The 144,179-nt window shown below is 36.7% G+C and overlaps 2 protein-coding genes across 4 annotated transcripts; one reads left to right on the forward strand and one right to left on the reverse strand.

Annotated features, from left to right (window-relative positions):
* Positions 1 to 902: 902 nt before the first annotated feature.
* IDE (insulin degrading enzyme) lies at positions 903 to 91,364 on the reverse strand. Of its 3 annotated transcripts, XR_010381955.1 has the most exons (26): positions 91,194 to 91,363; positions 63,807 to 63,991; positions 62,599 to 62,806; positions 59,318 to 59,487; positions 46,652 to 46,774; positions 42,326 to 42,438; positions 41,649 to 41,811; positions 40,854 to 40,946; positions 40,317 to 40,408; positions 39,249 to 39,329; positions 37,608 to 37,711; positions 29,755 to 29,857; positions 28,614 to 28,736; positions 26,513 to 26,595; positions 23,280 to 23,424; positions 20,669 to 20,779; positions 19,534 to 19,654; positions 16,690 to 16,781; positions 15,638 to 15,749; positions 12,785 to 12,952; positions 11,149 to 11,421; positions 10,085 to 10,146; positions 5,957 to 6,029; positions 5,159 to 5,226; positions 4,033 to 4,548; positions 903 to 1,263 (listed from the first exon to the last, which is right to left on the reverse strand). XR_010381955.1 is itself a non-coding variant. In XM_031461386.2 (25 exons), exons 1-25 carry the CDS (start codon positions 91,289 to 91,291, stop codon positions 4,453 to 4,455), a joined length of 3,060 nt encoding a protein of 1,019 aa, XP_031317246.2. In that variant the 5' UTR covers positions 91,292 to 91,364; the 3' UTR covers positions 2,254 to 4,452. The 3 variants fall into 3 exon arrangements, 2 of the variants coding, with proteins under 2 accessions (XP_031317246.2, XP_010972589.3); XM_031461386.2 differs by lacking the exons at positions 903 to 1,263; positions 23,280 to 23,424 and adding an exon at positions 22,644 to 22,788 and having other exon boundaries at positions 2,254 to 4,548; positions 91,194 to 91,364; XM_010974287.3 differs by lacking the exon at positions 903 to 1,263 and having other exon boundaries at positions 2,254 to 4,548.
* A 12,961-nt stretch (positions 91,365 to 104,325) lies between these two features.
* KIF11 (kinesin family member 11) lies at positions 104,326 to 141,807 on the forward strand. The gene is made up of 22 exons (XM_010974288.3): positions 104,326 to 104,632; positions 108,228 to 108,360; positions 108,587 to 108,684; positions 108,772 to 108,850; positions 109,961 to 110,146; positions 110,311 to 110,435; positions 112,598 to 112,688; positions 113,653 to 113,895; positions 115,036 to 115,131; positions 115,568 to 115,656; positions 121,411 to 121,498; positions 122,099 to 122,287; positions 123,005 to 123,212; positions 124,180 to 124,352; positions 125,989 to 126,114; positions 126,612 to 126,770; positions 128,899 to 129,005; positions 133,691 to 133,970; positions 135,989 to 136,211; positions 137,524 to 137,675; positions 138,362 to 138,478; positions 140,391 to 141,807. The coding sequence occupies exons 1-22, from the start codon at positions 104,556 to 104,558 to the stop codon at positions 140,520 to 140,522; spliced, it is 3,171 nt and encodes a 1,056-aa protein (XP_010972590.1). The 5' UTR covers positions 104,326 to 104,555; the 3' UTR covers positions 140,523 to 141,807.
* The last annotated feature ends 2,372 nt before the right edge of the window (positions 141,808 to 144,179 follow it).

Raw genomic sequence — 144,179 nt, forward strand, 5'->3', positions numbered from 1 at the left:
GTGCAGGGTCCAAGTGTTCAATATTTTATCCTTAAATATGATGTTACCGTTAAGTATTTTGTGAATTCCCTTTATTAGGTTGAGCAAGTTCCCTTCCATTCCTTGTTTGTAAAACACTGTATCCAGTGAAATGATCACATGGTTTTTCCTCAATTCTGTCACTATGGTAAATAAAACTAATTGATTTTCAAATATTATAATAATCAACTGTATAAAAAATTCCTTTTCAAACATTGCTGGATTCAAATTGCGAATATTTTGTTGAAGACTTTCGGGACTTTTTAAAAGGGTAATTAGCTTGGAGCTTTCTTTACTTGAAATATCTTTGTCTCATTTTGGTATAAGGATAATGCTGGCTTCATAAATAGGGTTCCCTCCTCTGTTTTCTAAAATCCTATGTAATATTGGTATAATTTCACCCTTAAATGTTTGCTAAAATTCCCCAGCAAAGCTGTCTGGGTTTGGAATTTTCTTTGTGGAGAGGGCATTCATTCAATTTCTTCAAACAGATAAGGGAATATTCAAATTTTCTATTTCTTTTCATGTCTGTTTTGGTAATTTGTGTCTATCATCTAAGCTGACAAATTTACTGGTATATAATGTCTAAACAAAGATAAAGGGGACGAAGGCCAGACTTTCCTTCGGGTGAGGCTCAACTCCCGACTACACACTGACCTTGTTATTAGGAGAGTCATACCATCTGCAACCTACTGAGAGACAGGGAGTAGGTGCAGCAAACACCATAAAACTGGTGAATCCAGGGTGAAGGGTATATGGGCATTCACTGTACTATTTTTACAGCTTTTCTGTAGATTTAACATTTGTCCAAAGAGAAGTTAAATGATATATTCATATTCCATTAGCCAGTAATTTAAAGAAATAATCAGAAAAACACACACGTATTCTGCATAAGGAGTTTTATCATGGATCAAAGTTTGAAAAACACCCTAAACATCCCACAAAGAGGATTTGATAAACAACTACAGTATGACACAAAAAAACCCCAACAACAACAAAACAACAATTTTGTCAAAAGTATCCATGTGGAAAATTCTCAATACAGATAGACTATTGAAGGAAAAAGCTGTAACACTGGCTATATGACCCATTCTATATGCATGGGAAAAAGACTGCCAAAAAAAAAAAAAAAAAAAAAAGCAAAAAAAAGTAGTTGTCTCAGAGTGGTGGGATTACAGGTGAACTTGACTCTTCTCCATTCTCCTCTTCTGAATTTCTTGAAGGATGCCAGATAATCTCACCACTCTAGGGGCAACAGAAAGGAGCGCCTGTAATTGATTTAAGGGCTTATCAAGACAGGAGGCATGTGTCTGGATTAACCCCAACAAGGAGATCCTGCAGGCAGTGGTGATAACTGGCCACAAAGGAGCCCAGCAGAGTGGAAACATCAGCGGACTGGAGGAGAGGCACACAGACTCTGAGTTCTGGTCTCACCCCCTCTAAAACAGGCAAAGGTTGGGAGATTAAGTAAGATGGCACCCGTGAAAAGGTAAAGGTTCAGACAAATGTAACAGCAACTGCCTTTCTACTTTGTCCCACAAGTACATTAATGGCCTTGGTACCTATTATTACAGGAAATCCACATGGACCAATGAGATCTAGAGAGAGGGGAAAACCGCCCCAAGCCATAAAAGTTGGGGTGACTCCAGGCCTCTGGATAGGGCAGCTGCGTCATGTCACCCTGAGCACAACGCTGTGTGCACTGCATGAGTGTCCTAGGCTGGAAACTGAGGAACCAGCAGAATTTCTTCTTGAAAGGCCTTTTTGAGTCAGCTAGTAACCACGAGTAGAAAGATTATGAGCAGACAGGGAGCCAGAAGCCAGAGATGAGACAAGATATCTGCCGAACCTGCTGCTGGAGATACGGCAGGAAGATGCAAAGACTAGCTGTAGAGGAAAGAAATATTTCTTTCTACCTTAAAAATTTTCCTCCCTGTAATGCCTGGGATGAGTCTTTCTGGGTTTTGGGTCAATGACGACACTCACAGCAAGGAGTTCAGCCTCTCACACCGAGATTCCTGTTTTACGAAAGTGATCTATTCTTAAGAGTGAGACTGACCCATTTATTTGATTACATCACTACTAAATCATACTCAGATTCACTTAAAAAAAACCTCACTGCTTTCTGCATTAGGAACAATGAAAGCAAGAAACTGTCAAATCGAGATACTGAGAGGTAGGATTGAGGACTGGACACTGAAACTGTAAAAATAATACAAATGCAAACTCCAGCAGTGAAATTCAGGAGATTTATTGTAAACAGGATCACCCTGGCACTCCACCACACACTGGCTGTGTCACATGCTCTCTCTTCCACATCAACTAGTGGAAAAGAAGACTTTAAAAAAAAAGTCGCAGGCAACTAACACCTTAGTGTGTTTCACAAATCTCATGTACTGGGCACTGAGTAAAGAGCCGTATCCGGGGTAGTCTGTTATTGCTCATGGACTGCAGCTTGCACCCATTTAGATGAATCCGTTAGTATGCCCGAGTGATCCAGTGGTAGTTCTAGATCAAATCTGGAAACCAGACAATGCTGGAGCACGTTGAACAGCAATCACAGGTTTCTGGAAGACTACATGACATGCCTTTCAGATTTCTTCATGTGACTTTCTCATAAAAATGACACTGTTGATTTCAACCCCCACCCCCTTTTTAAAAAAAAGAGTTAAAAGTTATCCAATAGCACATAATTTTCCACAGAAAAGGTGTAGGTGGATCCTCCAGCGGTAGATTTAAACACTCAGGACTAGGTTTCAATCCCTCTCATATTTATTTGCAGTTTGATGAAAAGCTGCATAGTCTACAAATGCATAAAACCAGAAGTTAGTGATGACTCACACACCTTCTGATGGACAAAGACAGGCTTCGTACTAGGAAGCTCTTGAAGGTAAGGATAAAAAGACGGTTACAGCACCACATTTATCTGACGGTAGACATGGAGCCCTGCTTTCAGAAGCAGCCTCCACAGTTGTGATTATCATTCTTGCCCCAAATTCAGATTATTTGGAAAAATGGCAAATGTGAAAACTTAAGATGTGAAAAGACATGACTCTACAGAAAGAAGTCCTGGCAAACCAACTCATATGGAGGTAAAATGTCCTTTGAAAATGCCATTCTTTACTTTGCCTGAGTTAGCAGACAGCAGGGCCACTTACTGTTTCTATTATCTGTATGTTTCCAATTGCTCTTGAAGTTTATTAACAGTTAATATTTCAAAACAGCTGTTAAATCTACAGTAACAATTTCATCTAAAATATTATCTGATAAAAAAATATTCTTTAAAAGTTCACTCCAGTCACCATCTGTGTGTTCATATGTTTATATTTATATTGTCAAAAAATAACTTAATACTTAAGGCAATATTAGACTGGCAGCAAGAAGGGATTTTAGTCTCTATGGAGATCACACTATTTAAGAACCCTAAGCTTTCATTTTATACCTTCAAAAAGGTGTCTTTACACTTGTTGCCTTTTAAATTCATAATGGGGCAAACGTTTTGGTTTGTATACTGACTGCAATTTTACAGGTGTTTAGAATAGCTGATGTTGGAAAAGCATGTCACACACTCAGTGGGATCTGAAGTCGACCCTATTTGTATTTGTTAAATAAATACAGTAACATGTTGATGGGAAAAAGTGAAAATGATGGAACACTGCAAACCAACTATGAACAACAAGAATATCAATATAAGTCAATCAGAAAGAAACAAATCACAGAAATCCTGAGAAATTCAGTTTGGGACAAAATTGATGTACGGTAAGTCTGTATTTCTAGCACTGTAAATAAGTAGGATGTTCTAGAGTTTTCCAGCATTTTACTAGTTTGAATAAAAAACATGTTCAAATTTTACAAAAAGATTAAAACCATGCCTTATATAATCAGCAAGTTCACTAATAAAAGAAAATTACATTGCTTTGTTCATTATCTGCCAAATGTAATGTTCTCCATTATTTACATGAAACCATTAAGTAGAAAGCAAAATTGAGAATCAACTTTTAAAAAGATATTTACCTTGCTGTATGTTTCGAAGTCTTTTCTGTCAACCTAGGAGGCTTTTAGAAAAAAGCTAACGTATTTTTCTTCTGAGAAGTCACTATTTTACAGAATAGGGAAGAAAGATTCTATAGGAATATCATTGATCATTTTAATTATTGTTATATAAGGGACATTTCTCTTAGTAATGAAAAGAAAACTTTTAAAATATTTAAGAGGCATGTATTTTAAAAATACTCTACATCTATAAGATTTCATGATTTAATTACTTTGGATTTTTAAAAAATATTTCTACATAATGACATTTAATGACTTTTTTTTTCCTGTTTGTCTCTCTAATAGTGAACTAGAAACTATTAAAGTGGCCAAGATTGTTTTCCTAGCCCTCGGAAGACTCAGGAATGCATCCACTTGCACTTTTCCGCCTGTGGGGAATCTTCAGAGTTTTGCAGCCATGAAGTTAATATGTGGTTTCACAAGGGGAAACAGTGGCAAACCACGCTTGAACTCGGTCATGTTCTGAATCACTTCAGGCTGTAAAGGAAAAAAAAGTTTTCTCTTAGTGTATTTAGCCTAGAAAGAAGAGTGAACAGGACATCAGCCTTTTTTTTTTTTTTTTTTTGCACACACACACACTAGTTTCTACACCATATATTATATATTATGTCTGCTGATCCCTCTTCTAGGGCCAGATGGAAGATGCTTGGCTCTCCTCTGGGCACTCAATGGTGGGCAAACCGAGGTTCCAGCACTGAGGCTTTGGTGGAATGGTGTGCCCATCTGGCAAGGGCCTGCTTATACTGCCAGCTCCTCTTCCTGCAAGTAAATGCCAGCCTTTCCAGATGATTAAAATGCACAAGCACCATGGAGAAGACTGGGGACAAATGTGACTGGAGACGACACTGCAGAGTAATACAACTGTTCAAACCAGAGGCAAAGGCAGAAAAGGGCAGAGGTTGAGTCTCTGCAGCTGAAAAGGAAAAGAATGGTGGTCTGGTCTTTAAGGAAGCCCTAAAGTAGAGGCCCGAACATTTGGTGACCTGAAACCTCTAGGTCTTACGTGCCCTGGTGAACAAGCTCCTTCTAAGTAGGGAGTCCTCTAACCTCTAACAGTGCAACCTAACATGACATGTACATTTCTTACTTGTGGCAAGGCTGGTGCTTCTGACAAATTTATATCATTTTGACATGGGAATTCTCCAACCACAGGACCTACAAAAAAACAAAAGGGTTTAATGTTTTGCACTTACTGATACTAGCATACAAAAGCAACTTTCACCAAGAACAAACAAACAAAAACAAACCAGACTCAGCTCACTAAAAAACTGCACCAGGCCCACTCCATGTACTTCTTAAAGCCTCTCAGGCTGCATGCTCCCAAGGCTTTGACTGCTCGTCCTGCCTCCTATCCAGAGTCCCCAGCGATGGCTGATGGTGTTACTGTGCTTATGCAGCCTCAGCAGCAGCTGCTTTAATGCCCAAGTCTGAGCTCACTGGACCCTGAGCCTCTGGTCACATGGAAGGGCCCAGTAAAACAACTGAGAATGCCAGCGGAGTTCACGGTCATGGGGCAAACCCTGGCTAGTCAGAGACAGAAGATGGGAAGGGCTGAACGGACAAATTGCTCACCCATCCTCCCCACGTGCAGTGGTTCCACACAGCTTCTCTGGAGATGTCCTACCAGCAACTGGCCGTGTCTTCTTATAGAGCTGTCAGCCAGCTCAGCACTGTGCCATCGGGTGCTGGTACTCTCCCTCACTGCCTCATTTCCCTTTTCCTCTTATTTTTGCTTTGATAGATTAGACCCTGTTTCCAATGAGTTCACCTTCTGTGCCCCTTTACCTCCTGGTGCTCTGTAAGGGATGTGGCTATGGCATGGGACAGCTATCACGTACTTAAAAATATACTTAAAAAAAAAAAGAAGTCAATACTCAGTACTTACAAGAATCCATTTCTCTGGCAAGAACATGGACGGACACCTTATGTCTCCTCGGGGCATCTACCGCCAACATTTCCTAGGCGGGAAGAATAGCAAGGTCACCCTTTTGCCTCACTAAGGAACCTAAAATGAGGTGCTCTCTTACACCCATAAAGTATCACCTCTCACAAAGTCAGAAACAGAAAAGAGGCCTCCCTTTCTTTGCCCTCACAGTATTTCATTTAAACAAAGATTAGGAGGGTAGGCAAGAATTATTCTTAACCCCAACTTACAGATGAAAACAGTGAGCCCAAGAAGATGAAGTGCTCAAACTCCCAGGCTAGTAAGTACCTGGGCTGGGGTTAAAAACCTAGCCTAGGACTTATGGGGGTGTGACACAGGGCTGCACCTAGTGATTGTCAGCGTCTGCAGAGACAGTGGCCTGAGCTTAGTCAAGGGACAACCATAACGCCTGTTCCCCTAAGAACCTTCTCAGCTTCTGCACCAGGGCACTGCTGTGGTTCTTCACCTACCAAAAGAGAAGAAAACTAACATTCCTCAAGTCTTGCCTTGTATCAGCCTCTCTCTTATGTTAGCTCACTTGATTCTTTTTAAGCTAAGTGTTACGATGGTTCCTATTTTAGAGACTTGGATGCTAAAACACAGAGGATATGATAGACTGTAAGGATGGTCTCAGACATGAGGTCTGCTTGTCCTCTCCATCCCACCACGATGCTTGCAGGGACTCCCCTTAGTTACTGCCAAGAATGCCAGGCGTGGCAGGCTGGCAGAAGGATCCCGTGGGGAAGTGTCTCCTCCTTTTCCTTCTCCTTAGCGCTGGACCTGTATCTGCCTTTTCCAAAGGGAAAACACACCTTGTAATGAAGCTTCCCCTGATGCCTCAGCCAGAAGTATTGTTTTGTATCCTCAGAGGAAGACATTGTCAGCAAAGCTAAGCTGACTCCCGGTTATTTACAGAGCAGTTATCATATAAGTCTGGCCCTGTGCAGCTACAGTGGAAGCCCTGCTTGCAGAACAAACCTGACCACAGCTCCCGCCAGCTGGCGGAGCAGCCTCTTTCAGCAGCTTAGTCCAGGTTTGCCTCCAGTAACGTGCAGTGCCTCATCTGAGAGCATTGTACTTACTGGAGTAAAAAAGTAAAGGTTGGCTTCCAAAGATCCGTTCTAGATCCCTTTTCACCCAAACTTTCACTGCTCTCTTAAGCTGTATTGGTAACAGTCGAACACCCTCTTCAGTTTGAGACTGTTCAATTTCCTGACCATCTTAGGACAATCCCCATTTTTCTAAAAACCAATGAACCAACCAACAGACTCACTGCTTTTTCTTCCAAACTGTATTCTGAGGAACACTAGAGTCTTAGGAGATATTTACAGATATTCTGTGCAAAAAAGAGGACCCATAGTGAAATCATCTTATGAAATATTTTGTTAATCGAAACTATACAAATGCTGGGCTAAAGAAATCTTGACTATGCAGCTTCTTAGAACTTTTAAACAGCTAACAAGCTCTGTGATTCTCCAAGCTTGGGAATAAAGAGTGAGGTCATTCCCAAACTACATGGTCACGAAACCCTTTTTCCTAGGTACCCCTTATCTTGTAGAACACAAGTGTACCACAGAACATAGCTACGGAAATGCTGTCCTAGATTTAGCTTAAGCTTGGTAATAAATACTCTTATTTTTTATGACAAGAAAGAGTCAGTCTTATAACTACTATTTTCACAAATTTAGTAATCTGGTACCACTTGTAACTTCAAATAAATGTTAGAATTTGTGGAAGGAAAGACAAATCTTCATTTCTTCTGGAAACATTACAGTAAGTTATGTTAAAACATCATTCTTTTCGAACATATATAACTAATAATGCTTTAAAATGGATGTCTTAAGAACCCAAAAGAGCTGAACATGAATACCCTCTTTTGTAGGCAACTGAGAACAGATAACTAACCTCACAAAGTTTAACAGTCTTAAGTAGTAAATCAACACAACTAAAACTTACTTTATAACATCAAGGAGGAAAATATACTCTGATTTAAAGCATGCTGATTAAAACATTTAAAATCACTGGGATTGAGTATTACTAATAAAGAGATAACAACAATAAAGGCTATTTATTAAATGCTACTAAGTGCCAACCACTTTACATACTTCATGTCAACAAATTCTCCAATTAATCTCTATTTTGTAAATAAGGAAGCTTAAGTAACTTGGCCAGGGTCACAGAGCTAGCTAGTTGGTGATGGGGCTGAGCCCTAAGTCTGTGTTCAGAAACCATATATGCTCCGGCTGCTGCCCCACAGGTAAGAGAACCTTGGAAGTAGCTGAGGTCACTGAGTGAGGCTGGCTGGCGGAGAGCCAGGCGGCGGGCGTGCGTCCTGGAGCACAGCTCCTGCACCTCTCTGCCCCTCACAGACCTACCGCAGAGCTCTCTTCATAGACACACAGAGTACCTGGCCTTATACTTCATATCAGAATCTTGTCTCGTATATTTTTTTATTAAAAAATGTGTGTTTATTACATACATAGATATTTTAAAATAGATTATTTTTTAAAGCAGTTTGGGTTCACAGCAAAACTGAGTGGAAGGCTCACAGATTTCCCACATACCCACTGCCCCTTTACAGGTCTAGCCTCCCCCTTATCAAAATATATGTATTTTTAAAAGACTATCACTGCCAGAGCAAGACTAGTTTAGATGAGACTGTCTTCCCCTACACAATGCAAGGGAGCCATGAGGTAAAGAAAATGGTAACGTGCCCAGCCAACCACTTCCATAGCCAACATGACTCACATCCCATTGCTGAGAAAGGTACATTCAAAATGCTGCATTTTACTGTCAGATTTTAAGCCTAAAATTGCTGTTGTCTCTCTTTTCTTATTGCTAAGGCATTACTGGCTATATTAATATTTGTTTCCACATACAGAATCCAGCAGCCTTGTTCTGCAGAGGATCTGGGGGAAGAAGTCTAAGTAACTGGTAGACGGTGCAAGGTATCCTTTTCCTCTAGGAAACTATCAGCACCCGCAGGTCAGGGACTATTTCCTTTCCCTCACTCTCCCACATAGCGGCAACAGCGGTGGATTAGATGTGATTAGCCTTTACTGTACAACTAACTTGACAAAATCATCCTAATGAGAACTGCAAGTATTGACCCTCATATGAGCACTTACATTCCTGAAAAATGACAATGTAAGGCAGATGATATCCCTCCAAAGTGATGTTAGCACAAGGCAGGGCTGAGTTCCTGATCAAACAACTGGTGCCTAATAAATCAGGTATGAACCAGGAGAAGTGGCTAAGGATGCTAGATAGGGTATAATTCTAAGGCACAGTGGTAATTACAGACTATAATTATGCTCCTTGTCCTACAAAATAATAGACATAGAAGTATTTTACACAAGTTAGAGGCCCTAATACATTACAAACAATACATGTTAATACTTTAGGTACAACTCTACTGCAGTGTAAGTTTTTAATTTCTGCACTTAGCATGCTTATTACATATTATATGCCCACTTAAAATTTTTGCTACTCTTAGAATTTTGTTATAGGTGGGGAAATTTTAGATGGTGTAAACCACTTAAAGCTGTACTGGGAAAACTTTAATGGTGGTGTCTCTCTTTCTTCTTGATAATGTTCTCAGTGAGCATAGGCATTTAAAATTCACAAGATCTTGGAACACAGTTCAAAGGTGAGTAATCAGTTATTTAAAAAAAGAGCCACAGTGGCACCTAAATGGGTGAAGATGATTAACAGCTGTCAGAGACTGGAAAATAATCTGATTCTCAAGTTTTATTTGTTTTCTATGCTCTTTCTTCCCCCCAGAAGCTCAGCAGTGTTCTTTGTGGGCTGGGGTGGGTAACAGAGAGAAGAAACAAAAGGGTAACCTAGGTGAGATCTGGGAAGCCAGGAAGGACTGTTATAGTCCTCAGTCCAGTGAGAGAGGAAAACAGTACTGGGTTCAATAGAAACTGTCTATTTTTTTCTAACACTAATATGTGTCAACAATCCTTACATCCATAAAAGTGCCTTCACAAATCCTGCCTGAATAGGTTCAAACCAGGAACACACAGCACAGTGCATACAGGAGTTTCTTACCAATTAAAATCTAAATATGCAAATTGAACTTACCTTATAGAATTTGATAATATCTTCCTTGGTAAGTGTCTTTAAATATGCAACTTCTGTATTATCTGAAAAAGTAATTGAACAGGAATTTACCAATATTTCCATTTTAAGTAGCTCAGAATACCACACTAAATGACAATATACTTTACTCCAACACTCTTAAGTATCCATCTTTTTAAGTGATCATATGCTTCTGCAAGTAGTAAGGGAATAAATTTCAAGTAAAAAGCAAGAGGTTATCCTGGCTCTCTACCTAACAAGCTGCTGGATTTGGGGATAGTCACTTCAACTTTTCTGAACTTCAGTTTCCTCATCGGGAAATTGGAGGTAACAACTACTTAACTGATAGTACCATGATGCTAGGGCAGATGGGAAGTGCTCAATAAGTGGCAGGTACTATTATTAATAGTGAGTGGGCCCAACTGCAGAAAATTACAGGTAAGAAAATGGAGGCTCAAAAAAGGTGACTTGGCTGAGATCTCTGTCTCGTTGGTGTCAGAATGAGAACACGACCCAACTCTCCTGACTTCTAGGGTAGCCGAACATACTCCATCATTAATCTCGGCTCTAAGAAAGGCGAAAGGAAGCTGACAAGCAGGAGACTTTGGGGAGCACAGCTCTCCCAAATCTATAAGCACTGACAGATTTTTGGAGATCCCGAAAGGCAAATGTTTGAACCCTGTGCCTCTAGGACAGCACTCGCCCCATGACAGTTCAGTCTGCACATTCTCCATTTAGTGTTATGAGAAATAGATACCTACACATCTGTGCTCAGAACCTTCATACTGATTGAACACAAAAAGTGAAATCGGACTTATTATTAGTGCATTATTATGAGGCACAGATAGATCCAGCTCCATTTTTAGAGAAAAAAGAAAGATAAAGTTTCTAATGGAAAAGTGCTGTTATGTTAAATAACGGTTTTAGAAGTGCTATGCCCCTACCCCCCTCCCAAATCATACCGGAACATCACCTACAAAATGAATACCATTATGTAGAATGGCATCAATGCCCTCAAATGTTTCACTTACCCACCATGAATGCTGGGGGCCTTAATTTTGCCTTACCTCTGTCAAAATTGTACTGCTGGGAGATGATTTCCCCCCAGTATTTAGCACACTCTGCAGACAGTTTCTTTGGTTTATCTAGTCGACGAATCGCCAATGCCTGAATGTGTTTTTGGAAGGCCTCTTCTGTCATGTCCTCTATGGACTTTTCCATGGCAATTAAGAAAGCTTCCACTCTGCTTTCTAGGTAGTGAGGTGGCTTTTCTGACTGGATGATGAATCTTAAGCCCTGTATACCATTGGCTCGGCGTGGCCCACTGAAGACGATGTAGCCTGAAACACAAACACCCACAGTCAGGACTTGGGCATTTCAGACATGGGTCATTTATAATCTTTCAAAAATTATTCTGTCAGAGCAAATAAAATCCACTTTAGAGGTTTATATTATTCACCTCTGAAGAAATGAACAATTAAAAATATCTTCAGTTCCTAAGAATAGAGCAGAAGAGCTCTCTCAATAATTAGAAAGTTGGAGATAACACTTTCTTCTTAAAAAAACAAAAAACAAAACCCCTATTCTTCATTCAAACTCAACAACCCCAAGCTCCTCACTGTCTGTGAGTTAATCCCCTTCTATCCATGTTAAAGTTATTCTCATCCCTATGAAATGCTGGACCCATTTTCATCCCCTAACCATTGTCCTAGCTCAGTTTCCTTTCACATCCACGTTCCTTAAGTGAACTCGCCTCTGCTGCTGCGTTTCTTGTTAGATAACCCACTCCCAGACCAGCTCCATTCAGACTGCAGATCTTTAGAGACCACGTAACTGAAGGTTGTACTTCCACTGTCATCTTGTGACCTCACACACTACCTCCCATCAACATCTTTCCTAAACTGAGCTTGAGGCTTGCCTCCTCCAGCTAATCTGCCCAGAACCACTCCTCACTACATTCAGCAAAGCCTTCAGAGTTGGAACACTCTTAGTATAGCATTTACCACACTATACTATAATTACTCCTTTACAGGTCTGCCTTCCTGATTAGACTGTGAGCAATTTGAAGGGAAGGACCATCCACAATTTATTCATTTTCACTGTCCAGCATCGAGCATGGTGATTGTTTAAAAAGAAGATTGTTACTTGGGGAGACTCACCCAAATTCTTTTTCACTGACTCTTCAAAGTATATTACTGGGGCTTCTTTCTTTCCTTAACTGATCAAACCTGCCAGGATCTCCACAGATTTTAAAAGTGCCTACAATTCTGCCTGAAACATTTCCTCAACAGGCACTTACTGAGTACCTTCTATGTGTCCCATGCTTGGGATACAAAGATGAATAAAAGAAAATACCTGCCCCTACAGGGAACCCAAAATTCAGTAAATCTAAGCTTCTCTGGATGGCGTGCCTCCCACCTTGCCACCTGTAACAGTCTTCCCTTAACATCCTCTCTCCCCTACCCAAAATGACCTCTTTATTGACATGTATGTAATGTGAACACACTGTCAGCTCCTTAAGAATTGCTCTAATGCCCATAAGATATTAACTGCTTATCTTCTAGAGGTTCCCCACAAACAAGGCTTTCACAAGTCTTTCTGAGCAGAGCATGCCTGAACCACCATGCTAGGGGAGGGTACATGCAGAGAATGTTCTCGAGGACAAGGTCTGTGCTATCTTGCTGCCCACTGCTTCCCCCTCACCCAGCTGCTCCTTGGTGCGCAGGGTGTTGAAGCAGGGCTCAGAGATGATCTGACAGAAGAGCTCCAGAAACATATTCTCCGAGGTGCTCTGCATGTCTGTCTGGTAGTATATCTCGATGCCACAGTTATTGTGAACTTCATTCCTCTGCTGATAAACAAACCATCCTCCTAGGAAATTTCAAGAAGAGAGGAAAACGTTCAAAAACGTACAGTTTAATAAAGTTCATGCTTTGTTTGGCTGTTTGAACTTGTTCAATTTGGTTGGTGTCTTTTGGCAGTTCCAAACAGCAATTAATCTATTAAGAATGTGAAACTTAACCCAAGAGAATCCTAACATACTGATCTATACTTGCGGCCCTCAATAAACACTCACTGACTTTAAAGGGCAAAAAAACTTACAAAAAAAATTTTATGACTATGTGTGAATGCTAAATGAGAGCCATAGTTAATGAAATGTACAACATAGTTTACATACTAGATTAGAACTAGCTAATATGTGTAAGAATCTCAACAGAAATACCATCTATGTTTTAAGAACCATACAAAACAATTTTTTAGATTAGTAGTTGTGCCTTTATTACCTATTTAGCATTTTATTCCCCATATTGATTACCAACACCCACACTAAAGGTCACTTCACAAATTCACACGAATGTGTACAATGCTTAGAGCTGACTTAGCCTAACATCTCACTTTAGAGACGAGGAAACTAAGACCCTGAGAAGCGGGGTGACTTGTCCAAGGACACAAAGTCAGATGGTGGAGCGAGCTAAGACTAAAACTCAGATATGCTGAGTTTTAGTATTCCACGCTTTATAATCTGTTAACTATTTCATGAGCAGTAAATGTGCCTAAGCAAACGCACAGTGCTTACTTAGTATTTAGTATTATGTAAGACACACAAATAAGACTTCTCAGACACAGCAGTAAATGCTACACTTGCTCACTTTCATGAATGATGATTTAGACAGACATCAACAGTAAAGGGAGGCAGAGAAGCCTGGAGTTGTATTTTGTCTATTTACTTTTCTGACCAGGTCCAAGTCTGATCAATAGTCGAGCTTCCTGATTGCATACTGGCAGCACTAAGTTCCTTCATCAGAACAGGATGGGGAACACAGGATCTCAGTCTGTCTCCCCCACACACTTCCAGCCTTTTCATACATATCCCAAAATGTCTCCTTCTTCACAATGCCTGAAGTTTTCCTTTTTAAACTGTAAATACTGTCCCATGGAGAGGAACAACTAATAGCGAAGAACTATTTAAGACATTCACATCTGATCAGTTGGCTAAATTAGAATGATTTCCTAAAACCTAGCATTTGGAAGTAAACTGAGTCATTTTTGAGCATAGGGCAGTTTGTGAGGGCCCTTGGGGGACAAAAAGAGACAGCCATAGAAGAGAGAGAAAGCAGGAAGTGTAGTAAAAAGAGTCACTGTGAAAGATAGACCTCACTTTGAAATTTTGTTTCCAGACTGTCTCCACTTTTCCTGATAATCAAATTCTATGGTTTCTGAATGGCAGCAGTTCCTGATTCTTCCTCTCTGCCACGTGGCAGTGACTGGGAACAAACAGAAGTTTGAAATGAACCATTACCAGGTCTGTGACGAGTAGCCACACAGAACAGCAACGCTGTGCTCACGGTGACTTTGAGCATTCAACAAGGACATCCTGAGGTAGTGCTATGTCCGAGCTGCTTTAGTAGCTACTCCAAGGAGCCAGACACAGATCCCTGCCTTAAGAAATGAATAGCCTAACAAGAGAGATGTAGATGTACTTCAGTTCCAATGCAGAGAAGAAATGCTGCGTAGCTTAAATAAGGAAAAGTTCAGAAAACCTATGCTGGGAGGTCAGAAGAAGAAGTGATTACTTTTAGGAAAAGTTCAGTGGAGTAGGTAGCTTATAAAACAGGCCTGGAAGGATGAACAGGGTGTAGGATGAACAGGGTCCATGAGGAAGGGCGTGTGGCATGGAGGGAGCACTATTTCAGTAAAACAGCTGGGGAAAAAACAGCTGGGTAAACCAGCTGGGGAAAAAAGCACAGAACACGCATGCATGGGGAACAGCTGACAATCAAGTGTGGCTTGAAAAAAAAAAAATCAATGTTTCTCATTCCTGTACTTTCCACTATACAATTTTGAACAATACTGAAAATGCTTAATGAGTTTTATACTAAAAGAAATCACTGTTACTGCAGAAGTAATCCAGCATTGCAAACTCTAGTATGCTACTGACAATTCTTTTTTATTTTTACTTTTGGTGGGGGGAGGTTATTAGGTTTATTTATTTACTTACTTACTTATTTTGGTGGAGGCACTGGGGATTGAACCCAGGACCTCATGCATGCTAGGCACACATACTACCACTAAGCTATACCCTCCTCTCTGTTATTAACAATTCTTTATGTTAATTCTTTACAAATATGGATATAATGAATACATGTTGCTATCTGTACCTGTGAGTCTTCTGCCAAAGATTCCTATGGGCTTCTAATTAAATATTATGATTCTCATTTCCATTTTTTATAAACAAATTTTATTTCGAGCTCCACAGCAACATTTCTTTAGCTTTATGATTTTTTACTTTCTAACTCCTCTACGTTCAATTACCAGCCAATTCTAGTAACCAGTCTCTTCAAAATAACTACTTCCAGTTTCACCTCTTTAGCCCTCCTATAAATAATTTTCTGACGGAATTCTCTACCTTCAACATACTTCTTAAAATAGTAGAGGATCCCAGTAGATCTTTACCACAAAACTATACATTATCATCCAAGTGAATTCAACCCACCTGTAATCACACAATATTATGTCAAAGTAGTTCATTATCAGAGTTATAACATTTCCACTTACTGTCAGGGAGCTGAACTTCTCTGTACCGAACCAGCTGACTTGGAAGAAGAGGTTTTGTATGAGCATGCTCAATAAGGGTGTCTTCAACCATCTGCATAATTCCTAATGCAGCCTGTGGAAAGAAAGAGGTCAAAGCAGCCCATGCAAAGAAAGAGGTCACAGCAGCCCATGCAATATGAAAACAACACGCTTGTGAAATAAAAGTGGATTTTTAAATTTTAAATACATTTGATCCTATTCAAATGGATAAAAATTGAACTTGTCAATTTGCAATATAGTCAGTATGGTAGGGGTGAAGAGAAACAGAGACCCAGACAGTCATCAGCACTGATCTTGATGCTGGAGCGGTACTGGTGATAAGAAGTTGGTCCCAAGTGACTGACCATCATCTCAGACAGCTGGGGTTACAGCAAAGCAAAGGAGGTCAGCGTAAAGCTTTATTTTTAATAAAACGGACCTTGGTAAGAACCTTGTCTGGGCCACTTATTAGCACCTGACCTTGCATACTGTTTTGGAGGCAATACAGCAAAGTGGTACAGAGTGTGGGCTCTTGAGACAGATGACAACAGGAATTCTGGAATCTTTCCATGTTCTAAACTTCTGGTATGTACTATTTAATTTAATCCTTATAGGTCTAATTTTATAGATAAAGAAACTAAGCAAGAGAGATGAACGCATTCAGAGGATTACATAACTAGTAGGTGGCAGAGTCAGGATCTGAATCTAGGCTATCTAATTCCTTACCATGTACTCCTATCCACTACACAGTTCAGCTTCCTACAGAGTAGGGATGCTTATTCCCATTTCCTCCAGTGATTGCACAAGGCAGGCAACAACACAGGAGATAGCCGTAAAAGTAGGTCCATAGTTACCCATGACCATTCTGCTTTCCCATGCCCTCTCCTACCTTCCTCCATAGAGCAGAGAAGGCTGAGTCAACGCTAATGTGCTTACACAACCACACAGTGGTGGTTAGTGGTCTTAGACCGACTAGGGTAAAAATTTTCTCTTGGACTGAGCCATAAAAGATTGCTAAAACCTCAGCCACCTACCTGCTTTGTTATGTTCCCATGGAGAAGGGCTTCAATGTGCAGCCGTGACAGGAGCTGAGGTATGAAGGCCTTAAGGCGAGGAAGGGTGACATCTGTAAACAGATGTAAGAAATAGTAAGCTCTACCTATGAAGTTTTTTTTTTTAAAAAACAAAAAATAAAAAAAACTTTGAGATAATTTGAAACTTACAAGAGTTGCAAAAATAGTGCAGAGTTCCTGTATTCTTTTCACTTACATTTCTCTAACGTTAACATCTTTCACAGCCTAGTACAATGATCCAAACTAAGAAATTAACACTGGTACAATACTATTAACTAAAATATAGACTTTATTTGGATTTCAGTTTTTCCACTAATATCCCTTTACTGTTCCAAGATCTAATCCATGAACCTGCCTTGCATTTAGTGGTCATGTGTCCTTAGTTTCCTCCAATCTGTAACAGTTTCTTGTTCCTTCCTGATCTTTCATGACCTTACGATTTTCGAACAGTACTTCTCAGTTATTTTACAGAATGTCCTCTATTTGGGTTAGTCTAGTGTTTTCTCATGATTAAACTGAGCTTATGTATTCCTAGGAAGACTACCACAGAGGTAATGTGTCTTTCTCAGGGTATCACATTGGGGGCACATGATGCTGACATGCCGTACGTAGTACTAGTGATGTTAATACAGATCACGTGGCTAAGGTGCTATCTGCCAGATGTCTGTACTGAAATGACAGTGTACTGTTTTCATCTTTTGGTTATAAGTAAGTCACTCATGCGTACTCTACTAGCACTTAGGAAAAGCCACCTACCCCTCAATGGCTACTTTTCCCACTGTAATTTTTAAATATTTATTTTGGGGGAAATACTTTGAGTCCATACAAATATCCTGTCCCTTCTTAACTTTTACCCACTAATTCTAGCATCCAGTGGTGGATATTGCCTGTATCAATTATTATCATGGAATTCCAATAGTGAGTTTTCTATTCCCCTAGTTACTTTTACAGGCATTGATTTAATTCTTCAGTTAAGAAGAGTTGTCTCTTCTCTACTAGAACACCATACTAATAAACGCTATAATGGATGTTAAAATTAGTAACTGAAATTTAAAGACAGGCATGGGAAGGAAATTAACAAGTGCTTACTATGCATCAGGCATTTTATAAATGTTATAAACTATCAAGTATGTGCTATTAAACCTGTTTTAAAGATGAGAAAACTAAAGTTAAAAAAATTTAAGCTTCCTGTCCAAAGTCAGCAAGCCAGTAAGTCACAGAGCTGCATCTGATCCTTAGTCTAATTTGAAAGTGCACACTGTTTCCACTCACTGCACTGTGCAAGGAGCCCCCTTTACTAGAGACTCTCAGTACTCTCTGCAGACCTCTATCACAACACCTAGTCTCTCTGCCTCTACAAAAAGAATCTGTTTACACTTATGCACCTGAAATCTAATGCCTGGTGCATAGCACGCAGTCAGAAAATGCTGTTAGACCACACTGAACTCCAAGGTTCTTGCTACGCTGGCACTTGGATAGCTGACTGACTGAGAATCACATGGGAGCCAGCCTCTCACACTGAGCTATCTCCAGATTAAGCCATGTTGGCTCTACTGGATTATTGTGTGTGTGTATGTGTATCTCAAAACAGAATGATCATTTATTAGAGTAGAAAATGTCAACAAAAAAGTGCTGACTTTCTGTTTATAAAACACATTTTAGGAAGGCTTCACATACCTATGAGATACTTTAGAGCTTTTTCTGCTTAAAATTCATATACCATCTGACCCAGAATCTAATAAAAGGGGGAGAAACCCCCAAACTTCTGATTTTTGATCATGCTGCATGCAGGTTTAATTGCTCAAAAATATATTTTAGATCAATTCTTTGGTATTTTTTAAAAAGGTAAAATTTTTGCTATTAACCAGATATGACTCATAACCATTTTGCAAAGAAAGGTATATTAACTGTCCAGATTAAAAATGCATTTGATCTAGTTAATGAATTTTATATTATATGTGCCTACCCAATGCCTGAAGCAACCAATAAAATAATAGTTTTCAATACTGTGTTCTTGATTTGTTACTGAAGACATCAAAGGTGTAGTGATACATAATAAATAAGGACTTGTCATAAAAGATCACCAAAAATTCAATAGTATTCTTTTTTCTTATTGCTGAGCATGTAGGAAGAAAGATTAACTGGTAAAGCAACGCTGAGAAATGGAAAAGATAAAACACTAATAAAGGGTGATATCAGTCTACATTCTTTCCCCAAAAACAACCCTGAATTTAATTTCATTCCATTGAATAGGCATTCACTATACTAAATACTAAATAAAGAAGATAAAAGGAAAGTATAATCACTGCCCTCGAATTTAGGGCTTTCAAGCAAAACCTCTGAAAACTATATCAAGGATTTTAGGAAAAAAGCAACAAAAGATGACTCTTTAGGCTTTACATATTTTCCATTTTTTAACCAAACTGAACAGATCTAAAAATGCCTAAGCATTCTTCCTGTGTGACTTTCCAGCTCAGCCTTTTTCCTTTTCTGAAAACTTTAATATTAACAAGGTTAAGTGCTTGGTTCAAAACATTCAGTCATCTGCAAGGAACTATGAATAGTAGTAACTGATTGTTATGGGTCTAGGTTGAAAATAGCAAATGTGGTAAAACTGCCTGAACACAAAAGTCACTTCAAAGGCCACACTGTTTTTGTCAGAAAAAGTATGCACAGCTGGCTTTAACAGATTACAGGTTATCAGAAAACATAAACCCTAGATAACAGGATAAACCAAAATGATTTTGGGAAAAAAAAAAAAAAAAAGAAGAAGAAGAAACCATCGGGTTCTATGTAGAATCTCACCATCCAGGGCTTCCTTTAATTCATCTTTAGTCCAGGCCACTTCAGTCATCAGCAAGCGGAGGTAGTACATGGCGTGCTGGTGAGGCTGTTCAGCTCGGAAATTGTTAAGAGATCGCATATACTAGTGAAGGGAGACATGGGTTCATTAATGTTATCAATCCTTTTCAAATCATTTCAAAAGAGCAGCTATAATCAAACTTCATTTTGCATAAATCCTATGTTGCTGGAATGCAGAGATACCTGCTTCTTGCTCCTCTTTGTAAATTTTCGTATTATGTAATTTAGAATGGGACTTACTCTTGTCCCCTCTCTGATCCTTAAACTAAAGAGTCTGCTTTTACTTTGTCCAGGCTGTTGCTTTATCCCCAGCATCTGACATGTACTCTAAGTATCTTCACTATGGGACCCCTTTTATTCCTCAGAAAGTTATCCTGAGTTTTCAGGACCTCCATCTCTTGGCATTCTTTAATTCTTCACCATAAAGTCATCCCAAAAGTCTCTCTAAACAAGCAACATGGATATGTATGTGTATGTATATGTGTGTATGTGTGTGTGTGTGTGTGTGTGTGTGTGTGTGTGTGTGTGTGTGTGTGTGTGTAAAATACTGAATGTTTACCTGAAAATTGATCATTTCTTTTGTTGTACAATGAAGGTCATAGTTTGGCTTTTGAAGTAGCTATCCATCCCATATTTCCATTACTGGACCAACAGTGAGTTCAATTTAAGTGGAAGGTACATCAAGCCTAAATAGTCTGCCTTAATGTAACAAGGCTGTCATGATAGACTGAGGTCCCAACCGCAGAATTGAGCATTCTTCTTAATGAAGGTTGGATGAAACTATCAATGAGTCCCTGAAAGCCACTGGTTTACCTCAGGCTTCGCTCTGAAAAGTAAGTAAGTGCTGCAACTGTCCTAGCTCTGAGGGCCTACAAAGAAGGCGCCAGATGTTCACCAGAGTCTGCTGGGATTTCTTCCTGGGTAGAGTATAGGATTTAGCAAAGATAGGGTGAGATGACTGCCACAGGGTTGTAACACTTCTTTCCTCGTGACTTCTCTAAAAATGTTCATAACATGGCAATATTACCTTATAAATAAAAAAAACAGCACATTATAAAAATAAGTTCAGAAAACTTACTGCCTCTTTGATGATTTCAAATCTTTTTTCATCAATCTCAAAGGTAGCCATTTTCTCAATAATCTTCTTTAGCAAAATTGGCTGCTTGTCATTGTAACCTTTCACTGAGAGCTACAGAAAGAGTTCAGGGTATTAAAAGTCTAAAAACATCATGAAACAACTTAAACTTGACTTTAAAACATTTAGAAAATCCCCAAACCAAGTGTATCAAAATAAAAATAAAACAAGAAATTCAATTAATTTAACTTCTTTTAAATATAGTTTAATACTTAGTAAGATAACGTAATCATCTTTGTTTACTAATACACAAAAGCATAATTTTGCTTCTCTTAAGCAAAATCGACAGTAGGAAAACTCACCTGATGGCAAACTATGGCAGCATACTCTACACAATGAAAATTTAAGTTCTTATTAAATCAAAATTAATTACAAAATATGATTTAAGTTTAATCTTCAAAAAGAATCACTAAGGAATGGCAGGCTTAAGGTTTTTACAAGCATGTTAAGAAGGTAAAAATCATAGGGGAGTGTTATCTAGAAAACTATTGGCTATGTCCCCAAATTGTCTATATTTAAATATTTAAAAAATCATCTTTCAAGAAATCAGGTGGCCCCAGTTTTGTATTATGTGGCATTTTGCCACTTTTCTCATTCAATGTTGCCCAATAAGGATCCATATGCCTCACTACTTGCTTGTTTGATGAGTTCTGCAAATGTACCAAAAGCCAATGGCAAAACAGATGTGAAGTGAGGAAACACTGTCTGGATTTTGCCTTAGGATAATTTACTTTAATAGTTTCTGAAAGCATAACAGTTTGAGAACCAGGGGAAGCCTATTATCATATTTCCTACTATTACATTGTCACATGGTGGCACCCACAGCAGTAGAGGATACATTGCAACTAAAATACCTATGGAAGCCTCTACCTTAAGAAAAATGATAGGCAAGAATCTCAGAAGGAGTGAAGGTCACTGGCCATGAAAAACACATCACATACTGTGGGAACTATACTGACAACTAGCAGAAAACCCATCTTGTCACATATAACAAATTATTTATTTTAATGGTAATATGCTACTAAAACTCAATAGCGAAATATAAACCATAGATTATTACTTTTCTATTTGGATTTTATTTTGATCTCTCAGCTTCAAATTTCCCTGGACTCTGAAAATGATTAGGTTATACACATTGTAATACATTACAAAACAAAAACTACTAGAAAATTCACTTGTGTGAAGAAAAAAAGTCACTGCAAAATAAATAAAATTTAAAACCCTAAAACTGTTTGTATAAGAATTAGAAAGAGGAGTACACAACACATGCTCTCATTTCAGCTGCTACGAAAATATACAATACATTTTCAAGAAAAGTGAAGATGAATGTGTGCCAGAAGACGGGTATTAATTTGGAAATGAGGTATAAATTTGGATATGTAGCAGAAATGGTCAAGACAAAGGATCTAGTTATTTCTTGTGTATTTAATGTAATTAATAATGCTTCTTAAAACATACTTAAAAGAAGTTAATGACACATGCTTCAAAACAAATTGAATGAAAATGTCAGGTGTGTTTGAACACAGGAACTTTCTACTACCGTTAGCAGAAATACAGAAAGCTTATAAGTAAAATTCAGCACCACAATAGTAACTATGGGCATCTTTCATTTACAGATATTAATATAATCAAATATATGGAAAGAACAACATGCTTTCAGGATTAATATGTTAAACATTTCAAGCAGAGGAACATGCAAATAAATGTAGCACACATACATGTTCACAAGATGCACTGAACTCTACTAAATCATATGTTAGTGGAACTAATACTAACTTGAGTTCTTCAACCATTAAAAAGGTGCAAGGAAAAAACCATCAATCTTCTTGTTTTAAAATGCAGAAGTTAATAGTTTTCCCAAGCTCAACATAATGCTTAAACGGTGTGACGCCTTTTCTTTGGTTTTCATTTTACTTACAAGTATTGCATTCATTCCTGATGCAATGCCATAGCTCAAACCTGAGAGGCGTGCTGCATATGTATACTCTTTTAAATCATCCTTCAATAACCTGATAAACAGGTATGTCATGTTGCAATGGAGAGGATCAGCATAAATGTAGCGACTAACAAAAAGAAAAACAAAAGAAATGCTTTGATACCTCAAGCAGTGGCATGGTAATGAAGAAACATGACCGAAGAGTATGGATATGCAGCCTCATGATCTGAATTTCTAGGGAAACAATATAGGCCAGCCTAATGTTTTACAATGGCAGGAAGACTTCATTCTCTGTTGTCAAAGACCAAGACTTCAGATACAGAATGGGTGAGAGCTAAACCTAAATCAGGGTCCAATTTTGTTTGAGGAGAAAAATATGACAATCTGATGAAAGATGTTTAAAAAAAAAGAAATCAAGGAAAATTTGCATAATATGAATGGATATTGCTGAATACTCAGAGTAAGAGCTAACTTAAAAATTAAATGATGAGAAAATATGATTAGCTACAAAGATTAAAAAAAAAAGAAATTAAACTCATACCCTCAATCAAAAATGCTTCCATCAAATCAATATAAAAAATGTTGATGAGTGGAAGGCTCTAAGACGTGGGTACTTACATACATCCCATAGATGGTATTTTGGAGGTCATAGCTCAAGCCTGCTAGCTCTGCTGCATATGCATACTCGTTGAGTGAGTCTTTGAGGAGCTCAAGGTACAAATAGGCCATGTTACAGTGCAAGGGGTCCACATAAGCAAATGGGCTGGAAGAAAATGTTGACAGTAAAATAGCTGATTTATTACTTCCCAATGTGATGTGGCCTTTCAAGATGAATCAAGGAACTGAACACCAGTTAATATAATTTCCTGAAGATACTCTTTGAATTCTTGAATCTGTCTCTTCTCATGAGGGAAAAACAAGATATCTAAAGAAGAGGCCTGAAATATACCACGTGGTGTGCTGGTGTTGGTAAAGAGAAAGAAGGAATTGCTTACCCCAGATGGTGTAGCAGAACTGACAAGTCAGAAACGCAGGAGGAGGTATGGAGGGGGAATGGGACAAAATGCATGCCTACATTTAGGCTGATATGAGAAGGCATGGCTGACAGAGCTAATACAGCATCTGCATGTCCTCTTTCTCCCTCTAAGCAAGCCACACTCTTGGTGGACAGGAGCATGAGTTTGAGAAGTTTGTGTGCTAGGATTGTATGAATTTGAAAGAGAAAAACTGAGACCCATGAAAATGTTAGCTTATCTCTGAGTCCCCCACCAAACCAACAGACTAGAACACTGTCAGTAATTAATAATTTCTACCATATAACTGCAGCCAGAACTAGGAAAAAATATAAAAATAGGAAAATGTTTAAGTGAAAAAGAACAAAAGAGAGGAAACAATTATACTGAGAGAGCTAAACAAGGCGGCAGAGATCACCTAACTTAAATCTTCATTTCCCAAATAAGAAACACCATTTTCCTCATGTCACCTGGGTGGTGGCAGTTTAGTTAGGATTCAAATTTAAGTCAAATGACCTATGGATTTGGCTATGTGACACTGCTTACCTTTATGAGAAGCAAGCAAAAGATTCATTCATTCAGCAAATAAATACATTACTACAGTGCTAGGCAATTCTCTAGGTATCAGGAATAAAGAAGAAACAAATCAGGCAGAGTCCCTAACTTCAGAGTTTACAGTCTAGTTGGAGAAGACAAATAATAAATTTAAATATGATACATCAGGGGGTGATACTGTTATGGGCTAAAATAAAACAGAGTAAGAGGAATAGGAGTGATGGGTAGTGGTGGTGAGACAGGAAGATTTCTAATTTATAAAATTGTTATTCAAGGCCCCTCTGATAAGGTGACATCTGGGCCCAGACCTGAAGGAAGCCAAGGAGCAGGCGCTGGGGATATCTGGGTGGAGAAATTTCCAGGCTAAGGAAACAGCTAGCACAAAGGTCCTAAGGCAGGCGCCTGGCTTGGTTTGTCTGACAGCAAATTCAAAGTTTCATTCTATCTAAAGCATAGTAAATAGGACTCAGAGCAAATAGTAAATGTACTCAGAGCAAAGCCAACAATTCCATCAAAAACTGATAGTGAAGTAAAAATAGGGGCAAAATGCTTAGCCCCAGAGAATTAAAATCAAAGAGAAAATTCTACAGCTATACAAACATTCTCCACCTAGAAAATCTAAATGAATGTACTCTGTCATTTAATTTTTTAAGTATTATACATGATGACAGACTTCCTTCTTTAGGCAAATAGCTCAGAAACTTACTGGCACAACTTGCAAAAGCAAAATCATCAAAACAAAAGAGTCCTTGAAAGGGTTCATCCCCACAGGCACCTTTAGGTGGAAGTGAAAAGCCAGATCAGGAAGCTCAAAGCCACAAGGCTCAAGCTCAGAGTGCAATCCCAAGAGGTGTCCTAAAAAGCTGCATCCATAGCAGCTGTGCTGGTGAGTTGGCGAGGGTCCTAAACTAACTCTTAAAAGAACAATTCACGTGGAATGCTTGGTTCACTTGTTCATTTAAAACATATTATTTTGTAATCAGATGTTATATGCTTAATATGGATCACAGAGTTTTAAAACTTTAAGTATGCATAATATAATCCTATTTCTGAAAAGATTAAAAGGATATATACAAACAGAACATTTCTATAGGACTGTACAAGAAACCTAACAGTGTTTACCTCTAGGGAGACCAGAACACAGATAGGGGGATTGGTGGGAAGCAGACATTTTTAATTCTAAGAACTATGCTAGGCAGATTAGAGAATGCAAAAATGTCAAATGGTCTCTCAAAGGGTCTTCTGAAGCCAAGCATAGGACCCAAAAGGGAAAGTGTGATAAGTTGCTTAGAGTGTTAAAAATATCACTCTGAACTATGAAAAAATAAAACCAGCTTTGTAATGCTCTCTACCAACAATAAGCCATAATCAGAAAGCTCATGTTTGATGTTTTTTTGAAAAAAAGAAATCTCAGCATAGTTCTAGATAATTTATGAATCTCATGCTATAAAACACAATGTTTACATCCCTACAATCTCAACATACTTTCTACTTAGAGGTTCTTTTTCCCTTTTCCAAAACATGTAAAACACATCTAGCTTTAATTTCATGTCAAGCAAATCAAACAAAAATCAATGAAAAAGCTGATCATACTGAACATTATTAAATGATAGGTTTATTTTATAAGCATTCTAGTGAATTTTAGAAACATAAAATTATAGAGCACAAATTCAAACTAAAATTTGAATTGGGTGACATGCTTTATCACACAAATACATAAAAGTAGACAGAGATGAACTGAAGATTTATATTGAGAAATCATTGCAACAGTAGTATTATTCATAAATTTTACTGAACATCTTCTTTTTTATTAAATCTCTTTAAGCAACCAAGCCAGGAATAGGGAAAGCAGTATCTAAAGGCCCCAGACAATTAAATGGCTAGAAGGGACTCAAGATCATTTAGTAACTACTACCTCTTCTTCTGGGCAAGTTCCAGGAATACAAAATGAAAATCGTAACAACAAAAAAAAAACACCTTGAATTATTTAATCTTTCTTCAGTGAAAATTCTGGTGAGTCTATAGTCTCCCCAGATTCCAAAAGCCTGAAGTTTAGAAAGGTCCCCCTAATAGCTAACATAAATTATTTCAGTTAAAGGGTGTATGTATCAATGGAAAGGGAAAATTAACCTTGGTTCTTACAACAGGAGCAGCCTTCCCTTGTCTAGGCTAAATAATTCCTTTTATTTCCAGACATAGATCCTTAAGGAGGCAAAGAAAACTTTTAGAAATGTAATTATTACTTCTCATAGGAAGTCTTGTAGCTAGATCCATTTTACGTACCTGAAAAATTCAAAGTTGAGACAGGCCTTGGGCAAGAAAAACTTATCATCTTGTTTGAACCAGAGTTTGCTCATAGCTGTATCCTGTAATGGAGAAAACAATTTGGTTAGGGAAATACAGACACATTCGGCAAAAATGTTCAATCAAATCTTAAAGAGGAGGAGGAGGACAGAGGCAATAGTTGAGTTTTGTTCTGAGAGGCGGCTGTCTCATGGCCTTGAAGCATACTCAGAGGGTCAGCTGGTGGGAAACTAGAGAGAAGACTGGTGATTCCAGAAGTAGAGAGAAATCACCCTTTTATCCCCACTCTGGGTTAAAGAGATGAGGACACAGTGGAGAAAGAGACAGGAGAAGCCAATACCAACTGTCCTATCCTTCTCTTTTTGGACACCGGGAGGCAGATGCAGGAGTCCTTGATGGGTGGGTGAGTGGCAGCCAGCCTCCAAGGTGGGCCGCATGGATCCCTGTCTGCTGGAATTCACACACTTGTGTGGTCCTCTTTCCTGCACTGGGCCAAGGTTGGTCTGTCTGACCAACAGAACATGGCAGAAGTGATGGCATAATACTTCTGAGATTAGATTACAAAAGACAATCATGGCTTCCATCTTGATCACTCACTTTCCCTCTTGGGATCACGCACTTTGGGGGAAGCAGTTCCATGTCAAACAAATCTATGAAGAGGCCCATGTAGTGAACTAAGGTCTGCCCAAAACCACACAATTAAACTTGGAAGAGAACCCTCCAGGCCTAGTTGAGCCTTCAGAGGACCAAAGCCCCAGCCAACAGCTTGACTATAACACCATGAGAAACCCTGAGCCAGAACTACCCAAAGTGAGCCACTTCCAGATTCCTGACCCTTGGAAACTGTATGAGATAAAATAAATGTTTGTGGTTTTAAGCTGCTGACTTTTAGAGTAATTTGTTATACAGCAATGGATAACTAACACAGCCAAGGAGGAACAAATAAGCCACTCCCTTGAATCTCCACATCACTCATTCACACTACATTTTTAAAAGTCCACTTGAAACTACCTTGAAACTCTGACAAGAGGTATAACTGGTTTAACGTTCTCCCTAGTTTACTCTGAGGCAGCCTATTTAAAACAAACAACAAAGTGGGGAGGGTGTAGCTTGGTGGGGAGGGTGTAGCTCGGTGGTAGAGTGTGTGCCTAGCGTGCACGAGGTCCTGGGTTCAATCCTCAGTATTGCTATTAAAAATAAACAAACAAACCTGATTACCTACCCCCACCAAAAAAAAAAGAGAAGTAAAAAAGCTTTCTCTTTGAATAACCTAAACTGTAACTCTTTAAAATGCCATTTTTAAAGAAAAATGGTTGTCTCATTAATAATCTAGTTGCTTGAGATAAACTAAATTTCATATTCCTAACATTGATTCTTGTCTCACTGAGTTAATCTGAATGTTACGTCATCTGAAGAAAAGAGAAAGAAATACGTTTGTCTATGGTGGTGAGTTTAGAAAGAGCTGGTTTTAAAGTTTAGAAAAGAAGATGTATTGTACTAATTTGATCCATTTTTCTACACAATTTACCCAAGGTGTGAAATAATGACATGAAAAGAGCATTCTGGAAAAGAAAAATGTAACTCCTCTCTCAATCATCCTTCCCACTAGCTTATAACTCTATTAACTTTATACAATCACTGTCAAAATGGAATTGTTTTTAAGGGAAGGAAATCCAACAGTTTTCCTTGGATATGCTCTCTTCCAAGCTTTAGAGATTCTCTTTTATCTCTACTTACATGATGCAGTATAAATCTACTTCCTTACTGGGTCTTCAGTGCACTGGAAAATAGGCCACTATCTTTCAAATTTTGTGGTTATAGTCCAGACTTGCTATCTTTTTCTTTGAAAAGAAAACAATTCTCTAGAGTTTATGTTGTTTAGTAGTTTTGTTTACTTGTTTGCTTTAACATCTTTAGCTTTTTAAATATTTCTTATATTCTCTCTACAACTTTTCTATTATCTCTAGGGTGTGAGTCCCCCAAATCAACATAGTATCAAATGCGAGAGACCATCTCTCTAGTCCCTCCCATGTAATAGGTCTGTCCTGTAAATTCAGTATCACTGATTCTAACATGTTACCTTAATGAGAGAAGGGTATGGTGTCGCATCTTTTTCTAATGATAAAATCTCAAAGTCTGTAGGAATAAATTCATTCTTCGTTGGAAGCTTAAATTTCCCATTCAGGTCAGCATTTTGCCATTTCTGGATGAATAATAAAACACACACACACAAAAGCAGTTAGAATCTGATTCAAGCATTTAAAAGGGTCATTTTGCTTAATAATTCAGGCCAATATTAAAGGGATAAATGTCACACAGCATTCTTTTCCATCATATATAAAGAGGCTACTCCCAAGATGTATTGATGACTTTACAAGAAACTTGAGTTGGAGTCCCTGGTACGAATCAAGGTTTTTTGCTTATCTATCTTTCCTCTTTACTCGTCTCTAAAATGACCAGCTGAGGTGAAGGAACAATCTGAGACTGTGGACCACTAAGTGGTCCGTGTGAAGATCATGTTTGCTCTAGCTCTTTAAATGCAGAGTAATCTGCACAGAGATATACTCGCACAACAGCTAGACAAGAGGTCATTTATACAAGGGTTAAACTTTCGGTTGCACTAAGTTTCTTGCATGTATGGCTTGAAAACTAGGTTAAAGGGCGCTTCTTTCACTTCAGCACTTCTAAAGGCCTGGCCCACTCTTCTCCAAGATGACCATGTGAACTTTCAAGCGAAGCCTTATGTTGACAAAAAGAGCAATGATACAATAATGAATAAAACATAGCCCCTCCTAAAGTGGAGACAGTATCCATCCCAGAAACTGCCCCCTGCCTGTGTTCAAAGCCTGCCTGTGGGCTCACAGAAGCCCTTGCATCTGTCTTCCATGCTCTCCACTTTCACCTCCTCCTGCCAGCCTTAGTGCCTTTGTGTCCCTGAGTACTTTGGACTTCAACGATTTTTGACCACTTCAGGCTGGGAGTCTGCTTTATAGCCCTGCTGGGCTGACAGACACATGAGAAGCTGGCTGCCATGCCATTTTTTCATGCAAAACCTAAGCCCCAGCTCTCCACCTCCCTGTCCACCCTCTCGGGATGTGATGGTACAGACAGTGCTGAGCCATCAGTCTCCACAGTCTGGGCGGGAGTTGGCTGATCTAGGGAGCTCATGTTCTTGTGTGCCCCTCATACGTCGGGCTTACTTGGAGATAAGGTAACCTTACCTTAATGACTTCATCTGATATAGCCTCTTGTTTGTACTGGGTTCCATACCACTCTTCTGTACGATCAGTTTTTCCTTCAAAAGATTTGGAAACTATTGCAACCCTAGAGATAGAAGGAAAAAAACAAACAGAAAAAAACCTATAAACTCATATTATATACATAAATTTGTAGAACCTGACTCATGAAAATCTGAAGAATATTAAAGAATGAGCTGAGTCTCTAAGACCCAGTAAGCCCTATGAGGCTTAGGCTGAAATGGCAATGTAAGTATAGAAGTCTCTGATCATGGTCTCTGTTGTCCTTTGGTAGCCCAACATTTTTGGGGTTAAAAAGTCCTTGCAGGAAAGATTCTTATATGAATGCTATTGACTAAAATGTTAAGAGTAGCTAGGAAAAAAAAGGAACAAAGTCAGCTGAAAAAAAGTCTTAAAAAAAAAGCAAAACAAAGTACTCCTTTCCAGGAACAGCTCAGGCTCAGAGTTACAAGAATGGCTAAGACAACTTGTTGGCTCATTCAGAGATCAAAAAAATCCAAAACACACTTTTATTATTACTTGCTAAGTCTGTACTTTTTTTTTTCCTGCCTGAGACAACCATCAGCTGTATGTACACATGTACAGTGGCCTTCCTGCTGCTGAGAAAGGAGACAAGACCAAGAAGAATATCTCTAACTTTCTCTGATGGGGTAACAAACAGCCCAGAGGAGAAATCAGAAGGGAAAAAAAGCTCAGGGAGGGAAGGCAGAGGTAAAATAATGTCCAAAGATCAAGTAGAGGAGTAAAAGAAGCTCTGCACCAGTGGAACGCCCGCTCCTGTGGCGGATCATCAGGGACAAGTCTGCCTCTGTTACCTTTTAATGACCAAAGTTGGAATCATTTCACTCTGACCAGCAAATTCAACCCCAGGCTGGGACTGACCCTATTTTCAATCTTGTGGATAGAGTTCTAGGCCAATAGTTTGGATGGCTGGATGTAAAGTCATTGGTTTCACTTATTCCTCATGTCCCAATTCAGATAACTAGGTTCATGTCTATTCTTGCTTCTTCTCACCTGTCTTCCCAGAGGTTAGGTTCTAGCCTCTGAATATCGTCCTCACAGATGAAAGCTCAATACTTATGATCAAAACTCCCCCTCTACTGAACACTGATTCATTTTCAGAATCCTAATCCCTGTGTCCAAACACCTGCCCATGATTGGAACCCCCAATTTCAGTGCCAGACTATCTTAACTGCCATCTATTTCTTATTTATTCTAGACAAAATACTCTACCTGGCTAACTGGACTTGGCCTTCTCACTTGCTTTAGGGTAGATTATGATAAGCAATCTGATTCCCCTGTCTGTTTGTATGACTGACTATTCTTCTAGTTTACAATGTTCCTGATCTGGCCTAGCTGCTACTGACCACTACCAGTTCAAGAAAACATGCTATATAAGAATATGTTCCACAGAAACATACAGAGGAATCACAGGGTTTAACAGATGGAAGAGTTCTGTTATCATGTCTAGAAGAAGTGATACATGTTGGCAGTCGGAGAATCCCTTATGAGGGATATGTGTACAGTGTACATAGAACTCACATGGCCAAATAAAGGGCATGTGATGTTTCTTAAGGGAATTCATTTAATACATGACAGAGTCTGCTAAGACTCATTTATAGAAATTGCTTCCATTCCTGTTGATTTCTCAAACAATGAATGGACTGACTCTCAAGGAGACCTCTGAAAACCGTTAGGAAGTGGAATTTCAGGGTAGAGAGGTGGTATTTCCATCTTCTCTTCCACAAGATGCTTGATTTTGGAAATGCCTGTCACAAGACAGCTTTGGTTTCCCTGAATGACAGCCCATGAATCAGAATAATGAGCAAGGGATTGATTACAATTTGTGAGGACTGAAGCATTCATTTTGAGGTGGCCTTGTCCTCTGGAACCAGAAAACTTTTTTAAACTCAGTTCTGAGAGAGAAAGTGAAAAAACTCAGGGAAAGCTGCCGAATGCTCTGGAGGATGACAATGTAACACAGAAAGAAGCAGACAGTGGAGGCTGTCTAGCAATGCTCAGGTTAAAGAAGGGGGGCGAGGGGAAGAAGGGAAATATGTCAGGTACAGTCCTAAGGGTTTTAGACAGATACCAAAGTAAAGTGTAGGGGTAATGTTTGAAATGTGATCTAAAGGAAGTATATATAAAGTAGATAAACATAGTTCCTTACCTGGCAAATACCAAATACTGGCCTAACAAAAAGAGATACCTTTGCAGACCAAGAGTTTGTGTACCACTGAGGAATTCAAAACTGAAATACAATGGAAGAGTATGTATTTTGAAATAAATTATGAAGGGGGAATAACAGAAGAGACAGAGTAGACACATGTCAAACCTGTATAGAAATCTACAAACCAGAGTATGGAAGAGCAAGAGCACTTGAATTAGGAGAAAAGAACAGAGAAGTCACAATGATCGAAGTATACCACAGAGAACTGTAGTATATTTAACTGCAGACAGTTGGGAAATACTGACACAGGCACTGCAGCATCTTAGATTATCTGCTACAAACCTAATTATGCTAAAAAATAGTCCTGATAAGTTTTTTCTTAAGTGTGTGTGTGTGTGTGTGTGTGTGCGCGTGTGTGGGCAACGTTAATCTTCAATTCTACCCACAAAAAACCGGCTACTGATATGGTACTGATATGATCCTTAGAAATACGAGACAAAATGATCTTTTATTTTCATAATGAAACTTGTAACAGTAAGAAAAGAAAACAGTGGGCTAGAATGAATGCTGACTGTTGACCTCAAGTCAGCCATTTAGAAGTATTTAGAGGGAATGAATAGCTGTTGTTACTGATGGGACCCATCCAGAAATAACCCCAATTACAGACATTAAAAGGCAATATGGTCCCCAAGGAATAAATTCTCATGAGACCTTTGCAAATAATCCCTGAGAGAGAAAAGAAGGAAGACAGCCAAGAATGAGGAGAGGCTTCATGGGTAACTGTGATGGATTCAAACAGAATTAGTAGAAAGGGCACAGACCTGGCCACCAGAAACTTGGATTCTGGTCAATACCATGACTCACTTTTTTTGAGATCCTGCCAAAAATCAAGGTTAAGGTCTAAATTAGGCAAGTCTCTGGGCTTCAGTTTCCCTACATTTTAAGTATGGATTCAAATTAGATGAAGTCTATCCTTCTACTAATAGAGTTCTACAATATTATATCAAATCATATTTTTAAAAGATACACACAAAAGAAAGAAGGTGCAAAAAATTTTACTGATGAAACTCAAAATCAAACTTAAAGAACGGTGAAAGGAAGGCCAAAGTGATAAAGAAACTGAGGTTCATGAAGATGTGTTTAAAAAAACATTTTTAAAAAAGTGTTTCATAAAGTGAGAAGGAAATAAGAAAAGTTACGCTGACAGTTTATAGAATTCAGTCAACTTTAACTGAGCCCTTATTAGCTTGAATTCTGGGAAAGATAAAACACAGTTCCTACCTGGAAGGAACTCATAATTCAATGGGACATATGACCTAAAGCAAAATGTGATATGCTGATCCTATGTTAGCAGATGACAGGACTACTGATCATTTCTCTACATTGTCTTTGAAAGAAGCACAAGTTTTTAAACTGCAAAAATGGACCAAACAACAGTAAAAAGGAGTTGAAGCCCAGGACTGGTGAGTGATCCAGCCAGGTAACTCAAATGAACTCACAATTCCAACACAGGTAAGTCACATTCTCTAATGCTTAGGGAACTAACAAATCCCAGTAGGATTATTGCCCATCACCTTTCAGAAGTAATGGATGATGGGGGGAAGAGGCAGAAGACTGAAGATGGGCAAATGCTCTAATTTTCAGAAAGGAAAAGGAGTGTAGCCTAAAAATCATAAACCAGTGGATTAGCCATTGATCCCTGACAAAAGTCTACAGTCAACTGTCAGACTGTCAAACATCTGGATAAGACAGTTATCTCTAGGACCTACATGGATTCACCAAGAATAATTCATCCCAAATGAATGGATTTATGACTTAATCAAGGAATGTGACAAAGGACTTTATAGCTGTACTTGTAGGTTTAAAATGGTAAAATGGGTACCAGACGATAGGACTGAAGGAGGTGGGTGATGATGATGATAGAGTGGTAACAGCAACATCTTTGAAAAGGTAAAGCAAGTCTCAGTATTCAAAAGAACTCTCTAACAATTAGGACTGGCAAAAATGGACCTGGCTACCTTGGTATTTAACGAGTTCCCCATCCTTGAAGGAATTTAGGCTGAGCTGGTAACTATTTGTTAGAGATAACATAGGAGACACATACTTGATAGAGGTTGGATTAATGAACTTTAAGATTCTTTTCATTCTGAAGGATTTTCCCGTTAACTTTCTTACTTGGCTGCAATGTTAAACTTGTCTCAGTGGGTATTAAAGAAAGTAGTCTTCCCCTCAAGCAACCCCAATCTGGCCTGGCAGCTGGCACTATTATCCCAGGCTGTTCTGCACTACATCACTGATTACAGTTACAATTATACCAGCCAGAGAGGAACCCTATAAAGAAAAAGTGCTTTCTCTTTAAAGGTGAGGGTACAGAGAAAAAGAGGGTCTCAACTCTAACTGTGTAAGATATTGAATTTAGAAACAGGCAATTTAAACAAAAGTAAAATGTGTGCTCCTGCAAATTCATTCCTACAAAATGTTGCTAGGTCAAATTACTGGATCTAGGGCAGCAAAAATTATACAAACATAATTTTAATCATGATTTTCCTTGCAAAAAAAGTACATCCTTATTGTATGATATAATCTTAAATAGCATTACCTCATATTTGTACAACACTGTTCAACTTTGCTAAATCATTTTGCATCACATAGAAAGAAAAAGTACTGTCACATTTTGCAGATGGACAAGTTTCAAGTGAATTAAATGAGAGCCAGTGACATTATATAAAGTTAACTTTTTATGTGTCCCCTTTGCAGGATAATGAACTCTGAGGTTTCATATTAGTTATTCAATAACCATTGGTCAAAGGAAAAAGTGATCTATCCAAGACAGCATGACTAGTAGGTGACAAAACCACACATAACTAGACACTGAAAGAAAACTTACAAAAATGTTTACTGATTTTATGAGTAAGTTTTAAGTTCTTCCCCTCATTTTTAAGAGGAGGTTTTGCTTTTAGAAGGCATATAATAAAATTCAACAGAATTTAGGTTGATTTTTTTCCCAGAATATATAAACTATATTGAGGAAAATAGAAATATTTAAAAAGTTTTACTTACCTAAAATGATTTAGTGTGTGTATTTTAATCATGTAAGCAAATGCGTAAATTGTCTTATGAACAGAAGTTTTTAATCTTGATAAAGTCTAACGTATCAATGTGTTTTCTTTAATGGCTACTGCTTTTTATGTTCAAGAAATCCTTTGCTTATCTCAAGGTTTTAAAGATATTTTCAAACTACATTTTCTTCAAGAAGTTTCCTAGTTTTAGCTTTTATACTTGGGTCTATGATCTATCTTAAATTTTTGTGACTGTTGTGAGGTAAAGGTCAAGTTTAGTCTTTTTCCATATGGATATGCAACAGGAAGAAGAGCACAATTTGTTGAAAAGACTTTCCTTTCCCAACTTAATTATGTTGATGCCTTTGTCAAAAAAAAAAATCAATTGACCAATGATGAATGGATAAAGAAAAAGTGGTTATACATACTATGGAGTGTTATTTAGCATTAAAAAGGAAGGAAATCCTGTCAATGCTACAACATAGCATGACTCTATGGATGTTATGGTAAGGGAAATAAAGACATGTTGTAAGAGTCCATCTTATTAGGTATCTAAGTAGCCAAATTCATAGAAAGAGAAAGAATGGTGGTTATCAGGAGATGGTGGGGTGTGAGGTAAGAAGTGTTGTTTAATGGGTATAGTTTCAGTTTTGCAAGATGAAAAAGCTCTAAAGATCTATTTCAAAACAATACAAATATACTTAACACTTGTACATTTAAAAATGGTTAAAATGATAAATTTTGTTACGTGTTTTTTTTACCACAATAAAAAAATCAATTGATCATATATATATGGGCCTATTTCTAGACTGTTCTTTTCTAATGATTTCTTTGTCTATCTTTATGCCAATGCTACAATGTCTTAAGTACTATATCTTTGTAGTAAGTTCTCAAATTTGGCAGTTAAAGTCCTCCAACTTTTTCTTTTTTGTACAAGAGTGTTCTGGGTAATCTAGGTCCTTTGTAGATCCATATGAATTTTGGAATCAGCATACCAATTTCTAAAAGAAAAAAAAGGCTACTAGGATTTTGACTGTGATTACACAGAGCCTATGAATCAGATTGGAGAGAATGGACATTTTAATAATATCAAGTCTCCAAATCTATGAACAAGGTCTTTAATATGTCTTGGCATTCATTGTTTTGTAGTTTTTTGTGTAGAGGTCTTGTTTATCTTTGGTTTAATTCATTCCTAAATATTTAATGTTTTTGTTGCTATTGTAAATAATTTTTTTAAATTTTAAAATCTTTTATTTTGAAATAATTATACATTCATAGGAAGTTACAAAAATAGTACAAGGCGGTCCTGTGAACTCTTCACCCAGTTTCCATCAATGGTTACATCTTGCAAAATTATAATAAAATATCAAAACTAGGAAACTAGTGTTGGTACAACGTGTGTGTATAGTTTTATATCATTTTATCACATTATAGATTTGTGTAACCATCAATAATATTTCCTTTAATTTAATCTTCCTACTAATATATGTCTAGTTTGTTGCTATTATAGGTCTAAAAGTTGCTAGTATGTGTCTAAAAAAGTTCAAACAATGACAACTAGGAAAATGACTTTGCTAGAATAGTTCTGTCAGGAGGACTTTTTCTTTAAAAGGTTTTACCAGATTGTTGGATTTTATTCATAAAATGACTGTTCCAAAAAAAATTTACTCAATCACCAAGTTCCAAGGAAAATTTGGGAAATTCATGCTCAAGAGAGGAGACAAATAAAAAATGCAAACTATGTGCCAGTCAAGTGTATCCCTTCTATATTCTTGACTATAGAAAATACAGATGAAATTCAATTTTAAGGCAGAAATATCATGTGATAGCTCATAAGTTCTTTAGGGCTGACCCTCCTCTAATAGAAATACTTCTGTTATTATAAGAGCTCCTCTAACTTTTGATCTCCTGGTTAACCACTGGTCAGTCAGAAGCATTCTGAGATTATAATGCTTACTTCCACTTAAAAAAAAAAAAAAATAGAGGTTGTCCTCACTTACTTATACATCAGACAGGTGAACTGACACTTTGTTTTGTTTGTTTGTTTTGTTTTTTAAATATATATTTTATTGAAGTATAGTCAGTTACAATGTTGTGTCAATTTCTGGTATACAGCAGAATACTTCAGTCATATAGGAAAATACATATATTCATTTTCATATTCTTTTTCACCATAATTACTACAAGATACTGAATATAGTTCCCTGTGCTATACAGTATAAACTTGTTGTTTATCTATTTTATAGAGCTGACACTTTGGATATTTGAGTTAGGAAGAAGCCAGGTTAAGATGATCGCTTACTGTTTTTTTGTTTTTTTTTTAAAGAATCTTCATATTTTCATGATACTGACTTAAAATAATCTAGAGTGGAGGGAGGATAAGAGAAGAGGGGTGGGTAAAGAGTAAAAAGACCAGCCACATTCTGACTGTTGAAGTTTGGTATTGGTTCATTATACATATTCTCTCTACTTTTGTAATGATGCTTGATAAAAAGTTTAAAAGCATTTTATTCACAATTTCAAATTTTCAGATTCTAATCATTAGTGAAAATTTAGTATGTAACAGTAAAATCTATAGAGTGACTCACCGGACATTTTCTGGTCTTAGTTTATCGAGAACCATCTCTATTAAATCGGGTCTAAATTCTTCCAGTAAATATTCAGCTGTGAGCACTTCTTCTAGGGGATAATACTTTTTAAAAGGAAAATAAATAAATAAATAAAATGTGCAAGGCTACTACAGATTCTAACTTATTAAAGCAAACAGATCTCTAACACATTAAATCCTCTATTTTATATCCCACTCTTCCCTTCAATTAAATTTACTCCACTGGAAAAATTTCTGAATCTTTTCTCTTTCCTACCACACTTAAAGCAAATTCATACTGTGGGATGATTTTGTTGTTAATCCCCAAATACACTTAACATTATAGACAACAAAATCACATTTTTTTCAAAGAAAAATGTGATTAATACCTCCGACTAAAAACTGAGTGCTTGTTAATAAAGAAAATCTGATGATTAAATGCAGACACCTATAGTTTCTTAATATAAAGCACATACATTTTAATTTTAATAAACAGAATTTGTACTCAAATTTCTTCGAATGAAATCAGACATTTAGAAAGTTGTTGTGGGGGAAAAATGGTTTATATTTTCAGTTAGTGAAGAAAAGTAATGTAGAAGATGCTTTTTAGTAATAGCAACTTACTGAGATAGATTGATTCATTCATTCAACAAGTATGAAATGAATACCTATTCTGTGCCAGGCACTGTTTTAGGTGCTGCTGTGGATACAATGGTAGGTAAGACAGATGATGTTCCTGCTTTCTAAGGAGCTTATATTCTAAATGGGAGGGAGGCGGACCATAAACAACCAAATACTGTGAGTATAGTGATAGGTGCTAGAAGAAAATTTTAAAAGGGGCAGGGCCATGATTGGGAGGTCAGGGAAAGCCTCCCTGAGGGAGAGACCTCAGGGTAAGGCTAAGAAGAACCTAGCCATGCAAAGACCAGAAGTGTTCCAGGCAGAGAAAACAGCAAATGTAAGGGCCCTAGAGGGAGGAATAAACTTAACGCTTGAAGGCAGACAGCCAGTGTAGCTGGAGTGGAATGGGGATGAGAGAGGTGGGATGCGGAGTGGGATAGGGAGTGTATTCAGTGAGATAGGCTGGGGCCAGATGGCCTTGTAGGTCAAGGTAAAAATCTAGATCTCATTCCAACTCTGATGGGAAACCACTGAAGGACCTGACACAGAGGAGTGAAACAATCTGATTTTGGTTTTCAAAAGATCCCTGAGGCTGGAAAAATAAACTATAGTGGGGGATAAGAAGGAAAACAGGAAATCCAGGTAAGAGACTATGATGGCAGTCCAGGCAAGAAATGATGGTAGCTCATACTAAGGTGTAGCAATGGAAGTGGAGAAAAGTGGATGATGTATAGCTTTCACGTAAGTAGCACCTGACACATTGTAGAAATGAAAAATATTTAAACCCAATAAGCAAAATGCCTAAATAATGAAAATATTACAGACGACAATTTTTAGGATGATGAAAATTAAAAGATTTTAAGCATATTGTCATATGAAAGTTTGGCTGGTTGCTACAAAAACTAAAGTATTAGACTGTAGCTTCAATTTTTATCATTTGTGTAGCATTGAAAGTAATGTATACCAGATCACTGAAATACCATACACGCCAGTGTATACAGGAAAACAACAATAAACTTACGTGCAATATTCCTGCAATCTTAGAGGTATAACCCCGTGGCCTCTCTTTATCTTTAAATCTAAAAGCAACAGCATTCAAGTCCTAAAATGGAAAGTTAATCCAATTAGACATAAGTCACCTATCATTTAGAAAAACTTTTTTAGTGTTGGTTTGCACTACAGACTTTCTACTCCATATTTAACTATCACACTTTCTGAAAAAATGACTATGCTTGATTTAGAAATGTACAGAACACAAATGAAAATAACAAATATAGACTATGATTCTATAGCATAAATTGTTGAAACTATTAGTCAAAGAATTAGGAAAACTGTGGAGGAATCTTGTGAGATCCAACAGTTGCATAGATGACGATTTCGTTGAGCCATTCAGAGAACTGCACCCTGATTAGAAGTTACCGTCTTAAATTTCATAAGCAGAGAGTATACCTTTAAACTTTTATCTAGGTAAAGAGGATGCTTCTTATCCTAAAATACATCTGAGTTTTGATAGGCTCTAAATATAAAGTACATATTTTAAAAAAACTCTTAAAAGAAGCCTTTAAAAATGAAAAAGGCAAATACCTTCTGTTTTACACACCAAAAAAAAAAAAAAAAAAAGAACCAGGCTAGTCCATACGTAGAACAATAAAATCACTTTTAAGAACACAACCATATATGAAACAATTCACTCTTTTCTGAGTGTTTGCTATAAATTTTTTATCACCAGATCAGAAAATGACACATCTCATGCAGCCTCAGGCAGAGAATAGAGTCAGCCCTGATAGATTGAAGCTCAAGAAACTGCTGGCTTTCTCCTGAGGGATAGAAAAGCAATCTGATTTCTTTCCTTTTCCTCCTAACAAAGGCTCTATGATGCCTTAACCCTTAACTGTGCCCCAGGTAGCCAATCAAACTAGCACAACTAAGCCTTAATTACAGCTGCTATGCATTGCAAAATTTTAAGAGTTTAGATTAGAGGGGAAAAAAAAACTTTAGAAGTTTCATTGGGCCTTAAATTAAAATTAATTCACATATATTTGTTTCTTGAAAAACTTCCTTAAGAAAAATTTTGGTGAAACAAAAGTACCTTGCACTCTTGGAAAACCCATTCTTGAGGTCCTTCTGCACGTAACTTCTGAATGTATTGAAACATGTGCAAAATTATATCTTCAACATGTACTGGAAAAAAGGGGCACACTTAAAAACCATTCAGTCCTCGAATCCTTCAAAGCAATGAGCTCACTCTTAAGGTAAAGTCAGGTAAGTAGAAGATGGTCCCTCTTAGAAATGGAGTTCTCACCTCCCTGAGGCTGGTTTTAGGGTCCCACACACATGGCCCTCCAGACTCTGGGATATGTGACAGAAGGAGCTTTGGGGCAGTAAGTGAGCAAATAAAAAGCCAAATACACATTTCACAAACGCAACATAACAATCAATTTTAAGGAGGGAAAATCATCCATGGAATGAAGGCTAAGTTGCACATGGAAAATACAACAGATAAAATGGTATGACTTAAAGTGTTTATAGTTTTACAACAAAAAACAGATCCACACCATAAATAAGTTAATAAAAATAAATTACAAGAAATCAATTTTCATTCAAAAACAAAACGGTTAATACTTACATAATCCTTCCTCAGTCAAGTCCACATTAATGATAAAAAACATAAAGCCTCGGGCTCCTTCCTTTTGCCCACCAACAAGAGTATTTACCCAGCCTGTAACATTCAAAGGAAATCAACATGATTGCATGCGTGTCTTCTTTTAAGACAAGGAATTTTTAAAAAATGCATTCTATATATTCCCAAGAGATTAGAATGGACCTTGTGCAGAAAAGACTCAAAAATATCAGTTCAGAAAAACAGTTTCAGACACTGCAGAAGATTCAAGGGATTTTGTGGGTTGGGAGCCTTCCTTGGGACTCCTCAAACCACTTCCTAAATCAAGAGTAGACTACTGGGCTTAAGTGCTATACAAAAACAGAGTCTGAGTTGAGAAGGGTTTTGGAAATCATCTACTGACTGATCCTAGTACACCCTTTGATTTTATTTATGGATAAGAGGAAACAAATAAATAATGTCTGCTGACATTTCACAGAGATGGTAAAGTATATCTATCCAATGTGAGCTTTTACTTATTTTAACCTCTATCTTATTTAAAACATGCACCACAACATCTTTTGAAATATCTATACTTCACTGCTCAATACTGAAGGGTAAAACAAATTACAGAGAAAAACAAAAACAAACACCCCAAAGCAAAAAACAAAAGCACACTAACTACCACCTCACTCTCCCATAAACCCTGATTAGTCTCATCTGAAAAACGTTCATTCACAGGAAAATATTTAGGAGAAATGAGAGCCAGAGTGAAAGATTATGGTGGAGGTATCCTTCGAAGCTGGTGCCCAAGAGACTCACCCTTTGATTTAAGTTCTGATAACAGACTCCCAGGACCTTCATGCCCAATGAGATGACCAAGATAATGACCAGGATTTGATTTGTAGTATTTCTGAAGGTCAGGTATGGGAAATGTCACATAAAGATTCCTAATATCCTTAATGGGTACTATTTTGTAAAGTTGCTGGGGAAAACAAACAAACAAATCACAAAAGGTTAGCTACATACAATTTCTACTGAATAAAATATTTATAACTATGAAGAATACTGATTTTCATGGAAGAATCCCAAATTCAAAAGAGAATCAACTGCCAGAGAAGATCACACTGACCACAAAGAAATAATGACCTGGGCTCTTTGTTAGTGGGATCTCATTACGGTTGGTATGCAGTCCATGTTGGTCCCCGGGATGATGCAACTAAACACTTTTGGATGCTTGCCTTCTAGCACTGGATAACAGAACAGCTTCTACAGTCGGCCAATTTATAGCTACCAAAACTACTTTTAGCATGGAAAGATCAGAACATACTGATATCTTTTTGGTGATACATGTCCCTAATAAATGTGAAGCTGATTTGACTATGTGGACAAATTATAAATAATGAAACCTCAAAAAATTTTCATGTACTCTGGTGAACTAGGCATATATTATGTACATAAATTTAAAAGAGGAAAATACTAGAAATAGATGCACTTACTTTAAGATGTTCTTCTTGGAAAGGATGTTCAGGAAATTCTGGCAATGGGACATTTTTGTTCTCTACTTCAGAAAATAACTTTACCACCAGATTAGTCAAGTCGTCTAAAGATTCTACAAGAAAACAGACAATGGAAGCAGAACTTAAACTAATCATAACACATGACAGGTAGTATTTTAAAATCTTAGGATTATACATATATATATAAAATCACTGTGTGGTACACCTTAAATTTACACAACGTTATACATTAATTATATTTCAATAAAGCTGGGCAAGGGGGAAGGGGGATCTTAGGATCTCCTGAAAAATCTCAGGATTATTAAAGGGAAAATCTAGAATTTTTTAAAAACTCCACCTGAGAAGGTTGAAGCATTCAGTTAAATCTTACCAGTGCCTATACAACTTCTGAAGCTATGGAATGTTGATAATGATTATATTTCACATGTCTGCCTCTTTTATAGTTTAAAAAACTGTTTTATATATATTATCATATAATAAATTTAAAACAAATATTAGAAACAATAATAGGATAATTAATGGCATTTGGAAACTATTTTATCTGATTCCCAACAGGCACATACTAAACCACTAGCTGACAGATTATAACACTCACTTTATAAGTACACAGTCTAAATCCATTCTTAAAAGTCAAACATTAGAGTTTGTAAGTAATTGAGTTTGTGGGGGAATAATATAAAACAGTGAGAAGAATTGTGGGTCAGGGGATCAGACAACTTTGATTCTAACCCCAACTTCATCAACCAACTATGTCAAAAGACTACTGGACAAACCACCCTAGGTTCTATAAAACATGAAAATTGGGTAGGATATCACAAGTCTCTCCCAAGGTCTAACACTATATGATTTTCTATTATATTATGCCAAATTCATGCAAAGATTTGTAATTGTTCATAAAATTATACAGACACTTAAGTTCTTCTATCTTATCACCTATTGATATTTTTTATAGAGAGTTATACTTGCAAAAGTTTACAAAGCTCTATGTATAAGATGTTCACAGCAGCACTGTTTGTAACAACAATAAAAACTGGAAATGACCTAAACATCTATCAATGTGCACATGTTATAAAACATCGGTACATTGGAATTTTATGTAGTTATTAATGAGGGAGAGATCTCTATGTGCTTATATGAAATTATCTCAAAGCTCTATTAAGTGAAAACTGCAGGCTTCAATGTCATATAGTATAATCTCATTTAATTTGTTAACAGACATACATAGATATAAGTATATTAACAAAATTCTACTTTTGGAAGTATAACAAAAAATGATTTTAAGGTGACTATCTTTGAGGAGAGGGCATAGTGATCATAAGATGGGATGAGGAAGAAGAATCTGATTTCCAATTTATACCTTTCCATGTGGGATAAATTTTTTTCTGTGTACACATACTACTGTTATTCTAAAAAGGAAAAAGTAAAACAGGTTATCTTTTTATAAACAAGATAACCACTCACCTTGATTCTGTCTTCTCAAAAATAGGTTACTTATAAATGGTATAAACATTCATCACTTGTTACTATCAGGAAGCATTTGAATCAAAAAAGAAATTTCCCTTGATATTCTATGGCCCATTTCAAACTTTTCCATGAACTCTCTAGAAAACACTTAATCACTGTTGGAGAATTGCCTTTATAGAGTATGAAGTTGTCTTTTAGGCCTATGAATGTGGGTATGGGCACTTTCTTTATAAAACACATGTATTTTTACTTCAATTTTTTGTACATGTCTGAAGGACCCCAGAATATCCAGAGCCAAATAAAAAGCCAACCAGCGGTTGCTTGTTATATGACAAGTGAACTCAGTAATGGAGTGGGTGTATTTGGAGCGAGAGATGTCAGAGACATCTGACAAACAGACATAAAGAGACAGATGGGACCTGCGACTGGAAACAAGGTGAGCAGTCAACAATGATTTGTCGACCTGAAGTGCTGATGACCGTGAAGCCTTTTAAAGCAAGGTTCTACTAGGTTTGCCTTTCCTATTGAGGATTTCTACCCTAAAGCACAAACTCACAATGTAGTTTTTTAAAGGTAAGGCAGCTGTACAATAATGCACCGTCTGTCTTCACCACTAAGCTGCGTGCTATCAGAGATCAGGGAACTAAGTCCCATTCACCTCTACATTAGCAGGGTTTGGCAATCTCAGGGTCTCTACTTGACAGTTACCTATTAGTCAAGTGTCCAGGTAACTGGCGCTGCCACAACTAGAGATGGCCCATGGGAGAACACAGAAAAACTTTTTTGTCCCTTTGTGACAGAGATCCTTTCACGTGGTTACTCTTCCTCTCCCCTCCTCCTAGAAGAAGGAGCAGATTATCTATTAATCCTCTAAGAGATCCTGTTTCCTCCTCACACCACTGTGCTATAAGGACACCTTTCCCAGACCGGTCATCAAATCCACTGAGCTGAGCACAGAAGGTCAGTCACACTGAGCGAGGGAACTGAAACAAAGAAGCTCTCTGTTTTCTTTTAGATGCTTATTCTGTCACTTCTACTAAACCAAGAACACTGAGGGCAGGGCTCATGTCTAAATCATCTGTTGTCATTATTACTTGCTCAACAAGTGCTTATTGAAAGTATGTATTTTATTTCAATACGACATGGACAAAAATACAGCTTAGGCAACTACTCCCAGGACTAGGCTCTAAATATCAAGGGATATTTTTAACACTCTACAGACCTACTATAACATATACCTTTTTTTTTAAACTCCATGGGCCCATGTTCTATCCTCATTCCTATTACCAACTTAAAATATATATAGTTGTTTATTTTCTACCTACAAAACATCTGTCAATAGCAGAAAACTTAGAAAAGCAAAACCAAGAAAACAAAAAACCATAAACAAAAGAAAAAAGGAAGGATACAAAAGTCACCCAAAATCTCATGACTATGGGATGCTAAGAGTAGCTACCATTAGTGGAGCATTTGCTGTGTGCCAGGCATGATGCTAAACACTTCTCCTGCATTATCTCCATTAAACTTCCCAACAGGTATGAAGCACCACATTTACTTTACAAATGCAAAAACTGAGATTCAGAGAACTGAAGTTAACTTTGTTAGCTCACAGCCACACACTAAGTAGGAGGCATATTAGGAGTTCAAACCCAAGCTCTCAGACTCAAGAGCAGGAGTTCTTAACCACTTACTATGCCACATTATTAAATTTCCAGTATGTTTCTCTACTTTGTCTTATATCTCTCTATTAGAATTTTTTAGAAAACCCCTAATGGGATCACATAGCACACAGTGTTTTTATAGGGTGCTTTTGTTTTCTATTTAATACATTAAGAATATTCTCCCATGTTATTAAAAGGTCGTCATAAAACTGTTTATTCATTCAATGTTTATTTACCAAGTGCCTATGATGTACCAAGCACTAACCCAGAAACCTGGGTATAAAGCAGTGGACAAAACAGTTTCTATCCTCAAGTAACTTACATTCTGGCACAACAGACAACAATAAGTAAAATTTTAATATTTTAGGTGGTAATAAATTTTTTAAAGAAAAATAAAGCAGGTGGGAGGATAAAAAGTGGGAGAAGGGATGCTATTTTCTACAAGATGCTTTATTATACAGTTAAAACATCACCATTAAACCAGCCTCCTGTTAATGAACATTTAAATTGCATCTAACTTTTTCTAAGAAACAATCCTGTACATCATCTGTTTGAACAACTTTGTGTCCTTAGTTGCACTTCTAGAAGAAAAAATGTACTTTTTAAGGGTCATGCCTCTTGTTAAACTGTCCTCCAGAAAGTGTGGAGCAACTGTATAAAGTGTATACACTACCACTCATACAAAAGAGCACCTCTCCTCCATAATGGGTGTTAGTTAAAACAAAACCCAAACCAAAATTATGGTAATTTAATAGGGAAAAACAATACATTATTAGTTAATTTGCATTTTTTAAATCAAAACTTTGTTGGTTTACATTCCAAATAGATTTTTCCAGTTTATAATCATCTGCCTTTCAATGTTTTTCTAATTTTTTTGAATTTTATAAGGTCAAATCTGTCAATCTTATCCTTTATATGTCCTTTCCTTGCTTTTTAAAAATATGCTTAGAGTACCTACTATTAATTTATATTTTCTTCAGGTCTCCATTTAAAATCACCTAGGCTTCTTTTTTAGTAAGTTAAAAACAAAATTCCCCTCCACATATTCTCCAACAAGATCATTTTCAAAAGCCTCCGAGTCGATGAAAGGAAATATATATTGCTTCCAATATTTTGAAAAAACCGAAATGGAAAACTTAGATTACCCAATTCTGTAAAAAAAAAATTTAAGGATTCTTACCTCGACCTAAAACACAGATAGCCATTAAGTTGGATGAATAATAGGTAGAATGGAATTTCAGCAGCTCTTGTCTTACATCAATGCCTTCTTGGTTTGGTCTAGTCTCTAGAGTATATTTGTTACCTGAAAGGAAGGAAAAATATTTCTTGGAAAAACCAAAATATGTGAATTTTAAAGTTTTGCGATTATTCCTGATATCGTTATAAGGTAAACTTAAAAACAGAGTCCAAGTATACACATATAATGATTAGTTAAATACTTTTGAACATAAGATGGATAAACAGGATGGTATAGTACAAACTAGTAACATTTTAACCTATAGAGAGTTTTCCCTCAGGAACTTAAAGTGCTTTATAAAGATTATACTTCTTAAAATTCCTATGAGATAGTAGGTATTATGAGCACTTACAAGACAAAATGAGATCCACATGGCCTCCAGTCACACTTACTTTAACTTCCAATTCCCTATGTGCCCCATAATTAATTGAACATAGTCACTAAGGGATCTTTTTTGGAATTTGCCAAGTTGCTTGCAGAAAGAAATTACTATTCTTGGCTGAAGCATTAAATTTGTGATGTGAATTCTCAAGGATTTGATCTACACTGGTAAAAAATAGAAGGCAATGCTATTTTTCTAAGTCTCAAGTGATGTATATAGCATACCACTATGAGAGCTCTTATGAAATTTAATAACTAATTCAATTAGGATAAAATGTGCATGTTAAAAGCAAATAGTCAAACTCTCTGAGTACTACCTTTCAAATAAAGATCTTGCCATTTAAAGACTGGGAGGTGGAATTTCAATGATTGACAGTTCTCTAAAAATGGCATCTTGAACCAGAAATATCCTAAGATATTATGTAACATATAATAATAGTATAACTTTTATTACTATTATTGCTTACACTAGATGGGCTCCTATCTTTCATCTGCAGAGATCAAACTATGGCAGAACATTTTCTTGATGTATTTTTTCCCCTCCTTGGGTTATCAGGTTATTGTAATGGCTGATGAACTGTCATTGGGAGACTCCTTTTCACTAAATTGGGTATCTAAAGAGATCCACTAGGTGGTGTTCTCAGACTCGGTGTTTAGTCTTGCAGAGCTACATAGTACTCTGAGCCAAGACTCATGCCTCAGAATGCTTGAATCAACGGATCTAGTGGAGTATGCAAGAAACTCATACATTTGTATGCAGCAGCAGCCTGCTAGTCAAGTTTCCAAGTCATAACTAGTCCTCTCAGTTTCACTAAAGATGGAGTTCAATTCCAGATCTATTCTACTTGGGGTCCTGGGACATTCCCTCATTCTACCTGAGGGATCCAGGTGATCTAAAAAAGTATCTGGAGTTCTAACTCCTCGCGGTGGGGGCGGGGGGTGGTTTGCTAGGTTTGAAGTTCTCTCATACTAAGATGAACATTCAAGTATTTATGGTACTTTCTTTCCCTACTAAATGAAGGTTCTAAAAGCCTCAATTCCAGAGGGACTAGTCCTTAGAGCTTCCTTACTCACTTATACTGCCACACTCAGATTCCTACAACATGTAAACCAGACTGACCACTGGGACACCCATGTTTGCAGAAATTAAGCTTTATTTCAACAAACTATAAATGTGATAGTGTTAGATAGAAATCAGATTTTCGGTCTCAGTGTGACCTGATGTGCCTATTCACAATCTGGGCAGTATTCTGGTTAGGGAAAAAAAAAACCCCAAATCAAAGTTTACGAAGACCAAGATCATAGCCTCCATCTAGAACATCAAATTCTTTCCAGTTGCCTAGCTCTAGCTCATTCTGCTTTGATTTTAATGTGCCTGAATAACTTACCATTCTAATTCCTATTCTTTATCTTTAGGTACATTTTAAAATACAGATATAAAGCAGGAACGTACCCCAAACACACTAGATATGTATCACTGGCAAAATACTGACAGTGCTATACAGCACAATGTGCCAGAGGACCACAAAAGAATACTATACAGCAAAAAGAATGAATAATCCACTGTTTATATGCAACAGTAGGGATGAACTTGACAAATTTAAGGCTGAATGAGAGCAGCCAGACACAAAAGAGTACACTTTATCATCTCATTTATATAAAGCAGGAAAAAAGGCTAAGCTAATCTGAGTCATGAGAAGTGAGAACAGAGGTTATTCTTGGGTTGGTAGATAGTGACTACAAAGGGGCACAAAGAGGTGCTGGTTCTGCTTCTTGACTGGGTGCTGGGTCCATGATGCGCTGAGTTTTTAAAAGTTCAATGAGTCATACATAAATAAAAGCAGTATATTCATTCAATTGATCCTTCAAATAGCAAAAGTAGAAACAATTTATCAGAGCCACATACACCTTTCAGTATATTTATTACATTTCAACACAAGGTTAAAAGAAAAACAAGCCAAAGGAGCCACTTTATCAACAGCAATCTGGCTCACCAAAGGTACAAAAATCTAATGATGCTGATCTCTGGCCAAACTGCGAAACAGAGGCACAATCGCATTTGTTCTGAAAAGTGGCTTTAAGCCACAAGTAGATACCATTCTGTGAATCTACACATTCATTTCTTTGCTGCCTAGATCTTTTCAGTCTAATATGTAATGACAGAAGGAAACTGTGGTCAATTTGGGAACACAGCCCAGACGGGCAGCCCTATATCCTTAGAAGCTCCTGAATTAGAAAGAGGAAAAGGTTCTCCACTGGGGGGTCAGGATACCCAGCTCGCACTACACTGACAGAGAAACATGAATATCAGGTACAAACAGGCCAAAGAGCCAGGCTCGTCTTTAAGTTTATTAACCCTTTTATAAAAAAATCTTTTTTAAAAGTTTTCTAAACACAGGAAGGCTCGTTGGTGGAAGTTCTCAAGAAACAGATGAGGAGGGGAGAGGGTGTAGCTCAAGTGGTAGAATGTATGCTTAGCATGCATGAGGTCCTGGGTTCAATCACCAGTACCTCCATTAAAACAAACAAATAAATAAATAAACCTAATTACCTTCGTCCACCAAAAAAAAAAAAAAAAGGAAATGAAAGGAAAAGCAGGACATAATGCACAGAATTCCACAACTTAGTCCTTAAAGTACCGAGGAGACTCTGTTACTGTCAGTGCCGGGATCCCAGGTGGGGAGGTGCAGAGGAACAGGCACTAGCTTTGGTATTGGCAGAGCTATCACCTGATCCAGGGTCAGCCATCTTCTGGCTGCATGACCTTGAACAAGTCACTCTGCTTCTCTTAGGCTCAGTCTGCTGTTCTGATACTGGTAGGCTTATACCAAATTAGAAAAAAAATACATATAAAAAGCATAAGATTAATATTTAACATCTAATAAAATGGCATAGAAAGTCTGATGACACCAAATGCTGTTTAGGTATGTGGAGAAATGAGAACTCGGACGCTGCATGAGGAGGGCAAACTGGATCAACCACTACAGGAAACCTGGTGGTATCTGCTGAATCTGCAGATGTGCATATCTCATCATATAGTAACTGCACTCTGAGATTTCCACTCCTAGAGCCCTAGAGAACTCTGTGTCCACGGAAACATGTACGAGAATGCTCAAAGCAGCACTGTTCCACTGACGGAAAATGGATAAATAGCAGCACATGCATTCAATAGTTTTTCAAAAAGCAGCAAAAAAATTAAAATAAAAAACTTGTCAGAGGCACACTCACCAACACGGATAACTACTACAAATAAAACACTGAATGAAGAAATACAAGGGGCAGAGATTACTCACAATAAAATATCATTTTTATAAAACTTTAAAAAGTATACAACATATTGCTTAGAAGTAAATGCATGGCTAGCAATTTTTTTTTAAGCAATGTTTTTATTTTAAAAAAGCATGGGAGTGATAATCACCAACCTTTAAGACAGTGGTTATCTCTCGGGAGCAGGGAGGAAAATGCAACTGGGGAAGTATATATCAGGTGCTCAAACTATATTTGCAATGTTCTGTTTCTTTAAGTATTATGTAGAGAATGATCTGGCAAATGCTTTTGTACGTATCTCTTTTATGACAAATAATAAATCTGTTAAAAATGTTACAGTGTTTAACATAATACTTGATGTGCAGCAGAAAAATAAATACATAATAATAAGGAGCAGCTACTACTTCTGAGGATAGCAAAGAAACAGTGGCACTAAGGTAGGGAAGAAAGCTCAGTAAATGGTCCAGATGACTTTCCTCTACGTTAGAATCCACATGTGGAGGAAAACGTGAATATGGCTGGAATAACAAATACCAGTTCAGCCTCTAGACATTCACTGTCTTAATTTAGCACTAATTCAGCTGGACCATTTATATCAAATTAAAATACTGCTAACACAATCTTGAATCCTACTGTTCTGGCTCTGTCACTACTAGAGTGAATAGGAATAACAAGAGAACCAATCTCACAGGATTGCTATGAGGATTAAATGAATAATCTGTGTTAAGGCTCAGCATAGCATCTGTCAGACAACAGTTACTTACTAGAACTTGGAATGTTGTAAAGTTTACAAAAAGTAATAACCGATATAAAGAGGGCTTTGTAAATTGTAAAGCTCAGTAAATTTTATTTTATCTTTTCATCATAACAACTATAAATTCTACTTTTTAAAAAAGCTTACAAACTCAGTACTGATGTATATGAATATTGATTTTCAAATAAATGGAATATTTTCCCAGAAAATTCTAAAGTCAGCCAAATATTTGTTATGCTCTGTGGGAAGGACTGAGTTTGAAGTTTTAGAAATGTGTTTTAGAAATCAGAGCTAGCTCCAACTGTATGTCTGATAAGGTTCCCAGGGAAAGGTCAATTTGATGGTTATAAATGGTCTTAAATGTTCTCTGAAAACTCAAGATTCTGAAGATTAGGTTAATTTATCTAGAGTTAGTTACACAGAATTATTTAAACTTTAAAAAATTTGTTATTTGTTTTTAAAATTTGGGGGGGGGTCATTAGGTCTATTTATTATTAGTTTTTCTTTTTTTAAATGGAGGTACTGGAGACTGAACCAAAACCCTCGTGCATGCTAAGCAAGTGTTCTACCACTTGAGCTATAACCTCCCTCTCTATAAACTACTTTTTTTTATAGCTCTCTCTTCTTGTTATAGCAATCTTCTAAAAATCCTAGGAGAGAACAAAGCCTTTTGAGATATATGAATTTTCCTAAAAATTTTAAAAGGCAATTCTCCTGCAGCTGGGTAAGTACAAGCAAGTACAAGATGTTTGAAACGAAAACCTCTTAAATGCCATAATAAAACACCTGTACACTTAGAGTTTTCAGTAAATTTCTAGTTTTCCATAGACACACTTCCTAGGAAGGAAAAAAAAAAAAGACACTAACAAAGTCCATGGAAAAACCTAGAGAATAATAAATGGGCTGAAATATAAAATACTTTTATATCTATGAGTTTATCACGACACTTAAAAAACAAATTAGTCATCATTCAAGGGTGCTAGGGAACCAACTCAATATTTTGAAAACTGGTAAATGAAGGGAATGAATCAAACATTTGTCTTGCGTTTTCCTACAGTAACCGTACCACTGGGTAGCCAAATAGCAGAAAGGGAGATTTTCTTTTTAGAGTAGTATTCAAATTAATCTAGATGAGAAAAAATAATAGAATTAGATTTAGAGAGGTGATGCATTTAGGATGGTTGCAACATCATAAATAGAGATAAAACTAGACATTATATGCCCCTGATGGAAGAACACATCACCACCTATGAAGCTTTACACAAAAAGAGTCAAACATGAATCTAATCAAGCCTCTATATCCAACTGCCAATTTGGGGAAATATAGAAGACAAAGGAATATGTTAAACCTCACTGTTGGGAATGCAATCAGCAAGAGCTAGGCTATAAAAAATTCTACACAACAAACAACCTGATTCTTCAATAAATAAATTCCAGGAGGGTAAGGTCAGGGAGTGGGTGAGAGATAAAAAAAATGAATCTATAGACTAAAAGCTTAAAAGACATATCAATCATTAACATGAAGCTTACGTGGATCATAATTCAAATAAACTTAAAAAAATTTTGACTTTTATGAGACAACTAGAAATCTGAACACCACCTGGATATTTGATGATATTAATGACAATGGTAATTTTATTATGTTTTCTAAAAGAGTCATTATCTTTAAAGACATATACTAAAATATTTATGAGTGAAGTGATACAATGTCTGGGATCTCTTCAAAATAATACAAGAGAGTGACTGGGAATGTGGATCAGACAGGACTGGCTGGGGCAAAGTGATGCATACGTGAGGCTCATTAAAGTATTTTTATTTACTTTTGTGTGTCTCAAATTCTTCATTTAAAAAGAGGGATGGAGGTTAGGGAGTTAAAAGTAAATGATTAACTTTTATCAGGATCTAATTTTATGTGTCATTATCACCATCCCAAGGTCAGGAGTCACTCAATTTCTGGTTCATATTCCACAATATTTTTTGGTTCTAATCCATTTTCCTTCCCTTCCTATTTTCCTATGCTAAAACATCCCTTGTTATGGCCAAACTATTCTAACTCATGTTCTCCAGAAGACACTGAGCTCACTCCTTGGTCTGCTTCTTGTCATGGTTTTGAGGATCAAACTAAAATGCAAAGAACACAGGTTTTGAATTCAGACTGACTTGATATTGAATTCTATAACCCCCACAGACACTTCCACTACCACCCTATCTCCCACATCCCTGGATGCCCCCCAAGGCTTTGGAACTTTGGTCTAATTATTCTGTCAGTATTAATTTTGGCATCTGTCAAAGGAGATGATGAAAATTTCAGTATTGTGGTAAAGGTTAAGTGAAATCATATTAGATAAAACATCTACCCAGTGTGTGGCATTTAACACTCATACAATAAATATTTGTTCCTTTTCCTTTTCCTCTTGAGTGTCTCTTCCTCTTCTTAAGAAAATCCTACCCACCCTTCAAGAAAATTCAATTTACATCTCCTCTGAGATCCTGGAGAGATTAATCATAGGCAACCCTAAAGCAGGCAGAACAGATCAATGGTTAAAAGTACCAGATCTGGCTCTAGCATTCAAAAGCTGAGTGACCCTAAGTAATTTAATTACCTCCTCTGAAATCTTAGTTTACTCATCTATAAGATGGAAATAATAAGAGCATGTATCTACTGGGGAGACTGTGAGAATTAAGTTAAATAATCCAGGCAAAGTGCTTAGTACAACACTCAGTAAAAATTAGCAAGGAGGAGGAGGAAGAGAAGGAAGAGATAATGATCCTGGAAAATCAAATCTGAGATTATGCTCCACTGAAATCCTGGGTTTGCCTTTCCTCTCCTACTAAACTAGAAGCACCTTGAGGGCAAAGACATTGATTATACCTCTTTGCATTTGTAAATGCATTTTACATGAAGGGGATTTTTTTTTTAATTACCTGTCAATTTAGAGAGAGAATCTGAGCACATTTATAATACCCTGCTCAGATTCTTGCAATCCTGTGGTATGTGCTACAATACACAATTGTCACACAGCAATTAAGAAAGAAAAATGTCACCCATATCTAGATCCAGCTCCACCCTCTATTTCCACATGCCCTCCCACCCTGCCTTTCATTCCACCAATTTGTGAAGGAGTGCCTGTTTTGTTTCCCTCGCCCACATCCTGACTTCTTTTATTTCCTTCTCAGCTGACTAAACCTAGCTCCCACAGTGTCTGTGGGGTTATGTTTAGAGAAACAGATCACTAAAAAATAACTTAAACTAACTTTTCCCTTTTCTGTTCCAAACTGCTTTTAAAAATTCTACTGCTTCTGCTTTTTTTCCCTGAAGAGGCAAAGGACGGAAAAAAAGGCAATAGGGCAGAGAAAAGGCATACAATTTATCAGGAACTATGGAAAATATAAAGGCATACGTGAGTGATAAATGTGGGGCAAAGGGAATGTGGATGGCAACCATCGGTTCAGTTTAAAAAGAGAAGAGAACACCATTCCTCCAATAACACTGCCCTACAGTCAGTTCACCAAACCTACTGGTTCTTGAAGCAGCCCTGACTGCCTCACGACTTCGATGGCAAGGACCTTTTCAAAAGTTTTGCTGTCTTTCACAGCTGCCAATCCTCTGTTATACTGTTATTATAAAGGCTACTATCATTTATTGAGCACCATATAATGGCCAGACTTTTGGCTAACCACTTCACATGCACAACCTCCTTTCATCCTCACACCAACCCAACATGGGAGGAAACAGGCTTACAGAAGTTCAGAAACTGGCCCAAGTCTCTTGGCTGGTCAGTCACAGAGCAAAGAACTCAGTATAGCCCAACTTTAGAGGCCAAACTTTAAATCACCCAGGAATACGCTAGTGGGAGGTGGGATTCCTGGTTGAAGTCTGAGGCTAGGAGAACCACACAGGGGAGTCAATGAAGACATGTGTGTGAATACAGATTTAAGCAGAGTATCTATAAAAACGACTTCCAAACAAAGTAAATGACTCAAAACAGACTGTGTATTTCTTGTGTGAGCTGTTTTCTCTTTTACTTATTTACTTATACAAGTTATTATCCATTATATGCTCTGCAAATATCTTCACTGGGTATGTGCTTGTCTTGTTTTTGTGTCTCTATTGAACAGGAATTTTATATTTTAATGAAGTCACATTTATCTTTAAATCTCTGGTTTATCTTTATCTCTAAAAGATATGCTTTGTGCTATGTGTACTTGAGGACCATTTCCCTATCTTGAGATTTTAAAAATTCTGAGATTTTTTTTTCTTCCAGAAGTTGTGTAAAATTTTGTCTATAATTAGGTCTAATTGACCTGGAATTTATTTTTGTACATGGTGTGAGATGAGATCTAATTTTATTTCTCTCTACATGGATAACTAATTGCCCCTGCACCAGTTACTGAAAGGCCCCTCCTTTCCTTACTCATTTGTAATATACCCCTGTCTTATGTCAAGTTTCCACATATTTGTGGATGTGTTTCTAGGGTCTATAGTCTGTTCTACTGTTATCTTCATGTATCCCTGCACCAATTCCACTATTGTTAACAACTAGAACTTTATAGTAAGTCTTGACATCTGGTAGAAGTAGTCCCTTCTTTGGTGCTCTTCAAAATTACCTTAGCTATTTTTGCCCTTTATTCTTTCTTATTAATTTTATAATCAGATTATTAGATTGTCAAAAAAATAAACTTCTAGGACTTTCAAATGGCACTGCACTGAATTTAGATAAAGTCAGAGTGAATTATATCTGTGTGATGAGTTTACCCATTCACGAAAATGGTTTATTTCCCCATTTACTGAAGTGTTCTTTTATAGCCATTATATATTTCTTGCTCTTTTGTTAGATTTCTAAGTATCTATAGCTATTTATATAAGGTGAGTGAAATAATTTTTCCTGTAGCATTTTTCTGATTACGATTGACACAAGAATGTAATTTTAGTGTTTCTCTTCTTTTGGCAACCTTGGTGAATTATCTTATTTTTAATGATTGATCTGAAGATTTCTTCAGATAATCATGTCATATGGAAATAAGAAAAGTTTTGTTTTGCTTCCTTCCTATCTCTTACTTATCACATTTTTCTCCCCTTGACTTCCTGCAATGACTAGCACCTATAACACAGCTGAAGGAAAAAGTGATTAGAGAGTATTCTTGTTCTGATTTTGCCTTTCAACAGAAATCCTTTTGAAACTTCAGAATTAATCATGATGTTTGACATAGGTTTTTATCAGTCCAAGAGCTTTTTGCTGCTTTTTGTTCATGAACGAGTTTTATCAAATGCTTTTCCTAAGTCTACTGAAATGATTGCCTATCATTCTGGATTACTTAAACTATGGGCTGCGACCCATTCGATTTGTAATGAAATAAATTCATTGTACTCGCAGAGCAAGATTTTTTTTTTTAAGAAACAGAATATAACAGAGGATATCAGACTACATCCCAAGGTGTAAGATAGATATTTTTTGGTAAAATTTTTGTTTCAGTTGCTTACATGCACTCTGAATTACTAAGTAAAATATGCTTCTTACTGCAGGATGTATACAGAAAAGTTTGAAATTCACTGATCTATACTATTTTTGAAGCATGAAAAGCCACTGTTAGGGACAAATATCTTAAGGTTTTCTTAAAAATAAATAACATAATGCTGGGTTTTTGTTCATTTTGAAATACCCAGCCTTTGTGGGGGAAAAATAAAATACCCAGCTTTCCTGATATTAAGTAATACTTAACATATTAATATTAAAATAATAAATCAATACTTGATGAACAAAATGGCGCACATTCACAAAAACATCTGAAGTTACTATAAAATAATACAAGTAAACTAAGTATGAATTTCTGACAAACATTCAAATAACTTTTGCAGAATTCTCTATGTGTGTAATTTCTAGGGCAAGGGTATATAGCTTTCATCATCTTTTCAAACATATCTGTGATCTTAATGAACAGAACCTCTACTCCAAGAAGTTCAAAGTTAGTTTATATTTCCAGAATCAGAAGGTAACTTGGCATTTGCATTACTTATATCAGATTTTCCATACTTTCGTACTGAGTCTGGCTAATTCACCTCTTAGCTGTTTCTATGACCTCATCCTTTGCTGACTAACTGCCTAGCCTTGTCAGTGGTTATAAAAACAAATATGCTCTTAAACTGCACCCATACATATAGGACCATTTGATGTTTCTCTTTGCCCATCACTCCTGAAACCTTCCTCTAGGACATTTTAAGTTTGTTCCTTGTTTGTGACCAGAAGTAATATTGCTCATCTTATTCACTGGATTTATTTCAGGAAGATTTGTGGCTGCTTCCTGATTATGCTGATTGTGATTTATCAACAGTGAGACTACTTAACAGAAGGCAACTCCCAAAGAGGAGCTCTAACACTTTCTGCACAACAGCAGCAGTGTTGGTGGAAGTTTCTAACCTACCAAAGGGACTGCTTAAAGGACAACAATCATTGGATGTAGTGATTTTGAAATTTGTTTTTAAACCCATATTCCCTTCTTGACATATCACATATGCTGTTATTCCCTATGAAAGCCACTTTTTAGACAATTAATCACTACATAGACATTTTAGGAACCACAGTATTCACCTTAGCGATGACGCTGATATTGCATGCCAAGTATTGTAAGTCTAAAGAATACAGTATCACTACTTCTAACTGCAATTTTTAAAAACTCCTATTTCTATAAAGCTATGCTAATTCCCTGGCTGCTGCTGGATATATTAACTTACATGATAAGCATACATGTTTTTAAAAGTTTAGAATATATTTATTTATTCCTTTCTTGAAGTACAGTTGATTTACAATGTTGTGTAAGTTTCAGGTGTACAGCAAACTGATTCAATTATACATGTATATGTATTCTTTTTGAGATTCTTTTCCATTACAGGTTATTATAAGATACTGAATATAGTTCCCTATGCTATATAGTAGGCCGTTGTTTATCCATTTTATATATAATAGTGTGTATAAAGCATAAATTTTCAAGCACACTAAACAATCTATTATTTTTATGCTATTTTATAATCCTTCAAGCAGTATTTTAAAATCATAGCAACTTTTAACAATATCTGGTGAGTGGGAATGGCAGGAGTAGATGAGGAAATGGACAATTTTTTGTTTTTGCTTTTAAAAAAACATTTTTGTATTGTTTAAATATTTAAATTAAATGTTCTTTTTAATGAAAAATTAATAAAGAAAAAATGTACCACTATAAAATCAAGTATCTCTAATATTTATTTTATTCTACTCCCTGTCATCTCCACTTCTAATCTACCAGGAGCAGAGATCTCATGTGTCTTCAGTACTGTCTGTCTTCCATGGAGTCGTACCTGGAGCAGACGCTATGCATCTACCTATAGATAGTAGACGTGGAGGTGATGGGAGCAGGAAGATTCAACAAGCCTTGAAGTATAGCATTCTACTCGGAAGACAGACTTCAGAATAAAGGGATCTATTATCAAATCCTTTTGAAATGCTGGTTAATATCTATGCACAATTCTAAGCACTTAGCTCCTTAAACAGTCAAGCCCTATTTGTATGGGATGGCCAGGGTAACCCTCTACAGGGTTAAATAACTGCATAGGTAATTGTTACTACAATTTTGAGAATATCATCCTGAGTATTGTGTATAAAGTCCAATGCCAGAAGCACTATGTTGTACACCTGAAAATTACATAATACTGTACATCAATTATACCTTGATAAAAAATGTTCAAAAGGTCCAATGTCAAGGGCCCGACTCTTGTTTAACATTCTTCTTTTTGAACTACTAGTCAAAATATTAATCACATGTTTTAAAGGATCATTGCCACTTCATTCTTACTATTTCTAAAATCTGAATTCAATTCCATACCTTGTTATCCAATAAGCTTGCTTCACATTTGGTCATTCTTCTTAATAATCTATTACCTTGAAGTTCATATACCTAAGCTTTAACTTCTTTTTAGGTAATGAGTCACAAATATAGTCACAAATACACAGGGACTTGGCAGATAACTTAAGTTTAGGGGCATGGTTTAAAAAATAACAGGGAGTAATAGAGATGTAACAACCACTTATCAGCTCCAGACTGTGAGTTTATAAAGAACAGGAATTAGGAGCTCTGCAATCTTCTACCCTGAACTGGGAAATACCATACTGGACAAAGAGGCCATGGTTCAAATGAGGTCAAGGAAAACTAATGCATTAAACCCACTGCTGACAAACCTGTCCCAAATTTGCTGAAGGGGTGTTTGGGATTTCCTGTAGCTTTTTCCAACTGAAAGAGTCTCCAGGCATCGTTCATCACATTCTTCTCATGTTCTGAATCAACTGCATTCACTTCTCTGTCTTTGCAACTCTCATCAAACAAGGGGCACAAGAAAAACTGTGCAAACCTAAGGGTGTGAAACATAATTAACAATTTGAAAGCTGTTATTTGAGGAGTGGCCTTTTAAAAATATGCTTGAAACTTTGATAGGAAATATGAATTCTACAGAATCAGAAAAAACTATCACTGCTACTAATAAAGAAGGAATATAATTCGTAAGCAATAGGAAAAATATAACATTGGACACATGTAAATTCAGAGCAGTCTACCCCTCCCCGGGATGTTAAATAATTAGTGAAAATATATAACGATTAACATCTCTGATTCTGACAATTCCATGTGTTCTTACCACACCACCAAGCAATTCCCCAACACCAGCTGAGCATCCTAAAATTTAACGCAATTCTGATACCATCCACCTGGAGATAACATCGGCTCTCAAGTCCTATAAGACTCCTCCTTCCCCTCACCTCCTCCCCCTGCCCCCCAACTGTAAACACCAACTGCAAGTCCAGGTTGTCACCTGGGCTTCTGACCAACTGGCTATAGATCAGAAGTTCCCAAAACCTCCTCCTCGGAGGTTCAATTAATTTGCTAGATCAGCTCACGGGACTCAGAGAAACATTTTCCTTACTAGATTACCAGTTTTATTATAAAAGGATATGACTGAGCAACAGCCATATGAAAGATGCATAAGGCAAGGTATGTGGGAAGGGGCATGGAGCTTCCAACGCCCTCTATGCAGGCTACTCTCCCAGATCTCTATGTGCTCACAACCTGTAAGTTCTCCGAACCTCATCCTTTCGGGTTTTTAGAGTAGCTTCATTACACAGGCATGGCTGATTAAGTCACTGGGCCATTGGTGACTGAAATCAATCTCTAGCCCCTGGACTGAAAGTTCCAACCCTCTAATCACAGAGCTGGTTAACCCTGGCAAGCAGCCCTCACCCTCAGGTTATCAAGGGACTTCCCCAAAGTCACCTGCTTAAAATAAAAAAAGACAACTCTATGGCTCTCATTACTTAGGAAATTCCAAAGCTTTTAGAAGCTACGGGCCAGGACTACGGACTAAGACCAAAGATATATTTCTTATCATAAATCACAATATCACAGCACCAAAAAGTCAAGGCAGACTTAATGAGACAGCAACAATCTATTTAAGATTGGCAATTTGGCATGTCTCTGAAAACCCCTGTTGTATATGGCTAATTCTCCAGGAAAGGAAAAGGCAAGTGACAATGCTTAGGCAATAAATCTTGCATCTACAGTTTAAAGTACAGTATCACTAAGACTCAGGCATTTTAGGACAAACTAAGTGATTCATTTTTAAAAGGCTCTATTTGAACATGCTTCCTTCTTATGAAGAAAAGGAAACAAACTTTAATTAGTGGAAAAAGTAATGGAGTGAAAAACCTACAACATAGTAGTCTGACAAAGACATAATTATGGGCTTTTATGAAATACTAACAGAATTTTAAAAACTGAATAAGCAGTGGTTCAACAAATAACATGGCATGTAACTCTAACATAAACAATATGCTTGAGGCTATTCTTTAATAGCAATACTTTAAGGTATACTGAAGCTGAGCTAAGATCCCTTTAGTTAGTAAATTAATTCTAATATCAGGTTGCAATTTAAACCATGATTTCATACAGTAATTCTTAAGAAACTTTAGACCCCATTGTATAAAAAACAAAGTCCAGAATTCAGATGAAGCCAAGAGCAGAAGCACGATCTGAATGGGACTACTATTCAGTGGGCCTAAGAGACTTCTGGGTTTACGAACATCTCAGCAACTACACCTCACAGTCCAGCCATCAAAGAGGCTGTTATCATTATCTGATATTACTTTAAGCACACACTGAATACAATACTGTGTTAAGTACTACACACGTACCAATCCACAGGGACACTCCATCTATCTGGAGTCTATAATTAAAAAGATATGGAAACAGGTATTTCTGGACATGTAACCTCTTTTACCTACCTCAATACATTCAGGCTAGGAAAAGTACCTAATAGCTACATACCATGGCTGGACAAGCCCACATAAAAGGTCATGATTATGACATAGTATAATGAATTTTTTTTAAAAGATGCTCTTCTACAAGTGGTTTTTTTTTTTTAAACTCTGAGCCAAGTAACAGATATCCTCCATCATACAGAGATCTATTATGTGAACATCTGCTGAGGCATTTGTAACACAGGAAATTAAATTCAGTGTATGATCCCAGGGAACTCATTAATGAAAGCCTTCTGGGAACACATACAAAAGATGATTACACCTCAAAGCTGCTGCCTAAAGATTGAAACATAAGCTAGAGTAAGAAACAGGCCACTCTGACCCAGTCATGTATCCTGAATCCATGCCTTTGTTTTGTTAATGTTCTTTGCACTACAGAATAAATTCAAACTATTAGGTTTGGGGAAAAAAAGACTATTATTAATATAAGTAATTACAGCAATTAAAGCTGAAAATTACTAAAACTGTGAAATCAAGCTTCATTATAAACCCATCAAAAGGCTGCAGAATTACACTTTCTTGGTAACACAGAAAGCTATAAAAATTCATCAAGGAAAAATTATGCTTTGAATAATGAATCAAATCACTGATATCATAAAAAATTAGAAATTATTAGCTGTATAGAAAATTGACCAAGAAATTAAACTGGCCTAGTGGAGCTTGCTCCAGAAAATACTTTCACAAAATGTCTCCAGGGTTGAAACAGCATGTCAAAACATTCTGTATCCACTAAGTATCCTTGAGGATCAAGGACCTAAAGGAGAATAGAATATTTAAGTTCTAGCATTCTGGAACAGGGTATGTTTGAAAGGAGATCCATGACACTATTACAATTTATTCTTCAACACGTTTCATATGTAATACCAGTTAGAATGGGAAAGGCTGGTGAGAACTTTATAAGTCAATAAAGTATTTCATAGGCCTGAAGGCTGGTTTAAAGTCATATCATTATTTTTCCTCTACCACAAAGTAAATACATGATATCACTCATTATTATTTTCTTTTTCATAAAACCCAGGGGGAGGGAATAAAATGGTTAAAATACCTTTTGTTAAGCTATAAAGCTGTGAAGACGTCTTTGTAAAAATAATAATTACTATTATAAACATGATAAGTAGACAAAGTTGGATAATTTATAGGGTATTCAGTATTACCTGTCTAGGGCACCTTCTAGGTGCTCATGGGAAACATCAAAATAGTAATTGGTATGTTCTCCACTAGTAAAGGCATTTGAACTTCCTGCATGCTCACTGAGAAACTGGCTGTATTCATTTTCTTTAGGGTATTTCTTTGTTCCCAAAAATAGCATATGTTCACAAAAATGACTTAAGCCAGCAATATTTGCAGGATCTGACAAGGAACCTGAAAGAGAAGAGACAAATCTATATAAAAAACATTTTTTTTAAATGTTGTAAGCTATCAAGTACTGATGAATCACAGATGATTTGGAAATTTTGTTAGTATGACAAATCTAACCATACAGTCAGAGCAAGTTAAGCATAGGCTACTCTAAAATGGTGCTGTTTAGATTCTAGTCCCAGCTTCAGACATCAGTTTGTTTGTGACCTTGGGCAAACACTTAATTTCTATGGATATTAGTTTTGTCATACATCACACTGAGAGAAAGAGCTGAATTCACTGTTCTACACTTTCTAGCTCTTATATTTCATTGCAGGAAACAATATAGCGTAGTGTTAAGAGCATAGGTTTGAGGGTTAGTAACTCTACTAGCTGTGAAACTTTGAACAAAATACTTTATCTTGCTTCAGTCACTTTTAGTATATGTGCCTTACTTAGAGAGTTGTGCAAATACAAATTAGATAACCTGCAAAGAACACTGTGCTATGCTTGGCAATAATTATTCATTCAACTTATGACGGTTATTATCTTACTTCCCTTATTCTAAAACGCCATTGAGTGAAATAAAAAGCTTTTCATAGAGGAAAGAAGAAATACACCTCACTAAATGTATACATGGATTAAGAAGTAACTTGTTTAAAGCAGTATTAAATGTGGAAGAAATGTGCACACAAGAATTTAGGAAATACGGTATTTCCTAGTGTACAAAAAGTATATGAAAGTGAAGGCATCAGAACCGTTACTGAAAAGGATGGGAATGAACTTCCTTGCTGCTAGGTCACCTTAGCTGGGAACCTAACAAGGTAAAGGTAAATGTAAGATGATTTAACTCAGACGACTGTAGATTACCAACAGCTGTGCAGGGCTACTATACAAAGTAAGGCACATCAAACTGGTAACCACCAGGTCTTTATTCACACAAATATGGAGAGTTCTAATAAATTAATGTCAAAATTAGGTCAATGAAACTGAACAAAGCTTAATTCACAATTTTAAATTGTACCTATGTGTACATCAAGTGCTGCTGATGATTTATCCGTGGTGGGATCACTGATGAGAAGTACTTTGATACCATTGGCCAGTTCTAGCCCACGGTATTCTCGCTTGTCTTCAGGAGACTTAATGATATGATTTTCTAGCCTCTTGATAGCTGGATTATTCATTTTGCTGTAAGTCTTTCTTTGGAAACTGAAAAGAAAAAAAAACTATTAATTGTTGGATTGTGCCTTCTCTTTTTTAATAAACAAAGAGTAGCATGTGGAGGAAACTTATTTTGTTCCTTTTTCTTATAATGAAGTACAGTTGACCCACAACATTAGTTTCAGGTGTATGACAGTGATTCATTATAAATTGATCACCACAATAAGTCTAGTAACCATATGCCACCATAAAAAATTATTAAACTATTATTAACTATATTCCCTACATCCACATTGGCACCTGTTTTATAACTGGAAATCTGCACCTCTTAATCACCTCCATCTATTCTGCCCAACCTCCCTCCTCTCTCCCCTCTGGCAACCAAGAACTTTCCCTCTGTGTCTGTTTTGTTTCTGTTTGCTTGTTTTGTTTTTTTTTTTAGATTCCACACTTAAGGGAAATTATATGGTATTTGTCTTTCTCTGACTTATTTCACTTAACGTAATACTCTCTGGGTCCATTAGAGCTATTGCAAATAGCAAGATGATCCATGTTTTTCATGGCTGAGTAATATTCCATTGTGTGTGTAGAAGATGTACACACATACAGGAATATTAGTCATGAAAAATAATGAATTCCTGCCATTTGCCATTCATCAGTGAACACTTAGGTTGCTTCCATATCTTAGCTACTGTAAATAGTGCTGGAACAAACAGGACTGCCTATTATTTTTCAAATGAGTGTTTCCATACTCTTTGGATAAATATCTAGAATTGGAATTGCTGGGTTGTATGATAGTTCTAATTCTAAATTTTTGAGGAATCTCCATACTGTTTTCCATTATGGCTGCACAGATTTACATTCCACCAACAGTGTACAAGGGTTCCCTTTCAGTCTGTGTATGTCTTTATATCTAAACTGAGTCTCTTACAAGGCAGCATATAAACGGGTCTTATTTTTTAATCCATTCAGGCACCCTATGTCCTTATCAAAATCATGAAGCACTTAGCTCATTTACATTTAAAGTATTTATTGATAGGCATATAATTATTATCATTTTGTTCATTGTTTTCATAAATTTTCTCTTTCCTTTTTTTGATGCATTTGTAAAATGGGATTATTTTCTGCATTTCTCTTTCTTAAAGTTTGTTATTATTGTATAGAAATACACCAGATTTCTGTATACTGAATTTCTGTATCCTGCAACTTTTCATTATTAGTTCTCTTTCCTTTCTTATTCTCTTGTTCCCTTTGCTTGTGATTTGATGACTTTCTTTAGTGTTATGTTTGAATTCCTTTCTCTTTATTTTTTGTATATCTGTTACAGGTTTTTGGTTAGCGGTTACCATGAGGTTCATATACAACAATGTGAAAATCTGTCTTCTAGTCCTCAGGTCATTCTCAGAGATGTTTGTTCTACATGTAGTTATAGTTTTGGTGTGTCCATGGGAGGAGGTAAGGTCAGGATCTTTCTACTCCACCATCTTGACCTAGACTCTAGAGGAAACTTTTTATAGCTTATCTACAGGGTATAATCATTTCTCTCCTCCCTCTTACCCTTCATTCTTTCAGAGAAATGCTAACAATATTGTTTTCATGGAGCCAGTTTGTATCTAGGAGAGCATATGGATGGGAATTTGAGACAGAATTGGTTGGGCCATGAGTTGGTCAGTGTGCTGACCTAGAACAGTGTTCAATTACCAATAACTGCTTTCCCACATATTTCAGAGGTATTTACTAGAGTAAGTGAGGTGAGAAGTTGTACAAGTATCATTATTGGGTCAACCAAAACACTACTCAAACTTATGATATTCAAAGATAGGGCTGATCTGGAACTCATGGGTCTGATATGCACATGCTCAAAACCTAAGGAACAACACCACTGAGGAAAAATCTTGCGAAGTCCCAGTAAAAATAAGACACTTGGGCTGTCCTATGAAGGCAGCAAAAGTAAAGACATAAAAACAAACAAAACGTTGGAAGGACTCCAGGCAATTTTTTTAATCTAGTGAAGAGTTGAATGCCAGACTAGGAACAGTCCAATGACCTTAACAGAGATGTTAGATAATTTCTCAAACAAAGGACTTCCCCTTCCCCCAATAGTCCTCTCCTTTCTTCTCTAGTAAGGCTGGAGTTACAGAGATGGGAAGGGACTATTAACACACAGAATCCAGTAGGAGTATAAGTTGATATTATTGCATTGAAGGGATTTTCCAGATCTGGGGTATGTATGTTTTTAAGACTAAAAATGAACACTATTTTTGTCTATGTTGGGGACTGCTTAAGAGACAAAAATTGAGCCTGCTATTAACAGTAGGCCAATGAACTAATCAGATAAAGCCAAAAACTTTTCTGAAACTACAGAGGAAAAAATGATCCTAGGCTAACACATTTGCTTCTGATCTGGAAGACAGAAGAAGCGGATCTAACTGCTCCTTAAAGATTGACAGACATTCAGATTTAAAGGTAAATCATAAATAGGCATGAAATTAATTTTGGATAAAATATTTATTTTTTGTGTTAAAATCTCTCAAGATAAAGGGAGAGAAAAATCCAGTTTGCTTTTATTAGACTATCTTTCTCTATGAAATCATCTGTAACTAGTCTTCCAGGTAACAACTGATAAACCAAAGAGATGCACTCATTTTAAGAATGTCCACTGGAATTATACTATAGGTCATACTTAATGTGTAATACTGATTTTTTAAAAAACAAATAATACTTTACACAGACAGTACTAATAATCTTGCCCTGTTTATAGTAGAAGTATTTTCTTTAAAAACAGAGCATATTCATACTAACATTTTAGGGATATAAGGCCACCATGGAAAATTCAAAAGCAATTTGGAAGTGAAAAGGCATTATTTATGACTCCTTTCTATTTTCTTAGCCATAAGCCACTTAAGTTCAATGTCAAAGACAAAAATATCTAAGTGAAAAGTCTTTAAAAATGGTGTTTTGTGGTTAAAACAAAAAATTCTTAAAGTAACAGAAAATGGTCTATCTAAGCCTCCAAAGAGGGTCATAACAATAAGAATCCTGGTTCAGGTATTTCCCAAAGGACAATCTGTTTGGACTGCAGCAAATGCCTTCAATACACAGACGGCTTCAAAAACTTTAATTTGGGTTCAATATGCATTACTATTTAAAAAAATAAGTTCCAACCTAGCAGCAACATTAAGATTAAATAAGTCATGAGGCAGTCTCCATTAAGACCCCCAGCAAGAAAGACAGCATTAAAAAGCAACAGTAAAAAAAAGCTCCACGTGCACCACAAAGGATGCCTAAGCTCCTTCCTGTAAGGCTCTGCTAGAGGAAGGGAGAGGCTTGGAATTCTAGTGATGGATTCCATTAAGTGGGAGCAAAAACCAAAGGCTATTTATTTTGGTTCCATTGCCATTGTTTACACCCAACTCCCTCTACAGTGCTTGCCCCAGGCTAGTTAGATTTATAGGGAAACCACGGGTTACAAATTATTAAAATGTAATAATGATGATAATGATGATGACCATGAAACAAGCTCTAAAACTTCTGTCCAATCCATAAGTATATTGGGGAGATGAAATACAGCTCACTTTGGAAGGACTGTCTTATTCTGTGGGAGGTGAAAATTCATTATAATTAAGATAACCACCCTCAAGTATATGCTACATTCTGTATTTTTTTCAGGGTTCAATTTCCCTTGTCCAGCTTTTCATTTTCTTAGAGGAATAAAAATTATCAGAGTCCATCATAGGCATGTATATAACTCATTCGGACACTGAAGCTATGCCTGGTTAATATCCCTGGTATGGTTGAGAGTAAAGAGATGGATTTATTCTGTAAGTCAAGCATAAAAATTAATCTGACTACTTGAAAGTATATGAGATCAAAGACAGATATATATTTCTAAGCTGGCAATGCTCCCAAATCAAATACGACTTCTTGAGGAAGTAAAAGCCAAATGAAACAGTAGCAACATCTTCAAACAAGACCCGTCCCCAGCAATCCATATTCATTAGGCACAGTCTGCCTTTACCTATAGCATATCTATCAATATGTTCTACAACAGAATGATTCTCACCTTCTGGAGAACTGAAGGAAATGACTGGGAACTCCTCCTCTGATGATGAATTCCTCAACAGCTTGCCTGTCTCTGTATTTATACTCATGAGATCACATGTCCATCCAACTCAGCTCCCTCATTAGCATTTTATTTATTGCAAATGTTCTCCAATATGCACCAAAGAGCAAGCAACAACGTATTCTGACTTTTAGATGATAAATTAGTGCTAACTCAAATGCTTTTCCAGATATCTTTTTGATATTTTTAACCTGTCAAAGTCAAAATCTTGGGAGTAACAAAATTACTTTCAATTTTAGGGACATTATCATACAACTTCATAATAAGGCACAGAACTGTCAATGTTTAGCATTCTGATAAACTGGAGATGTTTAGTAATGATAGCGTATCTTGTAACTTTGTTCAAAATTTAAAACAGTGACTAAAATCACAGAAGTTAAAAGCTGGAGTAGCCTTTAGATGTTATCTACTTCTTTGCAGTTTTTGAACTGGGAGCATTAATTCTTAGAATGCAAAACATCAGAAACCACCAGAGACCTACTGAGCCAGAATCCGCATTTTTACAAGATCCCCACATAGGTTAGTCCCTTCATCTTACTTGTAAGGAAACTTAAGGCTACTTGTCCAAGACCATACACTAAAAATTTACAATTAGGACTCAGCTCTTAACTACCAGTCCTGTGTCCACCTCAGCACCACATATCCAAACAATTAAGGAGGCCTGTTAAGGTCCAGACGCCACACCATGCATACTGGTTACAAAGTTAAGTGCACCAGAACCTGTGCTCTAAAGGAATCCAGACTTGTGAGAGATGAAAACGAGTCATTATCTTTTAAGTGTGGTGACAAAGTTATCCCCTGGGTACTATGGCAGTAATGAAAGGGGCACCTAACTCTCTCTAAGAGGGGAGACAGGGAAAAGAGAAGATGAGTAGAAGCATGTCAAATAAGAGGAAGGGAATACCTGAGCAAAAAAATGGTGGTGAGGAAAAAATGTGAGGCATTCAGAGGAAAAACAAGAGCTTGATGTTAACAGAACTACAAGCAAAACTTCCAATGAAAGATCATGGACTTTTATCTAGGCCTCAATTGCAGGTTTGCAAAACAAACTCCCAAACAGATCAATAAAAATTCCTGTATCAAGAGAAAAACTTTTATGCAAATAATTTTTTATTCAGATGACACTTTATAGTCTTTTTTCTCATATCTCTTTAAGTGTCTCAGCCAACTGAATAGAAGATTGAGCAATTTTACTTTGCCTTTTGGTCCTTACTAACCCCCATGGCCCCAGACATATTTAAAGTTAGACTCAATCCATTTCTAATTTCTAAATGGATGACTTATAAACCTCAACAGGTAAGTGATGGAGCTAATAGTCAAATTATAAGTCAAAACCTCCCTTCTGTGGAATCCATCCACTCACTCCCAAAACCATAGGTGGAAGTCAAGTTTACCTATGGCACTCCTGAATGTGGAGGAGGTGCCCAGAGAGAAAATGCCTGAAATTAGAATCACATCACAAACCTCTCTTCCCTGCACAACTCAGAGGTCAGGAAGAGAGAATATCAAGGCAGTGGTGGTAGGAGCCCTTGGATGCCTAACCATAAGATCACATATCATATTCCCAAATACTATTCATGTTACTTTACCGAAAAATAACATGTCTCAGGGAACCACCTATGCCATGGCTTTTCAGTTAGAGGGACCAATGTATCTCACTTCATGCACCAGCTGTATCATAAAGGTGAGTACAAACTAAAATCCTGTCAATTAAATCTTACTTTCTCATGATGAGATGAACTGCCTTTATTCCAGGCAGAATGTCAGCTGCTCTAACTCTATGCCCTCTGAAAAGGAGTTTACAATGAAAAAAACAAACCTTTAAATGAACAAGGGTTGTTGTAATTTAAAGGAACCCTACGGCAGTAACGGTTTAGAGAAAAGAGCTTTTGCAAATTTTGTTACAGTTTTGGTACATACATATCAATGGTTGTTCATTCCAAAAGCAACAAGCTTAACATGGAATAATTTATAGAAACTTTATGAAGATTTAAGCAAATGAACAAAAACTCCATTTTACACCTCTTGCCACAGTTAACTACAGGTTTCTAACAGTCGTAGTTTGGGGATCCAGGGTGTTTCCCAAGTATCCTCCTTCCACAGGTAGACTTCCAGCTGTTAGAAAATGTGAGACAGATGCCACTGTACAAAACTAATCCTAACAACCATTCCCAAACTGTCATAAGCTTTATAAACTGCTCATTGAATCTTTCCATTCTCCATAAGTGGCAGGTCACAGCAGCTGTTCCTGACCATTCTCCTCAATCCCAGATGAGAAACAAAAGCTCAGTGATTAAGTGGCTTGCCCAAGGATATTCACACAACTGATCTGTGGCAAAGCTGGAACTACAGAGGAAGTGTGGGAAGGGGAGGAGCAGAAGGTGATGCTTAAGGAAATCATATGTGACTTTCTTCCCCAGCTCCCAGTTACCACCCCTCAGCCCTTCCCTGAACCCATTCTCCTCCCTTACAATTCCAAATAATAAAAACGAGAAAATAAAAATTAAACTAGGTCAACATAAATGCTCCAAGGAAAACTTTCAGTTTTTCACTCATTTCTCCTTATATAAAACAGAGATAGGTAGTGGAAGGAGCCTGGAAGAATGTGTCTAACCTGCCAAAGGAGTCCCTGGGCTGAGAACCATATTATCTACTTTGCTAATAAAAAATAAAAAGGAAAATGTATGGTAGGATTAAATGTATAACAGGTTTCAAAAGACAAGAGCGTGTAGAGTTGTCTCATGGATGAAAGGAAATATGAAAATAATACCATAGTAGACATGGGCATGGTTACGGGTGATTTATTTTTCAGAAACATACATTAAGACATAGGAATAGAAAAAAAGGAGAAAATAACATAATCATCTTGGTAGATGCAAGTAAAGTGTTTAACTAAATTAAACAACCATTCATATCTTTAAAAATAGTCAGCAAACTAGAAATAGGAGAAAATTTCTTCATCTAAAAAAACTACAAAAACTACAGCAATTATCATACTTAATGATGAAATAACGTATTCATCCTCCATCCCTATAAACAAGATGCCACTATCATTTCTTCTATTAAACATTGTACTAGTAATTAGGACCAGTCAATAATGCAAGAAAAAAAAAGATAAGAAAGAAAGCAAAAAAAGAGCTAAGACTATTCATAGGCAACGTAACTGTGTACACAGAAAATCCCAAGAATCTACTGACAACTTCCATCTCTGAGTGGGATATAATAGGTCATGGCAACCTGATTCAGCTTCAATAACTAAAAAGCCACAAAAAAAATTACAAATCACATTTTCAAGAATGTTGGAAAGTTGTAGAAGCAAAGAGAATTGGATAAACTGGAATTCCGGAGAAAGCAGAGTCCTCTGAGGTTAGCTGATAATCATCACCTGTTTTCTTCCTGGGAGGTATTTGCCAATTCTGGGTTCACACTAAAGATCACGCATGGGCTAAAGATCCAGAAGGGCTCTACTCAGGAAAGAAAAACAAGCGAGGCTCTGGTGGGTCCATGAACTAGGGTGACAGAGTAAAGCCTCAAGATGCCCCAAATTCACAGGAGATTTTCTGAAGATACTACTACCTATCAATCAGAATGGCTAAAATGAAAAGAATGGAAAATACCAAGTGATGGAGAAGTCACAGTGATACCGAGCGGGACCTGTGGTTCTCCCTGGTACAAATCTTTCCGTGTTCCCCATCTCTTGTTTGTAGGAAATAGGTCATGGTCAGTCTCCTTGACCTCTGAGTTCCAAAGGGCAGATCCAAACAGCTGCTAATCAGGGAAGGAAGGGAATACAAAAACAAGGGAGGAAAAATCAAGAAACAACAGTGCAGCCTTGGGGCAGGGTCCTGGTTCCTTCTCAAGGAATGTACATAACAATATCTTTAAGTTCTTCTGTAGGAACTAAGTCTCCCCAACCTCTGCCTCTTGTTTATAGAAAAGCTAAAGTCTCTCAGGCCTTAGATATTTTTTCCTGGGGGACACATGGTCCACCAGATTGTTGGCATTCTGATTAAAAGCAACTTTCCTTTTTGTTACCAAGCCTGTTGCCCCAGGATCATACCCCTGCCCCTCCCTCAAATAGAAACCAATTACTCTTATCAAAGTCTCAGGAGGCAGCCACAAAGAGAATAGGAACTGGTTAGAACCAACAAAGCCCAAAATAGCAGAGGATTTGACTTCCAGTGGACCTCTAGCCTCATTATACGCTCATTTTCATGCATTAGCACGCTAAATGACATATTCACCAGTACCATGACAGTTGACGACTACCAGACTACCATAACAACCAGAAAAGGACAGAAAAGAAAGGCTATTGGACCAGAAATGGATGCAACATTGTAAACTGACTATACTTCAATTAAAAAAATAAATAAATAAAAGTAAATAAAGGCTACTGGTTCCAGCAAACTCAGAAGGACATAATGGGGAAAGTCTCGCGTAAAAGTCCACGTGGCCCGTCCCAGGCTAGAGGTCTCTAGACCAGCCATCTTGGCTGATGGCTCCCCAGTAAATCCCCTTTCCCCCTACCCTCCACCCAGTATCTTTCTTTCCTTTTCCCCACTTGAGTGCTTTCTTTCCTCTTCCTCTTCTGAGCAATAAAACAGCCATTCACTTTGTCCCTCTGCCTCTCCTGCAAATTCTTTCACAGCTGGTGGCAAGGATCCACACTTTCACGGGCCCCCTAATTTAGGGGTCTCACTAGCCACTAACAATAGAGCAATCCAAAGTTCCATACACTGCTGGTGGGAATACAAATTGGTACAACCATTTTCAAAACCTGGCAGTATATATACTAAAGCTGACAATATGACCTAACAATTCATGTTTTATATACTCAAAATAAATACAGTTATATATTCGTAGCAATACTATTCATAATAGCCAAAACTAGAAGAGATCGAATGTTCATTAGCAGTGAGAAGATAAATAAACTGTGATATCTTCACACAAACAACAATAAAAATGAATAATCTAGAACAAAGAACAAAGATAAGGATGAATCTCACTAACGTAAGGTGGAGTCAAAGAAGTTAGATGCTAAAGAGTATTTTTTTCCTCCTATTTAAATAGAGGCCAAGAACAAGTAAAATCAAGCTATGCCTTTATGTTAGGATGGTGGTTACCCTTGACTTATGGTGTAGTGACTAGAAGGAAATATGAGGGGGGCTTCTGAGATGCTGATCATGTGCTGGTTATACAGCTATGTTCATACAGGTAGGTTCTGTTTGTGAAAATTTGTCAAGCTGAACACATGACATATTTCAATTAAACATTTTTTAAAATAGAGTTTTTGAAAATACCATAAAACACAGTAAATTAAAAGGGGAGAGAGATATATGAATTATTCAAGGTTAGAAAGATCATCCACCAAAAGTCATCCTGGAAATGGTACCACTTGGATACAGAGAAGTAGCTATTCATATAAAACAGGTGCTAAACTAAGATGGCTCATAAGAAATAATAGTCCAATTAACATAATAATTAGCTAAACCTTCACAGGTGTGTCCTGAGACAATTATTTCCATTGATGTCATCTTGGCCACAAAAACTAGGAGAGCCATGTAAGCATAGCATGAGTCGTAAGTCAATAATAAAGTATGTTAAATCTTTTAACGAGTCTTTACTCATTATGTATGATTTGAAAACTAGCTTTCAGCAATTACTTTAGACCTCAGTTAAGATTTAAAAATAAAACTTGACACTCCCAGCAACCAATTAAGAGTGACAAGCAATAAATGTAACCCAAATAAAGGCAAAATGATTAAACTTTGAATAAATTCTCCCCTCAACAATTTTCAACATTTACAGCAAACAACTTCTAACGCAAGATCTGAATTAGACAGGCTCTTTAATTTAAAACAAAACAAAAAGAATACTACATAAATCAGAATTTCTTCAAACTCAGAATTAATTTTACATTTTGGTCATCTTCCTTATAGATTTTCCATGATCTCAGAACAGCAAGGACATCTCAAAGATCCCTATCATGGTCTCTAAAGATTAATTCAAAGGCTAGGAAGAGTTATCAACCTGTAACTAATTCTCTCAAGACAGCCCTCCAAGGTAAGGAAACCACAAGCACTCATATTCTATACAGAGGGGTGTATCTTCACTTGAAGGCTCAGTTCCACTCAGATGCACATCCTGGTTCTGACAGAAAGAGAATCTGACCTCTTCAGATAATGCTGGTTCAGGAAGCTTGACCTCTGCACGATTTCTCCATCTTGGTACCATTTCCAGTGACCCAAGGACCAAGTCCAGACAGTGTTCAGTAACTATACACCTTCACTTCTACTAAATGACCCCTTTGCTGCTCAGGTCCTGGATCCTACTGAACGCTTCTGGTCAAACTGGACTTTGGGTCCTCATCTATTACTGCCAATCAAGAGTCACATGAAGTGTTCACATGGGTGCACTAAATTAACAGAGGTACCTAAAGTTGCATCAGACTTGGGCAGACTTTACAGCATTTCTCCTGTAAAATAGGTAGAGATAAACTTCACCAAGGCAGTGTCTAGAACATAGTAGGCACCCACAAATGGTAACCTTATAATCATCAATATTATTATGTTTCTAGGGTGGTGAGAAGTAAACAGACCACCTCAACAGGCACCATGTTATTACTGGCATTCTTAACACATACTCATGCAAATTCCAGTTGTATATCATCTCCGGGAATGGCTGGTAATAGGATGGTACTTCATAAGACTATCAGAAAGACAGGTAAGCGATTACCACTTTATAATTACTACAGGCAAGCCACCGTTTATAGTCAATGGTTCTCAACAGAACCACTTGCTTCCCAAGGAGATATGTGACAGTATGTCACAACTAAATTGTCACAACTGAAGGGTGCAACTGGCAACCAGTGAGAAGAGGCCAGGGATGCTGCTAAGCATCCTACAATGCACAGGACAGCCTTCATGACAAAGAATTATCTGGCTCAAATTATCCAGCTCTGGTCAACAGTGCTAAGGATGAAAGATCTAGTTTATAGTTCTGACTTTATCATCCAAAAATAATGGATAACTACAACCAATTTAATCCACTTAAAATAAAACCAGGAGATAGCCTCAACAAAACACAGAAAAGCTGTGTATGTATTAAACCCCTCACCTATTTATTTTTAAAAATCTAAGCCAGAAAAGGCATAAATGAAGAAAGGGGGAACCTAATAATGAAGAAAGAGAGAGGTTTGCAGAAATCTTGTCCTTGAGTAAACAACCTAGTACACAAGTGAAGGGACCTGCCTCAGAAAGGAGCACAGCCAGGATACGGGACAGACTCTTACTGAACGCTCAGTCAGTACTCAGAAACTCTTTATAGGGATCCTACCTCAATGAAGCCCTTAGGTAGATTCCATTATTCTCATTTTTCCTGGATGGGGAAGTTAAATTGCATAGTTATTTGGCTATGGCGACACAGGCATTAAATAAAAGGACTAAGATTCAAAACCAATTCTTTAGGCACCAAAGCACCATGCTCTTAATCACTCCACCAAGTTAACAAGTTTATCTTATGTACAAAGACTAAATCCCTAGGATACTCACAGAAGCGTTCAGTATGGTTATCTATGGACAGCAGACTATTAGGTGGTCTTTAATCTTTGTACTTTTCGTAACAGCACAGAAAGAATCTCTGAAAAGATAAAACTTAATGGACTTGAATGTACTAGTCTCTGCTTACTAAATTTATAAGCCCAAGGTGAACTTCTTGTTGTTGTTGTTAACTTGCATCAGCTACATCACAACAGGGCTAATAATAAAGAAAAAATCTGAGTTCCATTTCCATTCACTGTTGTTGCTGACAACTTGGTTCCCTTCAGAAACCAGTTTGTTGGCTCACAACTGGTACAATTTCCAAACAAATTTTTAAAATTATTTGTGATGTAAGGGGAAAGCTTTAAGCAGACAACAAACAGAACCCACAGCCTAATCCTGGAACCTACCTCCTCATTCAGTTGCTGACCTAATGTGGTTTGGCCCAATGCCGCTGTCAATTTTAGCATTCACTTTGTTTCTTTTACAAATAGGATAAGAACTGTAGGCAGTTTAGGAAGTAACAGCCTAGATGCTGACCTTTTATTTTTAAACCACAGATGCTATTCTATTTATTTAGATACAGACTTAAGCAAACTTACCCCTCAAGCCCCATCTAGGTGGCTGCCTACAACTTTGAAATTATAACCCTGTTGTTGCATCCAAAAATAAAATAAATAAATATACAACACTTTCTTCTCCTCTTCATAGCAATGGTGGCATTTTTATTGTTATTAGTGTACATTATTGAACACAGCTATATGATGGAGACATACACATTACATGCCTTTCCTCATTTCATTCTTACCATAAACCTATGAGGTGGATACTATTATTGTCCCCATTTTGCTGATGAGGAAAAAGGCTTGAAGAGGGCAGTAATGAGTACCAGATTACACACACGTAAGCGGTAGAGTCCAGGCATTGTGGCTCCAGAATCCTAACAGCAATGTAAGCCAAAAGATAATGATATACATCTTCATGTATCAGAATGGACTCTTCCACAATACTATGACCAATCCATAAAAGCAATGTTTAAATATTTAAGACTATTAGGTAAAAGAGTGAACCCACTTTGTGTTGCTTTATTTTATTTTTCTTTTATTTTTATAATTACTTATATAATAAAGAAACAAAGCTATTTATGCTGATTGCAGATAGTTTTTAAGTATAAGAAAATACAAATTACCTTGATTGCATCATTTAAAGATAAACATTTTTAATGTATTTCCTTCTAGAAAATGTACTTACATACTTTTCCCATATAAACGGTTACAAACTTAAGTCCAACAACCCACTCTATACTTAAGACTCCCTATTCAAACAGCACCTGTTTGACAGCTACCCTAGAAAACCCCTAGGAAAAAGTCAAGGTAAGATAGAGTTGTCTTTCAAGACACCATAAACCTTCTAGAAGAGAACACAGGCAAAACATTATCTGATATAAATTGTAGCAATGTTCTCCTAGAGCAGTCTACCAAGGCAATAGAAATAAAAGCAAAAATGAACAAATGTGACCTTATTAAAATGACAAGCTTTTGCACAGCAAAGGAAATCATAAGCAAAACGACAGATTACAGAATGGGAGAAAATATTTGCAAATGACGTTACTGACAAAGGCTTAATTTCCAGAATATATAAACAGCTCATACAACTTATTAACAAAAAACAAACAACTCAATCAAAAAATGGGCAGAAGGCCTAAACAAACAATTCTCCAATGAAGACATACAAATGGCCAATAGGCCCATGAAAAATGCTCAGTATCACTAATTAACAGAGAAATACAAATCAAAATTACAGTGAGGTATCACCTCACACCTGTCAGAATAGCCATCATTAAAAAGTCCACAAATGATAAATGCTGAAGAGGGTGTGAGAAAAAAGGGAATCTTCCTACACTGTTGGTGGAAATGTAGTTTGGTGCAGAAGAAGGAGGAGGAGAAGGAGAAGAAGGAGAAGAAGAAGGCATGCATACTTTTGAGGAAACAGCCTTGAATGGGGTGTCAAAGCACTAACAGAATAAAAAAGGCAACCACTCCTAGGACAGCCCAACATGGGGTGACAGTGCCCAGGAAGCACCTGAAAGGGAAGGAGGTGGCAGCAGTGATAATATACTGGTTACATTTAGAGGGATGAATAATTAAATATTTATTAAGGATAATGATGGAATATAAAAAAAACATAAATACAAAACAGAAACAGACTCATAGACATAGAATACAAACTTGTGGTTGCCAAGGAGGCAGGGGGTGGGAAGGGACAGACTGGGGTTTCAAAATGTAGAACAGATAAACAAGATTATACTGTATAGCACAGGGAAATACATACAAGATCTTATGGTAGCTCACAGAAAAAAAAATGTGACTATATATATATGTTCAGGTATAATTGAAAAATTGTGCTCTACACTGGAATTTGACACGTTGTAAAATGACTATAACTCAATTAAAACAAAGTTAAAAAAAAAAAAAGCAAAGACAGGCACGGATTAAGGAAAAATAAAAATAAAAACCGTAGAGCAGAAAAAGAAAAAAAGGATAACAAGAATCAGAGTCCTCACTATCAGGGCAAAGAACTACAAACATGGAAAGGAAAAAAGCTAAAATGAACCTTGTAGTTTATTGGAATTGGAGGTTATCCTTGTGACTCATGGTTTTCAATATATATAAACAAATAGGAAATAAATGTAGATGCTAATATGTATCTGTGTGTGTACAGAATATCTATCTATATCTATATCAAATACCTATTTATTTATATACATGTATTTCTAGCTCTGATACTAAGAGTGCCTGGAAGCAGTTATCCTCCTCCTCTTTCTCCCCAAACAGCAACGAGTACTCTTAGCACCTGGAACCTGGTTTCTAAATTTTATTCTCCACTAAAAGGAACCAGGGTTCCTTGGGAAATGGTTGATTCCAGGACTGCGGCTGGGAAATTGCAAGATGAGCCTGGAATATCTTGTTATGTCAAAAAATAAGTACTGGATGTTAAATGGATATCGGAGCCAGCCTGAAAAGGCTCCCATTGCCCATATATGGGACAATTTGAACTTCAGATTAAATAATGACAGTAATGTATTAAAACCCTTTAAATAAAATAAGACATCAAAAGCCCATACTGATGTAAATAGGGGGAGGGGATAGCCCAGTGGCAGAGCACATGTTTAGCATGCACGAGATCCTGGGTTCAATCTTCAATACCTCCATTAAAAAAATACAACAAAAAAAGACAAAACTAATTCTGAAGTAAATCAGTTAAGGATATAATTGGAAAACTGGTAACATTCAAATGGAATCTGAAGTTTAAATGGTAGTAATGTATCAATGTTAATTTTCTGATTTTAATGACTATATTATGGCTATACAGAATGTCCTGTTAATAGGAAATCACACTAAAGAATTAGGAGGTGACAGGGCATCAAATTGGCAGCTTACTGTCAAACGTTTCAGGAAAATACTCTTTTTACTATAGTTGCAATTTTTCAGCATGAGACTTTTAAAAATACATCTCTTCATACCTCTTCATGATTAAAAAAAAAAAGTCAACAAATTAGGAATAGAAGGGAACTTCTTCAACCTGATACAGCATATCTATGAAAAAGCCAAAGCTGGCAACATAATTAATGGTGAAAGACTGAATGCTTTCACCTTAAGATCAAGAACAATACAAGGATGTCCACCCATTCCATTTCTATTCAGCACTGTACTGGAGGTTCTAGCCAGACCAATTAGGCAAGAAATTGAAATAAAGACATCCAAATTTGAAGGGTAGAAATAAAACTAGCTCTTTTCACAGAAGACATAATCTTGTATATATAGTAAAAAAAAAAAAAAATCAACTGTACTTCCTACAACAGCAAAGAATAAACTAAAATTGAAATAAGAAAACAATTCCATTTACAATAGCATCAAAAAGTAAAACAGAAATAAATTTAACAAGGAAATGTAAAACTTATACAGTGAAAACTGCAAAATGTTGTTCTAAGTAATTAAAGAAGATCAAACAAATGGAAAGAACTCCATATTCATGGATTAGAAGATTTAACATCTTTAAAATAGCAATACTCCTCAAATAGATCAAAGTCCCATCTGGTTGCTTCTCTGCAGAAATTGACAAGTCCATCCTAAAATCTGTACGAAAATGTAAGAGATGCAGGATACTGAAAACAATCTTGAAAAGTAAGAACAAAGTTAGAGGATGCACACTTCCTGATTTCAAAACTTACTATAAAACTATTGTAATCAAAATAGTGTGGTCTGGATAAGGACAGGCTTACATATTAATGGAATAGATTGAAAGTTCAGAGTAAATCCTCACCTTTACAATTAACTGATTTCTGACAAGGATACCAAACATTTCAATGGGGAAAGAAAATCTTTTCAACAAATGATGCTTCTCAACTAGATATCCACATGCAAAAACATGAAGCTGTACTCCTACCTTACACCATACACAAAAATTAACTCAAAACATATCAAAGACCTAAACATAAGGTAAGAGCTAAAACAATAAAACTCTTAAAAGGAAACATAAGGGTAAATCTTTATGACCTTGGACTAGGCAGTGGTTTCTTACATATGACACCAAAAGCATAAGCAATTTAAAAAATGATAAATTAAACATGACCAAAATTTAAAACTTTGTTTCAAAACACACAATCAAGAAAATAAAAATATAACCTACAGAATGGGAGAAAATACTTGCAAATCATACATCTGATAAGTAACTTATATTTAGAATATATAAGGAACACTTACAACTCAATAAATAGACAACCCAGTTGAAAAAAATAGGCAAAGGATATGAACCAACTTTCCTCCAGAGAAGATATACAAATGGATAATAAGCATATGAAAAGATACTTAACATCATTAATCATCAGGGAAATGCAAATCAAAACTGCAATGAAATATCACCTCACACACACAAGATGGCTATCACGAAAAACACATATAATAACAGGTGTTAGCAAGGATGTAAAGAAATTGGAACTCTCATATACTGCTGGTAGGAATATAAAATGATGCAGCTACCTTATAAAATAGACTGGTAGTTCCTCAAAAAGTTAAACAGAGTTTCCACACAACATAGCATTTACATTCCTAGGTATATACCAAGAGAAATGAGAACATATAGCCATATGGAACTTGTACATAAATGTTCATAGCTGTATTATTCATAATATCCCAAGACCAGGAAATAACCTAAATGCCCATCAACTGATGAACGGATAAATAAAATACATCATATTCATATAATGAAATATTATTCAGCAATAAAAAGGAATGAAGCAGTGACACATGCTCCAACATGGATAAACTTTGAAGACATTATGCTAAGTGAAAAAAGCCAAACACAAAAGACCAATATTATATGATTAATATCCAGAATAGGCAAATCCATAGAGACAGAAAATAAATTAATGGTTGCCAGAGGCTAGAGGAAGAGGGAAATAGGAAGTCAATGTTAAAGGGTATGGAATTTCTTTTTGAGAGGATGAAGATGTTTAAAACTGATTGTGGTGATGGCTGTACAACTCTGTGAATACACTAAAAACCACTTAATGGTATACTTTACATGAGTGAATTGTATGGAATCAATAAAGTTATTATAAATATAAATATATATATATATATATAACACTTATAATTATTACTATAACCCCTAATTTGTTCATTACTCTAATATCTGTAGAAAGATATTTTGTATTTTGCTGAGTCATGATAGAATTAGTATCAGTTTGGCTTATTGATTTATAAGTTTAAATACAAACAAATAACCATTTTACCTTAAAAAAAAAAAAAGGCTATTGTTTTAACCATGTATCCAACTGAACAGATAGTATTGTCTACTCAGCTTCTAGGAATGCTATCTTCCCAGAGTCAGTGTTCGCATCTGCCTTATGTATGTGACCTGATCTACCAGAGATCCTAATGGAGTCATCCTGTTTCTCTCTGTCTTCCCTCCCCTGTTGCATTAAACTCAGCATCTTCTTGATATACTGTACACTAATTAGTTCTCCTTTCCTGCTCTCTCTTGTTGGGAATCTCTGAAGACACCTCAAAAGATTGGGAGAAATGACTTGCTATTCCTTTTATGTGTGCCCACCTAGCCCAGGTTGACAGCTCTACCTATTTTCCTAGAAGCAAGCTTAACACTTCTACACTCACACACTCTCAACTCCTTCAGCCTTGCCTAGGGTCTAGATTATAAGGTAAATTTAGAAGCAGCAGAGCTGCCAATTGAAATGAACTTCTTAGGAGCTGTGGGATTTTTCATTTATTCCACCACATACAGTTGCCATAGGGATCAAATAACATGATGTGTTAATTCTTTATAAACCATAAACAAGGCAGGGAGTAGTCCTGATTACACAATCATTTCTGTAACTTCACAGCAATTTATATGCATATTTTGTTTCATTTTAACTATTACCCAAAACCTCCAGTATGACTAAAAACTAGTAAGACTGGTTTTCTCCCATCACTTTTTAGCAAGGCTCACAAATTTAAATGTGTACAAGGCCAAAAAGGTAATGTAAATGAGCAAATTGTAGTAAGAAGGAATATATGTCCCATATGAAAGGAAAGTAGAAAGTAAATCTTAGCTCAGGCCAGTCGCTGCCAGGAAGGAATGGGGGCCCAGCATCACAGATCTCGCGACTTTCCCTAAAGGGACTAAACTCTTGGGATTTTTAAGTGCTGATACACATTTAAAAAATATAAACTGCAAAACACATCCCAGCCTACTGATTCACAACCACATGCTTTTATAGCTGGCCAGAATAACTCCCTAAAATAAAAACTACACAAAGTAATGAGGTAGCAACATTTTAGCACAAATAAAGAAAAGGAACCACATTATCAGCAGAAGCCAATGCTGTTTAGAAATCAAAACTTATTCAAACAGGGATTTTGAAGCTACTTAATAGTCCAATGCCTAGTAAAAAGAGGCCGTTGCAAGGGAACCCATTCAAGATAACAAAGCCAACCCATGCCAAAGAGGGCTAAACTCAGGTCTTCTGACTACTAGACAGAGTGACTTTTTCACTACATCACACTGGCTCCCAAGGGAATAGAATTATATGGAGAATGAGACATTTTGTCATGGGATGGAAGTTCGGAGTACAAACTCAGAACCAGGAGTCCACTTCACTGATATCTTCCTGGAACAGACTCTGAGCTCAAGAATATTTTACCCTAGATTAAATGGCACCCAATACCTAGCCCTTCAGATAGTGACTAATGATCTGTACATGGTGACTTGTATTAGCTATCAGAAGAGCACACAAGAACCACCGAGTACTCCCAGGGAAGAACGGGAGGTGGAAACTTTCACCAACTGAAGACAGAAGGAAAAAAATAGAGCTGATGTTTGTTTCCATTTTTCTTGTTTGAAAAGCAAAATTTCAAATGCGCTTGCTCCATAAAAGCAAATCTCTTAAGTTCAATTAAAAACAAAGGACTTCATTCCTTCTATGGATGAGTAATATTCCGTTGTGTGGAATATACATACACACACACACCCCAAATCATCTTTATCCATTCATGTATTGATGGGCACTTAGGTTACTTCTACATCTTGGCTGTTATAAATAATGCTGCAGTAAACATATAGGACTGCATATATCTTTTTGAATTAGTGTTACCATTTTCTTCAGAGAAATACCCAAGAGTGGAATTGCTAGATCATATGGTAGTTCTATTTTTAATTTTTTGAGGAATCTCCATACTGTCTTCCACAACAGCTGCACCAATTTACATTCCCACCAACAGTGCACAAAGGTTCCCTTTTCTCTACATCCTCACTAACACTTGTTATTTGTTGTCTTTTTGATGATAGCCATCCTGACAGGTGTGAGGTGATATCTCATTCTGGTTTTGATTTGCATTTCCCTGACGATTAGTGATGCTGAGCATCTTTTCATGTGCCTATTGGCCATCTGTATGTCTTCTTTCAAAAAATATCTATTCAGATCCTCTGCCCATTTTTTTATTAGGCACTATTTAACTCTTAAAACTGCCTGTATTACTGTATGTTAAATTGATTCATTTAAGTTTTCCCTTAAAGGGCAGGATTTTGATTTTTAGCATATATGTAACATGCCATGTGTTCTTCAAAAAAGAAAAATCACCAGTGCCTAATTCAGAATCTCAGTCCTTAAGAAAGTCAATTATGCATTAGGTTTGCCCCACAAACCATTTTATTTTGTACATAGAAGAAAACAAAAACAAAGACAAATGAGTTAATGGGGCCCATTATGCAAGTCACTGAATTGTTGGATATTTTTTATCCAGTTACTACTGCAAGAGAACTGGGATTCTTTGTGACAAAAAGCTCCATAATAAGCAGCATTATCTTCCTCATAAACTCATCCTGATTGAGGCTCTCATGTTACAGTACAAGGAAACTAGAGCTATTTTAAAAATTAAAATTGCTAAGAGTAGCAACTGATTATAAATACTGATATGCATCAGATGAGCTGTCTAAGGATTATTATTATATATCACTTCATAAAACAATTATATAACTCTACTGCCAGCAACTCAATTGCACTAGCATCATAATTCCAATTGATTACGAGAAACTGCCTATTCTGAGAGCCACAGTACAGCTAGAGAGCAAGGCAAAATTCCTTTTGAGGTTCTAACAGATCAGAGTTTTTATAAACATAATGTCTCAGATTCGTGGAGGTAGCTGGAACTTTAAAGATGAACTGGTCCAGCACCCACAACCACACAGCCAAGCTAATGGCAAACCAAGACCAGAATCCAATTGAATTGAGGCTTTGTATGTAGAGCTGTCTCCCACCACACTGCCCTTTCCCTTATGTCCTACCCTTTTTCAAACCAACTTAGTTCCTATGAATAACTCAGAACTGCAAGAAGTCTTAGAAATACACTTCAACCTCTAATTTCTTTATAATAAGAAACATACACACAAATGCTAGTTACTGGCTATGTTGACATTTAGAGTATGGAAATGGCAAACTGTGAGCAAAAATTGAATCGTGTTTATGATTAGAGCTTCCTACTTCCAGGAGCCTATGTCCCTGACAAATTCATCTAACAAATACTGAACTCCTACTATGTGCCAGGCACTGTTCTGGGTACCAGAGATACCATTATAAGGGACCCTTGCTCCTTCAGAGCTCCTGGCCCCAGTATAATTCTACATGTCCTAAAATATAGCAGCCTGTAACACTGGGCAAAGGATCATCATGATCTTTCCATTGAACTCTTCCCCTGAGCTACCAATCTACAAACTGGATCATCACGCTGGTTCTCTTTCTGGGTGTTTACAGACTGCTCAGTCTTGTCTGCTACCCTGAGGGGCCTCGAGTCATCTAACTTCCCAATACAGCCAGCTCTTGAAGTGCCAACAAGATGCACCACTGTGCTCCACTGCTGCACCTGACCAACCTGTTCTCTTGGTATGCCCTTAGAACACCAGCCACCCACCAGGCAGCAATGACACCTCACCTGGCTGGACTTCCTCCCACTGTGTGCAGCCGAATGTCCTCACAAGAGACTTCCCTACCCTGGTGGTTCCTCCTAGCTAATTTCAAAGTCACTCAGGCCCAAGTTCTTAGGCCTCTTTGATGCCTCCATCTCCCCCCATACCCAGTCAAAGCTGCTGAATCTCCTTTCACACCTAACTTCTGCAGACACTCTCCTTCCCTTGTTATTTGCACTACTTCTCTATCTTTTTGTTAATCTCTGCCTGCATTTCAACTGTGCTTCCAAAAACCAGCCAGATTGTCAAAAACCACAGCTTTCACATGTCACTCTAGTACTCAAAAGGTATCTGAGGCTCTCTACTTCCTTTAGGACAAAATCTTACTGTCCCTTGATTACATTGTGAATTGTCCTACTTCTAAGCCTTTACTAATACCATTCCTTCTGTCTAAAATATTCTTTCTCTTCCCCTTTTCTGTTCATCCAAATCTTCCATTTCCTTCAAAGACACTTACTCCAATACTAGGTTCTCTATGAAGCCCTAACTGATCTCACTGGTAGAAAAGCATCCTGAGCTAAGGGAAAACAGTGCAAATAATCTGAGCAAGAGTGAATCAAGCAAGGAGACCAGTAAGACTGGATGGAGTGAAAGTGATTATTTTGGAAGCAAGATCAGAGAGGTAGTGAGAGGCCAGCCAGATGCCAGAGAGGCTGCACTGCCACCCTGGGCAACTTCAGCAAGACCACCTTTGATGTCATCTCCAAGTCTCTACAGCTATCTCACCCCCAATCTCTGGAAAGAGAAGTTGTTCATCAAGTCTCCCTATCAGGAAGTCACTGACCACCTCATAAAGACCCACACCATAGTTTCCGTGCAGAGGACTCAGGCTCCAGCTGTGGCCACCACATAGTTTTATATGTGAAAAATAAAGTGAATGAAGCCTGTTTAAAAAAGAAAAAAAGAGGTTATTATAGTCATCTGGGTAAAAGGGTGTGGTTAGAACCAGGGTGGTGGCAGTGAAAAGGGTCTGAATCTGGATGTATATGCTGACTGGATGAGGAATACAAGAAAAAGGAGCTAAGGATGATTCCAAGGTGTTAGCCTAAACAAGTTGAAGAAGAGATGTCATTAACTGAGATAAGGGAGACGACTGGCAGGAGCAGTTGTGAGATACAAGATTTGGAGATAGGTTTTGGACATGGTAAGCTTAAGATGTATATTAGACATCCAAAGGAAAATGTTAAGTAGGAAGTTTATTACCTAAATACAAAATTCAGGGGAGAGGTTCTGGTTAGAGATATACATTTGGGAATTGTCAAATAAAGATCAGGCCAGTTTCATAAAACTTCTGTGATGATGGATATGTTCTATATTTGCACTGCCCCATATGGCAGCTACAAGCCACATAAGACTTGAAATGTGGCTAGGGTGACTAAGGAACTGAATTTTAAACTTTAGTTAATTTACATTTTTAAAAAATGTTGGGGAGGTGGAATAAGGTTTATTTATTTATTTAATGGAGGTACTGGAGATTGTACTGGGGAGGTACAAGAACGTCATGCATGCTAAGCATATGCTCTACCACTGAGCTATACTCTTCCCCCCTTAATTTACATTTAAATAAGCACATGTGCTTAGTGGATACATATTGGAAAAAGCACATATATGTGATTGGATGAAAATCCTCACGAGTGTAGGTAGAGAAGATGTCCAAAGACTGGGTACTAGGGCAAGACAACCACATGGATTATTTGTGATAGGAAAAATAAAATAAAATAACCCAAATCTTCATTAACAACAGAATAGAAAAATAATCAGTGGCATATTCACATAAGACTGCCATTCAACAAGGAATGCATATATCTATGTGAATGAATCTCAAAAACAACTTTAAATAAAACAACAGAGAAAATTTTCCACAAAAATCAAAAGCACAATATACTGTTTAGAAATACATTAAGACTGATTAAGCTATGAAGAAAATCAAGGGAATTATTATCCAAATATAGGACAATATCATCTCTCCAGGGGAGAAAGAAGGTTCCAACTGGGAAGGTGAGTACAGAGGACTTCAAAGTTAATGGAAATTTCCTCAACTAGATGATGGGTACAAAGGTGTTCATTTTGCTTTTCTTCTTCCTTCTATATACTCTGGCATGTATAATATTAGATAATTAAAAAAGTAAAAAAAATTAAGTGTCAAATGGATGTTTCAAAATCTCTTTAAATGATTAAGTTTACAAGACAGAAAGGTAAGTGTACAACCTATATAAGGTCTAAAAAGAAGGATGGATTTAATCATATAAAGAAAAGAGGGAAGGGTATTCTAGAACTGAGAATGAACACATCATGCACAACAGAGTAAATTAGTGAGTCTGACTGAAGAAGAGGAAAGTTGGGTTGAAAAGTTCGGCTAAGGCCAGCTTACAAGATGCTTAAACGCTGGGTCAAGAAGTTTGGACTTGATCTTGAAATAATGCAGAATCACTGGTGATGTCTAAGCAAGACAATGGCATGGGAAAATTGGCATATTTGTAGGATTAATTTGATAAGGATCACTAATAAGGAAACAGGAGGCTAGAAAAGCCAGTTATAAAACTTGTAGATGTGAGACATCAGGGAAGATTATTATGGCCTGAACTAAGATTGTGAAAGATGATCAACTTTACTCCAAGAAATTTTAGGATGAAAGATTTAAGGGAGTTAGGTCTTGGGAATAGGCAGTGAAGGGACAAGACAGATTCAAAGATTACTCCAATTTTCAAGCTAAACTGAGAAAATGGTAACACCAACATATGCAAAACTAGGAAAATCAACAAAGAAAAACAGTTTTAAAGGAAAACCATTCATTCATGGATTCATGGGATAAATGTCAAGCACTGTAATAATTTCCCCTCAGGGAACAGCTTGTAAGGTCCCCTCCCCCCCTTTTTAAGTTACACACTTTTAATAGGCAAAGAGAAACTATACAGTACTTTGGGAGGAATATAAGCTTTTACAGTTTTTAACTTTACAAGAATTTTATAAGTACCATTTTGAAAGAAGGGTACTGCGATAGTAATACTGAGTTGTTTTTCAAAATACTGAAAAAAGCAACAGAACCCTAAAGTGGAGATGTTTAGTGAAAGGTCAGAGGTGAAGGAGTGGAACTACTGACCACCTGACTGAAAGCTCCTTGAAGACAGAATTTATCACTGACTGAGCACAGTGAGTGATCACTACAGAACAGACCTTCAAGTAAGGCTGAACAAACAGATAGAGAAAAGTGAGGGCCGACTAAAGACAAGCCATTTAGGAACACCCAACCCAAGCCTCCAGAACCCAACATTCCTTAGAGGATCTACCCCTATGGAAGGAGAGGGCTTTAGCCTTATCATCCTGGCTAAAAGGTAGGCTGAGCCTCTGGGTACCTGTTTAGGAAATTTAAAATACCAACAGAAAAATGAAAAAGAAACCAATTCTCAAGGAACTATACTGAACTTCTCCCCACATTGCTCCCTAGTGAGACTGTCCCCAACCCTACCTAACCTTTTAGGCAAACAGACAGAATGTAACTTTTTATGTGTGTGGCTAATGCTAAAGTTATTCAAAGGGATCCTGTCCTTTCAAACTGTTAAAAGACAATGTTCTAGTTAAAAGTAGTGTAAAAGCATGAATCTTAATAGTCCTACCTGGCATGTCACTGTTTCTTAAGCCTGTAGAACAGAGAAATGCAAGTAGAGCTGCCTGCAAAGTGAGATGACTGACACTCAGGCATTTCAAGTGGTTGCCAGGGACTGGGCTTATTACCTCCAGGTTCTCCCAAGGTTCAGGTGATTCTGCAGAGCCCCTACTTCCCCAGTATGGCTAAACAGAGAACAATGAGGCTGCTTTTTAAATGAATTGATTTTACACAAATGCTTTAAGACCACCTCCTTCTCAAGAGATTAGAACAGGAAATAAATGTCCAAACACTGGCAGAGGCAATATAAAAAAAACAGATAGGCTCTGGCACCAGATAGACACGGGTTAAATCCCAGCTCTTCCAGTAAATAGCTCTTCCAGTAAATAACACATTCTTCCTACTATACTGAGTAGGATTGATTACCTTCTGTACGATCTGAATATGTGGTAACTTCAGATGTTATTAAGTTCCTTCCTAAAACTACACCCCAATCCCTTCAATTGGACTGTATTTTCCTTAATAGCCTCAGCCACTAATTTTTAGTGTAGAGCTTTCTAGATGGTTGATCTCATATATTATGCTTTGAACCTCCTGAATTTCCCTCTCTGAGAACAACCTTATCTTGAAGCTCTGGTTGTCCAACTAAAGCCCTGGACTTCATCAATGAAAGTGAAGAAGAGTGAGAAAAAAACATGGAGAAAATCGAACTGTAAGTAGAACATATAAAACTTCTAGTTGTATAAAACTTAAAAATTGATGCTTCCTTTAAAATCATAAATTCTGTACAATGAAGACAATATGGAGCGAAACAGCCTATTAACAACTAAAAACAAAAAGTGTTCTAACCTGAAGGAGGCCCAGAGAGGTACCCCATCTGTGCTAAGCACCCCCACTTCCCTCTCTAAACTCAGGGATCTTTTTGCATGCTGTAGTGGATTTTGTGGCATAGTGGGAAATAGAAGAGGGAAGACAAGTTCCACAGATTCTTTATTTGCGTTAGGCCTCCTTAGTACCACTACTGTCATCCTAGTTCAGGCAGTTATAAATTTCAACTGGTTTCTCTGCCTCAAGTCTCCCCACTCCCTCACAATCCTGCAAACAGCCACCAAACTTAATTCCTAATACTATAAGTTTCATTAGATCTCTTCCCACCTCAAAAACTCTTTTAATAGCTCCCTACCTACTATTCAACGGAAAAAGCCCGACTAAAATCCAAAACCCGCACTAGCATTATCCTACTTTTGTAACACAGGACTTGTTCCTCCTAATGCCTCCAAGGGAATTCTCTAAGGCTCCAACTAATCTGCTCACTGTTTCCGCCCCTCCAACACAGACAGACTACCTGCACACGTAGGCTGCATTACACCCCCTCTCCTCCACCTTCTGCCTCTCCTTCAAAGGCCAGGCCTCTATCTCTGCCCCGCACTATGCTCCTAAAACACGTACTGTCCGTCCAGCCCATCTTCTGACCCTCTCAAACACCTCTTCAGCTAGCATCTCAGTGCACTCCAACCGCTTTGAAGGCAGCTCACATTACTTACACAGAGGGACTATCACTGTGCCCTGCGCTTAGTAGATCCTAGGTAGTTTTTAAACCAGGAGGGGTTCAAATGATATATCTAAGTAGGGCAAGACAATACTGCCCATCTTTGCCAATTTCTCTTAATTCACAGTAAAGCGTATTCAGCGTTCGCTACAACGCTTAATATTTCTAGTACACACAGAGCAGCCAAGCGGAGAGAGCACGCCACCGGATGGCAAAAAACCCTGCGTCCTAATCCTGGTTTTTGCCACATTCTCTGCAATTGTGGGGATATCACACAGTCTCTCTGGGCCTCAGTTGTCTCGGTAAAACGAAGGAGCTGCCAAGATACAGGCTCCTAAATCCCCCTCAGAAAAGCCAACACTCAGCTACTCACTAAGGCGCAGGCAGGCAAAGTTTTACAGTTCCCCACGCTAGCGTTTCCAGACAGTAGTGGAAACTCAGTCCGCACAGGAAAAAGGGCTGAGAGGAAGGTGAGAAGCGGTCTCCCTGGACTCGGATGCCTTTACCCCATGGCAAGGGACAGTCAGCCTCGGGTTCCCGGCCCCTCACAGGCAGACTCCCGTGTGGCGCGGCGCGGCGCGGCTTCCGAGAGCGGGCCCGGGTGACTCCGTCTGCGCCTGTGTCCCCCGCGCTTGTGACACACGCCGGTGATCCCAGGTCACAACCCCCTCCCGCCCTCACCCGCCCGAGGGACGCCCTCCTCTCCGGGCAAGGCCCTTCGTTCGCGCCCAGCGAGCCGCCCTTCCGGGCCGCGGGGTGGCCTCAGCGCGGCCGTCCGGGCCCCAGGCCGGCGAGACCGGCGGCGTGAGGGGCGGCGGCGGCAGCTTTAAGTGCTGAATCACCACTTTGCAACCCGAGCTCCAAACCATCGTGACCCGCGGGCCCTGAGGGCCCGGGCGCTTCGCTCTGCTTACCCACAGAGGCGCTCCAGGGTCGGCAGGCGGACGCCGAGGATCGAGCGAAAGGTGCCGGGCAGCACGGGGTGCAGCAGCCACGCTAGCCGGTACCGCATACCCCAGCGCGGCCGCCGGGATCACCGCGAACGCTTCCTTCTAGCGCCGGAGCCGGCCTTGCTCACTGCGCATGCTCAGTACGCCGCGCCGCGCCGCCTCCCGGGAGCCGCCGAGTTGCCGCCGCTCCAGGTTTTGCCTGGAGCCTGACAGGGCGGGGACGACGGAGACGACGGGGACGCGGGGACGAACGGCGGCCAAGGCCGGAGCTAGCGGTTGGGACGGAGTCTCGCAGGGGAGCTGCGGGAACCCAGCCACCGGGCTTCCCCGGGCGGGAAGGGCCTGGCTAAGACACAGCGGGCGCTTGCGTGAGGGCGGCGATGTGTATCTGGCTCTGTGTAGGCCGGAGGTAGGGGACTCACGAACACCCTGAGGACGCAGGGGGCCATGTTTGCGGAGGCGCCCCCACCGGCTGTAGGCTCCGCCGTGCAGGTGTTGGAACAAAGTCCCCGGGCGAGGCGGCCTCCCAGAAAAAGGAGTCGTCTGCCGGCGCGCGACCCGCGGGCTCCCTCTAGAGCGCGATGGAGAAGCGGACCGCGGGGTCGGGGACGCCGGAGTAGTTAGACCGAGGGTCCCTCAGAGAGAGGCCAGGACCCTGGGAGGAGTTTCCATCCTGGGAATCTAGCAGCCCTTCAAAGAGCAAGGTGGAGATGGGACAGGCCACAACAAAACAAGCCTTTCGGGCAAAATTTACAAACCCAGAATAGAAACTACGACTCTGTGCTACTACTATAGTTTAAATTACACACACACACACACAACTACTACTATTGTCAATGTACTTCAGTCTCTATTTGTAAGACAAGACCTTTTTCTCTGATGGCTTTCTGGCGTTTTGCATCGGAGAACTATTTAATAGTTGTTATGGATCTGACCTTCCGTTACACTGTTTTACAGGAGGCTTCAAAGAAGAGCACAACTAGGGTTAGCAATTCCCTAGCTTAAGTGCTTTTAAGTTCCTGACGTGGCCGACCGAAAACTGCAAAGAAAAACAGTGCTCTGAATCCTATTATTGCTTCAAATGGGAATTCAGGCGGAGAATCCCTTAATCAGGTGGACGCTTCATCCTTCATACTTGGGGATCTTGGGGATCTTTTTTACCATTCAGTTGCAGCTAAAGGCAAACCCTAGAGATGAAAACCCTAGAGGTAGCAGAAAGGAGGAGGCACTGCTAATGCAACGTGAAGTCAAATTCCACCATGTTACATTCTAGCTCCAACCCATCTGTATATATAGTTTCCTGTGGCTGCCAAAATAAATTACCACAAACTTAGTGACTTAAAACAGCAGAAATTTATTTTCTCACAATCTGGAGGCCAGAAGTCCAAAATCAAAATGTTGGCAGGGCTGCACTCCTTACAGAAGGTCTTAGGAGAGAATGTGTTCTTTGCCTCTTTGAGCTTCTGGTAGATGCCAACTTCCTTGGCTTGAGGTCACATCACTCCAATCTCTGCTGCCACCTTTACAGAGCCCTCTCCTCTGTATGTCTTTTTTTCTTTTGTCTCTTCTAAGGACATTTGTCATTGGATTTACGGCACAATCAGGTAATCCAGGATGATCTCATCTCATCCCTAACTTAATTAGACCTTCAGAGACACTTTTTCCAAATAATGTAAAACAGGCTTCTGGGATTAGGCAGTTACTGACCCTACCGTTCCAGCCTCCACCCCTGCCTTCCACCAACTCCAGTTCACACAGCTTTCACAGCTAATTGATACTTCTAACTTGTCAGTGCTCTAGCAAATTTCCAGTCTTGTTGAGAAGGCATAGCCTTTAGAAAATTTTTCAGTTCCATTCCACACATATCCCATTGGAAGTGAGCACTCTCTCATCTGAACTGCCACTCTTTAAAGGCACTTATTTGAATCTTAGCCTTCCATTTGTGTAAGAAGCAGTAGGTTAGGAATGGTGGCTTAGGTATTTTTGTATGTTACCTGGCAGCAAGCATAGTGCTTAGTTAATGCTTGTCAAATGCATGTTTGCTGAATCTTACTAAGCCTCTAGATGTAACTACCATTTATGGGAAGTACCGGAGACGAGCATGTTAAATCACACCATAAGACTACAACCAGCAAAATTTATAATTTTGGAACATTGCACAACAAATGACTCTATTTCTTTGACAAATAAGTTGCAAAATTAAAAAAGAGAGGAAGGAGAAACCTATGGGTTAAAGGAGACTTAGAATTGACAAGCTATGACAAGCTATTTATAAAATTTTATATGAAAATGCAAAGGTCAGGGAAGACCCAAGCCAATCTTGAAGGAGAATCTGGAACACTTACACTACCAAACATTAAGAGTTACTATTAATCTATAGTAATTGAGATAATATGTTATTGCACAAAGGCAGACAAATAGGCCATGGAAAACTAGTAGTAAGTACTAAAGTTGCACATATGCATACGTTATGACCCAGCAATTCCACTTCTAGCTATATACCCATCAGAAATGTGAAGATACATCAACGAAAATACATGCACTAGAATGTCCACAGAAACACAATTAGTAATAGTCCCAAACTGGAAACAATCCAAATGCCATCAACAGTAAAATGCACAGAAAAAAATAGCTTGGGGAATAGACACACAATGGAATACTATACAGTGATTAAAATAAACATACAAAAATTATACTCAGCAATATGGATGAATCTCACAAACATGGTGAAAGAAGCCAGACCCAAAAAACTATATACTACATGAGTCTATTTATATAAAGTTGAAAACCAGACAAAACTATAGTATTAGAAGTCAGGTTAGTGGTTACTCTGGGGTCAGCAGTCACTGAAAGAGAGAAGGAGGGACCTGTGGGGTGTGTTTTTCATGGGTGTGTTCAGTTCTTGACAATGAATTCAGCTGTACAATTATAATTTATTTACTTTTCTGTTTGCAATACTTCAATAAAATCTTCAAAAAGAGAGAATCTTCAAAAATGCAAAACAGAGAAGAGATACATTAACCAAATGAAATGTTTGGTTCTTTAAATCCTGATTTGAAGAAACCCATTGTGAGAAAGAAACACTTTATGAGACAATCAGAAAAAGTAAGAACACTGACTAGACACTTGATATTAGGTAATTACATTAATTTGTGGGGTTATATTAGTGGCTGTTCACAGCAGCTTTTTTTTTTTTTTTTCTATACAGCTCTTTGAGATACAGACTGAAATAACACGATGCCTGGTATTTGGTTTAGAATAATTGAGTGGAAGATGAGGGGAAAGGGGGAATACTGGTCACGAACTGATAATTATTGAAACTGGATAATGGATGCCTGGGGGATTTATAATACTATTCTCTTTGCTTTTGTACGTGTTTGAAATTTTCCATCATAAAAACTTTTATAATGTATATTAGTTTTAAGTAGTACTTTCATAGTACTATGGTAATAACAATGCCTAAAAGCAACATGAATTTCTTTAAATGTTTATAGACAACTGATATATTAATTACAAATTTGTTAAAAGTTTCCCTAAATGACTCATACTTGCTAGCCCTTAGTGGTAAGTTTGAGTTACTTTATGGGCAGTGCTTGAAATTTTAATGTTAAAACCTATAATTCATATTTTCCATAGTTAAGACTACTTTTGATTTATCCATTCAACAAATATGGGTCCAGATCTTGCTTTAGATGTTGAGGATACCTTAGAGAAAAGAGCCACCAGGTTTCTGTTCATGTGGGGTTTATACTATAGTGAGAGAGAGAAACAAGTAAATTACTACTTACATAAAGAAATTATATAAAGTGATTAAAATAATATTAGGGTAAACAGGGTGTTCCCTGTTTGGGTCAGGTTCACCCAAATTAACAGTGCTGGGACTTTCCCTCCATCATCACTACTGCCCCTCTGGGTGGAGGGAGGTGGCAAAGATTCGCCATCTATATTAAGGGGACTTATGCATGTCCTGGGCTGTTGACAATAGGAGGGTGCACATGGGACAATTTAGGTGGCAGTTCATCAGCAAAAGCTCAGGGTATAGGGTTCAGGGTTTGGGCTGCACAGGCTGCTACCGTTGGAGAGACAGCTTCTGTCATCCTTCTCATAGGCTAACTCTCCACCAGGTAATTATATATACTTGTTGGTTTTCTTCTTTTCTTTTTTATTTAAACAACCCCTAACCTCCATTAGCTTCTTCCTCCTTCATCCCTTTCTTTCCATCCAATGTCCCAGGCAGGAGTTTCTCAAGTAGAGTTTGAAAGTTGTGGAGGGGCAGTTATCTACTTCTCCCTGTGTCACTGCCTTGCTTAGGGTTCTTCTCAGGGCCTTCCCTTAAGAGCCTAATTTCAAAGCTACAAATACTGAATATTGTCTTTTTTCTCTTTGCATTCCTGCCATAAGACCCCTAATTCTCCCAGACACCCTCTATCTCTAGGAAAAGGTAGTGAGGTGTGGCAAATAAAGGAAAACATGGAGAGTAAAATTTCAACATCTTCTTTTGCTATGTGGAGAAAGAAATAAATGGGGTTTCGTAAGTGAGTTGTTGATGGGGAACTAATTTAGATACAGTGGTTGGGGAAGGACTCTCTGAGGAAGTGACATTTAAGTTGTGACCTGAAAGGTGACAGAGAGAGAATTATAAGAACAGGTAAGGGAAAGACTCCAAGCAGTGGAAACATCAATCACAAAGGTTTGGGATAAGAGACAGTCTGCATGCATGTTCTGGAATTTGACAGAAAACCAGAGAACTGGAAACTCTTTCTTTCCCTTTCTTTCCCAACTAATCTGTGCTACTGAGATTCTACTATTAGAACACTAATAATAGTAACCAAAATTTGGATTTGGGGAAACTCAGTTCTTAAGCATTTGGGGATTGTTTCCTTACAGGTTTATTAACAATTTACGAACTGTGTTTTTTCCTTAGTTTATAAGTAGAAGCAGATAAACTTACTGTTTGTTTTCTTCGGCATCCATACCCACAGACTTACAGTACTTGAACCTAACATGATTCTGGCAACCATGGAGAAAGATAGCTAAAGTCGTTACCCCTCGACTATTCACTAAAGAATTGCATAGATGTTACTCAAGTGCCTTAAAAGATCATATCCATAAAAATGTTTATGAAAATTTTTTAGAGCTTTGAAGAATGTTTAAGTTATGTTAAATGAAAATTCAAGATCTAAAACTACATATTTATGATTTCAATTATCAAAAATATAGAGACATTGGAAAGAAATACATCAAAATAATAATAGTAATCACTAGGTGGTAGAAATCTATTATATGTATATAGGAGTTTGAGAGAGAAAGAAGAGTAAAAAAACAGTAGAGATGTTCAATGAATACTTCAAAACTATTTTCCAGAACTGAACTTGTGGTCACATTTAGTATCATTTAAATAAAATAATGTGATATTTCTTACACCACAAGATCATGGTTGCAAAATCATACCTGCTATAATAGTTATACTAGGGTAAAATTTAAGGACATAAAAATTATAGTAATAATCAGAATAAATTAATTACTATGGAAAATTAGATGTTGGTGAGCTGGTGATTTATCTAACACCCTAAGTTCTCCAGATTGCTAGTAACTTCCAACAGGTTTCGCATAGAAAGTCCAAAATAGTAGCAAACACTTACCATCCTTCAGTTATTCTTTAGAAAGGCCTAGCGACCTGCTTAGAAGGAAATATAGTGAGAACAAAACAGAAAATATAATTCTACACTTGGATAGCAGGATGTCTATTAAATATGCTTTTCTTTGTTGTGAAGGTAGAAATAAAGCTCTGTGAAGTGATGAGAAGCACTTTTTTTTCCCAAAGGTTCTAAAGGTTCTCTTTACCACTGAACAATATTCAATTCTCTGAATGTATCACAGTTTATTTACCCATTCATTTACTGAAAGGACATCTTGGTAGCTTTCAAGTTTTGGCACTTATGAATAAGCTGCTATAAACATCCACGTGCAAGTTTTCACGTGGACATAAGTTTTCCACCTCTTTGAGTAGATCCAGTCATCCCTCAGTGCTCACGGGGATTGGTTCCAGGACAACCTCGTGGACTTCACAATCTGCAGATGTGCAAGTCCCTTACATAAAATGGTGTAGTATATAGTTGGCCCTCCATATCAGTGAGTTCCACATCCTTAGATTCAACCCACCATGGATCAAAAATCAATTTACATCCGTGATCCATTTCATTTTGTGAAGGGTGTAAGGTCTGTGTCTAGAGTCATTTTTTTTGCCAGAAGCACTTTTATGTTTAAAAATTAATCACTGCAGAGAGAAGATGCAGAAGTACTTCTGTCTCAAATAGCAAAAATCATACTGAAATTTTTTTTATTGAGATACAATTCATATAACATAACATTTGCCATTTAAAAGTATACATATCAGTGGTTTCTGTATACTCTCAAGGTTGCACAACCATCACCACTAATTCCAAAATATTTTAATCACCCTAAAAAGAAACTCAATCAGCAATTACCCCCCACCCCCTGCAGGCCCTCATTCCCCAGACTCTGGTAACCACTAATCTACCTTCTGTCTGGATTTTCTTATTCTGAACATTTGACAAATGGAATCATACACTATGTGGTCTTTTGTGTTACGCTCCTTTCACTTAGCATAGTCTTTTCATGTGATAGCATGTATCAGTACTTTACTTTTTACTATGGACTGGTAAATATTCCATTGCTTAGATGTGCTACATGTTAAAAAAAATTCATTCATGAGTTGATAGACATGTGGATGGTTTCCACTTTTTTTGCTGTTATGAATAGTATTGCAATTGAACGTTTGTGTACAATTTTTATGTGGACGTTTGCTTTTATTTCTATTGAGTGTATACATAGGAATGGAATTCCTGGGTCATGTGATAACTCTGTTTAAGCTTTTGAGGAACTGCAAGACTGTTCTGCAAAATGGCTATACCATTTTCATTCCCATCAGCAGTGCTTGAGGATTCCAGTTTCTTCACATCCTTACACTTATCATTATTCTTTTTTTTTTTTTTAACACAGCCGAACTAGTGGATGTGAGGTAGTATCTCCGCACTGAGATTTTAAAAGTATTTGTGGAAAAGTTACTGATTGTAGACTAAATACTGATTGTGGAGCAACTATTGATTATTTTAATCAGTAAAAGTTTTTCAAGCCAAAAGTTCAGTTATTTCTGAAGTGATTAATGAGAGTGTAATTAATGAATAATCACTATCTCCTACTCTAGCCATGTTTTATGACTTCCCACAAGTATCTAAGTCAAGTTATACAACCCAGACAATTATACAAATATTGGATGACTGTATTTCTGATGGATATCAACAGTCTGTACAATGAAACCATTGACAGCTAGAGAATCCTGTATGACAGCACACAGAAAGAGAAATTTTCTACATTTAATAGAGAACAGAGTATCGCTACATTTAATCTTATTTGGGATCTTTGCATTGACTTGTTTAATCCACTAACTGAAGCCCTTTAAAAAAGAAATCCATTAGAATATAAATTCAGTTTCCTCATCAGCACTAAGACATTTAACATAACAGCAATAGAATACATAAGGTATTTTTATGGTATCCTTCCTGTGGTAGGCTGAATAACATTCCCCCAAAAGATATTCACATCCTAATCCTTTTGAATGTTACCTTATGAAACAAAAAAGGATTCTGCAGATGTTAAATTAAGGATCTTGTTGGGGGTGTTGTCCTGGATTACCCAGGTGGGCCCTAAATGTAACCACACACATCCTTATAAGAAAGAGACAGGAGATGTGACACAGAAGAGAAAGCATGGGGGTAAGTTGAAGTGATGTGCCACAAACAAAGGAATGCTAGCAGCCACCAAAGGCCAGAAGGCACAAGAAATGGATTCTCCCCTAGAACCTCCAGAGGGAGCCTGGCCCGGCTGACACCTTGATTTTGACCTAGTGAAATTGATTTCAGACATCTGGCCTCCAGAACTGTGAAAGAATAAATTTCTGTTGTTTTAAATCACCAAGCTTGCTATGATTTGTTATAGCAGTCATAGGAAACTAATACACCCCTCAAAAATAATCTGAAGTGAAAATACTTAGAATCTGGAATTCTATGTACAACCTACCTAGCAATCAAGAGTCAGTAGAATAAAAACATTTTCAGACAAGCAAGTTCTCAAGAAATTGATCTCCTCTGCACTCTTTCTCAGGAAGCTACAGGAGGATGTGCTCCACCTAAGTAAGGGAATAAACCAAGAAACATGATCTTCAACCCAGGAACTTGGCAAAGGGAATTCCAAGGATGGAAAAACAAGGAAAACCCTATGATAGTAGCTGGTATGGGCCTAGAGAGTACGCAGTTCAATTAGAAACAATTTGAAAAAGTTTCTTCTGTATAGCACAGGAAACTATGTTCAATATCTTGTAATAGCCTTTAATGAAAAATAAATGAAAACAAATATGTTACCGAGTCCAAACTTGTTCTGCTCGCTGCACTACAGGCCAATAAATTGGGAGACAAGGTGTTGGGGCAAGGATTAGCGACTTCATTTGGAAGGTCGGCAGACGGAGAGGATGGCAGACTAATGTCTTGGAGAACCATCCTATTCCAGTCAGAATACAGGCTCCTTTTATACAAAAATACAGGGGAGGGGCTGTGGTTGGTTGTTGCAAACTTCTTGCCCCAGGAATTGTTTGTTCTCTGTGTGGGTCAGGCCATGGTGTCCCTGTAAACCTCCAACAAAACAAAGGTTATTCTCTTATTTTGCAACTTGCTGTCTCTACATAAGTGCAGAAGTGCTAACATCCTTAAAGTTCAGAGCCTTGAGAATAGGCTCTCCTGTATATTTCAGGCTAAAGGCAATATGGTTTTACAAAAGGTGCAGAGCTAGCAAAACTAAGCCTAGAAAACAGGGCATAGTGGTTAAAACTAAAGGAACAGATCCAATATAGAGTCAGATTTGTTCTCTATCACAAATATACATATGTATATGCATGACTGGAACATTGTGCTGTACACCAGAAACTGACACATTATCATTGACTCTACTTCAATAATAATAAAAAAAAAGAAACAACTTGAGACTGATAGATTTCTGATGTCATTGAATTGGTAGAAAATTTGACTGAGAGGTTATAGGAAAAATTAGGGAAATAAGGAAAACTAGTGAAACAAAATTGGGCAGTTATTAACTTTAGGATAGACAAAAAGTAAAGGGAACATAATCTCGCTAGATTGAAATACTTAGCTATGAATAGGCATATAGTCTAAATACAGGTCTTTGATTTAGCAAAAATTGTAATACTGGGTGTATGGGGAAGGGAAAGCAGAGGGGAGGGTTAAGTTGGAGAACGAAATCCTCATTTTCCATCAGAGGAAATCAATAAATAAAGTCTAAAATTGGTTAATCAAAAGTTAACAGTATATACCAGTTCTTTACAAAAATGTAAATGTGTAAATGCTAGAAAAAATAGCCAAAGTAAGTTGAAATACAAGTAGTTGTTTCTGGAGTGAAGGTCTGGAAGGATTGGGGTGAAATAAGGCAAGGAAATACCTTTTTTTGGTTGTTGTTATAAGCCCTTTGGAACTATTTAACTATTTAAGTGATGTCCATGTTTTACCTTACGAAAAATAAAATTCAATTAAAAATAACTGGGGGTGGGGGTGGGTGTAGCTCAGTGATAGAGCACATGCTTATTATGCATGAGGTCCTGGGCTCAATCCCCAGTACCTCTGCCAAAAAAAAATTTTTTTTTTAATTTATAGAAGAAATATACACACTCTTAAGAGAGAAAATGCCAGGTCAAACACATGGCCAATGATATTGCATTGGTAGAATTTAGGTTAACTATTTTTAAAGTATTGAAAATAATTTCTAAACAGGGTAGACTTTCAAGAGAGAAGTGTTGATTAGCTTGAGTCATCTGAGCTCTATAGAGGCAGTGTTAAAGAACGTGTCAGTGACAGCCACTTGCCTACTATGACAAAACTCTTACCAATGTCCACAAGAGCCTGGCCATCTCTATCAGATTCAGTCTTGAAGACAGAAACTACAATTCAGCCTATTTCTATACTCCTTGACCCATAATAAGTAACTCAATAAAAGTATGATGAAAATGGGGTGCAGGTGCACTGAGAACAAGAAAAAATTGGGTGAGGGAAATAGCAGTTACCAACTTGGGACTTGGAATCAGAAAGAATTGAGTTCCTTCTCTGTTATTAGCTGTATGACTACAGAAAATATATTTACTTTGCCTGTTTATTCATAAAACAGTGAGAAATACTAGTTTATACTTCAAAGAGTTGTTCTGAAGATTAAATGAGATGGTGCACATGAAGACTTTTAAAGAATCTGGCCTTTTACAGAGTTACATGATATCCCTAGATAAATGGTAACTATAACTATTACCAAATGGAGACTCTTGAATTTCTGGCATCAACCCAAATGACTGCTAATGTAAATATTGTTGAGATATTTACTTATGAGAAAGAAAAGGAAAATAAATTAACATTTTTTTTGCCTATTATGTGTCAGGTACTTTATACATGTTATTATTTTAATCTTCATAATAATAGTAATCATTATTATCTCCATTTTACAGATAAGAAAACCAAGGTTGAAAGAGGTTAAGTAATTTCATTCAGGTACTCAAATATTTATTTAGTGACTACTTTGTGTAAGACTCTGTTCAAGATACTGGGAAAACAACATTGAACAAAACAATCACAGTCCCTGATGAACTTACATTCTAGCAAGGTAGATAGATAACACACTGACAATGCAATTATAGGTTGTAGTAAGTGTAATGAAGGAAATAAATAGGGTCTTGAGACAGAAAATTACAGGAGGAATATGTTTTAGATAGGATGGCCAAGAAAGTCCTTTTTAAAGAGAAAGTTGAGCTGAGATCTGAAGGATGAGAATGAGTAAGCCATGCAAAGAGCCAAGCTAGAGAGTTGTAGGGAGATTGTACAGCAAACACAAAGGGCTGGCTGCAGGAAAGAGCTTAGAAGCTCTGGGGCAAGGTAGTCAGCTGTGTGGATAGTGGCTGGAGTTGTTTCTGTAGGTCAAGGCATTTACAGTGTTGGGGCCTAAGATAGGCTAACCCCCAAATGTGCCTCAATGGCATATTAATTATTATGAGTTAAAGTTACATTAAGAAATGCCCAATGCCAGAGGGACACTTTGACCCTCCTGACTCCCTGAGAGCAGGAAATAAATCACTCATGTGAAAGGTGCATGCTCTGCATCTGGAGGTAAAAGGACACCCTTATGGTCAGAGATATGGAATTCAGGGAAGAAGCCTATATAAACAATCCTCGTTTCTTCTTTAATTTGCTTCCCTAAGACTAAACTCTGTTTAGATTCTTTACTAATTGAGTACCTCCAAACTAAGTTTCTTTGTCCCATCAACTTTTCACAAGTTTATTGTTTGCCTAAAAATTATAAAAGCTGCCTTCTTTAGTCACTTCCTAAGTACCATTTCTACGAGACCTCCTTGTACTTGAATTAAAATTAGCCCCCCTCCCCCCCTTAATAATCTATCTTGTGTCAGTTTTATTATTGTCCAGCAACAAGAACTCAACTTGGGTAAAGAGAGAAAAATCTCCCCTTCCTGACAAGGGCCTTACAGGACTCTGTAAAGAGTATGGATTTTATTCTAAGTACAATGAGAAGCTAATGTAAGGTTTAAAAATTAGGGGAAGGGCATGATCTGTTTCATCTTTTAAATGAACCTTCCCTTTGCTGAGTGAATGCAGTGTAGAGAAGGGAAAAGAGCAGAAGTAAGGAGACCTGTTAAGGAGGTTGTTAATGGTAGTTATCCAGGGAAGAGATAAAAGAGACTTGGACTTAAAAGAGTGCTGGGCAGGGGTGATAAAAGTAAAAGGACTGCATTGGACACGGAGGGCAAAGGAATCAAAGGTCTGGTTAGCACCACGTGCCTAAATGCTAAAGATCAGAGTGGAGCTAAGCGGGGTACAGTTTCGTTTTGCATAGGTCCATTGTAAGATGCTGGTGAGCCATCTAAGAGGAGATATCAGTAGGCCCCTGGATATGCAGAATGTAAGTGACTATCCATCTAAGCTGTAGTTGTAGACGTTTCCTTGGAGGAACGTAGGAGAGTAGTAAGCGGGGGAACGCTAAAGAGGCTTGAGAGCTTTCCACTCCAACTGGCCATCACTTAGGAAACTAAAACGACATCCAGGTTCCCACAGGCTAAGTGGGGTCCAGAAACACAGCTCCCAGAGCCGACTACAGCACAGGCTCAAGATCCCGTATTTTCTTTACCCACGACCCACACTTAAGAGATCGAGTCACTCCAAGAATGTCCAAAACGCCCATCGTACCCCTACGGAAAGCCGGAGGTCACTGAGCACGAGCGAGGCCCAAGGAGCGCTGCCTGCTGGGATTTGTAGGCTGAAGGCTGCAGGCGTTTGCGCAACCTCCTCGTTGGCGCAGCCTGCTGGATGCTGCGCCACGTAGATGGGGAAGGGAAGCGTGCCCTAAGCCTGCATCAGCCATTACGGGATGTTGTCCGAAAACGCAGATCCGATCTTGCTTGCCTGCTTTGGCGATGGCGATGGCGATTCCTCATCAGTTAAAGGATAAAGTCATAGTTCTGTTGGTTCTTGTGGGAGCCTTAACGCTTCCTAATTATCCTTTAAGACCATTCTGAACGCTGCCTCCGTGAAAAGGGGCTTGCTGTGGACCTCCCCCTTCCGTGCTTCCCTGGGACTCTTACAATTTCTCTAGTAATAACTACAATCACGGCTGGCCTTCCTGAGCGCTTACTGTTCTAGTCCAAGCTATTTACCCGCACTAGCTCATAAATTCTCACACAAGTCTCTGAGACGGTTGCTATTTAATTTCCATTTCACAGATGAGGAGATTATAGTTTAGAGACGATATGTAATTTGAGCGAGGCCACGGAGAAATGTGATACCTTTTAATCCTGCATCCCTCCCACAGTACTACGCGTTCGAGGACCAGCTTTCTACTTTCCCGCGGGCTACGCCCCGGGGGCGGGGATCTGGTGACGGCCCCGCGTCCCATGGTGCCTTGCGCGCCTGCGCTGCAATTGGCCGGGCGACTGGGCTCCCTTTTCAAATTGAGGCGCCGAGTCGTTGCTTGGCTTCCTGGGCTTCGGGCGGAGACTAGATTGGCGATTCGGAGGCTCCGGCTGGTGCGGGACAGACGCCGCGGCCAGTCAGAGTCCCTGGTGGAGGGCGATTTCCGTGGCCACGCCAGCACCCGGCAGGGGAGGTGGGCACCCAGGTCCGAGCCGGCAGCCGAGCCGCCCCACGGCGCCCGAGTCCGCGACCCGGCCTTAACTTTTCGGCGGGGACCGTCATGGCGTCTCAGCCGAATTCGTCTGCGAAGAAGAAAGATGAGAAGGGGAAGAACATCCAGGTGGTGGTGAGATGCAGGTAGGGCGAGCCTGGCAGGATTGCGAGCCTGGCAGGATTCCGAGCCCCGGGCTTTGCTACTGGGCTTCCTACTGAGCGGTCGGAGAAGAGGGGTTTTGTTTGCAGTTTCTGAAGGGACCAGATCTTCCTGTTCAGTAGTTCCCTGCGTTCTGTTCGATAAAATGACACCAGGTTGCTGTGACGAGTAAATTAGTGTTGCTGCTGCTGTTGTTGCAGAAGAAAGGATAGCTGTATCTGAGTTTGTAGTTTAAACTGCTGTTGCGGAAAATCTGATCGCTGTTCTTCAGTGAAAAGTGCGTTGTATTTTAAAAAACTACTGTCGACAAAGATTTAGGTGTCACTTTTATATGCCACTTCTTGCAGTTGGTCAGTTTAGAAATAAGACTGAACACCTGCTTTGCAGATGTTTTGGCACTTATGTTGGGATTACCATCCTTTCCATCTCTAAAAACGTGATCAGAGAAAACCAGTTCTCTTTATTCCAGATGCAATAGTTTTTGAATTCTTGCTAAACAAGTAAACAGCATTGTATTTAAAATTAAAAAATTAAGTTGTAGAGTGAGTTTATGTTTTTAAAAGATCAAGGAGACAACTTAAGTTGTGCCGCACTAGGTCTTCCCTTGACCAAAGGAGACAACTTTTTCCCAGTGGGTGGGTGAAAAAGGGAACTTTTCCCCTTAATCAGAGGAGACAATTTTCCCCGATTGCTTTCCATATCACTTACAAATTTTAAAATGAGCTAGGAGAGAAAGAACATCCTTATATAATCTATTGCTTAATCAGAGATTGATTTATTCTGCTTTTTAGAGGCCCTGCACAGTTTACAGATGTATGTTTTGTGTCTTTTTTGTTGCTGTCGTTTCAAAAACTCTACCAACTAGCAGCAATTTTTCTGTAAAGCCAAACGTATTGAAAAGTTAAAAGGTTATTTTAAAAGTATATCGACAAACTTTCTTCGGTTATTGCCTACACATCTTTGGTGACTTGAATTGTAGGTATCAAAGATAAATAGCTAGCTTTCTAAACTAGGTGCCAGGGAGGAAATCTGGTGGTAACCTCAAGTCTAGCCAATTACTAGCTGCATTCTGGGGCTTCTACTAATAGTTACTTGAAGACTTAAAAAAAAAAAAACCCAAAACCAAAAAACCAGCCCATATTACAAATGCAAATTCTTAGATGATCTTGACTGTTTAGTAAAGTCAGGCAGTGTTACCTTTTATGTGTGGCTTTATTTTTTTTAATTTCATTTTTATTGTTAGTTACAAATATGTCAGATCTATAAAAAGTTATAAAGAACAGTGTAACAGACATCTGTGTATCCATCACCCAGGTTAGAAACAGAACAGTCATTTTTGCTGGAGTTCCAGAGTATCCCTCCCAATCCCTTTCCTCTCCCACAAGAGTAAACATTATCCTAAACTTCATGTTTATTATTCTCATACATTTAAAGCCTTAACTTAAGAGAGATTTCTTTTATTTTATCACTAATGAAAAGTGCTTGGGTTGTGTCTGGTATTTACAATAATTTCAGTTTAAAGAGATGTTTTTCTTTTCAGTTTAGCCTTTTCTTTTTCTAATAGCCTTTCTAGTGCAAATATGTCCTTAAGCTTTAGTAAATAAAAAACTTATGAGGCCCTTGGGGGTTGTCAAACCTTTTCTGTAAAGGGCCCAGATATAAATATTTTAGGCTTTGTAGGTCACATGTGGTCTTTGTCACATACTCTTCTATGATTTTTTTTTCTTCCAGTTTTAAACTTTAAATTGGCACAGTCTGTTGTAGCCTAAGAGATCAGCAAGATTTCTGGAGTGGTGACTTCATTACTTGATTACAATAAAAACAATCTTTAAGATGTTCTTTCCTTGTACAATAACTATATGAATATTTATGGAATGAATGAATGAATTTAACACTTCATTGGACAGGTTTTATTTTTAAATTCTCAATCTTCCTTCCTTCACCATTCTGGTTGTTTGATTTTTAATGTAACTGTGGTAGGGCCAATAAATTGATGGATTTATTAGTATCAGCAGAAATCTTGTAATTTCTGGTTAGAAAAGTCAGGATAGGAAAATAGTGCCTTGGCAGTACTCTTTATTGCAGTACAAACAGTCCCTAGAGTTCCTCTCTGGGAGCTTTGATAACTTGTAGGAATGGGTGATTTGTGTGAATTTCTACTCCTCTGTCCTGACAGCTTGAATAGTATTCATTTGGTTATTTAATCACACATCCAGGCAAGAGATTAGACCAATTAGAAAAGCTTTAACCACATGAGAGCAATTCATTCCACTTGATACTTTTGGCCTACCTCAGTGTAAGCTGGTTTTGACTTAATTTTGTTGAACTTTTAATAATACTGCATCCTGTGAGTTATGTGCACTTGGTAGGTTTCAGTACATTTGACAAATGACAGCTTCTGACCAAACATGCTAGGGATGGAGCATACCAGAGGACACTGAGGTATCCTTCTTAAAATAAATAGCAACTTGGTCCCTCTAGTGATGAGAGGAAAGAATTTCCTGTAACAATATGTGATAACAAGTGGGAAAAAAGAACTCAAGTCAAGAGTACTCCTCTCCCTTTGGCCCAGATGTGTCATACATCAGTATCTTATGGATGCTACTCTGTGGACTGTGGTTCTTTTTAGCTCTCCCATAATTCCTCTTAGGATGACATTTATTAGACAGTGTAGTTTAACAGATATGTGTGTGCCTGCTGTGTGCTAAGCATAGTAATACACACAGGAAACAGTAAATTAAACAGGATTTCTTTCCCTACACTGTGAGGTTGGTACTTACCAACCTTAATTTTCAAATGAGGAGACAGGCACAAAGGGCTATGTTGCCAAGCAGACTGAATCAAGAGTCTTAATTCTACTGAGATCCCAAAGGAGGCTTTTAGCTTAGATTACTTCCTCAGGGAGCCTGTCCCATCACCCATGCCTCCCCTATCCTGCCCTGTCCCAATCAAGACTACATTAAATTTTTGCTGTATGTTCTTACAGCACCTTTTATTTACCTGTTCTAAACATCATCTTTCTTACAATCACTTGTTTTTTGTCTGTTCTCCACCAGACCTCACAGTGTTGTGAGGACACACTGAGTTAACACACGTGAAGCACTGGGAACAGTGAGTACTTGGCACATAGTTAGTACTCAATGTATTAGTCATTATTTTTACCTATTTTTTATTTTGTGCCAGTTATCCATTGGCAGGTTAGTATTTTGAATGCAAATTTGGCATGTTCTTTCTGCTACATCATAACCTAACTTGACCAGATTCTAAGAACAGTGGAAATTGAATTCTGGAAAATAAGTTTGGCATTTTTTACAAGTTAGTTCTGTTAGCATCCACTCCAAGAAATGTCAGAATTTTACATATCTTTTAAAACTTTGAAAAAAAAAACTAATTTTATTTCTGGGATTTGAAACCCTTACAGTTCTGTCTGCTAGCAGTATCATTTAGTCCCCATTTAGTCCCCATCCCAACAGTGTAGTTAAAACTTCAGATTGTTCTAGTCTGAGGTATTTACAAAAATGTCATCAGTAACCTGATAACCAAGAGTTCTTGAATAACCTTGTCTGTTTCTTTTTATAGACCATTTAATTTGGCAGAGCGGAAAGCTAACGCCCATTCTGTAGTAGAATGTGATCATGTACGGAAAGAAGTTAGCGTACGAACTGGAGGACTGGCTGACAAGAGCTCAAGGAAGACATATACTTTTGATATGGTACTTCTTAAAATTTTGCTACTTCGTTATTCACTAATGTAAAGTTACCCTACTGTACCTATTTTCTCTAGGTTCTAGTGTACAATTACAAACTTCAGTTGATTCTTTAAGTTGTCAAATGGTTTCTAGTGGGCTGAATAAGTTCAGACATTAGAAACAAAGTTATTAAAGTAATTCTTAAGATTTTTTTTTTTGAAGAAATGCCTTTTTTTCCCCCCCGGTATAGGTTTTTGGAGCATCTACTAAACAAATTGATGTTTACCGAAGTGTTGTTTGTCCAATTCTGGATGAAGTTATTATGGGCTATAATTGCACCATTTTTGCGTGAGTGAAACACTATTTTTCAAATTGATGAAAAGGTTTGGATGCTTGTATTCTTTTTTTGTTTAACGCTTCTGTGAATTTTGACAGATATGGCCAAACTGGCACTGGAAAAACCTTCACAATGGAAGGTGAAAGGTCCCCTAATGAAGAGTATACTTGGGAGCAGGTACTTATTGTTTTTAACAGACTACTGTCTCTAAAGTGGCTGAAATATAACTGACTAAACCTTGGTAAAAGGCCTCTGTCTTGAAATGGGGAAGATCAGAGTACATATGTCAAACGTAAATTTAGGATAAACTATTAAAGTATATGGTATGGCTCCTGTTTAAGAAACACACAGTCTTACTGGGAGAGACAGGACCAATACATATGGCACAGTTAAGTGATAAGAGAAGGGTCTGTTTGGGACAGAATAGTTGGAGCAGCATATTGTGGGGAAGTGGAATGTGAGTAGGGCTTGAAGGGGAAGACTTTGTAATGAGGGAACGAGTCTCATAAAGTTAGCACAGCCAGGAGGCTATATGTTACTTTATTAATGATGACTTTGAGTGTTCAAGAAATTAAGATCACCTTATTGTTGAATATTATAGAAAGCACATAGTACATTTCACAAAGATTTCTGTCAAATGTGTTTAAATTTAAATTAGTTTAATGACTAAGTTAATTTTAAAAATTATTAACATTTAGGTAGATTTATTTTTAGTGGTTACATACTTGGGGCGTTAACTTTATGTGTGAATAATAAAGTTATGGAATTATAATCATAGGGGATATGGAATAGGCTTAAAGCACAGTATCAAAATTTAGAGAGTCGTAACAGTTTTGTTAAGGATACTTAGAAATTTGAGAAACAACTTTGTCTTATGTCAGAATTAGAGAATATACTGTTAGATGGGGGCCACTTTTCTGATTAAAATGATGGTATTATGTTCTTAAGAGAAAAGATGGAAAGGATTATCGAACTTGGCTTTATAAGTAGCTTGGTTCAATTGGTTTCTGTGTAGTGCTCAGGCATGAAGTGGCTGACAGCAATGACAGATTTGTGGAAGGTGTGAAGAAGAATAATTACTATTGAGCAGAAGGTTGTAAATGGCTTGTAACTGACTTGGCTTCTCTAACAGGTTCTGGGTTTTTTTCCTTCTTCTTCTTTTTAACTTGTTTTTATATACTTATGTTTAAATATACTGTAAAGGAAGCCCTTGTTATATGTGTTTTAACTACTGCAGTAACTGGCATTCTTCCTTTATTTAAGTCCTTAGTAATATTATAATTTCAGGATCCTTTGGCTGGTATAATTCCACGTACTCTTCATCAAATTTTTGAGAAACTTACTGATAATGGTACTGAATTTTCAGTCAAAGTGTCTCTGTTGGAAATCTATAATGAAGAGCTTTTCGATCTCCTTAATCCATCTTCTGATGTTTCTGAGAGACTACAGATGTTTGATGATCCCCGTAACAAGGTAACTTCAGTCTTGGAGAATAAAATGTCTCCAAATCTTAATATATGATGCTTTGAGAAATCTTCATCTATGTGTGTCTATAAATTTATAGAAGTCTATAAATATATATATATATATATACATTTAAAACCAATCTAATGGGTGCTCTTTTGATATTTGGTCAGAGGGGAGTGATAATCAAAGGTTTAGAAGAAATTACAGTACACAACAAGGATGAAGTCTATCAAATTTTGGAGAAAGGGGCAGCAAAGAGGACAACTGCAGCAACTTTGATGAATGCCTACTCTAGGTGAGAAAGCCATGGTCTCCCCTGCTGTTGCATTTCCTTTTTAAGAAGAATTACGAACTTGGGGAATCAAATTGGGGTGAGTCAAGGTGTGTGAGTCACACATCTAGACTGTATGCTGGATTACCTGCCTTGGTAATTGGCTTGAGATTTATAGGGAGAGCACCAGTACTGAGAGAATGTTGAAAGGAGAACAAAGCTGAACTAGAACAGAAGTATTAAGTCTTTTTAAGCAGAAGATTTCTATTCCCAAGTGAAATTATACATGGGAGCTCCAATTAAAATGTGGCTGCCATAGTTGATTTGGCAGTGGGATGCTCAGAGGCTTACCTCCTCAGCTGTAGGAAGGTTTTCCCTGAGCACTTTTCTGGAGCACCTACTTAGCACACACTTTGAAAACCCCTAATTTGAATAAGGATTAGAAGAAAATCGAATGACTTTATTTTTTAATGTAGGAAAACAAATGGTCAGTGACACTGGTTTTCACGAGGAGAAAGGGTTATAATTGATAGCATCCCCTATAGGATGAATCCCAAACTCTCCAAATGCAGTTTGCCAAGTCAGAGGTGATTTTTTTTTTTTTTTCTGTTGGTCTTTGAAGGAAACATCAGAGTGTAATTGAAAGAGCTATGGATTAGGAGTTAGATATTTGTGTTTAGTTCCAGTTCTGCAGTTAACTAAATATGTTACTTCAGGTAAATAGTTGAACTTATCTGAATATCATTTTCTCTGAGCTACAAAATGATTTTTAGGGCTAGATCTCATTTCTTTGCTCTTATAATTGGACACTTCTACAATATGCTATAACAATTATAATTGCAACTCTATAGAAATATGCATGTCATTAAGATCATGGAATTATGGGTGATTTTATAATTAAATTTTCCTGTAATAGCTTTCCACTTTATTAAAAATTAAGTTATAAACAAATCATAGAATGAAATTTCCATTTTATTAAATGATTGGTTTGTACCTTTACTTAGAATTCAGAAGAATGAACTTAAGACTAGATAAAATTTCTTTAAATATTTTTTTCTGAACTATATAAAATTCCTATTCTGTAAATTTGTATAACTTAGGATTCCTTTTTTTTGTAGGTAGACTGGAGTAAATATCTCTTCTTATGAATGTATGTGATAAAGAAAAGGAGAATGTAATTCAGTTTTCCAAAATCAGAGTTGACTTTTATGCTTAATTGCATTAATTCCATAATCTTGAATAAGGCATGGGCAAATAGTGGTAGGAATACATAATATGCATATTATAATTCAGATCTATAGTTTATATTCTTCCTTGTGTCCTTCCTCTTTTCTGTAATATAAAATAATTTGAATAATTTTGTAAAAACAATACTTAATGTGAAAATTTCTAAGTAATGTGGAAAGTACAAATGAGGAAATTAAAAATTACTGTATTCCCTACCAACCATCAATGACATTAACAAACATAATGATGTTCACCAAATGTCATTGATACAGAAAGGAATAATGCCTTTTTTTTGATTGGAATGATGTCTTTTGTTGTCTGTATACTTTTTGTATCTCTTAGATGCAAGCTGAATGTCAGTATACAGCAAAAGATAGATTTTCTAAAAGTTTATAGTATAGTAGTGATTATCTTGTAGTGTTTCTAAAAATACCGCTGTTTACAATTTCCGCTGTTCAGAGGAAGGGACTACTTATTTCTGATGGTGTTCTGAAAGCAGAGCAGTGTGCTTTTAGAACAGCTAACATTGAGGGAGAGTAATCTGATGGCTTGCCTGATGCTGTCTGAATTTATGGTAAAGACATATTTCAAGTGGTTCTTGTATAAATAGGAAGATCAATTGCAAGCTTTCCCCTCTGACACACTAGTAGGGCAGCTGTCCAAACCCCATCCCACATCCAGCTTTCAGAGATGCCTGAGGATTCTAATTCCTAAGGCTTTTAGTCTGTTTTCAGGTAGTTTCTTATTGGGGTCTCCTTTGCAGGCAGCAGTTACAAGAAAGCAAAAACCTAGCATTTTTCTATCTATATGTTGTCTTCCAAAATCTTACGGCTATCCTCTGATAACTATCTTTCTCTACCCTGGTGGATTTAGATCTTTCTTTGCTGTTTTCAGTATTTTATAGAATGCAAATAATGTTTTGCATTTTAATGACTGAGCAACTTGATCTTGTTTTCTAGTCGTTCCCACTCGGTTTTCTCTGTTACGATACATATGAAAGAAACTACAATTGATGGAGAGGAGCTTGTTAAAATTGGAAAGTTGAACTTGGTGAGCACCTACCTTAATACCACTGTTTCACTTTTTCTTTTTTTTCCTCCAGCTTTATTGAGGTATAATTCACAAATAAACTTATATATTTAAAATATACAATGTGATGATTTGATATGTGTACACTTTATGAAATGATTATCACAATCAGGTAAATTAGCATATCCATCACTCCACATATGTACTTTTTTTGGTGAGAATACTTAAGATCTACTTTTTCAGCAAATTTCAGTATAATATTAATAACTATAGTCACCATAGTATATATCAGATCCCAGAATTTACTTATCTTAAAACTGAAGGCTTATAACCTTTGACCAGTGTCTTATCTCCCCAGCCTCCCTGCTCCTGGTAACCATCATTCTACTTTGTTTCTCTGAGTTGGACTTTCTTTCTCCTTTACAATTCCTCCCACCCTTCCCCACCATTCCACATATAAGTGAGATCATACTGTTTGTTTTTCTCTGTCTGGCTTATTTCACTTAGCATAATGTCCTCTAGGTCCATCCATGATGTGGCAGATGTCAGGATATCCTGTCTCATGGCCAAATAATATTTCAATGTGTGTGTGTATCTTCTTTATCTATTCATTCATCAACATGCACTTAGGCTGTTTTCATATCTTGGCTATTGTGAATAATGAATGCAGTGAACATGGGAGTGTAGATAGCTTTTTGAGATCGTGCTTTCATTTCCTTTGAATACATACACAGAAATAGGATTGCTAAGTCACATGGCAGTTCTGTTCCGCAGTTTAATTCTTTATCACCTCATAGAGCAGCTTGAAAGTTTGCACTTCTGGACAGTATTTTTGTAGTCACAGGGTTATTAGCTCTGTAGGGGTTGTTAATTATAGAAAAATTACCTTACTAGCTATTTAGTATATTATCTATAATATGGGAATGGAAGTCTTCTAGTCCATATCCGATAGACTGAGAACTTATTTTTATTTTTAAAATTCAAGGTTGATCTTGCAGGAAGCGAAAACATTGGCCGTTCTGGAGCAGTTGACAAGAGGGCTCGGGAAGCTGGAAATATCAATCAATCCCTGTTGACCTTGGGAAGGGTTATTACCGCTCTTGTAGAAAGAACACCTCATGTTCCTTATCGAGAATCTAAACTAACTAGAATCCTGCAGGACTCTCTTGGGGGACGTACAAGAACATCTATAATTGCAACAATTTCTCCTGCATCTCTCAATCTTGAGGTAAGCTCTTTGAAAGGCATCTCAAATATAGTAGCTATAATTCTTATATAACTATCATGTTTTAAAAGTTCATCAGTTGGCTTCATTCATTCTCTTCTACAGTAAAAAGGATCTGGACATTGCGTATTGACACACAGAGAAGGACACCACTATTTTTCTTCTTTCTGGCAGTTTTTGATCTTAAAGAGCTAGTTACTTAATAGCTTTTTCCACATAGTCTTCAAAGAAAATCGCTGTGGTCATTAGCAGTGGATGGTTTAATTGAAAACTTAGAAATGGGTTAAGTGAATGCTAGTGTTACAGAGGCTGCTTAGAGAGCCCTGAAGATGGGGTCAGAGGTGTGGATATAGGTAGGAAAACCCAGAGAAGCAACAAAGATGGTAAAGTCTACTCTTATTTTATTGGATTATCTACTTTAAATGGAATTAGGAAAGCTTTTATAAGGTCTGTAACTCTCCTTTCATTTTTAAAAATATCTTTATTGAGATATAATTCACATACCATAAAGTTCACCCATTTAAGTGTATAATTCAGTGATTTTACTATAGCTGTACAACTGTCATCAAAATCTAAACATTTTTATCACTCCAAGAGGAAACCCTGTTAGCAATCACCCCCATCTGCCCCTACTCCCAGCCCTAGGTCACTACTAATCTACTTTTTTTTTAATCTATAGATTTGCCTATTCTGGACATTTCATATAAATGGAATCATACATTAAGTGTTCTTTTGTGACTGGCTTCTTTCACTTAGCATAATGTTTTCAGTGTTCATGTTATGGCAGTTATCAAAAAACTTCATTCCTCTTTGTGAATAAATGATATTCCATTGTATGGGTATAGGACAGTTTGTTTATTCATCAGTTGATGAAATTCGTTGAGTTTTAAGACTAAAGTAAAAATTTATTAGACCAAATTATCATAAAGTTAAAGACCCTGAGTATTGAAGAGTAAGAAAAGAAGAATGTTTTGAACAATCTTCCTTTTTAAAGATTGGATATAGTAGTATTAGTGGGTAGGTTTTTAGATTAGACATAACCATAAATTTTTACTTATAAGTTATTGTAGAGTACATTTTAGGTTACAGAATTACATTATTCCTGTAATGTCCTTAGTAATTGGCCTTTTCTTTTAATCACAGGAGACTCTGAGTACCTTGGAATACGCTCATAGAGCAAAGAACATACTCAATAAGCCTGAAGTTAACCAGAAACTCACCAAAAAAGCTCTGATTAAGGTAACTGTGAATTTTTGTGCAGTAATGTAATCTTTTTTGACAAATGTGAAAATAAGGAACTGAAATAAAGAGTTGTCAAAATGGTTTATTATATTGCCTATGGTAAGGCTTTTCATCTGATGATTTAGACTAAATATCCTATGTGTTAAAATGTTTTTTCTAATGCTAATATGTTGATTGGAGGTTGTGTTTTTTCTTCAGAAACCCATAGTTTTATAATGAGTATATTTAAAGGGGCTTTGAAAGTTGTTGAGAGACTTTGTTCTAAACAGATAAATAGCGAATGAAAAGTGTGCTTATGACTTTTTATCACAATTTTTTATGCTTTAAAAAACATAAGGGCCAACTTTGTCTTATTTATTATACATCCTCCCCAAACTGAATGGAAAAAAAAAAAGTTAAGTGCTAAATTGACACCTACAACATTCTTGTATAGGAATATACAGAAGAGATAGAGCGTCTGAAACGAGATCTTGCTGCAGCCCGTGAGAAAAATGGAGTGTACATTTCTGAAGAAAATTTTCGGTAAGCCCTTGGCTGTGGAAATTAATTTCCAAGAATAAGCACTTTCTGATAATAGGCTATTTGAAATGCCTCCTATAGATGCTTCTTTTTGTTTTGACGTTAAGTAGTTATTCAAACAGTTAAATTTTTTAATATAATTTTTTATTTTTAAATAATGATACAATCACGTGAGTTGCAAGAGGAGTACCAAGGTCCTATGTATTTTTCACCCAGTTTCCCACATTGTTTACCTTTTAAGTAACTTTTTGTACAGTATTAAATTGACATTGGTACAATGTATGTGTATAATTCTAAGGCATTTTATCTCTTTTATAGATTCTTTGTAGTTCTGCAGTTAAGGTACAGAACCATCCTGTCATTACAAAGATCTTCCTCTTGCTACCCTCTCTAGTCATATTCACTCTTCTTCCCCAATGATCCCTAACCCCTGACAGCCACTAATCTATTCACTTTTTAATCCTGGAATAGTTTGCTCCAAGGAAAGCTTCTAGTAAGGCTTTATGTAGAATCAACAACAATAATAACAGATGCAGAAGGGAAGTGGGATGCTAAGGATTATAATTTGACAATTCCTGATTGCATTTATCCTTCAAGGTATTAAGGAGGGTGACTTTCACAGGGCATTTTTTAAATTAATAATGATAAAAGTTATTTACAGCTAACTGATAATAGCCAAGATCATTTTAGTATAATCTTAGATATTACACTTATATGATCATTCTAATTTTACATAAATCATTTAATAAACTCATTTTTCCCATTTATTTTCAATTATCATAATGTGCTATATCCTGATTGTTGTTCATATATTAACAAATGCTCAAATTTATATTGTGTATCACAGGGTATTAAACAATAATTCTCCATTTATTCTTCTTATGTGATGTTAGGTTTTTGTTTCTTGGGTTTTGTTATGGGGAGGGGGAGATAATTAGGTTTATTTATTTATTTATTTTTAGAGGAGGTGCTGGGGATTGAACTCAGGACCTCGTGCATGCTAAGCATGCCCTCTACCACTTAGCTATATCCTCCCTCTCTGTGACTTTAGTTTTGTTTGGTTCTTTCATAGCCCATACCTAGTTGGCAAAAACACTTCTAAAAAAATCTTTCGTAAATTTGCACTCAATTCTTAAACTTTTTATTTTTTAATGTTTTTCTTTTTTCTGTTTCTCTAGTTTTCAGATATACTTTACCATACACACTGGCGTTCCACTGTTCACTTTACAGTGTCCCTAATTCTATCATATTTGTATTTTTATACTTTAATTCTTATTCAGTAAACACTTTTTTATATTTTAAGTTTGGTATCAGAATGCTAGAAAACCCAACTTAAACTGTCTTAAAACAGCAAGGGGATAGAATGAGCTTTAAGGATATTTAATCCAATAACTCAAGGATCCTGTTTCTGTCTCTTCCAACTCCTGTTCTGAATGGTGGCTTTTGTCTAGGGCTTGCTGTTCATCTAGGAAGATGGTCAGCAACAGAACAGCTACCTGCTCTCGTTCATATCTCATGTGGATGAGAGGCTTCTTGTCCATCAACCATCAAAACTGGCCAGGGGAACATCACTTATTGATTACTTTAGGCCTCAGTTTTGTCCATGTATGAACCAATAACTGGTAAAGGAATTTAATTTCCCTAACTGTCTTAAGCCAGTCAGATTTAGTCTCTGGATCTGGGGATGGATTTAGGCCCTCTCCCACCTCCCCCAAACCCCACCATACAGCCATGCTGTACAGTCAGGGCATATTCATTCCCCAAAGGAAATCTGGATGCTGGAGATGGGTGCTTAGTAGGCAACCAATAAATATCTACAAGTGGTTTTGTCCCTTGATTTGCTAATATAGTATCTTCTGCTGTTAATAGTCAAACATTGGACACTGTGGAATGATTGTCTAATTTTCTTATCTTCTGGTCATCTCTTTATAGTTTAGATTAAGAAGTAACTTTAATTTGTCTATCCCATCATTTTAAAGACTGGATATGAGGCATGATCTGAGACAAAGTTCTTCCTGAAAAAGCTTGAAATTACACTGTAGGTCAGAGCAGGATCACAAAAGCTGGAGCCAACATTTAAACAGAATAATGCTTTATTTACCCCAAGTTTAACAGAACTTTTAAAACTTTATCAAAACTGCATCATTCCCTCTGGCCTGTACCCATTCCAGCTCCAGCTGGCCTGCCAAAGCTACCCAGTACATGCCATCTACACAGGGAATGTGCCTATACAACGCCATCCAAGCCTTGAAGACTGGGAGAGGTAGCTTTTTCACACAGAAGTGAAACAAAATGAGGAGACAGAGGAATATGTTCCAAATGAAAGAATATAAAACCCCAGGAAAAATCTCTAATGAAATGGATATAACTAGTTTACCTGACAAAGTTCAAAGTAATGCCCAGTAAAGATGCTTACCAAACTTAGGAAAAGAATGGAGGAACACAGTGAGAACTTCAACATAGAGTTAGAAAATATAAAGAACCAATCAGAGCTGAAGAATGTAATCGCTGAAATGAAAAATAAACTAGAGGGAGTCAGTGACAAATGAGATGACACAGGGAAATGGATCGATGATCTGGAAGATAAGATAATGGAAATCACCCAATCAGAACAGCTAAAAGAAGAAACTTTTAAAAATGAGGTTAATCCAAACATTCACATTATAGGGGTCTCAAAAGAAGAAGGGAAAGAAAGGGGCAGAATACTTATTTGAAAAAATTATGGCTGAAAACTTTTCTAACCTGGAGAAGGAAATGTATCCAGATCCAGGAACCACAGAGTCTCAAGATAAACCCAGAGAGGTCCACACCAAGACACATTATAATTAAGATGGCAAAAATTAAAGAGAGAATTATAAAAGCAGCAAGAGAAAAGCAACTAGTCACATACAGGGGAACCCTTATAAGACTATCACCTGATTTTTTCAGCAGAAAATTTGCAGATCAGAAGGGAGTGCCCTGATACATTTAAAGTGATGAAAGAGAAAAATGTATAATCAAGAATACCCTAACCAGCATAGTTATCATTCAAAATTGAAGGAAAGAGCTTCTGAGACAAGCAAAATCTAAAGGGGTTCATTACCACGAAACTGACCTTACAAGAAATGTTAAAGGGTCTTTAAATTGAAAAGAAAAGGCCATAACTAGTGATAAGAAAATACATGAAAGAAAAAAAATCTCATTGGTAAAAGCAAATATATACCAAAGGCAGTGGAGCAGCCATTTAAAGAGCTAGTGTGAAGGTTAAAAGACAAAGTAGTAAAGTCAACTATTACCACAGTAGGTCGTTAAGGGATACACAAAATTAAAGATGTAAAATATGACCTCAAAAACATAAAATGTGGGGGGAGAGGAGTAAAAATGTAGTGCTTTATTTGAATGCATTCAAACTTAGGTCACTATAAGCTTAAAATAGACTGTTCTATATCCAGGTTGATATATATGAGCCTTATGGTAACCACAAACCAAAAACTTAATAGATATACCAAAAAAGAAAAAGGAACCCAAACATAACACTAAAGAAAGTCATCAAACTATAAGGGAAGAGACCAAAGAGGAGAAGAAAGGAGCAGAGAAGAACTACAGAAACAACCAGAAAAGTTACCAAAATGGCAAGAAGTACGTATCTATCAATAATCACTTTAAGTGTAAATGGACTGAATGCTCCAGTCAAAAGACATAGGGTGGCTGAATGGATTGAAAAACAATGCCTGTCTATATGCTTCCTACAGAGATTCACTTGATCTAAAGACACACAGAGACTAAAAGTGCAGGAATGGAAAAGATATTCCCTGCAAGTGGAAATGAAAAAAGAGCTGGGGTAGCAGTACTCATATCAGACAACAGACTTTAAAACAAAGTCTGTAACAAGGGGCAAACAAGGGCATTATATAATGATAAAGGGGTCAGTCCAAGAGGACAAAGGCATACCTTGGAGAGGTTATGTATTTTGTTCCAGACCACCTCAATAAAGCAAATCTCACAATAAAGTGAATCACATGAATTTTTTATTTCCCAGTGCATATAAAAGTTATGTACATTCTATACTGTAGTCTGTTAAGTGAGCAATAGCATTATGTCTAAAACAAATGTACACACCTTAATTAAAAAATAATGCTGTTGCAAAAATGACATCAGTAGACTTGCTCAATGCAGGGTTGCCACAAACCTTCAATCTGTAAAAGAAATATCTGCAAAGCACAATAAAACATAAATTTGAAAAGCTATATGTTCGTGTATGTTCATTGTCTCACTACTTATGATAGCCAAGATATGGAATCAACCTAACTGTCCATCGACAGATGAATGGATAAGGAAGATGTGATATAAATAATGAATTACTACACAGCCATGAAAAAGAATGAAATCTTGCCATTTGTGACAACATGGATGGATCTAGAGGGTATTATGCTAAGCGAAATTACAGAAAAACAAATACTGTAGATTTCACTCATATGTGGAATCTAAACAACGTAAGTGAACAAACATAACAAAACAGAAACACACTCATAGATACAGAGAACAGATTGGTGCTTCCCAGTGAGGAGAGTGGTGAGGGGAATAGGCGACAGGTGAAAGAGATTAAGAGGTAGAAACTTCCAGTTATAAGGTAAGTTTGGGGATGTAATGTACAGCATAGGGAATACAGTCAATATTGTATAACTTTGTATGGTGACAGATGGTAACTAGACTTATTGTGGTGATCATTTTTTAGTGAAAATATTAGCTCACTATGTTGTATACCTAAAACTAATATAATATTGTAAGTCAGTTATACTGCAATTAAAATATTTATCAAAACTGTATCATTTATTGAATAACAATATTACATTTCTCTTGTACAGTCAATATAGGAAAAGCATTTAAACATCCTATTCTACTTCAAAGAGCTACTCCCAATAAAGAGCTAATATTGTTAATCAAAAGACAGAATTAACTTTCCCCTTATACCTCAGTTCTTTTATCTTTTCTTTTAATCAGTAAAATCTCTAGCCAATAATTTGAGGAAATCTGCCTTCTTAAAAGGATCTTTGTCATTTAAGCACAGTGTGGAATAGAAAATGGTTAGTATGAAGGAACTAGAAGAATGCAAAGGACAGCACTTACTTCCAAAACTTGTTAATGCTCAAGAAATCAGAGACACTCATTAAAGTAGACAAGAATTCTCTGGTCCAAAATGTCAGTAGTGCTAAGGCTAAGGAACTTTTATGGTGGTTTGATGTATGTATGCTGCTGTCTGTCTTGAGGTATGTGTGCAGGGGGCAGGAGGTGTAATTGCTCTGTGTACATACTTCAATTCAGTTTTCCAGATTTTAGCCCCTTATCTCACCCCCTCTTCTTTTGACACCAGATGACTTCACATTACAAGCCTCTCCTGGATGCTGAGTGTCTTGTTTATACTTCATATTCCTGATTACAGACACCTAGTTGTATCCCTCACTTCTACTTTATGTGGGTTATAGTCTGTCAGCTTTGTAGCTTCTCAAATTTTATAAACACACATTTTTTTCACCTCATAGATAGGGGTTCTCAGTTTCAAAATGGGGAAAACAAGAAAAACAGCCCATTTATAAACCAAGGACAAAGAATACATTTGATTTTTTGCATTTTATCTATTGTTATTGACACTTAGCCATCATTATCATGATAGTGATAAATGGTAGAGATGATATGTAACGCCTCAGTTGTGTTAGAATAAATTTTATAGGAATTAGGAAAAAATACCAACTGCTAAACTCCTATTATACTTTATTTTAGAGCCATGAGTGGAAAACTAACTGTTCAAGAAGAACAAATTGTAGAATTGATGGAAAAAATTGCTGCCGTTGAGGAGGAGCTAAGTAGGGTAAGCATTCAAAACAATATTGAATGTCATGTAAAAAGCAAATATTAAAAGACAGCTTCAGAATGTGGAGGACCTGACTTTTCTTGCTGACTTTGAAACTAAAAATAAGTTGTATCATGATTTTTTTACTGTCATCAATGATAATGAAGATGCTATTTATTTTGACATTTATATTAATGCAACATTTTAAGAAATTAACTGAATTGTACAATTTAATGTTAAAGCTAATAGTGAATGCTGAGACATGTTCACTACCATGTTTATCAGATAAGGAAATGCAGATCTTGGGAGAAACCAGATGTTAAATAACTATGGTTTGTAGATCGGACCCTTCCATGCCACCCTCACCCTGGCAGTGTTGGAAGGAATCTGAAGAATTAACACCACTCCACTAGATGTGTTATTTGTTTTTTAGTGAATTTACAGGAAGAAACCAGATGCCATATGAAATGTTCTAACCTACCTGGTAACTTGTTACAACTTTTATATGAAAAAAATTTGTTAGTTCTTCTAATATTATATTATGAAATAGCTGGTTGTCTCAATAGCCGGTTCAGCATTTTATAATTATTTTAAAAATGTTTAATGTATTATATTTAGGTAACAGAATTATTTATGGATAATAAAAATGAACTTGACCAGTGCAAATCTGACCTGCAAAATAAGACAGAGGAACTTGCAACCACTCAGAAACATTTACAAGAAACTAAATTACAGCTTGTTAAAGAAGAATATATCACATCAGCTTTGGAAAGTACTGAGGAGAAACTTCATGATGCTGCCAGCAGGGTTTGTCTTTTGTTTTAATTTGTACTCACATTAAAGAAATTAAAGAATGGGTAAAAGTAACTTTCTTACCTTAAGCATTAATTGTGAAATTCTATTTATTCACCCGAAATGATATTTTCTGTCCATTTAAGAAACATTATTTTACTATTATGTCTGAATTTTCCTCACTGGAGATGCTAACTTAAGAAAAAACTATTCCTTTGAGTTTTGAAAGTAGAACATGATTTTAATACACTTTGTGAGTGTTCAAAATAATGGTGGTGTAATGCTTTACCTGTGGTCATAGTTGAAACTAATCAGTAATCAAGAATTTAGTAACTTCTAATGATGTAAGATGTTAAACGTATTTAATTTTTTTTTTACCGTTTAAAAATATTGAAATATAGTTGATTTACAATGTATTAGTTTCTGGTGTATGAAAGTATTTAATTTTCTATTAGGTGTACTTTTGAGGAATTAGTAGCACATAATATAGAAAAAATTTATGAGGAAGCACAATTACTATAATAGATTGGCAAAATCAATTTTCCTTGTCTAGATGACATGGGGAGGGGAAATAAACATTCCTGTATAAATTAGCATCAACGTTAAAATTTCTTCTGATACAAAATTTACTAGTTCTTATCAGGAGAAATCCTAACAAAGCACAGATATTTTCATTAGATTGCTTTTGTCATACCTGTCTTATAAAAATTTATTTTCAAAAATCAAATATAGTTGCTTACCACAGTTGAAGAAACTACAAGAGATGTATCTGGTCTCCATTCTAAACTGGATCGTAAGAAGGCAGTTGATCAGCATAATGCAGAAGCTCAGGATATTTTTGGCAAAAACCTGAATAGTCTATTTAATAATATGGAAGAATTAATTAAGGATGGCAGCTCAAAACAAAAGGCCATGCTCGAAGTTCACGAGACTTTGTTTGGTAAGTACAATAATTTCTAATTCTAGTCTTTGTGTGTTTAGTGTGAGACTAATTTTAAAACTGATAATTAAATTTTATCATTAAAAACTCAGGTGGCAGTCACTAGTCCCCTCTAATGCATGCACCAGCTGATCAAACTAGGGATTAAATGCTTCTGCTGCCTTTGAATTAAAACAAATCTCAGTCTTTTTTTCCTGTAAAATGTTATGTTTATTAAACAATAACTAAATATATAAACTTTAGAAGAAAAAGCCCCTTTTATCCCTGACGGTATATCCTTTTCCATAGATATTACAGTTAACATTTCTTGGGTTTCCTTATTGAAATGTTTTGTGTATAAACATTCTCCATTTTTTTTTTCTTTTGAGTATGGATCTTTTGAATGTTTGCTGTATTGTCAGAATATATGGGTATTATTTTTAACTATAACCATTATTGTTACCTTCATTTTGGAAAATACTTAAGTATCAATTTGTTTACTATAAAAGTATTGTCCTCACTATAGAAAATTTGGAAGATGCAGAAATGTAAGAATTTTTGAAAATCACCTAGAGTCTAGTCAGTCTAAGCTAACCACTACAAATTTTGTTTAATGATTTCTAGTTTTTCTTTTCTTCCATAACCTCTTTTATCGACAGTTATACTGTGTATTACTTTTAGTTAGAGATTAATTTTTAGAGTATTCTAATTCTTGTTTACTGTGAGTTACAGCTTTGGGTCTGATACACCTACAGATATACCAAATGTTTACTGAACATTATGGAACATATATAATTTATATTTAAAGTTATTCCTTGCTTATGTAGTGAGCCAATTATTTTAAATTTATTTGTTATTACAAATTTACACAACAAGGATATAATTTTGCCAACTTCTTTGAAGTGGTTCTAACTGTATTTAAATATATTTATGTCCAAGTTTACATCTTTTTTCTTTTTTTTTTTCTTTTTCTTTTTTTTTGGTATAGGTAACCTGCTGTCTTCCAGTGTCTCTGCATTAGACACTATTACTACAACAGCACTCGGATCTCTCACATCCATTCCAGAAAATGTGTCTACACTTGTTTCTCAGATTTCTAATATGATATTAAAAGAACAATCATTAGCAACAGAAAGTAAAACTGCACTTCAGACATTGATTGTTAGTAAATCTCTTAAAGTATTTTTGAAGGGTTACATTTGATAAGTCTTCAAAACAATGTTAACTGGTGTTCTTTCATCTTAAGCTTTACTAGTCACAATGATAAACATGCCACTTTAAGTGGAGGTTTATATTTTTAAAGACAAATCTCTTCACTGTTTTTTTCGCCCAGAATGATTGATTTCCAAATGCATATAACCAACCTTTGAAACTTTTTTCACTTACACATTGTAACATTAAGTGTAGGAGTTAGTAAGCCTTTTAATAACTAGAAAGGGTGGGTTTAGCTTCAGATGAATTTAAGGGACCTATGACTTGTTAGTTGGCTCAGAAATTTGTCTGTCATCCTTTCCTCAAGGATCCTAGAATTGTCACACTGACCCAACCAGAATGGGATGTTAGATGGTCAATTTTAAAACTACAGCAATACAGAAAAATGTGCAAGAAAAATAACTTAGAAAATTTTGGAAACAATAATAGAAACTTTTGGGGTCAGATATCTGTGATCGAGCCCATCTGGCCTTTAACTGTAAGGATCTTTTTCACAGTTCTATAAAAGCCAGTCATGTAATTACATAATTACATAATTACATATTAATTACCTTCTCCACACTTGATTTGTATATACTCTTTATTTTGTAATAATTTGTATGATTTGTCTAGGAAGTTCTTGGCCATATCACTTTGTTTCCTTCTTTATGCAGGCTCTTTTTTAACTTTAATAATATTTACCAAATATTTTCCAAGTAAATACTATAAATGTTAGCTGATACTTTGCCTAATTTTAATGCTTGTATGACATTATTTTGTATATTTCTTCAATCACACATATTTGATAAAGTTAAAAGATACTCTGTTGGTACTAACTTTTTGGAAATGGATTTATTCACTAAATGATAGTCTGTATTCATTGATGTTTTCCTACCAAGCTGTAAGCATTGCTTAAGTCCAAAGTGATGATTGCTGCTCCCACAGAATGAGTTGAAATTAGTATGATAGCTCTTCTTTCAAAAGAATACTGGTAGCCTTTTATGTGTTTACTAATTATTTCTGTTAAAGTTCCTCATCCTTGCCCTAGTAAAAGGAGTTTAGATCAGAATTTTTTTTTCCTTTTTATAAAAATTCCCAAACAACAGTACATTCTCAACTTTTCTATATACCTTGACAAGACTAAGAACCTTGACAAATTTAAATATCTCCAGCCCAAAGCCTACTTTTGAAGCCTATTTGGTCTTAGCCTTTTTGACTTTATAACCTAAACTTGTTTGAAATTTGTTAGAATGTACTTGTGTTTTTTTTCCCCTCCTTTGTTTGCAATGCTGAAATCTTATCAAATGACTGTCATTTCCCCCTCTTCTGAATTCTTCTGACTTCTGCTGCATTAGACTGTTAAGCATCTACTGTACATGAAGGGAACATTCTCTTAATTACTATATGCAGGATTAAGTGATTTATGATGAATATAAACTCTAGTACTAGGGTCTGTAGGTTATAAGGAACAGAGAATGGACACTTAGGATGTTAATATACATGTGCTTAGATAACAGAGTATTTAAGATATTATCATTTAACCAGTCAGATTTATGGAGGTGAAAATATTCTTTTTAAATTCTTCTTTGTTTATTTTTAAAACCAGAATGTACTTAAGACTGACCTTCTCAGTTCACTGGAAACAGTTTTATCCCCCACTGTGGTATCTATCCTGGAAATCAATAATCAACTAAAGCGTATTTTCAAGACTTCATTGATAGTGGCTAATAAGGTAACAAATAATCTTATTCTCTCAAATTGTCATTTAAGAAAGAAACTCTCTCTGTGGCCATACCTGGAGATATGTTTATGTGCAGAATGCATGGGTTGTAAGAAGGAATCTGGAGGAGGGAAGAGAGAAGATGCTCTCTACACTGATGTGGTCAGCAGAATCATGGCTGAGAGAAATGAGAGAGAATGACCTTCAAGATAGATACTTAAGTTTATACAGTAGCATACATAGGCTATCGTATGGTCGGTGAGGAAGATATACATATAAATGCATACCCATATATGCGTGCCTAAATATGGATAATAAAATATCTCTGGAAGTGTTTAAAAATGGTAGCCATCGTGTCTTGGAGGCAGAAGTGGGACTGGAGTTCTAGGGGCTGGAGAAAGGGACTTTTCTCTGCATACTATTTTCTCTCTTTTCTATTTTGTATGTATTCAAAAAATAAAAATAACAAATAAATAAATAAACTTAGAAATTAAGTTTTTTCTTTAAAGATAGAAGATCAGAAAAAGGAAATGGATGACTTTCTCAGTACACTGTGTAACGATCTACATGAACTACAAGAAAATACAGTTTCTTCCTTGACTGAATCACAGAAGCAATGTGAGAACTTAACTGAAGACCTGAAGACGATAAAGAAAATCCACTCACAGGTATCTTATTTAGGTGATTTGGGGAGTGTAAAAAGTTTTAAGATCTTTAACTTGATAATCCTTGTTACCTAAACGGAATGCTGTCTAACTAATTTAGAAACCTGAAAATACCATAGCCACTTTTGCTTATAACAATAATTAATGTAAAATAATTGAAAGTACTTTTCTTGATCAGTTAATAGTTGATGATTTACTACATGTAGAACCCTATGCTAAAGCACAATTAGACAAGAGTCCTTTCCTCACTTGAAGATGAAACATAAAGCTGCAAAAACATACTGTTGGGAGTACGGTTAGAAGAAAATGGTCATAGCCTTTAAAATGAACATGTATCTACATTATAACCTGACAAATTGATTTTTTTTTTTGGGGTAGCATGGATAGTTATTCTCTTTCATAAACTATGTCCTGCTTTCTTTTACTGTATGTCTCATTGATATCAGGCATTTAAATTGTAATATATTAATATAATTCTTAATTTTTATTGATAAATATAATTCATGACTTCTCTATATAAACTCTTCCTCAGTATATGAGGCTTTAAACCAAAATCAAACCTCTTAACCAGGGAAGTCATTATCTATAAGCCTTGGTAATGAATGTCTAAAAGTTCTATTAAATGAGACTATTACTATATGATAGAACTCTTTGGTCAGTAAAACTGTTAACGTGATATAGTGACCAGTAAGGGATTATTTTGGAAATGAGGAAAAGGGAATTCATATCCATGTCACCTGAAATGAGAAGAGAAACACATCCAAGATTTTTAGGTAAGAATTAAAGCAACTTGAAAATAAGATTGTTTCTCTAATTGATAAGCATGAAACTTTTCAGACAAAAGGTTAATATCAGGAATTAATACAAATAATAGTTAACATTTATTGAGCAACTCACCATATGTTTATTCCTCCCACCGATATAGATACAGGTTCTATTACTAGCTCAGTTTTCTAATGAGAAAACTGAGGCCTCACGAACATTTTACTATTTAGGTCATCTTATAGCAGTGGTGATGATTATATTGCCTGAAAGACGTGCATTTTTGAGGGCTTTTCCGTGTTTCTAGAACATATTTTTGCAATTTGAAATTGCAGCAGTTTCTCATACCTCTTCCTAGAGTGTCTACCTTAAACCTGTCTAGATGTTTTTAGGTATATATTCTAAGGTAGATCACCTTTTTATAAATCAGCTGTTTTGAAATGTTTAAAATTGGTAAGTAGCTGTTTGAAAATAAAACACTTATGATATGAAAAGTATTTTAGCATGAGTGGTTTGACTTCCCAGGCTTAAGGAAGCAAGCTAACTGAGCTACTTCTTAGATTTTTCTAGAACTTGAGGCTAGCACTGACAAACCAATTATGTAAAACTCTGAACACCTGTTTACATGTAGATAAATCTGAGAATACCTACATTTCCCTCTACTTCGAGACTAGTAAAAATACTGACACACTTGATTCATAATCTGAGTGTTACATGTGTGTTGTCAGCTGATGTGTTATTCAGAGATCTTGGCCAACTAATGGACTGAATAGTTAATATGACTGCTGAGTGCATTTTCAGCTCTTCCTTGGTCTTTAGTGAAGCTGCTTCCTTTTGTAAGGCCCTAGCATGTTGTGTGCCTCTGAGATACTATTTCTGAAGATGACAAGTTTGAGAAAAGGCAAAACTATTTACATTTTATTAATATGATCCAACTGTGTTCTGTAAAATGTTTCAGCTCTAGTGACTGATAATGTTTTTGGACTGTTTGACCCATTAAGATTATGAGCATTACTTTTTCCCTTCTGGTGTTATCAGTTCAGAAGGAGCTATGTATATCTCTCAAAGTGGTTCTCAAACACAATGTGACATCTTGGTGTATCTGGTTAGTTTTGAGGTATACTGAAAGTAATTTGTTATTCATAGGTAAAACAGCAGAGTTTGCTAATTATTTACTTTTTTAAAAAAATGCTTAGAATACTATTCTTTTAATATCACTTCCACTATTTTCCTCTGTGAGAGAGAGATAAAGATCTATTGTCAGGAATTTGTATAATTCTCACCTATGGGGAAATACTTCATGTAAGTATAGAATAAAAAGTTTGTGTCATAATTTCAGTCTCTTCCACTCCCCACACCTTTCTTACAGGAACTTTGCCAGTTAATCAATCTTTGGGAGGAGAGATTTTGTGCTTTGGAGGAAAAGTGTGAGAACATCCAGAAACCACTTAGTGGTGTTCAAGAAAATACAGAGCAGTAAGCTGTTTTAAATTCTCTTTAACTTTTCTCTGCCTGAAATTATTTCTGAATAAAAAGCTTTAAATAGTACAAATACTGTCAACCCCTTTTCTCATTTAAGATTTTATTATATTTGCTTTATCATTCTCATTCCTCTCTCCTCTTTTATCGCTAATATTTTATATATATATATATATATATATAAAATCTTTTTTGAATAGTCTTTATAATGCCCATTTACCCCCAAATACTTCATTTTATATATTTCTTAAAAATGTAGGATACTCTTTTATAACCATAGGACAATTATTTTAAATCAAAAAACTTAATATTGGTAATTATTATTATCTAATATACAGACCTAATTCAAATTTTACCAGTTGTCTCACTAATGTTCCTTATAGGAAAAGAAAAAGATTTTCTTCCTGGTCCAGGATTTAATTCAGGATCACACATTGCACTTAATTGTCATGTTTCTTGAGTCTCCTTTAATCTGGAGTAGTTTCCTTAGTCATTTTCATTCCTGGCCTTTTCTTTTTCCAAGAGTAGAATATTTATATAGTACTTCAATTGGGGTTGGCTTTCAGGACTAGTTGCAGTTGTCAAGAATACCACAAAAATGGTGTGTCCTCAGTGCATCTTAGATATCAAGAGGTTTAACTTTGGTAATTTGGTTATATATAGTATTGTCATCCAGATTTCTCCACTGTAAATTTAATCTTTTCCTTTGCAAATTAATGAAGAACTTATGGGGAGATACTTTGAAACTATGTAAGTATCCTGTTCCTCTTAGAATCTATTGATATGCATGTCTGAAACAATTATGATACTGGTTGTCAGATAATCTTTTTTCTAACTCCATGATTCCTTCTATATTTGTTATTTGGCATTCTACTGAGAGGAAGTCCTGCCACTTATTCTTGTTCAGTTATTTATGTTAGCATGTACTCATGGATTCTTTTATCCTCTGGGTTATAATCCACTATTACTTATTTTGATACTCAAATTATCCCAGTTTTAACTAGTGAGAGCCTCTTCATGTTGTCTCCTGTGTCCTTTTGATATGACCTGTCCTTTTTGAGCATTTTTTAATTTTCTGATATAGCAAGATATTCCAGGTATCTTGTACTTTCTCAGCCCCAGCTCTGAACTCATATTGACAGAAACCAAGATCTGGACACTAGATGTTCTCATTGTTATTGGGGTGTCATTTTTTTCTAAGGCTCCCTAGATGGACACAGCTAGAGATAGATGTGTGAATGTGTATATATACATGCACATAAATTTCTATTTCATATTTGTGCTCCCTTTTCAGACAGTGAGAAACCTGGCTCTCGTCCACAATATATTTACTTGTTCAATCTTAGAATATGCATTAAATAATTTCACAATTTCTAACCCATAATCATGATGAGACATATCCTTACTACGTAGAGCAGGGTTTGGCAAACTATGACTAGCAGGCTAGATGCCTGCTGTTGCAAATAATTTTATTGGACAGAGCCATATTTGTTTACTCAGTCTGCCTGTTTGTTTAAATGTTGCCTTTGGCTATCTTTGAATCCCTTTGCACTGCAGAGATTACATCGAAGTCTGTATAGCCTCTAAGCCTAAAATAATCGCTCTCTGGGTTTTTAAGAAAAAGTTTGCTGATCCCTGCATTGGTGTTTAATATCACTTTATAGCCTCCTTAGTTTTTATAAGTTTGATTATATTGTGTCTTCTCTGTATTTCTTTGAGTTAATTCTATTTGGGTTTGCTCAGCTTCTTGAATCTATAGACTTATGCCTTTAACCAAGCTTGGAGAGTTTCATCCATTATTTCTTTGAATGTTTCTCAGAAAAAAATTCTCTATTTCTAGGAGTTTGATGACACAAATGTTCGATCTTTTATTATGGTACCATAGGTCTCTGAGGCTACAGATGTATAGTCTGTTTTCTCTTTGTTGTTGTTAAGATTGAGTGAATTCTATAATGTCTTCATGTTCACTGACCCTTCCTTTGTGATCTCTAACCTACTCTTGAACCCATTCAGTGAGGTGTTTTATTTCAGTTACTGCTTTTTTCAGCTTTGTAATTTTTATTTGCTTCTTTTTAAAATCTCTTCTATTTCTTTGTTAAGATCTTTTTTTCTCTAGATGTGTTTTAATTGCTCATTGGAACAATTTTATGATGGCTAGCTGCTTTAAAATCCTTGCCAAATTATTCCAACATTTGAATTATCTCAGTGTTGGCACTTGTTATCTTTCCTCAATCAAGTTGTGATTTTCCAGAGTGCTTTTCAATTGTATCTTGAACAATTTGTTTATTATGTTAGGAGATTAAGCATCCTATTTAAGTCTTTTTTTAAGTGGGCAGGTTCTGAACCATTTTGGGGGCTGTGGTTCCAGTAACAGTTTAATTTTCAGAGCCCTAGCAGTTTTATTCTGGCATGCATCATTCATATGCTACCCATATGAGAAGAATCTGTGTTCTGCTTTTGACAAATGAAGTGTTCTAAGCATGTCAACTAGGTCAAGTTGATTGATACTGCTATTTGGGTCACCTATATCCTCACTGAGTTTCTGCCTACCTGTTCTATCAATTACCAATAGAGCGGTGTTGAAATCTCCCAACTGTATTCTAGATTTGTCTATTTCTCTTCTCAGTTCTGCCAGTTTTTGCCTCATACATGTGATGCTCTGTTGTTAGATGCATACACATTTAGGGTTGATATATCTTAGAGAACTGACCCTTTTACCATTATGTAATATCCCTTTTTATCCTTGATAATCTTCCTTGTTCTGAAGTCTACTTTGTCTGAAGTTAACCCAAATACTTCAGTTTTCCTTTGATGACCATTTGCATATATATCTTTCTCCATCCTTTCAAATTTGGCTTTTTATATTTAAAGTAGATTTCTTGTAGACAACATATAATTGGATCTTGCTTTTCAATCAAATTTAACAATGTATGGCTTTTATTTGGTGTGTTTAGACCATTCTCATTTAAAGTATTGATATAGTTAGATTAAAATCTACCATTTTGTTGTTTTCTGTTTGTTGCATTATTTGTGCTTTGTTTCCTTTTTCCTTTCCTAATTTAAGTTGAGCATTTTTGTTTTCATTTTATCTATCTCATTGACTTATACTTTAAAATTACTATTTAAAGTGGTTTTTCTAGGGTTAATAATATATATTTTTAAATAATTTTAATCTACCTTCAAATAATTTGCTGTTTCATATATAATGAAAGGACTTTATAAAAGTATATTCTCAATTCTTCCTTCCTATCTCTTATGCATTGTTTTCATGTATTTTACATCTGCATATGCTATATTGACCCAGCACACTGTTACTCGGTTTTATATATATATATATATATATTTTTTTTTTTTTAATACAGCTGCTAGAAATGTTAAAATTACATCTGTGGCTCATATACTTCTATTAAATGATGCCGCTCTAGAATTCCGGCTATTACCCATCCTAGTACCTACCTGTCATCTGTTTTTCAGTACTGTTGTCGGTCCTTTTTATTATATCATGTTCCATTCTGAACTCTTCTTTCTAGATTCTGAATCTAGAAAGCATTTCCCTACTTTTTATCCCTAGTGTCTAGACATAAGGATTTCTGACTTCTTCCGTGTCTTTGAAAAGGAATACTAGAGTAGGACTGAAATGGGAAGGGAACTATGATATACTTTCTTTAAGACCTATGGAAGTCATTATGCAAGTCATTTTTCTTATCCTCCTGACATTTATTATGTACACCAATGTTTCTCAAAGTGTGGTCTAGGGTCCCTGTAAAAGAATCAGCCAGGAGCAAGCCCCAGTAATCTAGGTGAGGTTTATGTATACTGCAGTTTGAATCCCACTGCCTTTGGCATTTGCTGTAGATTGTAGTCTCTTATGAATAAATTTCATCTTCCTGCTAGGTTGTGATTCCTTGAGAGGATAGATTTGTGTTGATAGCCTCCAAGCTTACCATTTAAAATTCTTTTCCTTTTTCAGTTATTTCCGCTTAATCTGTAGTTGAACTTTGGTATTCAACACATTTGCCTCCTCACTTGATTTACTCACAAGGTGTACCATCTAGTGGTAATAGAGGGTAACCTGCATTCCCCAAAGTTTAACTCTGTGGTCTTGTGAGATGACTTTGAATGCTGTTCTAGGGAACCTTACTGAGAGAATGAAGCCGTCAATTAATCTTAAATGTATGTTCTGACACTGATTTTTTATCGGGGTTGTGTTACATTGTACTACATTGCCGTATGTATAGTTTGTCATACCTCAATATAATTTTATGATTTATTTTATATCATAGACAAGGCAAAACTGCTTAAGAATAGAATGCCTATGGACAGTTTAGGGACTTGAGTAGAAGCTGTGGGAGATGTCCTTAAGTAACATAATCTAGTGGGAGGAGTAAAACATGTAGAGAGCTCATTTTATTAAGTGTATAGTTAATATTCTATGAGGTACAAAGTGTCATATCTGGAGAAGGGCTGGAAAAAGTTTTATAAGAAAAGAAATATTTTCAAAGGTCATTTAGTGGCAGATGTGCTATCAGTCTGCTGTGAAAAGACAGTTAAGAACATGGGCTCTGGAGCTAGACTGCTTAGGTTTGAATATGCTGTTTTTTGAGCTGTGTGATCTCGGGCAGGTTATATATCCTTTGAACTCTAGTTTTCCATTTTAACAGTGTTATTCTCTTCTCCTATAGGAAATCTAAAGATATAATCAGCAAAACAACTTCTCACAGTGAAAAATTTTGTGCTGATTTTGATGACTTGTCAGAGAAACTTAGATGTTTTAACCAGGAAGGTACAAAATTGGTTGAAGAGTCTGAGAAACACTGTGATAAACTTAGTAGCCGCTTTGATACAGTATCTCAAGAGACTGAACAGAGGTGTGAGGCTCTGAACACAAGCACACTTTGTTTTTCTGAACAGTGGATATCTTGCATAAATAAAAGGGAAGAGGAACTTCAGAATTTATTGAAGGTAATAACTTTGTTATGGAACCTACTTTAGGGAAAATAGTGATAATCAGAAAATTAAATATTCTTGGCTAAGAATTGGTTTCAAAACACATGATATTTTAAAATATAATGAATGACTTAAGTTTTTAAGTATAATGGTTGGTATGCTTATACACGATCTTGTTTCATGTCTCTGTTGCCTAGATGTCGAAATTATTTAACATTTGTCTTTCCTATAGCCATCTTTGATTTTTGACTTGTTAGTTCCTTCAGTTAGGGGCACCGTGACTTTTGCTATATAATATCTTTCATTTATATATGCTTTTTGCTTTTCTCCTGTAATTGCTGATTCAATTCAAACCTGTTGCTACTTTAAGTATTTAGGATATTACTCTGGTTGCTTAGAAGATACTTAATAGGTTTGTGGGTTTGCTTGAACTTGACACTTGCATGAACCCTTTGTGGCTTGGTTTTTCTTCTGTGCAGTGAAAAGATTTTACTTGTATTCTCAGGAATTAGGTAAAAGAACTTAAGTACTTTAAGCTATATAAGCTTTTTTCATTAGAAGGAACTAATTCTAATGGAGAAACAGCTGATTTCAAGTTTGAAGCAGAAAAAATGTATCAAATGAGCCTAGAGGTCTTGTCATACCAGAAAGTAAGGAAGCTGTTAAAAATTAGTGAGTTGTGTCAAAAAGACTTAGGAGCCAACCTGATGACACTCCACTGTTTACAGATGGTACAATTTGAGCATCAAAAAGAATAATTGCTACAACAGATTAAAATATATCAAATAAATTAAAACCAATGAATTCATTATAATTTCATAGGTCTCCTTTCGATCATGCTAGGGAAGAAATGAATTATTCTAAGAAGTGGTAAATAAGGGGAAAACAATTGAGCATCCATCTCCTTTCCTGAAAGAATTCTATCTTGGTTTAGCAGGTAATAGATGAAGAAAGGTATTTCAAAAGGAATCCCAGCTAATAAAATGCAGAAGAAATGATAGAATTAGAATATCAACATTTTGCAACCCTTAGTGAAATAATAACCCCTGTGGACACTTAAGACTGCTTACACCATTTGATCAAAAGCTGGCAGATTTTTATAACTAATAGGGTGACCTCACTCAAACATACTGATTAATCTTAACGTGAGAGACCAACCAGGCATTATGTGTTTCAGTACCACCTGAAGTCAGTGCCAAGAAGCTAAAAACTGATTTAGAGCAAACCTTTAGATCTAACTTGTAGAAACCTGTAGATCTAATTTGTGGAAAATACAGAGGACAGATGAACATGTGAAACTACAGCTTAGAGATGCACTCGACCAAGTCCAGGAATTAGAGATAGTCACTAGAGCAAAGACCTAGTTTCTTCAATGAAATTTTTTTTCAAGGAGAAAAGTATGAGGAAGGATAACCTCTATCAAAAGAGAGGTAAGACTAGAGGGCCTTAAATCCTGGGTTGCCTGGGATAGGCCTTGTTTATTTCTATTGCACTGGGATAATTATTGTTAAGAATGGTCCTTTTTTACTCTGAGAAGTATCTACGTTTGGATGATAAATTATATAGTCACTTAAGACATATCAACCAAATCTAATGATAAATTCTGTTTCAAATAAAACAAGTATAAAAAATATTTGAGGCAGTTGTTGAAATCTGAACATTGACTAAGACATTTGGTATAAAGAAATCAGTGTTAAATTTTTTTAGATGTGAGAGTGGTCTTATAAAGTTCTTAACTCTTAGAGATGTATGCTGAAGTAAATCGATGAAATGATATAGGATTTGCTTCAAAATAAACCTGGTGGAGAACAGGAGTAAGTGGCCAATCTGTTTGATCTATACCCTGTGTATTAATAAATGTTGAGGCTGGGTAGTGAATATAAAGGGGTTAATTATACTATTATCTCTACTTTTGCATGTGTTTTTTTAAGCTTTTATTATGGAAAATTTCAAGGTAAGGAGAAGTTAATATATTGAATAAAACACCAGCAACTTTGATTTTAATAATGAAAGCTCATTTGTATCATTTACAGGTTGTAAACCAAGGTTGTGAGACTTCATGTTCGGAGATTACTGAAAAATTAAGTGGACATAAAGCAGCTAATGAGAACCAGCATAATATTTTTCTTGGTCAGATAGCTACTGATGAAGAAGAATTAATGACACAAAGTCAAGAACTTAATAAAACCGTAAGAATTGGTTTGACTAAGCTTAATTGCTTTCTACAAGAGGAACTGAAACTGGATATCCCAACAGGTACTTTAAAAGGGAAATGGAATTGTTAAAATTTTTGAAGTTGAATTCAACCATATACAGCGCCCAATGTTCAGAAAAACTAGGCCCTGCCATTGCCCAATAGGAATTTACCGTTCTTACTGTAATCAGCTCAAATATGGAAAAATTTGAATGGTAAATAGCTTCAATCAAGCATTAGATATCATGAGATAGATGACATATACTCCTAGAAACTTAAGCATCATAATTCAGTAAAATCTTACAAACATTCAGGGAATTGGTTTTGTTAAGAGAGAACATTTTAAAAACAAATAAAAGAAAACCAACCAAACATCTATCTAGCACTATTTATAAAAGGACATTTTAATACCAAAAATAGTGGAGAAAGGTGATTAAATAAATCTAGCAAAGCTCACCACATTATGCATTTTCTTGTGTGTATCTCTTGTTTTGTCATGGGCTGTTAGATTGGCATTTAGGAATCACCATTTTGGGAGGTCAGAGATAGCAAAGATCAGTGTAGGCTATGATGATTCAGGAAAGCCTTCCTGAAAGAAGGTATAACAGACTACTTAATACAGGATGAGTAACTGAGTTATTCATTGGACTGTGGTAGTGGTTGCATGCCCTGTAAATTTACTAAAACTCACTGAGTGAATTTTGTGGTATGTCGATTATACCTTAAAACTTTCTTTTTTTAAAGTAATTATAAAAGGAGATGATCCTAAAGGAAGGATGTTAGTTTATTTTTTCCCTAAGAGGCCTGATATTTATTGTCCACTTTTCAATGAAATTAGGAACATAACCGTTAAGTGGAAAGGCAAGTGCCTGTGTAATTTATGAGAGCACGAGTTATAACGAAATGTAACTGGTTAATATTTAGCTGCCACCAAATTTTTAGTGAAATGATTATCCCTATCAAACTGGTAGTGCTGGGAAATGATTATCCCTATCAAACTGGTCATGCTCTGACTCCAATAATGCTGTCATTTCTCATAGCACTCTGAATCCTTTTAGAGCCTATAATACATCTTATATACATGCTCAGGAATGGAAAATTTTTCAATAAAAAATGTTAAAAAAAAAAGGAATGGAAAATTTCATGTTTTGGCATAGGTCGAATTTTGAAAATAATTGGATCTATTTAAGATCAGTTGTCAAGGTAGGAAATATTATAAGCAATATATGCCTGACAGATAATAAGACTGATTCTCATATATGGCAATGGTTCTGTACAACAGACTCATTTTGAACTATACATTCTACCATTAAAAAAATATCTTGTTCATATCCCACACTTCAATTTTTCCTACTTATGTTATGCCCACTAAAGGTACGACACCACAGAGGAAAAATTATTTGTACCCATCAACACTGGTGAGAACCCAGCCACGTGAACAGCTCTTTGATCAGTTGAAAAGGAAACAGCCTGAGCTGTTAATGATGCTAAACTGTTCAGAAAACAACAAAGAAGAGACCGGTCAGGTAAAATTCATTTTAAGCATCATACTTATAGAACCCTCTCATCAACTCTTGATGTCATTGACTTCATATGAAGGATTTTATTCTTTGCCCTTCAGTCCTACCCTGTCTTTCATTAAGGATACCTGTCTAACCATTAAGCCTGTTTCTTTTAATTGGGCCATTTTTTATTTTTAGACTAATAGATAATTATAATAGACAGTGTTTATGTTGTGCTTATTATGTGCACTTTACAAAAATAGTTACTCAGTTAATTCTCTCAGTAACCCTCAATGGTGGATCCTAGTACTGTCCCCATTTTACAGGTGAGGAAACTAAGAATTACTTTGTCCCAAGTCACAGGAATGGAGCTGGAATTAGAACCCAGACAAGCACCACAAGCTGTGCCCTTAACTATGGTAATTATAGAAAAGTTGGGAAATTGGAAAGTAACAAAGAAGAAAATAAGAAAGAAACTGTAATCTCTTTATTCTGAGAGTACCACATTTAACATTTTATTATAGGTACTTCTCTGTATGAAAACATAATAGGAATTATTTTTATTATTTTGTACACTTTGTACTAATTTTGTTGAAGTTTAACTTTTGTGTAATAGACACTGTGTTATTTTCAAAGAAGAAAACTGCCTTTACTTTTGTGAAGATTTTTAAGCCCCAGGACTTAATGACTCATCCAACTTCTTATTTTAGGACTTAGATGAAGAAAAGGCGGTTCTGGCGGACACTATTGAAGAACCTCTAAGTCAAGAGCCATCTGTAGATACTAGTATGGATTGTTCATCAAGTGGTGGGGTTCCATTTTTCCAGGTACCTGATTACATCTTATCAGATAACCCTTCCACATCTGATGTCAGTCGGCTATTTAATATTCAGTATAAAGGCATTACTCTTAGTGGCTGGGACAGAAAAAATATTTTAGTCATTCCTCTGGGATGGCTTGTTAACTTTTCTGACTTTAATTATTTACACAAATATGGTAATTGATTAAGGGTTTTCTGTAGGATAAATAAAGGCAAAATTTGACTTAATCCCACCCTCAGCTGGTAATCTTCAACTGTTACAGTTATCCCTTTTCTGCCTCCAACATACTCAGATGATACTGAATGCAGTCATTTCTCTCTTCCCTCCACCTTTGACATGGAAGTCCTAGAGCCTATCTCTGCCCATAATCAGACTTTGAAGGCCAAGAAGTTTGAAAGATTGAGAGACCAAAGGCCTCTCAGGTTAAATGACTGCTTTCTCCTGCCTGAGGCTTTTCTCCTGTTAACTATTTCCCCATATTGCCTGAACTCCTCACCTGCCTTGATCTTGTGTGTTTAAATCCTGTGACCTTTCCTACTGCTTCTTGGAGAATGGCACTATAAACTGCCTAACACTTTTCCCTCGAATTTGAAGACATGAGCCTAGACAGTCTGTGAAGTAAAGATTTCCTTACATAGGACAATTGATATCTGTATTTTATAGTTGAAGTGCTGCTTCTGATATGCACATGCACAACTGTACCTGTCTTTAATAGACCAGCAGGTCTTTCCACCAAGATCTAAATATTCTCCATCCCTGATTTAAGTTGTTAAAATTTCTAAGTTAGATTCTATTAAATTCCTCTCTATCTGCATCAGGGCAATTTTATCCCCAAAGTCTTCCTACCTTATGCTTTATTCTTTACTATTAGAAAACTCTAAGTGTATTTCCTTCTATTTTTTGACCCTCTTTTCTGTCTTGTAAAGTTAAGAAAAGGGAGAAAGTTAAGAAAAGGGAGAAAGTTAGGAGAGGAGAACCTTAGTGACTACTTAATCCCTGCTGGAAATCCTTTCATTATTACAGCATATAGCATTTTGAAGGCCAGGCTTAGTGGTTCAGCTCCAGCAAGGAAGTCCCTAGCGTACCAGGAAAGACTTGGGATGGATTTTAGACCTTTAGCTGAAGTCCAGAAATTTTTTTCTCTGATAGCAGTCTGATATGGGGAAACTGGGTTAAAAACTCTGAAGTTGGTTTGTAATTTGTTTCAGAATTGATAAATGGGTCTACAATGAATGTCATCAGTCACTTAAAGCTCTCTAAGGGCAAGTACTAGGATTCCAATGAAATATTCCCAAATTAGAAATATGAAATAAGATTTTTTTTAAAAGATAAAATATAGTTTAAACAAAAAGTATCTTGAGGTACCCTATTTTTATCAGATTCTCTGCTTAAAATGGAGTTGCCATTTTTTTGTATGATGGTAAACATTTTTTTCCCTAGAGCAAGATTTCTCAACAGCAGCACTACTGACATTTTGAACTGGATAATCCTTTGTTATCCTGGACTGTCCTGTGTATTATATGATGTTTAGCAACATCCCTGGCTTCTACCTACTAGAAGCCAGTAGCACCGCCTAGCTTTAACAACCAAAAATGTCCCCAGACATTACCAAATGTCCCCTGTGCGGCAGAATTGCTCCCTGTTGCAAACCATCGCTCCACAATAAAATCTGTAATTATTCCTTGAAAAATCATACAGAAAATTAATATTTCTTTTACCTCACTTGGTGATAAAATGAAGAAGGCATTGATTTCTCCTTGCCAAACAAATCATTGGCTCAAATTTGTGCTGAGCATTTTCTGAAGTTTTCCACACCTAGTTTCTTGCCTATAACTCAGAGAACTTTGAAAATAGAATATGGTTAATATGTATCAAATGTTACTTTATATTGACTTAATTTCTCCCCTTAAATCCACAGCATAAAAAATCACATGGAAAAGACAAAGAAAACAGAGGCATTAATCCATTGGAGAGGTCTAAAGTGGAAGATACTACAGAGCAATCTGTTACGAAGAGCAGATTACCTCTACGAGCCCAGAACAATTTTTAGTTCACTCGAGGATTGGTAATTTTATTTTTTAAGAAAAATGAAAAATAAAACCTGTAACTCCAGAACTTGAGCCTTGTGTATAGATTAAAAACGAGTAGAAAATATCAAGGCAGTACTGTAAATTTAGTTGCATTTAATGTCTACCCATTTTTCTGTCATTCCTGTAGTTCACTGTATATTGAGTTTCATTTAGAATTTGCATTGAGTAAATATATATTTCTAGCTTTTGATATAAAATAGCGCTTTTATAACAAATGGAAAGTACTTTTCTTGTGTATTACTAAATAGCAGATACATAGAATCTGCACTGTTCTTTTTACACTTGAACTTACAAAGGTAAATGTCACCAATGCTTGGTCTTGGGAAGGACCATATTCTTTCTTTTCTTGCTATGATTGAATTATGTTTATATTCGCTTGCCTCCTTCCCTAGACTTTTTCATTCTGCCTTCTCTCACTTTCTCCCTTTTTATTTGTCACCAAACCATTTGTAGGGCTACAAAATGGTATCCATTATTATTATGAGATAGCCAGAATTTTACCTAGAAATCTTTAACACTTTTCTGTGGTTATCTCTAAAATCACTGTCAACAATAAACATAAATGTAGAAGTATCCCTTCCCTCAATATTTTTAATTTGTTTCCCCCTAGATGTAAAAGCATTTCATTCCTTTATGAGGCCTCACACATTAGTGCCCAGAGAGTTCACAAAAAGCCATCTTCTCCAGAATATAGATTGCTATTATGGGAGAACCACCTAGAGCTATGATTAATGGCTATGTGGCCCCATTTTGAGGCCTGTATCTTGTACAGAAGGTCACAGTGATTTAAGAGCTTTCTGAAGCTGTTAATTATGACTATAATTTTTATTCTTTTGTTTACCTGATGAAACTTTTTGTTGTTCTTTGTATATAATAAAATATGTGTGTATATATTTTTCTCTATTGACATCTTAACCCTTAGAAGTGCCCTGACAATTTTGATCTGGCAGCCAGATTTCTGGAAATTGGGATGTTTCAGCATGAAGAACCAAAGCACTTAAAAGGAATATATGCAAAGAATAAGTTTTGTGCCCACATCAAGTTGAGTATACAAATTCAGAGTTTGATATCTAAGTAAAATCAAACCCTGTTGGAGAATTAGCAAATGTGCTACTTTGAGGAACTAAATTTGCCTTGCAGAAGTATTCATTATCTTAATAAGAATAATCATATAATTTCTCTGCAAAATCTGATATCAACATAAGCTATGGATAATATCTAATAAAATAAACCACCGTCAGTAAATCCATGATTAATAAATTTGGTTTCTTATATTAACTTGCTTGTCCCATTATTTCTTATTTGGCAGTGGATATGTTTACAGAGTTAAGCGAGTTGTATTAAAATTCCTAAAATAAACTTTTACACAGGTACCACCAAGGAAGAGGGCCTTGGTAAGCAATTCCAGGCTTTTGGGTGCACTCCAAGGGGCTAGAGCTTAGAATGAGATAAACGAGGAACAGATTGTCCCTCACAGGGCCTGAAGTCCAGCTTTAAGGCATCTCATTCCCTGTCTTAAAGTTACCTAGGAATGCTAATGCATCTAGTCGAACTGCCTGACAGAAGCAAAAATAAATCTCTGGCGAATTTTAACATCCAGAGCCATAAATTACTTCTACAAATTTTCATACACAATGTCATGCACTCAAAAAATAACCTTCAGCAAAAATAGAGTAGGTAGCTTCAAGGACTCATTCCTCCTCCTCTGACAAAACAATTTTGTCAGAACTTAGGAAAACAGAGGTTTACAGATTCAAGCAAATGTTGAATCAAGAACAAGGCAATGTAAAAACTAGGAAAGCTTTCTGGGCTCCATTCTCCTTGCCAGCTCTGTGGTGGTATTGAAGATGGGCAGCAGCCCATGGTTCTCAGAGTGGAGCTCTGTTCCCTGGGAGCAGAGAAGATCTTAATCTCAAAAAGTCATTTGTTGTAACCTGTCTGGGCCGACCTGAAGGACTGAAGCATGGCAGTCCTTTCCTTTATTCATCTAACCCAGATCCCAGGGTGGAAAAATGATAGGCATTTCTTTAAAATATTGTAAATGAACATCCTGCTACCAACACTGGCGAAAGATTACAGCTGAGGTAAATAAAGGAGTGCCTACAGCGTGAGAGGAACAAAAGAATTTCCTAGGGAAATTAGGCTATTCAAAAACAACACTGAAGGGTGGGAATAGCTCAGTGGTAGAGCGCATGCTTAGTGTGCATGAGGTTCTGAGTTCTATCCCCAGTACCTCCATTAAATAAACAAAACAACTACAGTGTATACTGGGGAACTGAAAAAGCCACTCATGTTTAAGCCAAGTTGTCAAAGACCTGAGAAGACCTAAACTTTCACTGCTGGCTGAACTCTAGGCTCAGCACGAGCAGGAAGTTAAGGCTAAGCAGGTTTAAAATGGCCTAGTTAAGCACTGAAGGGGTGTCACAACACAGCCAGTCTACAAAGATTGGGAAGATTTTTTTTTCTCTTAATTCTTGTTTTATATTATATATTTATTTTTTGGTCACTGCCATTCAAGGAAATCTGTCAACACTGTCGCTGAACACAAGGAAAAGAAAAAGTCTACAGAGACTGTAAGTCAAAGGATTGAGACTTTACCAAAAATAGTTTAGAAAAGTCACTAAACAAACTGCTACAACCCACAGCAAGGAACAAAAACCTTGAGGTATGAAGAATCTGGTTTCCAGAGTTACCATATTATAATATTCAAAATGTTCAGTTTTCAAAAAAGCTAGGAATTATGCAAATAAAGTAGGACTCATTCACAGAAGAAAGTAACAAACCATCCCTGAGGAAGCACAAACTTTGGATTTGAAATCAGGTGCCTCATACATGCTCACAGAGCTAAATGAAAATTAGTAGAAAAATGTCTTAACAAATAGTAAATTATCCATGAAAAAACTAAAAAGGAACCATACAAATCTGGAGCTGAGAAGTAAAACAACTGAAATTGGAAAAAAAAAATTCATTAGAGGCATTCAATAGTAGATATGAGTAGGCAGTAGAAAGCCAGTGAACTTGAAGCTAGGTCAATTCAAATTGTCCAACTGGAGAAGCAAAAAGAAAAAGAACGAAGGAAAAATAGAGCTTAAGAAACCTGTGGAGCACAATGAAGCATACCAACATTTGCAAAAAAGGAGCATCAGAGGTTCAGGAGAGAAAGAAAGGGACAGAAAGAATACTTAAAAAATAATGGCTGAAAACTAATCAAATTTGTTAAAACACTTAAACCTACACATCCAAGATGCTCAACAAATCAGGACAAATTCAGAGATCCACAACAAGACACATTACAGTCAAATTGTCAAAGCTGAAGACAGAATCTTGAAAGCAAGAGAGTAGTCTTCAGGAAAATGCAAATCAAAACCACAGTGAGATATCACTTCACATTCACAGCACAGCTGTGATAGAAACAGAAAATAACAAGTGTTGGTAAAGATGTTCAATGGGAAATCTCATGTAATGCTGCTGGGAAAGTAAAACGGTTCAGCCACTGTTTAAAAAGAGTGGTGGTTCCTCTCCTACACTGTTGGTGGGAATGTAAATTGGTGCAGCCACTATGGAGGACAATATGGAGGTTCCTTAAAAAACTAAAAATAGACTTACCATATGATCCA

Source organism: Camelus dromedarius, chromosome 8, assembly GCF_036321535.1.
Source record: "Camelus dromedarius isolate mCamDro1 chromosome 8, mCamDro1.pat, whole genome shotgun sequence".
NCBI classification, from domain to species: domain Eukaryota; kingdom Metazoa; phylum Chordata; class Mammalia; order Artiodactyla; family Camelidae; genus Camelus; species Camelus dromedarius.

Excerpts from the sequence above, each read along its gene's own strand:
- KIF11 (XM_010974288.3), top strand. The coding sequence starts at position 104,556 with ATGGCGTCTCAGCCGAATTCGTCTGCGAAGAAGAAAGATGAGAAGGGG. Across the intron at positions 108,851-109,960 it reads AAGAGTATACTTGGGAGCAG|GATCCTTTGGCTGGTATAAT; the intron begins GTACTTATTGTT and ends TTATAATTTCAG. Across the intron at positions 115,132-115,567 it reads CCAAAAAAGCTCTGATTAAG|GAATATACAGAAGAGATAGA; the intron begins GTAACTGTGAAT and ends ATTCTTGTATAG.
- IDE (XM_031461386.2), bottom strand. The coding sequence starts at position 91,291 with ATGCGGTACCGGCTAGCGTGGCTGCTGCACCCCGTGCTGCCCGGCACC. Across the intron at positions 41,812-42,325 it reads TCCAAGAAGAACATCTTAAA|CAACTTTACAAAATAGTACC; the intron begins GTAAGTGCATCT and ends TGTTTTCCCCAG. Across the intron at positions 20,780-22,643 it reads CAGGAATGAATGCAATACTT|CTCTCAGTGAAAGGTTACAA; the intron begins GTAAGTAAAATG and ends CTCTTTCTGTAG.